Consider the following 136074-nt stretch of genomic DNA (forward strand, 5'->3'; position numbering starts at 1 on the left):
AATCGCCCGCCTAAGCACAAGTTTGTCATGGGATTGGCGGATCTGATCGCCATTCCCAATATATCCGCTAGGTTGAAGGCGCCAGAAAAGGTGGGCGACAAGGTGCTGGGACCAAAGCCAGACGCCTGGTGTGAGTTCCACCAGGGCTTTGGCCATACAGTGGACTCGTGCTTAGCATTAGGATACCAGCTCGACGATCTGGTTAAGAGCGGGTTCCTAAACGACTATTTGCTGGATAGAAGGACGGGGGGCGCGTCGAGCTCCCAACCAGCAGGTGCTGAGGCTCAGCAGCACGAGATGCCCACGCATGGAGAAATCCACACCATTGCAGGGGGTTTCTCAGGAGGTGGATGCACCGCATCGCAGAGGAAGAGGTACGCGAGGTCTGTGATGACGGTGGATATGTTTGAAGACCACTCGCCAGAAGTGGATATTACATTCACCAAGCAAGATCTCCGGGATGTTGTGCCTCATGACAACGATCCCATAGTAATTTCGCTGATAACAGCAGGAAGAAAGGTCCACAGGGTGCTAATGGACCAAGGAAGCTCGGCAGATGTGATGTTTTGGCCGACTTTCACGCAGTTGGAGCTGCCCCTTGACCAGTTGAGGCCCTATGGAGGGTGTTTGTATGGTTTCGCTGGTGACCAGGTGGAGGTCAGGGGGTACATAGAATTGAGGACAACGTTCAAGCTGGGAAAGATCTTCAAGCTGGGAAGATCCCTGGAGGTTGAGCTCCAGGACCAGATCGCCAAGGTGATTGAGCGGCAACTGGACGCGTTTGCATGGTCCGCTTCGGACATGCCCGGGATCGATCCCGACTTCTTATGCCATCATCTGGCGATGGACAACTTGGTGAGACCAGTGCGACAAAGAAGAAGAAAGTTCAACGAGGAGAGGAGGCAGGCGATCAGGGACGAAACACAGAAACTCCTCGCTGCAGGCCACATCAGGGAAGTCCAGTACCCTGAATGGCTGGCAAATGTCGTGCTGGTGAAGAAGAGTAATGGGAAATGGCGCATGTGCGTCGATTTCACTGACCTGAACAAGGCTTGCCCAAAGGATTCATATCCTTTACCAAGCATAGACGCCCTGGTAGATAGTGCCGCAGGGTGTAAGCTGTTGAGCTTCCTGAATGCCTTCTCGGGGTATAATCAGATCAAGATGCATCCCATGGATGAAGAGAAGACAGCCTTCATGACGGAGAGATCGTGCTACTGCTACAAGGTGATGCCGTTTGGGCTGAAGAACGCGGGGGCCACGTACCAGAGGCTCATGGATCGAGTACTTGCACCGATGCTGGGAAGGAACGTGCAAGCGTACGTCGATGACATGGTCGTGACCTCGCCGGAAAAAAGCAAGCACGTTGCAGACTTGGAGGAATTGTTCACGACGATCGCCAAGTTCAAATTAAAGCTTAATCCAGAGAAATGCATTTTCGGCGTGGAGGCTGGAAAGTTTTTGGGTTTCCTCCTGACTGAAAGAGGCATAGAGGCCAACCCTGATAAGTGTGCCGCCATCTTGGCGATGAGGAGCCCAGCTACGGTGAAGGAAGTTCAACAGCTAACAGGTCGGATGGCAGCCCTGTCTCGCTTCGTGTCAGCTAGCGGAGAAAAGGGTCATCCCTATTTTCAGTGCTTGAGGCGCAATAACAAGTTTGCTTGGACGAAGGAGTGCGAGGAAGCCTTCGTCAAGCTGAAGGAATATCTGGCGAGCCCGCCGGTCTTGTGCAAACCGCTGGTGGGAACCCCTCTCAGGTTGTATTTTGCTGTAACTGAAAGGGCGGTGAGTGCGGTGCTCGCCCAGGATCAGGATCAGGCTCAGAAGCCTATTTATTTTGTGAGTAAGGTGTTGCAGGGCCCCGAAACGAGATATCAGGCCCTGGAAAAGGCTGCGCTGGCTGTGGTATTTTCGGCAAGGAGGTTGCGCCACTATTTCCATAGCTTCACCATACTGGTGATGACTGACCTGCCCATCCAGAAGGTCTTGAAGAAGCCTGACGTTGCAGGAAGGATGGTGAAGTGGGCAGTAGAATTGTCAGAGTTTGATATTAAGTATGAGCCCCGAGGCCCGATCAAGGGACAAATCTTTGCAGATTTCGTGGTCGAGCTCTCATCGGAGGCGACACGAGTTGAAGGGGACGACTTCCGTTGGGTACTCTCGGTGGATGGATCGTCGAACCAGCAGGGTAGCGGTGCTGGAGTCATTTTGGAAGGACCCAACGGCGTGCTGATCGAACAATCTTTGAGATTTGCCTTCAAAGCCAGTAACAATCAAGCAGAATATGAGGCGCTGATCGCCGGGATTTTGCTGGCCAAAGAGATGGGAGCCAGGGTGCTAATGGCTAAGAGTGACTCGCTGCTAGTCACAGGGCAAGTAACAGGCGAGTTCCAGGCTAAAGATCCACAAATGGCGGCTTATTTGGAGTATGTGCAGGAATTGAAGAGTTCCTTTGCCTCCTTTGAAGTGGTGCATGTGCCCAGAAAGCAGAATGCCCGAGCTGACTTGCTAGCTAAGCTCGCCAGTTCAGGCAAGGGGGGTAGACAGAGGACGGTGATTCAAGAAACTCTGAAGACGCCGAGAGCATTTGTGGCAGATCACCTGGTTCCTCAGATAAGCAAGTCGACGGAGAAAGCAGCGAGAAGTCATAAGTCCCTGACGCAAGAAACTTTGAGATCGCCAAGAATTAGAGCATGTCGAGGAGAGAAGGTGAACATGACGCAGGTTTGCGCTATCCATGAGCCAGACACCTGGATAACACAGTACAAGCGATGCCTGGCAGATGGCCTTCTCCCACTGGATCCGACAGAGGCTAGGAAGGTAAAGAAAAATTCTAGCAAGTACACATTGATTGATGGCGATCTGTACAGGTTTGGGTTCACTCACCCACTCCTGGAATGCGTACACGGCGAGAAGTGCACGAGAATCATGGCAGAGCTCCACGAAGGTATATGCGGAAGCCACGTCGGGGGTCGAGCTCTGGCCGCGAGGACTCTCCGTGCAGGGTACTACTGGCCATCGATGAGAGAAGACTGCAAGAAGTATGCCCAATGTTGCAAACAATGCCAACAGCACGCCGATTGGCACAAGGCGCCTCCCGAGGAGTTGAAGTCGATCTACAGCCCTTGGCCGTTTCATACTTGGGGAATCGACATCCTGGGACCATTTCCGCTGGCGATCAGGCAGATGAAGTACTTGGTGGTGGCGATTGAGTATTTCACCAAGTGGATCGAAGCAGAACCAGTGGCCCAGATCACCGCACACAAGATCGAAGGTTTCGTGTGGAAGAATATTGTGTGCCGGTTTGGTGTGCCTAAGCGCCTGGTGTCGGACAATGGGACTCAGTTTGCAAGCCACCTGTTGAACAAGCTTTGCGAGGGGGTGGGGATTCAACAAGTGTTTGCATCCGTCGAGCACCCTCAGACAAATGGCCAGGTGGAGTCAGCTAATCGGGTGTTGCTGAGAGGTTTGAAGAGAAGGCTAGAGAAAGCCAAAGGAAGCTGGGCTGAGGAGGTACCCCGTATAGTCTGGGCGTACCACACCACTGAGCAGTCAGGAACCCATGAGACCCCGTTCAGTTTGGTCTATGGATGCGACGCAATGATTCCAGTGGAGATCCAGGAGAGCTCGCCGAGATTCCAGAACTTCGTAGAGGAAGACTCGAATGAAGAGAGAAGGCTGAACCTGGATCTACTGGATGAGGTCAGGGAAGAGGCGAGATTGAAGGCTGAAGCGGTGAAGAGAAGGATTGAACGAAGATATAACTCGAAGGTGATGCCGAGACAGTTCAGAGAAGGCGACCTGGTGATGAGGAAAGCCCACCAGTACGAGATGGAGAATAAACTGTCGCCCAAGTGGACTGGACCGTTCAGAATAACCGAGGCGCTCGGGAACGACGCCTACCGCTTAGAGACATTGGAAGGAGGGGCGATTCCTCGCACTTGGAACGCCACGCACCTCAAGTTATATTACAGTTGAGAACTTTGTAAGTAAAGATAAACACGAAGTTACATTACAATGTCTCTGTTAAAACAGTTTGAAGGGGGCACTCTTTTTTCCCTAAGGAGGGTTTTTAATGAGGCCACCCAATAAAGAGAAGTTTTCAAAGTACAAGTTGTTTTAGATTGCGTGCCTGTTGTTTTCAGAAAGTTTTGAAGAAAGACCTTGTCACTTGTATGTGGCTTAAGGCAAGTTAAAGATATATTGCATGCTTTCTAAAGAGTTTTAAGTCCTCATCGTCTTTCGGCGATCGGAGGCACCAGTTAAAAGTTTTAAGTCCTCATCGTCTTTCGGCGATCGGAGGCACCAGTTAAAAGTTTTAAGTCCTCATCGTCTTTCGGCGATCGGAGGCACCAGTTAAAGTTTTAAGTACTCATCGTCTTTCGGCGATTGGAGGCACAAGTTAAAGTTAAAGTCCTCATCGTCTTTCGGCGATCGGAGACACTAGCTAAAAGACCTCAACGCCCTCGCGCGTTCTGAGGCAAGATAAAGACCTCCTCGCCGTCGAGCGAGCGCAGGCGAGGAAGAGTGAAAAGTCCTCAGTGTTTCTGGGGGCGAGAAGATGTAACCCCTGGGGCAATGTAGAGGCACCAGTGAAAAGTCCTCAGTGTTTCTGGGGGCGAGAAGATGTAATCCCCGGAGCAATGCAGAGGCAAGTAAAAGACCTTCTCGCCTATGAGCGAGTTCAGGCGAGCTAAAGACCTTCTCGCCGATGAGCGAGTTCAGGCAAGGTAAAATCCTTCTCGTCTCGAACGAGTTCAGGTATGGTGTTGAGGGTGGACGAAGTTTGGAAGGTGGTTGAGGTAGGTTCGAAGAGAACGCCTAGCCACCCGGTCTTTTGTTCTGAAGTTCAGGAAGGTAGAGAAGGATCCGAAAGGCGCCTCTACCCCCAGATAAAAGAACAATGGCCAAGGCATGAAGCCGAAAAGGAGCTGATATTGCCAAGAGTCTTTGGCGACCAGGAAAAGTTCAAACAGTGGCGAGAAAGTTAAAGACCCGTTTTGATGAAACAAATCGGGTGAAGAAATGTTTTAAGCCAGTGGTTGAGTTAAAGTTCGTTGCTTGAAGAGTGATTTTGCACTAAGGTTAACTACCTTAAGATTACAAGTTGTTAATATGATTATTATTCGAAGTTGAAATGGTTCGAAACAGTTAAGTACAAGATCGTGCCTACGAAATTACTAAGTCATTTCTCTAAAGTAAATTGCGCAAGGGAAGTTGAAGCAGGCAAAGAAGTTACAGGAAGAAATACAAAGGCAATTTCATTAAGTAAATATCAGTTCGGGGTACGTAAACAAAAAAAGAAGAAAGTTCATTACAAAATGCAAAGAAAAAGCATAAAGATGGTGGATGAGGGGAAATTGATCAGTCTTCGGCGGGAACCACTTTCCCATCCACCACCTCATTGTTGAGGGATACCATGCTGAGATCCAGATCGGGGAACAAGCAGGCGAACTGTTCCCGTGCAGCTTCGAATCCAGCAGCCAGAATTTGGGCAGAACTCAGATTAAGCTCTTCAATCTGTTTCTTGAGTTCTTCAGTTTGTTCTTTCAGCCCCTTGTTCTGCTGCTCCAGCTCTTCTACTTGCTTCTTGAGTTTTTCGTTGACTTCTTGAGCCTGGAGAAGGTCTTCAGCAACCTTCTTGGATTCTGCTTGCACTTGGCCCAATTCAACAGCGATCTTCCCCTTCTCCTTGTTGGCCTCGGCAAGCTCAGCCATGGCGTCGTCCCTCGCCTTTTCCACCTTTCCCAGGAAGATCTCCCGATCAGCGGACCTCTGCTCCAGTTTCTTCACCTTGGCGGTGTCAGTTTTTATTAGGGCCTCTAAGTCAGCCACCTTAACGCGATAAGGCACAATCTTGCTTTCCAGCTCAATCTTCTCTTGAGCCAGAAGCTGCACCTTGTGGCGAAGATCGGTGGCCTCCTTGCACGCCAACCGGAGCTCGGTGCTCATTGCATCTTCTACTCGGGAGTGTTCAATCTCCGCGAGTGTCAGATTGAAGGACAACTTCTCCACCTCAACCCTCATAGTGCTGTTCTCAGTTCGAAGGTTGAAGAGGTCATCCTGGAGCTTCCTGGTGGAGCTCTCCACAGCTCTAGTTATAATGATGGGGAAGTCTTCAGCTTGGCAGAGAAAGGCTCCCACATCCTTGTGACCTCAAGAGGGAGGTTTGCTGCTTGTAGAGGCACCGGGAGGGCCTGTTGTTGGCTTTCGCCGCCACCTTCTTTAGTTGGTTCTTCAGTAGGCGCTTCTGGGCGTGGTGGCGACGTCGGGGATTCGGTAATCAGAATTGGAGAGGTATGGGCAACCTCATCCCCGATTGGAGCAATATCTGCGGCTGAGGCATTTGAAGGAGGACCCCCTCCAGCTGATACATATGGCGTGGAGGCGCTCGGGGGGTCCTCCATGAAGTTTGGCTTGGGAGCCTCAACCGCAGGTGGCGCAGTTGCCAGTGGAATTGCTTGGACTGGTGAGGCAGGAGCTGGTGGAGATGGCAGTGTTGGGGGTGGAGCAGGCGTGGATGGCGGTGTTGATGTTGGAAGAGGGGGTGGTGCAGATGGTGAAGAAGGTGCCACCCTCTTCCTCTTCGTAACAAGGCCATCTTCAGTGGCCTCGTCGTCTTCCTCCTCTTCCTCATGGGCTACCTGGGGGGTTTTCCTCTTGGGTCTTTTGAGGGCAAGTTTCTTGCGTTGAGCGGCGGGTTGGACATCGGAAGGAGCTGGGCCCTTGGGTGGCGATCGGCCCTGTGCGGCGGCGATCTCCACCACAGAATTTGGCACTGTTTGGGAACCCGTTGCCAACCCGTGGGTTCGGGCGAGCGCCCTTAATTCAGCAAGCTTGCCCTGGCCCAACATATTATCTGCATAGAGCAAGAATGCAAGGGTTAGTTCAGAAGGAAAATGAATGCATAAGGCAATACGCAGCAAAGCAGATAAAGGGTGCAGAAAAATAAAACCAAAGTCTTGCGCACAACGCACAAGACGCCCAGAAACAGTTAACAGGAGTAAGTATTAGAACAAGAATTTAAACGCTCTAACCTATTCGAATTTCGAGTTGGTCCTCGAAGAACTCGAAGCAGATAAGTGTGGTGGCGAGGAAGGTGATGTTGGCGTCTGCCACACTCTTCCAGAAAAAACAGAGATCTTTGTCCAAAGCGCCCATGCTATCAGGACTTCTGGGTCTCCTGAAGCAGTTTTTGGACTCTTTGTTCCCCTTGTTTACCCAATACAAGGGGAAACCGTCGAGCAAGGAAGCGTCTTTGTCATTGGGACGCACCTGGACGAATTTGCCCTTCCAGTCTTTATAGGATTGCTGGAAGATGGAGAGGATCGACCTCCCAACAATCCCATTCAAGCTTACCCACAGGCAGTCTCCTGGGTGCTTGGCTTCGAAGAGAAATAAGAAGACATCCACCGATGCTGGCAACCCCAGGTGGTCGCACATGACTTGGAATGCTCGCACGAACGCCCAGCTGTTGGGATGAAGCTGGGCGGCGGCGATGTTGAGCTCGGTGAGAAGCTCCCTCTCAAAGCGAGTGAAGGGAAACCTGAGTTTCACCTTCTTGAATAGGGTTGTGTAGACGAAACAGAAGGCTCCACCGGTGTTTGCCTTGTCGTCAGCACAAACTGGCAGGCTAGGGGGGCAAGGTAGCACTGTCATCTTCTCATCGTGCTCCTTGTGGAATGATTGGTGAGGCTCATCCCCCTTCGTCAATCGCAGAACTGCCCCAGCAGTGTTCACAGAAGATGTTTCCCCCAACAGGGTCGAGTTGGCCCAGGGGTATAGTTTTTTGAAGTCTGGTGGGGGGACGGAGGCTCCTCCGGTGACAGGCGGAGTAGCCTGGGCCAGGTTGGGGCGGGAAGGTGCAGGCCTCTCAGCCTGAGAAGACGAAGCGCCACGTACTCGCAGTGGGTCGTGTGCTTGTGAATAGGGGTTTCGTGATGAAGGAGGAGGATTTGGGGTGATCTTTGAGCGAGTCATTGTTGAAGCTGCAAAGGAAGAAGAAAAGGAAAAATGATCAGGGTTCACAGAGGCTGACTCGATCATGAAAGAAAGGTGAAAAACGAACGAACGTAGGTTCGTTGAGACGTTGACAGAGCCCTAAGTTACGAAGAAGGAGAAATCGCAAAAACAACCCACAACGTATGCACCAGACAGTTAAAGGATGATGCGAATCGGTTAAAATGCAGGAAAAACCAGCAGAAGAAGGAAAGGAAGTACCTTTTTATAATCAGGAAGGCGATGAAGAATGTTGGTGATTCAGAATGTTGAAGAACGCTGAGAGCTTTTTTGCATAAGAGAGTTGGAGCGTTTGAGGATACGAAGAAAAGTGATGGAACAGTGGAGTGAAAATGGGTTTAAGGGTTTTTCGAAATGGGTTTGGGAAGCGCAAACGTTAACTGAAGGTAACCGTTGATGAAGCCACGTGTCGAACGATGGAGAATGTTTGGTGGAGCGACAGAGGAGCAGAAAGTGCAACCGCTTGGAATTCTGCGCCAGTGCCACGTAGATGACGTGACTCTTTTAGTCTTTTCGCTAGACAAGTCTTCGCTTAAGACTGGGGGGCTTGTGTACCGCCCTGGCAGTCAGAAGTGATGATGTGGCATCCAGCTACGGTATGGGCGTGTTGACAAGGCGCCAGGTTGACAGAAGAGGAGGAAGTCGGGGGCTCGTGAAGTCGCTAGTTATTAAGTTGGCGTGTTCCGATCTCCAGCATACCGGCGATCGCCCAGTTGAAGGTGAAGTCGCCAGATGTAAACTCAGGCGACCAAGCGATTGGAGATCGCCAGAGCAAGCACATCGCCGAAGATGAAGGTGGTGCAGATTATGAAGGCGGCCGGTGAGACCACAGGGAAGGTGTACGAAGGCACCCTAACTCGCCAACTCCAGTAGAGATCGCGCTCCCAAGTTAGCTATGCACTGGGCAGTACCATGCATAAATAACTTAGCCAAAAAGAGATTCAGAAGCAGCGCCCAAGTCAAGGAGGCTCCAGATGATGGCACGTGTACGACTGGATGCGAGCCACGTGTCCAGGTCTGTAACTGCCAGGAGAGAGAAAGTAACCAGGTATATAAGAATTCTCAACGAACTTTCTGAGGTACGCACGTTCAGATTATACTCTTTACGCTTGCGAGTTCTAGAGCTTACTGTGAGAGAGAACATTGCACGGTTCCTTGAGATTTCTTGAGTGTTCTTGCTCTTAGTATTTGGTGGTTCGGTCACTGACTTGGGCGTTGGAGTGCGATCGGCCGCAGCGGCGCCGCTCTGTTCTTTTGCAGGTTCTTGAGGTGGATCTTGAAGAAGGACGGAGGTTTGAAGCGGTGCATACGTTGATCCTTTGACGAGGCAGGTTCCAACGTTCTGGTCAACAGGCAGGATCATCTTGATTCTTCTGATTTTAAACATATGGTTGTTTAAAAGAAGATTGATAAAAATAAATAGGAAGAGTTCAACTCATATTCGAGACCTTTGCAAAAAAAAATCATACTACTATTTTTTTGAAAAAAAAAACTTTATATAAAAATAATCTTTTTATATGTTTTATTAATGACTTTCTTTTTTTTTTTTTCTTTCACTGAACCTAATAAATGATAAATCTTTGTATCAAACAAAAGAGTAAGTACTTTATTAGATTATTTCAAGAGGAAATACCTGAAAAATATTCAATCAAAATTTTAAAGCAAACATATTTGTGAGTATATGTTTTGGTCATTCATCCTAAAAACGTAAACACTATGAATTTTTTGGAATAAATTCCATGTGAATTTTTATGGGATTAAAAGATCAAATTGTCTCTCTTATTCTTATCACTCTTGTATTTTTTTTTTTTATTGTTGTTGTCTTTTGTTTTTCTCGTTTTCTTGTCATAGTATAATTTTTGCCTATGTATTATGTTATTGATGGATTTAAAGAAAAAGTGTTATAAATAGTATAATTCAAAAATAACATCCAGATTATATAATTCAAAAATTAAAAAATAATTTTTAATTTATATAATTTTAAAATTTTATTTTATGTGAAAATTGTGCAATTTGAAAGTTACTTTAAATCCAAACTATTCTAGAAGTCATATTTTTTTCATTCAAATCCAAACTATCCTAGAAGTCATATTTTTTTTCATAAAAAAGAGACCTTTAATTGATGTCCATTTTACTCTTATGAATTTTCTTTAATACAATTTTTAGTTTTGGATTCCACAATCAAAAAGTTTCTATATTATACCATTCAAAAAGAACTTTAAACTCAAGGCCAAAGTAGGAATTTTCCTATTTGTGGAAGGGCACACGAAAAATATAGGGTGTAAAATGAGTCTTTTGATGTAATTGCAATGTAAATTTGTTTTGCTTTCATTGGATTGTGTAATTTCGGTTCCATAAGATTATAAACATCATGTTGATGTTTGTTTTTTTACACGTTCAGTGTTATGAACATGTTTTTAAAAGTAAGAATACTATTGTAATAAAATTACTAAAATAAAAATTAATTTTAAAAATCAAAATAATTAGTTATTATTTTATAAACTAAAAATATCATTATTATCTAAAGTAGTTTCTATTATTAATAAAAAAGTATAAAATAGTTTCTAAATTAGTATATAATCATTAACTATTATGGTTTTAGCTACTTAGTATTTTATATTTTAAATTAGTTTTTATTATTCTTCTATTAGAAACTAATTTGAAATATAAAATTTTAGTTAGATAAAATCTAGGTAGTTAATTTAGATACCAATTTAAAAATTATTTTATAAATTTTATTAATAATAAAAACCATTTTAAATACAAATAAATTTTTAATTTTTAGATTAGTATCTAATTTAGTTAATATAGTGATTAATTATTTTTTTTCTCTAAATTTAATTTTTTTTTATTTTTTTAAGTGTACATTTCTTGATAGATTAATTGTATTTTTTGTTTTAAAAAAGCGAGTGTAAGATTCATAAATCGGACTATAAAAGGAATCACACACCATGATATAATATAAAGAATGTTGTTTTAATCTATGCATAATTTTTATGTTTTACTTGTGTGTCCTAATTACGGTTAAACTCAGAGTTCAAGAATAAAAATGGTTTAAAAAGCAATTAATAGGTAGCACATTCTGATTTTCATATTTGATAAGGTGCAGACTTTAATGTCGTGCAGCATTCCAGTGCACATGTGCAATTGCTCCATGACTAGATCTTCCAACAACGTTTTTACCAAATATATAAAAGAAAACACGTTAAAGAGTTTCAACAATAACAACGTTCCTGCATAACAGTACCTAATTGCTTGCTGTCCTTCCAAAAGGAAAAGTGACTACACTGTCATTTTTTATTTGATGACTCGCTTCCCTCCTTTTCCCCGTTTATTACAAAATAAAATTGTTACTCTTAGAAAGATAAGACCTAGAAAACTATTGAATGACTTCGTCTTCTTTCTTTTTTTGGACAGATTACTAGAGCTTCACTGATTCTTCTGGCCTCAATACTACTACTTCAGTCTCAGTCGTCAGGTGTATTCCGAATGAGGGAGGTACCGACAGAAGGCACTCTGACGATCAAATCAATAAAAAGAATATTCGGCACTCGGGGTGTACAGTGATAATGACATACCTTTATTCTTAGAGTGTGTGCTATTTATTTTATTTTAATGAGTTTACCTTATTGAGTCGAATTAGTGGAGTACTCACACTGAATGGCATATTACCTAATTCTTAATAGTGGTTTAGCCTTACAAACACTGATTTGAACGTTAATGAATTAGGTGTGTCGGTCGACCTGCATGACTGTGCAGGTCTCAATCAGCTCGATCAAGAAGACCGAATCGTGATAATGACCAATCGATCCATACCAATTCAAAAATATATTTTCGTAATCACAATCTAATTTTGTTAAAGATTCTAAATATAAGTAATGTAAGTTAAGTTATGGTTAAAGTCTTATACCAACATCAACAATAATCAACTTGGGATAATGCTGTTGTGAATCACCTTGCCATTATTGCGTGCCCAGTTGGATTATCAAGCTTCTTAACTAAAACATGGGAATAAAGTCACATTACACTACCAAGCACCGTGAATCACTTGAATGTGATGCTTAAAGTAGTTTGGAATTTAGATGAAGATTCTAATATATATATCCACTTTTAATTTTCATTTCTTATCAAGCTTGTGACTTTTGATATCGATGGAGCTCAATTCAATATTATCTTCCAATTTTGTGTTTCCTTCTCAGATTGTCCATGCGGGAAGAACAGGAACCTATTCCTCTTTGCTCTCTAACTTCAACAGCGTTAGATTCTCTAGACAACTCAACTGTTTCGGAGGTAACATTTTCTTTTCCTCTGTACGTGTACGGATAAAAACATGCATGGTTGGTATAATTTTAGGGTTTTTGTATACATAATTTTATGTGTTTTATTTTATTCATCATGGCGTATCTAGAACTTACATTTTGCTATCTTCATTGTCAGGCTTATTTCTAAGGAACTATGAAGCCTTGAATAGCATTTACATGGCTCATAAGACTGTCATGAGTTCAGTTGGTAGAGATAATCTTGCGGCAGAAACGAGTTTCCATCATATGAATGGCATAAATGGCTCGGGTTACAGAAATGTGAGAGTACTTGATGCGTTTGATGATGTGTATGAAGGAATTGTAATTGATTCAGACCGGTTACCAGACGACCCTACTAACTTCGCAGCTATTTTGCGTTTTTCTCTTTCTCATTGGAAAAGGATGGTAACACCTGATACTGATACTGTTGTTAATTCCTCTGAAATTAGCTTCGGTTACTATAACCACAGGAGAAGCGTATATATAATGTAGTTGAGGAATGAAGGGCATGGATATTTTCAATTTTATTTTGTTTGTGATTGCATTTGTTGCCTCATGAAGGATTGACAGAGGCTTATCTGATGATTGCAGGGAAAGAAGGGGATTTGGCTTAGATTGGCTTTAGAGCAATCTGACCTTGTTCCAATAGCTATTAAGGTAACACAACTTGTTGATTGATTACCTAAAAAAGATAACTAATTGGCTATAGAAGTGTTTTGTTTTGCCATATATTCAGTTATTTCCTGTGCTACTAATTATAGAAGAGTTGTTGAACCTATGACTGTGAGGTATCTCATGCTGCTCTCAGGAAGGCTTTGGATACCACCATGCGGAACCAGGATATGTGATGTTAACATACTGGATTCCTGAAGGACCTTGCATGCTTCCAGTCAATGCATCACATCATGTAGGAGTTGGGGGATTTGTCATCAACTACAGCAATGAGGTATTAACATAACAAACTCAAGTAAGATGATACTAAACGAAAAACATAGAAACCCAAACTTCAGTTTATTTTTTCCTTTTCTTCCCCAAAAAAATGATCTCCTTATTCTGCATTTCCTACTAAATTTTTGCGTTTCTGTTATATGATTTCAAACCGTGATTGGCTAAGTTAATTCATTTAATAAGCCTTGCGTTAATATAGTTTCATCTTATAAATTTTTTAAGGTCCTTGTAGTCCAAGAGAAGTACTGTGCTCCTGCAAATCGTGGTCTTTGGAAGATACCAACTGGATTTATTCTACAGGTAGTTAATTTTGAAGGTTCACTTCACCCAAGTTTCTTGAATGCTTCAGAAATAAAAATAGAGGTGGTGGTTTCTCTACATTTTATATTCCAACTCAAAATCTTTACCACTTGTCTTAACTTTTGGCAGTCAGAGGAGATATATGCAGGAGCCGTAAGAGAAGTGAAGGAAGAAACTGGGGTGAGAATGAGATATTTCTCTGGTGTTACTTCATATTAAATTTGTTCTTGCTGCATAATATAGAATCATTGCTTAAAGTTACTGCTTTCTTTTATTGCTTGTTGCCCATGTTGCAGATTTGTACCGAGTTCATTGAAGTCATAGCATTCAGGTAAGAGCAAACTCCATACTCACTTTTATGTAATCTTGAAAGTTTAAATAGCTTTTGATGATTCTGAGTTATATTAAATCCTATTCCCACAAATATTTAACCAATTGAGTACGATGTGATATAAATTGAAAGAATTTCATTACTTGAAAATTTTATCTCGCAAGTGTCAATCAACTAATTACCGAGTCCAGTGTGGTCAAAGGCCTGTTTTAGCTAGACAATACTCACAACGTTGTTAATAAAATGTGCTACAAAGGTTTTTCATTGCATGGTGGCAGTAGTTTTCTTGTAATTTTCTTAACCTACAAAGTTTGATTGATTGCATCATCAATTCCAGACATGCACATAAGGTGGCATTTGAAAAGTCAGATCTGTTCTTCATCTGCATGTTAAGACCCCTGTCAGCTGATATCATTGTTGATGATCCTGAAATTGAAGCTGCGAAGGTTAGATAATCTTACTCATTGACAATGACAAATGAAAACGACCAATTAAGATCGAGTAGCCTTTCTTTTCCATTCTCTCAAACTTGCTGGAGATAAATCACACATCCACTAAGAGGAATATTAGTCCATAGCATAAAATGATTAGTGTAACACTGTTTTTATACATTCGAGTCACTTGTTTGTTATACTGTTTTTCATGCATACAGAAATAATTTGTAACACTAAATTACTTATCTAATTCTAGAAATTGGATCTGAGATGGGACACTGACAAACTGATTCCTGTCCAACCATGGTTTTGGGTTTCTCACGAATCATGATTGTTTTGCTAATTCAGAATAGTTGATGTGATGTCATGCAGTGGATGCCTCTGGTTGAGTTTGTAGAGCAACCACTTATCCAAGAAGATTCGATGTTCAAGAAGATCATAGATATCTGTATTGCTTGTGTTGAGAAGCGCTACAGTGGCCAATCTGCACATCACATGCTTTCCAAATTTGATGGCAAGTCATCTTCCCTGTACTATAATGTCATCAACATGGAAGATAGCCACTGTATTGGCAATTAAAGCACTCAAAACTCAAAAGCATGTGCAAGTGCTTTTAGCTCACTATACTACTTTAATTCTTCTCAAATTTGAGCAACAAGTTGATACCTGAGATAACCTTAAACTCTAGATAGTGATGCCTAATTTGTCAAGTAATGAAACTGAGATTTTACATACATGATGGCTTTAAGAGCAACGATGAATGGAGCATGCGTAACTGTCACACTTGTTCAGTTGTTCCTCGTTCACTGATCACGCCTTTGCAGTGGAAATTTTCATTGTGTACGTTCCGACTTGAGCCAAGCAAAATGATTGTTGATCCATCACGTAACATTCCCTTCCCAAAAAAAAAACAAGAAATTGTCTAAAGAAACCCAAATAGAAAACAATCAAGAGAAGAGATGATATTTCCACAACATACAGTAGCATCATAAGTGTTAATGTGCATGTTGCCATCAGGTTGTTGTTTTTTACATAGTAAATGAAAAAGTAAATCTTAATTTTTACTTATACATATGTCGACAAAAAATATGTAACGTACGTCCTATCAGACCAAAGTGTTGGATGTGAGCCTGTCTTAAAGAACCTAACAGTTACTTGTGTTTTGTCTTATATATTGGACGTGACGCTGAACCAAGTCTTTGATTGGTTAGATGCAGCTCATTGAGATTGTTACGTTTTGATTTTTTTTTCCATCATTAACTTATTTATTACAGACATTATCCCATGAATGAGACTCGCAACAACGTGTCTATAGTTGTTTTTGGCATATTAAAACCCACCTTAATTAATTAACATTGTAAGGTGTCCGATGGCATGAAATTTAAAAATGAACAAGTTGTGACCTGTAGCTTCATGTTCTGCCATGACATTGCGTTCACCTAAAAATTGCCACTGAATTTGTAGTCAACATAGCGAAGAACTTGGAGTAGGTTGGCTTCTTCTCCCAACCAGGGAACGACAGCATCATGTGAGAAAATTCAGAGCTTCATCCATAACAAAGAAAATTCAAGACCTCATTATTAAGCTTCAATCATTTTCTAACCAAAATGGTGGTCCATGCTTTACAATTTTCATTCAACAAAACTATGTAACAACATTCATCATAGTAAATCTTCACTATTTCAATCACTCGCAAATATAAATAATGCCAAAATATTATAGAAAAAAAAAAGGCATGCTTGTAATTGGTCCTAAAATATTTTGCTTATCATTGTCATAATTATATTTATGTTTACAATAATTCATAACCATTTGTCATTTAATATAATTAAAAAAATCACAACTGTGTTTTTTACTTCAGAAAAGTTTTTTTTATGATATTTGATCAAGACCCAAATTGGAGCATGTTAATAATTTTGTTCTTTCATCTTATTGTTTATCTATAAGTTTAGAATTCTGGTTAATTTTTTTCCTAGCTACTCTTATCTTTAAGAAATCACCTTTAACTTTTTTTTCACCATACTTTAAGTGAATAATATTATTTTACACATTAACTAATCATTAGATCATACACTCAATACCTCAAGTTGTTCCAAATTTATATGTATCCCAAAGTGTGCAAAGCTTCTCAACCTCAAGTAAACAAAAAGTTTATGTAATATATTTAGGCACTTAAGATAAGATTAGTTCAAATTTTCTTATTAAATTTTAATTATACAAAGGTAAAGGTAGTGAATTATATTTTTTATTTATATATTATAACACAAAATTAGTTGTAGTTTATGATTTAAATTTTAAATCAGATATTTATAATATAAAAATGATTGAAATAGTTTTTTTTACAGAAAAAATTTATTCATTTTGATATTTTACTTCTTCAACTCGTTAAAAGTAGTTATAGTGAATATTATCCTCTAATTAAAACAATAATGAATCTTAAAAAAAAATTAATAATCTTTAAAAAAAATTAACAATCATTTCATATATTCATTTTAATTATTTTTATACTATAAATATATGAATGATTTAAAATTTTGAACCAAAAATAAAATAAAATAATTATAATATTGCATGAAAAAATATATATATTTAACCTTAAATTTAATAGTGTTTGGCAAGAGAACAGAAGAATCACTATTGGAGTAAAGTAGGAAAGAAAAATAAGAAAGGTGGTAAGAATAAATCTTATTATCCAGTTATAAATTCAGGCAACCGAACTGTGAACTAAAATAATGACGGCAAAGCCACTAAACCCAAAACCAACCTAATTTCAAGCACCAAAATTTCCATATCCAACTTTCATCCCCAATTCCTCTTCAATTATCAATCCCCACTCCTAGGTAACTTTCTCTTCCCTTTATAGGGCTTCTTTTTTCAGCGATCATGCTCTACACCTTCAATGCTCTCACTTTTTCATTGCATTTTCCAAATATGTGTGCATTTCATCAAATTGAATTCTCACTTTTATATTTCCACCGCAAATTGAATCTCTTGGTTTTGATTAATTGATGCTTCTACAGGTTTTTAACGGGAGGAGGATGGGGATGTGAATTGTAATTGAAGAAGGGGGGAGGAGGGAGAACACCGTCGAGACCACAATGCGGTGGTTTCCGTTGAGTACAACTTCAAACTCGGAAAGAGAACGGGATAGAGAGAATAATACTACTCGTGCTTCGGTGTATCTCAATGTATATGATCTTACTCCCATAAACAATTATCTTTACATGCTTGGCCTTGGAATATTTCATTCGGGTATACAAGGTTTGTGACTGTTTTCCTTGTACTTCCTTTCCTGTTCTTTTTTCCTATCCTTGTATGGATCTTGTTTCTGTTCTTTTTCTTGTCTCCGCTTATTACAAAATTTAGCTGGGTTGAAGGTTACATACCACTTATGAATGAGAGAATCACTTCAATTCACAGTTTATTAGAGCAAAGAACTTGCCCCACTAAATGAGATTAAATGTCACCACCATTCGGCTCAGTTAGAAACCAAAGCTTGAGGAATATTGTTTAGCATGAGATCTCTTTTGACTGCTTCTTCCAACGTCTTTATTGGTCTCCCTTCTTCTTTCTTCATTTATATTGGACTAACAGTCAAGCAATATACTCTACTCACAATTAAGGAGAAGGGCTGTGTTAGGCCTTCTGCAACCAACGTATAACTTGCTGATGTTCCGAACATGAATTTACAGTTTATCACTGCTAACAATATTTTATTATTAAAAGAGAAATAAAGTGTAATTCAAAGCGAAGTTGTTGTATTATAAATGAAGTCGCTGTGTGCATTGTACCTGAAACGAGGCAGGTGTGTTAGAAAGTACATTATTAGCCAGCATTGCGTGTTATTTGGATCGCATGGTGATGTACCAAGCAGCCGTTAGTTTGGCACCTTAATTTTTTTACTAAATAAGTGATTTATTTTGCACTCATATTATCTCTTTATTCATCCATGTATTTTCAAATTTCTCTCTCCCCCTCACCTAGTTTTCCGTAATTAGTCTATTTTGGGATTGTTTGTGTACTTAAAGTCCCTCAGTGATGAATTTATGAACCATAGGGTAAATGGTGTAGTCAATATTTTTGACAAGCAAATACAAGCATTCCACTGAATATTGATGTGTGAGCCATTTTAGTCCAGGTCATCATACTAAAAGCGTAACACATTATGTATAGAGTAGTTGATGGATTAGCAAATGTGTAATTTAATAGTTTAAAGGAAGACAAGACTAGGTGACTTGTACCTTCTTTTTCTTTGATTTTCCGCTTATGTTTGATTACTGTAGTTGTTTAGAGGCTAGCTACTATTGTAATATCTAAAATGTGCTTTTTGGTACTGTGACCAAACTTGGTTACATGTTCTATTTTGAATTTAGTTAGTTGGCTGGATAGAACCTTCTCCCCTGAACAAATTGTTGACAAGGAGCTTGGATGTACATGAATATTTGTCTTGTTTTATTTATTTTTTTGTTTTTTAATACAATCTGGCAACAACTTTAAGCTTATTGTTTTCATGAACAGTGCATGATATTGAATATGGCTTTGGAGCACATGAATATCCAAGTAGTGGTGTGTTTGAAGTGGAGCCTAGAAGCTGCCCTGGCTTCATCTTCAGACGATCAGTGTTGTTGGGCAGGACTGATATGTCTAATTCAGATTTTCGATCTTTCATTGAGCGCCTGTCAGCGAAATATCATGGAGACACTTATCATCTTATTGCAAAAAACTGCAACCATTTTACAGATGAAGTTTGCCAGCATCTAACAGGAAGTCCTATCCCTGGATGGGTAAATCGTATGGCTCGTGTGGGTGAGAATCTTTATGCTCGCCTATTCTTATTGTAAATCACAATTTGATTTGCATGAATAATGCACATGTATATACCTCTTCTTTTTTGTTTTAAGAAAATATGGTCCTGGTTGCACCAATGTGAATTTCACATTACAACTGAAATAGGTTATATGGGGACAAGGGAAACTAGAATGTTTACATTGGGTTTCATTTTATGAATCTGGTGATTATGGAGACTACTTTTGTTCTCATCTAATCATGTGTGATTTAATCATGTAGGTTCTTTCTGCAATTGTCTTCTGCCAGAAAGCCTCCAGGTTGCCGCAGTTAGACATCACCCAGAACCGCTTGCATTTTCTGGTAAGATACTAGAATTGTAATGGTCCAAATTGATTCACGTTTTATGGGTTTGATTGAATAAACTTCTCTACTTGATTTATGGGTCCAAATACATTCAAATTGCTCCGACAAGATTTTTTTTTACTTGAACATATTTAATATTTTTTTTTGCCCCCTAATAAAAGAATAGGTGTTGCTCCCATGAGACATTTGTTTTTTAAAATAAATGTAGAAATTAAAAGAAATAAAAGAGAATAAATTTATGCTAATTTTATTACTTTGATAATATTGTCTCTGCTTGCTGCTGTTCTTTGGAAACAAAATTATCATCCCTCATCTCTACTTGCATATTTCCTTTTCACTGGAGACCAGTCTCTCAAAATATTTTAATAATATTGACAATTAAATTATACAATACTCTCAAAATATGGAAGTATGTAGAGGGCAATTATAATTTGTAGGAACTTAGGTATTTTGGATTTTTTTTTATCATTATATTATATATTTTGTAAAAAGCATTTTTTTATAAAAAATATTATTGATTAATCTCTTGTCCTCACAATTTTTATTTTTTTTAATCCACCACTGTATGTAAGCCTGGTATGGATTTTTATATAAAGTCCGTTTTAATACTTGTGTTAAAAAGGTTGAAGAAAGTATGGACTTCATCATGAACCGAGAAGTAAATGGGGCTTTATTTCTTCCCTTGCGAAAATATACATGGACACATATTTGACATTTTAAAACACTTTGATTAATTATTGAATAATTTGCTTTTGAATTCCTGCAATATCTCGAAGATATCCAGCAAAAAATTGTGGTGTTTTGTATAATATAAATTCTGTTGTTGCCTTGTTCGTTGGATCTTGTAGTATAATGGAGTCTGGCTCCTTGTTCCATAGCTTGATTTTAACTAAACCATGTGATGAAGGATCTAAATTTCCACCATTGCAGATGATGATGGATCAGGATCTGATGGTCATTCTGCATCCATTGAGAGTGAAGAGGATGAGCCCAATCACCATTTGCTAACTGCACCAAATGGTGATGTTGCCTTTCTAAAGGAAAAACCAGTTCGGCTGGCGCGGGAGCACCTATGATTTTAATTGGTTTACCTTTTGTTTTATATTCTTTCTTTGTTCTCTTGGCTTGTACCTATCTATGATCCTAGCTTTAGTGCATCGAGTTTCTCAAGTGCAATATTTAAGACTCAAAATGCATGCTTTGTAGAACAAAGACTATAATCTGTTGTATGTCCTGTACGTGTCAAAATAGACTGGTTAGGAGTACAGACAAAAATGTTTGGGTATACTGTTAAATCTGATTGAGCAATTCCTTTGCCAATCCATCTTTTTTGTAAGGCACAAAATGACTAATTCATGTAAATCTCTTGTTTGCTCCTTATATGAATGAAAATTTATCAGTTGTGATTTGGACCTGCATCAGTTGAAAGTGTCACGCAAAGGTGGATGCTCTATTTTGCTTTTATAATGACAACTGCTCTAAAGATAGATTCGTGGTAAGTATGTAGAGATGCGAGTTGCTCATTCGTAGCAAACACGTTGTTAAGTGCTTATATTAATTTTACGCTAGTCCTGATTTTTCCCATTCTTTCTTCTTCATACAGGCACTCCCTGAGTTCTTCCATCTTCTGCCTTACAGATCCCTCCATTATGGACATAACCCTCAATATATCAGTTTCTATTAAGCAATTCATTCATTCAAAATTATTACTACAATTTAGGTTTTACTGTGGATGATGAGTTGACGGAATTCAACGACTTTAGATTAGTTACTTGCTTTCATCTTCCTCCTAGGAAGCTAAAAATAGTCTGCTGATCGTGCCCTGGATTCTTAATATAATTTTCTTTCCTTTTTAAGAGCTATATTTTATATTCGGATACCATTATCTTTAGCCGATTGGTTTATATGGTAGTAATTTTTAAGTGACTTAACATAAATATTCCTAAATTGCATAATGTCCAAAACCGTTGACAAAGATGACTACTCCAAGTCAAGCAAATTAGCCACAGAGAAATTTAGTTAAAATAGTGGAAGAAGTACGACTTGGGTGGCAAGCCCCTAGCTGCAAGGCGCTGAATTGGTCAACAATTGAAGTTTGGACACTTGATGTGACTTTTGAAAAGTTTATTCTACCTGTTTGTTTCTTTACAAATTGCTTAAGTAGCCCCCATCTGAAGCTTGTTGAAGCCTGCAAGAAACCAATGCTTACTATTCTTTTTGCAGAGTTCTTCTAGGCGGCTGAGGTTTCTTTACTGTATCTATTTGTTTATCTTGGTCTTCATCCTCCCCACCAACAGGTACTTCATTATTGACTTGGAAAAATAAAACGCCTCATATAGTCTATTGCCTTGGTAAACTTGACCCTGCATCCTCTGCAGTCCCAAGTGATGGGTGGATTCATCATTCTCTTCCTCTTATGTGTTCTCAGCTTCCAAAGCTCTGTTCTTAAGGTGACTCATGCAAGGTTCCAAGCAACGAAGTGCGGAGATGCAGGTCCTGACATCCACTATCCATATAAGATAAAAGGTCAGCACCAACACACTGATTCCCTTCCTGGTTTTGAGCTTCTTTGCAAAGATAACCTCACCACCATCCACTTTCCATCTTATGGAGATTTAGAAGTGAAGTCTATTTCCTATGACACCAAAAATATTCACCTCCTTGACCCCAAAAAATGTGTCCATCATGTCTTTCTGAACCTCAATCTCTCCCTCACTCCGTTCCACTATTTTTATGTTCTGAAAAACTATACATACCTCAATTGCTCGACCGCCCTTCCACCTCCTTTCGTGGAGGTTCCATGTTTAAGTGCTGCTAGTTATCATGTATACACAGTTGACTCTGCACTACCTGTGCCGGGTTCATGTGAAGGAGTCAAAACCGTTGCCATTCCTTTTGCATATAGCCCTTATCTCTCGGACAGTATACTTGGTCTCAGATTAACATGGGACATGAGTGAAACTGAAGACAGCAAAACAATAAACCATACTAGAGGTTCCCACACATCGCGTAACTTAGGTAAATTAAACTATTTCTTTTTCTTCCTTGCTCCTTGTTGAAAATTTGGATTGAATAGTTTTGACATCACTGTTTCTTTAGATTACTCTTTAGTTTACAAATTTCTTTATTGTTGTGCTGTGCAGTTATTGGGTCCAGCATGTGTGTTTTTGTGATGGTAATGTTATTGCTTATAAGCACAAAGATTCGTGTGGCCGCGAGGAATAACCATCAGAAAGAAGAGCAGTTATTGCATAGTTAGACGGATTTCTAGCAGACAGCAGTAAAAGACTTTTTCAACACTATTCCTGTAGTTACATAATATTTTTTATATCACTTCTACCTTCTCTTTTTTTCTCTCTTCCTGTAATATGACGTTACTTGTACCTGTTACATTTCCCACTAAAATATATATATTTTCTTCTTATCTCACGTCAGGGGAAACCTAGCACACAATATACGATATTAAAAAATTGCTCGTTACATATATTACTACACAAGTAAATCATCGATTTGTTTCTTGAACGAGTGAGACATTGTGTATTTAATAATTTATTGCTCAATTATAAAAAAGTACAAAATGATCTTTGAATATTATTACTTATTGACAAAATCATCACTGATTTAAGATCAAAATTGGTTCTTGACCTTATATTTTAATGAAGAAATGATTCCACAAAACTTAGTAGCAGGAGATAATTATGTGAGTTTTTATAAATTAGGACTGAATCATTTTTTTTGGATCTTGATTAAATTGACAGTGGAAATTGACCATTTATCTGGTTACAATCAGTGAGGAAATGAAAGAAGGGAGATGATTACACTACACTCAATGAGAATGGTGAAAATAGAAGCCAATTTATACATACTTAGGGTAGGGGACACCTTTGTTAATCTGTAACAAATTGACGGGGGTAGGTAATGGCAATTGTGCTGTATTAATAAATGAAAAAAATAATAATTAACTGTTTTGATTTTGCAACACGGGATTTAGATTTTTCACAAGATTAATTAAGAAGTTGGATTTTTTACTCAAAACAGATCGGCAGATTCTTCCTGCACCCTCACAAGGTTGCGCAAAGACAAAACTGTACATTTTTTTTTGTATTCTGGATTATGAAATCCGGTAAATTTTCGGATTGACGCTTCCAGTAAATTTTCGGATTGGCGCATCCAGTAATCTTCCGGATTGATGCTTCCGGTAGTACATGAATAATAGTGTCAATTCAAAATAAAAAAATACAAAACATCCATAATTGAAAAAACCATTCCGGATTTGTCAATCCGTAATTCAAAATATGCATTCCGGATTCAGAAATCCATAATTAAAAAAAATCATTCTGGATCCACCAATCCGTAATAGAAATTAGGCTTCCGGATTCAGAAATCCGAAAATCAATAATTTATGCAAACTTTGCTTCTGGAACACCCCCTCATCCAGAATGCACCATGATTCACTTCCGGATTGATGAATCCGTAGCACACTCCCAAATCCCGAAATTGTGGGGTCAATTTCGGAATTTACAAAATTGTGGGGGTGCAGGAAGAAAAATGCAGGGGTGCAGGAAGAAACTGCCAAACAGATCCGGATAATAGATTTTTCGGCCCAATTTCTAGCCTAGTAACTTTAGGCAATTTCTTCCTGCACCTTTACAAATTTCTTCCTGCACCCTTCACTTTCTGAAAAGACTGTTTTACTCCCTGTTATTTCCAAAATATTTCCAGAACCACTTTTCTGAAACATGTTTTATGAATTTTGGATTTATAAATACAGAAATAAAAAAAATTTGTTCTGGCAAAGATATTCCGGAATGATTTTTTGTCTTCTGGATTTTTTATTCCAAAAAACAGATAAACAAAAATAGAGTAACTTCGTTATTTTTAAAGAATGTAGACGTGCAGAATGAAAAGTATAGAGGTGCAGGAAGGAACACCCTAACTTTATCAGCAACTCTTTTCTGAAGGCCCATTTAAGTTACCAAAGCTCGAAAAAAATACTTTATTAACTATAATTTAAAAGCTCAATGAAATTACCAATCACATATGTTTTGTGGGCACATTTATAATTTTATTATACATGTGTACATTAAATTATCTTTTATATTTTTTTATTTTCAATTTTTAACTCATTTCTTTTTAATAATAGTAAACTAAATTTATTGAATATATTAGCTTTAATTTTATACTATTAGTTAATATGATATCTGCTCACCGATTTTGTCTAGATTTGGAGTTTTTTTTTAAAAAAAAAATCATGTGGATTTAATTCTTCTTATTTTAACTGGACTTTTGTAATTACAATTATTATACTAATAGGAGTCCACGTTTAATTAGAAGTTTACTTGTAGGTTATATAAGAGCATGTATGGACACAAAAATCATTTCTTTATTTTTTTAGTTTTAAAAATTGTCTCTTCATTTCTTTTGATTTTATTGTTGTATTTTTATTCATGAAAAACTAATTCTAAAGAATTAATCCATGAAATCAAGATGAAACAAACAAGAGTTTTACACTAATAGTTTAGAACTTTAATTTTGTACTGTTATTTTTTAAATTTGGTTTTGCACTTTATGTTTTGTAATTTGCTTGCGATCTTAGAAATCAAATGAATCTTGATTTGGTAATTATATATGAATTAGATTAAATGATATTTTGATTTTTTTCATATAACTAATTTAATTGATTAATTAGATAATTAATTGTTTAAATTGAATGTATTATAAGATGAATTGTTTGTTTCTATTTTAATTGACTTTTTCATATTCTTAATTTTCGTTTTTACAATTTGTTTACGTATTTATTTTTTTATTCTACATTTTCCACTCTCTTAACCCCAATTTTAATTTGTACGAAAAATAATATTAAAGATTAAATACAACTAATAAACATTCTTTGAAAATTGACCTAAATTATATTTTATATTATATATTTTAAAGAAAACCTAAAATCTTTTATTTAAAAGTCAACATTAATATCAATCACCTAATTTAATTAAGTGCGATGATCCATTGATACTAAATGTTTATTTTGAAATTTTTAAGAATTACAATTGCAACAACAACAAATTTAAAATATAATATAAACAAAAAATCTTTTGTCATTGAAGTCAACGGAAACATTTTTTTTAAAGAATTATTAAATTTTATAACATCTCAATTTTTACTAATTTTTATATACAAAGTACTTAGAAAAATATATTTAAAATGTAAAGGGAATTAAAAATTAATCAAATATTCAGTTTTAGAACATTTTTAAAAAATTGTACTTTTTTTATCAGTAATAAAAAATAAATAAATGGGAACGGTCCAACCTTTATACATAAATAGCTAGCGCCTTATCAATTTACAACCAAAAAACACCTTCCAACTTAAATAAGGAACAACCAAAGCAACTCAAGAAAGCATTAAACAACCAGTCTCATACAATCCGCTGGATTCTAAAAAATTCTACTTGAAAATCTAAAAGAAGCTAAATGATTTTAATATTAGAAAATATTAACTTACTTATGTTAGTATTAGTACTCTATAATAATAGTTAGAATTCAAAATAATTTTTCAATTTTTTTGAAATATTATTTATGAAATGTAGTTTATATTAACCATCAAAATTATATCTCAATGTTTAAAAGCATATTTCTCAATCTGTCATAGATGTACATCAAGTTTTGGACCCTAAAATTTTCATATAAAAAAAACACAAAATGTACTCTTGGATTCTATAAACAAAATTATTTGTGTTGCCTTGGTCTTCAAAAAGTTTTGTTAATACAAATTCTTTTATAAAACATTCACAGATTAAATAAATAAATAAATAAAAATCAACTATTGAATTAATATATTTATTGTTTGTTAAATGCTATATCTGCCAACTAAACCAACTACCCAGTTAAATAAAGATTTGTTGGTTGGTAGTGGTATTGTGTTCATTTAATCCATTCAGATTGAAATTTCCTCCCATTTTTTCATCATAAGTCAAACAAATAAGTGTAAATAGCATCAATCATTAGTGTGCTACTCACTTAATTTCTTCTTTGTCATTTATGATTCATAACAAAAAGTTCCTTATCCATTACAGCTCATAACACATCATAATGAAATTTCACTACTTTTTTATACTATTTTATAACATTAAAATATACCTATTTTGTAACTCAATTATTTCAAAGAAAAGTTTCGTTGTAATCCTTTCAAAAGCCTTTCAATTTTTTTAGTATAAAATAATAGTTTTTTTTTTAATTTTTAAAATATATTTTCAGACAATATTCCTACTTATAATTACAAATAATTAAACATAATATCATCCATGTTGAAAAAAGTCATAGAAATTATTTTGTTTAAATATATGTTAATTAAATATTTTTTATCAATATATCACAGTTTTAAGATTTTGTCCTACATAATATTTTTTTTATAATAGTTAACCTTAATATAAATATTAATATTTTTAAAATAAAATGTTTAAAATAAAACCCTTTTAGCTCTCTTTCTTCCCTTTCTTGTTTGGTGGTGCACGCTACCAATCTCAATCCAACAAGTAGCAGTTAGCAGTTGCTGGTAGCCTTCACTAACAGAAAACTTCCCTTTTCTTAATCTCACAGAATCACACACTTGTTCTGTTTCTACCGTTATGGCTCTTTCTTCAATATCTTTTCTCTTCTTCTTCTCCTCCTTCATCTTCTCCGTCTCACACTCCATACCCTTCATTGTTATTCATGGTAATTCTTTTTTTTCTTTTCAGTTTTCCAATCTGTTTATATAACCAGTGTAGTCTTGTTGCTTATTGTCTTGATTGAACTTACTAGGGAGTTCAATTATCATTAATTTGTTGAGATTTTCATTTCATATTATGTCCTTGTTTGATGGGGTTGAGGAAAGTGTCTTCCTTTTGCTCAAGTGGGGATTCTAACGAATCAGTAGATATTTAAAAATAAATAAACTTTTTTCATTGTACACTTTTTTTCCTACCCTATTTGTAGTTAATCAACTGTCTTAGATTACGTTTGACCAAAAATATTGAAATAACCTGATTCAGTTCGGAAAGATGCAGCATTGTATTTTGGAATTTTTTTGAAGTCTGATTTACCTGGTTGTGCTTGGATTCTAGTGTTGGTATATCATGTTTTTTAGTTGAATTATAGAGTACACTGATTCTTGATTGCAGGAATTGGGGATCAGTGCTCTAACCGCGGATTGAAAAAATTCACTCAGGAATTGAGCAGTTTTTCTGGTGTTGAAGGATACTGCATGTATGTTCGTATAACTTTTTGTATTAATTTCTTATAATCTTCCCTGGTCTATTTTTATCCTCTGAAAGTAGACTGTAACGTAATGTTGATTTCACAACTAATAAAGTTTCCCTATTTCTTCAGCGAGATTGGCAATGGATCATGGGATTCATGGTTTGTGTCTTTGAAAGAGCAGGTAATAGGTCAGAAGGATTTGCCGTATTGGAGGTATTGTCAGTATTGAATATTTTCTAAATTATCATGTTTTCTGTGTCTGCAGGCTGAGATTGTTTGCGAAAAGGTGATAAAAGGATTTCTGCTATGTTGTGGTACTGATAACACTTCACATTTCTAGGCTTTTCAATTTAAACTTGCTACTCCACTTCCAACCATGTACAGGTGAAGCAAATGAAAGAATTGAAGGAAGGGTACAACATTGTTGGACTTTCCCAGGTAAAGCACGAGAGTTAGGATTTTATTCATTTTTCCTCTTGTTATGTTCATGGAAAGTGGATTCATAGTGGGATGAGACTTTAGTTTTTGTAGTAGAGTGCAAAAGAGTGCTGGTTATGTCTCTATCATATTAGAAAGCATTTGATCATTGTAACATCACAAAATTAAAAGGAAAGATATTTGATGGCGTCAACAAAGTGAGGAATTTATATTGAGAGAACCATGTTCGTTTCTAGTAAAAACTGAAGTTGAGTAGAGTTTCTTAAGCTTTATTAAATTTCTAAACCATCCAATGAAATTATATAAATTACCTTAGTCACCATTCAGCTTCATCAGTGATCTTCTTTTGAATGCCAAGATATTTGTATTCCTCTTTCTTTGCTGCATTACCACAAACCCTTGCAGTCAAAGCACATCCTTGACATAGTTGTGTCTGTGCTTTAAGGCTTGCTTTATGAAAAAAAAATGTCGTTTATTGTCAGCTGCAAAGGCTTGAACAAGGCAAGTCCCCTTGGCAAAATATATGGTGATTGGTGAAGATTATATTTTCACTTTATTCGTCGCGCTTATGTATATTTTTTAGCATGTTTTCAAGAAGTTGTGATAACGTTTTAAACACCTCACATTGTTTATGTACTTATTTTACTGAAAAGAGTGATCGATATACTATTGGGGCAGATCACCAATATCCAATCTTCATCTTCATTCTTTTTTATTCATTCTTGAATTTCTCATCTTACAGGGCAATTTAATTGGTCGAGGCGTTGTGGAATTTTGTGAAGGAGGACCTCCAGTAAGAATCCACAAGTTTAGATGTGCAATTCTTTTTTCAATTCTCGTAACTTACTGTTTTATCTGTGTTTCTGCATATTCCACTGTTAATTGTACTTATACATTTTCATAATCAGAAATACACTAGAGAATTATTCGGTTTCCTGGAAATATTAATTAGGAAGTGTAGTCCATAATTGAGAGGCAATAACTCAAATTATAGGATTTTACCAGTTCTCTGTTTTAAAGTGAGGGATTCAGTTCAAAGAAAATAAGTGACTGGTACAAGAAAATGCAGAGATTATTTCTGACAAATTCATGGTTTGTTATACATTTGCACATGCATTTTTCCATTTACAATTGAAGCTTTCTTTTAACCTATGTAGTTTTAGTTTCATCTTTCATTGTTTCTAATTATGAGGATAGAAATAAAAATGCTATTCTTTTACTTTCAAAATGTTATTCATCTTTCGTTGTTTCAAAATAAGAAATGGAAAAGCTATTCATGTTCTTTCAAAATGTATCAATTTAGTTCCTTCTTATTGTTCTTCTCTTCTTTCTTGCATCTTTGTAAGTATTCCTCTTTCTCCCTCTCTCAGTATTCTTCTTCTTCTCTGTATATTTAGTCTCTATAAAATCCCATCCTTGTCAACTTATTCATGGGATTTCTTCTTTCTTATTTTTGAAACAGGTGAAAAACTTCGTCTCTTTAGGAGGCCCTCATGCTGGCACCGCTTCAGTTCCCCTGTGTGGTGTGAGTATCATTGTGTTTTTTTCTTTCCTTAATTTTTTATATCATGAAAGAGTGAAACAATATAAATTTTAATCTTTTTGTAGAGTGTTATCAAATAAAATTTTAAAACTCTTGCATTTTGTTTTGTTTTATATCCACATATATGCACTCCTTCCTTTTACAGCGTACTTTAGGTTCACTATTTAGGTAATGCCCCATGTTATGGTTGTCTGCAACATATTACAACATTTAACTTGATGTCATGTCTCTGAAGATGATTGGTCATGGTGCTAATATCTGCAAAAGAACAAATTAGAAAAATTCAATATATATATTAAGCTTCTATTTTGCCTAGTTCTAATGATTTTTTATGGTGTTGTTTCAACAGTCAGGTATCTTTTGTATTCTTGCAGACCAACTCATCAAAGGAGAGGTTTACAGTAGCTATATTCAAGTATTATTCATTTCCATCTTTTATCTGATCTTTACTCTCTCTTCATTTTACAGTATTTTCCTTTTTTTGATATATTTTGTAGCATATTATGGTGCACTTTTACTCATTGTCTCATTATATTGGCATAGCATTAATTTTCTTGCACACTTTACTCTCTGACCTACTTCAATTTTTAAAATATTGCAGGAACACTTGGCTCCTAGTGGATATCTTAAATTACCGAATGTGAGTTAGACTCAGCTAAATAGTTTAGAAGATGACTTATTTATTTGTCTAACAGTGCAAATTGAGTAATAAAAGTCATCCTTGGTAGTTACTTTGCTTAGGTCCTTGTTTTTACTCACTATTAATTACACAATAATTCCTTTTTATGTATCTTAGTTATTCATTTGCTCTAAATTTTCTCAAAACCATGAAATGGTATAAATTTTGATTTCAGGCCATACCTGATTATTTGGAGAACTGTAGATTTCTTCCAGTGCTTAACAATGAAATACCAGATAAGAGAAATTCCACTTACAAGGAAAGATTTAGTAGCTTGCAGAATTTGGTACTCATCATGGTAAGTCCTTTAAAATCACTTTTGTTGATTTGATATTATGAGTAGAATATTTGATATTATCTTGTTATGTTATACACATTAACAGTTTGAGCACGACACTGTTTTAATACCAAAGGAAACTTCCTGGTTTGGATATTACCCAGATGGCTACTTCAACCCGATTTTACCACCACAATCAGTATGATCCTTAATCCAATTTCGATTTTTTATATCCTGTACTTTGGAAGTCATATTACATCAAATAAGCAAAAAATAACTAGGTGACACCTTTGTCAAACAAGCTTTGGTGCAAGGCTTCTTACTATAATAGACCTATTGATTTTGTTTTATTCTATTAATCTGTTTCACAGACACAACTCTACATTGAGGATTGGATAGGCTTAAGAACTCTAGATGAAGCTGGTAAGGTTCACTTCATTAGTGTTCCAGGAAAGCATCTTGGAATCTCCGAACCGGATATGAAAAAGTATGTAGTGCCATATTTGAAGGGTCAAACATCCCTAGAAGCTAGGTTCAGCATGAGAGGAGTTAATCAGAAAGTTATTCAAAGCAACATGATGGAGGTAGAAGAACCATCAACCACTCCATTACTTGATGGCTCATTATCATATTCCTGGCCTGCACCATTCAAGACTTTCATTGGTGAATTTATTGGCATTAACCAAGAGGAATCTACATAAAGGAAACAACCACATTACACTTCATTGTTAAACTAAGTCTATTCAATTGAACAAAAATGTGTGTGGATGGTGACTGATTAAAAAAGTTGCATCATATTAGCATAAGAGTATCATATGTTGACATTAGTTTAGGGCTGTTCCTTCCTCCACTCTTACATTCTTTGAAATATCCAAATTACCCTTCACAGTTTTGGATGATTCTAGAATAGGAGTGTTTCATAAGCAAAATATGTTTTTGGAATAAGAAATTCAGAAGGCAAAAATTATTCTAGAATATTCTTTTCTGAACACATTTTTTTAACTTTTAGAATGGTAAATTCAGAATTCATAAAATGTGTTTAGAAAATTTCGAAAAGAATAATCCGGAAGTCATTTTTAAGAAGGGTAAAACAGTTTTTTCAAAAAATGATGGGTGCAGGAAGAAACATCTTTAATTTAGTCATAGAAGCTGGACCCAAATAATTTTTGGTTTAATGAGGAGGTTATGATTAGATTAACTTGGATCCAACCACTAAATCTAAGACCCATTTTGGGGTGGGTGTTTTTCTTTTTACCCAAAGTATTTTTTTTGTTTCGTCTCCCATTCAATTTGGAACTGATATTACAGAATGTAAAAATATATATGTTTCAGAAAAAAAGATTTCAAAATAAATAGAAATCACCCAATAAATATGTTGAGTGCAGAAAGTTAGATTTACCATTTTTGTTATGGTCTTTAATTTCTTTAAAAAACTAACCAAAATCTCCTTTCGTTCATAATGCAGAGCTGATCCAAATTAAACTAGTTACTATGACATCCGTTATATAATTTAAAAAGTTTTAATCCTTTTTTAACAAATATAGGTAAATTAGTTTGCATTTTGTTAACTATCTAGGTGAACTAATATAGTGATGTAATTTAAGTAAATGAATCATTTTTTAAGTTTTATGCATGGCATTTAATAGCACGTTGAAAATGAATAAGTAATACAAATGCATATCCAGATTCAGCACTAAAACTTGCATAATCAAATTTTAAAATGTATATAGTTCTGATTTTAAAAAGTTCTATTAAACTTTTCCTGGGACAACTTTCGACAACTAACAAACTCTTTTGTAAACTAATTTTCATAGATGGATACTTTTGAAAGTTTAAAGCAAAAAAAAAAATTAAAGACTAAATCATACATGTAATTCAATACTCGTTTTGCTTTATTTGAACCAAATTCACATTAACATTTGTTAGTCATAATAAAAGGGTATTAAACCACTTAATAATGTGATTTTCAGTTTGAGATGGGATAATTTGATGTGATAACCCAATATTTTTGGAAGGGTTTCTACTTTCCTACTTACTCCAATTTTAATTCCACACATACTATATATTATTTGTTTGACATCTAATGAGTAAAATTATCACAGTGTATGTATGGTTCAATTTTTTTGTTTCATCTTCTACTACTAAGTATATACGTTTTTTGCATTTTTGTGTCATATATCAGGGTTTTGGGTAAAAGATTCATTCATTGGGACCAAATATATCATCACAAGCAATAATTTCAATGCTTATTGTGTGTTAAGTTAATATCTAAAATAAGTCTTCTCAATAAACATGTTTTCATAACCTCAATTGACAAAGGTACAATTGAAGAACTCTTTGTGTCTGCAAAAGTAAGCACACATATATATATGGTGATGCATGAAAGAGGTTATATATGTTAGGGAAATGAGTGAAAGTATAATAAGGATATCCAAACTTTGAAACCACTTTAACTCTTAACTCTCTTACCACCAATATAAAAAGCTCTTGGAAATTTATAGATATTCTCCTACCACACCAACAGCAATAAGTTGTAAGCAAAAGTTTTTGTAAAGCAAATAAGCAACTAATCTGTATCTATAATATGCATTAAGCAGAGCACGTTTTACTAAAAAAAAAAAAGCTTCCCCAATTGGTCACTAAATCTGGAGAGTAGGGGACACACTGCAAATAGACTACCTGTTTATGCATTATTTAAAGCAAGAGGGTGGCCCTCTCATGCTCTCAACAAGCCACCAACTATATATCTTTCCTATTATTTTGGGACCTCTCCATCCATCATAGTTGAATTTCAAGACAAATTTCATGAAGAACGCTAAGAATAAATATTAAAAGGGGTGTTAAGAGATTAAAATTCATTTCTTAATAGAGTTATTTAGATTCTATTACTAAGAAGTGAACTTTAAGCTTAACTCAATCTCACAAAGCAGCTTATAAGGTGAAGTTTGCACCCAGTTATATATTATGATAATGTTATAATCTTTAGTCGATGTAGGATCTCCAACACACTTCTCACGCCAAGAGTGATAGCTCATGCGCGGACAATATATTATGAGTGATCCGATAACGGTCCAATAGCAAATAGCATGATAAGTCCACAAAACACTCACTAAGATAGGGTTTAAATGACTCTGATACCATATTAAGAAGTGAACTTAAACCTCACTCAACCTCAAAACCGGCTTATAAAGTGAGGTTTGCACCTAGTTATATACTATGAAATTCTCTAATATCTAGTTGATGTGAAATCTCCAACATCTTTTTTAATGAAAATTCGTTGGATCTATTAAATTATATATTATCCGTATATATTTTCACGTATTTGTTAGTCTCAATCTAAAAAACTATAAAATCATATATAAAAAAATACAAGATAAATACATTTAATCATATATAAATGGATGTAAGTTAATATTATAAATTAATTTAATAAAATTAAATTAAACTTATTTCTTGAAAAAAGTAGTCGTAGACAGTATATGCTAATACTAATTACATTGGAACCTTTGATGATTTGAAGAATGAGGAAGCGAAATGATTGGGTTAATGCGAGGCAACGTTGATGCTACATCGAATAAAGAAATGATCTACCCCAGATCATGAAATTTATAAATAATCATTGCACCATCATGTGCTATAATACACACAATATTCTCTGCTGTTCCTCCATTTTTAAATGCAATTAGCTTTAACACCCGCAAGGATCAAATCATGCTTTAACCAAACACATCCCTTTCTTATTTTCGACTATACCCTCTGTGAAGGCTTTTTATGATTAAGCAGTGCACGTGCAAAGCAACATGAAGTGAATCATGGATTAACGATATAACCCTCCAATTAAATGAATCATTTAACCGTTAATCACATGATTACCAGCTCAGGCACTCACATGGCCACGTCTTTAAGATGCATTAAAATGTATTATGATAAACCAAGTTGCCTCTGCAAATGTTCCTCGAAGTGGTCTTGCACATGCACGTGTGGAGATCACACAATCTAAGACTTAAAACTCACAGTGCTTCTAGTTAAGAAAGTGCCACGAAGGTAGTTTTTTTTTTTTCCATAACAGCTCAATAGCGGGTGGCTTGATAAGATCAATAAACACTAATTAATATAGGTTCAAAATGGTTTTGATATTAAGAAGTAGGCTTTAAGCCTAACTCATCTCATAAAACCAGTTTATGAGATGAGATTTTGTACCCAATTATATATAATAAAATATATTAATTTCTAGTCAAGGTAGAATCTCTAACATTTATAATAATATTCATTATTGATAAGGTTTTTTTTATCTAGGAACATTATTTTATGAAAATACTTTTTAAACACATTTATACTAGGACATACTTTTTCTATTATTAGTTTAATACACATAGTTAATAGTATAAGATAAAATTGAAAGAATAGTTTTAAAGAAAAGTACACGTGGGATACACATTCTACACGTGCGCTTCGGTTTCCGTCGGCAGCAGTTGGACATGGAAATTGGTGAGAGAAGTAGGATCCATGTGGGTTTACTCACAACTCGAGGTTTGAAGGACATGCACAACATTGTTTTTGCAACCATGCAACACAGTTAACTTTCTTTTCATTTTTAATTCTCCATCATAAACCCTTTTCCTTTTACCCTATCATTAACATTTTTTTTATGCCCAGAATATAACACCTTTCATTTCTTATTAAACTTACAATCATAGTTTTGATTTATAACAGAAAATTATTTGTTTGTTTTCTTTAATGTTTTTATGTTATTGTGTGGTTGAAAAGATTTTGTTTTCAATTGTATTTTTGAGTTTTTTCGATGTTAGTTTTAGATTTTGATTATTGATTTTCGATCGGAATGTGAATGATATATATATAAAAGTAAGTTAGTATTTAATAGATGAGAATAGTAAATATTATTCAATATGTATTTTGATTTGACATTGATCAACAAAATTTAGATATGTGATGGGTTCTTGTGTTGATGGATCCAAATTAGCACGAATATCACAATTAATCTTAATATTAATTTGACATTGAGTATGAATTTTATGTAAAATTCATGTTTAAAAGAACTACAAGACAGTCATTGAATAGAAACCAATCTTAGAGAAAAAATAATAATAATTAATTGCTATAATGACTAAATTAGAGAGTTTTGGTAGCAAAAACCTTGGTAGCTAATTAGATACCAATTTAGAAACTATTTAACAATAATAAAAACTAATCTAGAAACCAATTTTTTTTGCTATTAGTTTCTATTATTGTTAAATAGTTTCTTAATTTGTATCTAATTAGCTACTAAGATTTTTACTACCAAATGTCTCTAATTTAGTCACTATAATCCTTAATTATTTTTCATTTCTAAAATTAGTTTCTAATAAATGATTTTCTTATAGTGAAAATTTTTGTTTTATATTATCAATACGATAGTTGAAGTAGTACTCGATAGTATGTCCTACATTCTAAACCATCTCGATCATTGCATTTTCATGTAAGAAAAAAACTGTGATAATAATAGTTTTCAAAAATAGAGGAGTACTAGTAATATTTTTTTAATATGATGTTTGAAAATAATGGTTCAAAAACAAGAGAAATGGAAATGAGTGAAGAAAGAGGATTGTATTAGAGTTAGAACATAAATCTGTGTACCAAAGAAAAAAAAACTCTGTAAACCAGATACATTCGAACCTAAATTTAAATTCAATCATGGAATCATTATACTATGGTACGAAAATGCAATATAATGATTAGAATGAGATAAAATGTGGACGAAGGAGACAATAATGAAATAGCACCATCATTTATTTCCGAGGGAGGAGGAGAAAATAAACACCATTAGTCCACTTTTAAAATTATTCCACTCTCAGATTTCCATAAACAAAAACAGTGTGATAACTCATATCGTTGGTGTAATCTATTAATTATTGAAGCATTATCATCTTTGACAACGAATATAAGCATTAAATAAACATCATAGTTGTAAAAACCTTGTAATTGGTGTTCATACATATTCGTTGAAAATGCTGACTAGATTACAATATTTTTATGAAATGAATATCCCCAATTTTTTTGCCTTAGAGATATATATTGATGATAATGCAAGTTGGCAATCCCTATCGTCAATTTTCATCTTTCTTTGACAAAAATTATAGGGTTCTTAAAATGTTTCAATTTGTTGTCTCTATACTATCTACGTTTTCATTTCTGATTTTGATCTCTTTTGTCGTAATAAGAACACAAAGGACAAAATATGAATATAATCATATAGATATTCACGATGTTGTTTTCAATTAAATATAGTTTAGTGATATATTTATTCGATAACTTTTGTTGCATCGAATATTTTTTTCTTTCTGATTAGAGTTTCTGTTTCCGTAATTGGTGTTGTACTTTATATGTTATTTGGGTACAAAATTAGAGTGCTGGTTAATACTGTGATGATAATGCATATTGTGTCCAATTACAAATTATGAGAACAGTTCCTTTACTTTAGTTGCTTCTTCTTGGACTTGTTTTTTGGTGTCATGATTCGTAAATAATTTTTAGTCACATAGCTTTCAACTAAGTTATAAAAGATCTAGTTTTGCACCCACAGGTTGATGATATTAAAGTTGCTGTTAAAGTGCACTTTCTTTGTGCATGGTAAAGTTGGTGTTTTTTTTTGTTTAAACAATTAAAAAACAACGAATGCGTTATGATAACATAAAAAATAAGCGATAAATAAATCTAAGTATTTTTTATTATGTACACTGACATCTAAAACTTAGCACAAATGTGTACTAGATGAGTAATAATAGTATTTACGATAATGATACGGATTATATGATAGTAATTTTATAATATAATAAAGACAGATTTTGATAAATAGTGATAATGATTAAGATATAGGGTTTAGGGTTAAAGTTGAATGGTTCGTTGTGACACTTTCTTGGTATAAAATATATCTAATAGCTCAAAATATATATATATATATATATTATTTTTACCAGTTTTTTTAAAATAAACTTTTTAAAATAAACAATTTTTATTTCTTTTCATTATATATCAATTGAGATTGACCTTTTGCCAAAGTTTGATGTCTATAATGTATGATTACTACTATTTATAAACAAAAACACAAACAATCAAACAGGATAAACTATATTTTAAAAAATGAAATTCCATACATGTATACACACATATAGTCTAATAGAAATAAAATTTAATTCTTCTATTTAAAACAACTACAAAATCAAGTGTCCAACTATCAATCTACCGACTACGTATCATGTCAGAATACTATTAAAATCAATCATCATAAATAATTGACTCTATTTTTGGAAGATACATGTGTTGAACTATACTTAAAGATCAACATTTGTTACACTACTTTTGTTAAGTTGTCACCTCAACAACAATATGAACATATTTTCACTCACGTGGTAGGAAATCCAGACACAATTATTTTTCACATCGTAGACTAGGTCATGAAAACCTCACCACCTCACTGGATATTTTCCTTTATATCCAATGTCAATATAGTCATAATATTCCCTCCCTAGAGATAACTATTGTTCACAACTATTCATAACACACTGCATGTTATATCACAATCAAGTCATCATAGATTTTCATTCATACCCAACTCGGTTTAAATGCTAATAAACTAAGATTCATCTTTACATTATAATAATGTTCAAATACAATATATCATTCAAATATAACAATCAATGAAAGATAAACAAAGCAATTAGAGAGATTTAAAAATATTTTTTTTTCAAAGTTTAGAAAATATCCTCTTACTCAACCAACATTTGGCTCACACAACGAATTAAAAACATATTACAATTCACTCAACCACTTTATGTTTGCCTAGTCAAAGATGTTAGCACACCCAACAACTTTTAGTCATACAATTCACCCATTGACTGCACCATAGACAAATTTTCATTAAAACATAGTGTCCAACAAGATCTAGTGTACCTAACGAATTTGACTCACCAAATGACCAAACATTTCGTTTAGCGAGAGTTTTGTTCGCCCAACAACCAATTCACTAGGAGTTTTTATTAAACTTCGCTCAACGAAACTTAACTTGTCTTGTAACCAAAACTCTCAAGTTTTTAATTAAACAAATTTCATCCAACACATCTGCATAAAAATAAATAATTCCGCAAAATAAGGCGTGTGACCTATTTGGTTCAAAAGAACCCCAACTTGAACCAACACATACAATATTCTAACACAAAATCGATAAATATAACAATAATTTAAATCATTCAAGTCCAAACAAAATTCATTTCAAGTTCAAATCAATCAACACACTGTCCCTACAAACTCAATATAATGTGATCAAGTCATCTTCACATCCATATCATCTACCTTAAGGTGCTATAAAAAAAATTTAACAGCCATTTCTAAATTTTTTTAACTTGCTCAAAAACAACTTTAAGCTCCAAACTCCACAAAAACTCATAGAAAAATTAAACATGTATATAGAAAATTATGATCAATGAGGTGTCAACGTCCACTAGTATGTATCGTACTGTTATGGACTTGTGTGCTTCTCTCGTGCCAAAAGTGGCTAGGAGATATATGTATCCCCTTGTATGGACTCTTCCTCCTACGAAATTGAGCAAGGAATCGGGGTAGGCTTGTATTTGATCCTTAGAGATGTCTAACTTCTTGAACATCGACTAGAATACATGTTGGCCGAACTACCTTGATCAATCAGGATTCGTTTCACCCTTCAATTTGCCACAATGATTGTGATTACCACCGAATCATCCTGCTTATGGTCCCAAGCTGATTGATTTGTAAAGACGAAATCGGGCTAGTCATATGGTGGTAGGAGGCTAACAATACTGACACTTCGGAGGTGCCTTTTCCTTGTTGAGCTGGTGGGACCACCACTGCAAAATCGTCGACGATGGTTTTGATTTCCCCGTAGTTAATGCTAACCCCATGTCCCTCACGATTCTCAGGCTCATGTTGGGATTCTCTCATTTCATGCTGGGTGGTTCTTGCCTGGCTTCTTTTCAGGGTGTCAACTTGGCGTGAGCTCCTCGCTCTACCACTTCGTCCTCGACCTGATCGCCTTTTACCTCGTCCCCGACTTGTCCCCCTATCTTGACTGTTCTCAATTCGATAGATTAAACGGTTCAGGGCTCCTGACCTAACAAGTTCCTCCAAAAGATCCTTCACTTTAAAGCATTCCTCTGTACTATGCCCCTGATTTCGGTGATAGTTGCAATGCTTAGCTTGATATCCCAGGGGGTTGTTAGGGGCTAGAGATGTCAGGCATATTAGCTCCAAGTTGTAGGCTTTCTGTAGCACAATTTCTCTTGAGGCATTCAGGGGGTGTAGTTCTCAAACTTCCTTAACCTCTTTCTCTTGTAACTTGTGAAGGTCGTTATGATTGGCGCCTTTATTGTCTTCCTATGTGCATCGACGTTCTCCTCGATGCTCATATACCTTGTTGGCCTAGCCCGCAGTTGGTCCATGTTATCTGGTGATTTGGCATACAAGGTGTCAAGGAATTTCCTTGGTTGTAACCCCACTAGCAAGGCATGCATTAACATCGCCGAATGCAGGTTGGGTATGTTTAGAGTGGCTCGAGCAAACCTGACACTGAACTGTCTAAGCCTTCCCCTTCTCCTTGTATGACATTATGCAAGGATGCGGAGGTGGCGACTAAGGACTTGCAATCTGCGAACCGGGCTAGGAACCGACCACACAGAATGTCAAAGGAGTCTACCGAGTTCTTGGGTAGAGAGTATTACTATTCTAAGGCTACCCCTGCCAGGGTAGTAAGGAACAGCCTGTAGTGCACATCCATGTCTTCTGAGAACAGGTGGGCATGTGTCATATAAGCCTTAACATGGACTTTGGGATCTGAGGCTCTCTAATACTTCTCCAAATTGGGGCATCTCCACCTCTGGGCTAGTTGGGTTCTCATAACCTCGTCGATGAAGGGATGGGAACCCCTCAGGTTTTCCTTCATCGTGAGGTTGACTAGCGGGTTGGGGAGCGCCTTAAAGGGTTGGTGCCTATGTCCCCGACTTCCTTGCCTCATCATACCCTAAGCGATACTCGTCAGGGTCCCCATCTAAGATGACCTTCTGGTAGGAGTGCGAGATATCGACTTCTCCCGATGAGTGGAATCCCTCGAGGAGACTCGTTGGGACTCAACGATATGACCTGAGTATTGCAGGTCGCCCTGAGTGTGGTTGTCATCCCTACGAGCCATCTGGTCATGTAGTGTCATTAACTCCACTTTGTGTTGTTCTTTCAGGGATGCCATGTCATGTTCCATTTTCTCCTGCATTTGGCCCAAAGCATCCCTCATGGTTCTTTGTAAGTTCTCCTCACTCCTCCAAAGGAGAGCCTCGAGTGGTTGATTTGTATTATCCTGTTGTGTACTCATGTCAAAAGTGTGTCTAGTCATTATGGTGGTCTTGGGAAGAGTTTTGTCAGGGCGCCACGGTGGGTGCCAAATGTTCTTACCGAAAATGAACTCGGAGAGTGCAACTCAGTGATGTTAGGATGTTCCTCAAGGAACGAGCTTTTAAGTGGTCTCGGGTGAGAGGGGGAGATCCACTTGAAAATGACTCTTTGATGCTTAAGAAGTCAGTAGGAGCACAAAGATAGTGAATTCTTAACCGTATGAGAGTTAAGAGTATGTGATTAGATAAATTGTACTTCCTGGAGAGTAGGTGTTTATAGATTAGTTAAGTGGTATCTTCTAAATGGATTGTTATGAGTCCTTTGAATTAATCATATAATTGTTATTTCCATTGTCCCATAAATAACCGTTCATCATTAAGACTCATTAATTAGACCATTTTACTTATAATGGTCATTAATGACAAGTAGTGACTCGGTTACGAAGTCGAAAAGTTATTTCAAGTTGTTAATCATTCCCAACATAAAGACGGATATGTACACTTTACAAACAAGTTTTTACTAAATTATATAACTTTGAGTTTACATTTATTTATTCGATTCGATGTTAATATAAAATTTACATTTAATTTTTTATTATAACTTTTTTTTTTCAACATACAAATAATTTGAACTATAATTTTATAAGCCAAATTTCTATTTTCACCAATTACTTAAAGTTATTTATTTTATCATAAAAGGTGAACAAAAGTTATATAATTATAATTATTATATTGTTAGGTTTTTAGCTGAAATGTGATTCACATTCAAACAAAATATTATGTTATCTTAAAAATAACATTTTTTTACTATTTATTATAATAATTGAACAATATTTTAAATCAATATGATTTGAACATTAATGGAAAATAACCGTGCGTCGCGGCAAGGCCACCAAGTAGTTGCTGTAATAGCCACAAACTTTCATTTGCTGCAAACTGTCATAATTTTTGTTGTCACCAATCTTATTCTGCACTTCATTTCCCCATTCTCTCCACTCATATACCATTTAGAATGATATGAATACGAAATTGTTGATAATGGAAGGAAGGGGTGTCAATAATTTATCATGTCACGGCTGTGAGAAAAGTATCTGACAGGCGTAGTGTGATTGGTGGGGCAGATAAAATCGAAACGAGATTCTTAAAAAGGAAGACATGACTAAGTGAGGTGTGAAGTCTAATCAGTTTGGGTGTAAGGATTCCCAACTGAAAATCACATCCACAACAAGCAATTATTTAGCACCAAAACCACTAAAAGAAAACCAATAAACACATTATTTATAATTTTTATTAAAAAAATAACATATTTATGTTCTATTTAACTCAAGAATAAATAGTTGAAAACTATGATAGTATTCCTGATATGGAGATGGGACCTAGAGAACTATTAAAGTCTCCGTCTTCTTTCTTTTCTCTGACAAGTTGTTAGGGTTTTATTGAGATCTTTCTCGTCTTCGCGCTACTCCTTCGGCTCTCCGGGTGGATGCCGAATGGAGGAGGTACCTGCAGAAGACACTCCGACACTCAAGTCAATAAAGAGATTATTCGGCGCTCGGATGTGTACGACATACCTTGCTTCTTGGAATGTGTGCTATTTATATTATTTTAGTGGACTTAACTCATTGGACCTGATTAGTGGAATGGATCACACTTATGATTGTATTATCTAATTCTTAATGGTAGTTTAGCTTCACTGACCTTAATTTGAACGTTAATAGTTACATGTGTCGGTCGACAAGACTATCCGTGGATGTCTCGATCATCTTGATCAGGGAGACTGAACTATGCAGCGTGTAGTACAATAATAAGTTAAGATTTTGATTAATTAATTGGGTGAAAAATATGAGCAGCCGAAGAAGAGAGATGATTGAATGCAGAAGCAATCCGATCCAATGATGGAAAGGAAAGGACAAAGCAGGGCAAGTTAGTAATTTGACCCCTCTCCGCATATATCTCCAAAGTCGAAACCAAACACTGTGGCAATGAATGAATGAATGAACATCACAGAATCAGGGTCCGGAGTTCACGCGCGCATCACGTGACGAACGGACCCAAGAGGAAAAGACTGGCCCCATAATTCAATTGTCGTTAACACTCAGTTTCTATTATTGGGTGCCCAATCACAATTCATTCACACCACCTCCTTTTCACCTCTCACCAATAAAATTAATACACACTCCTGCAAATAAATACAACAATAACTTCTTAATATCTTTGAGACAGTAAATTCTGGATTTATTCAGACTGCAAAATGGTACTGCTATCTCACTTTCATCATGCTGTTTCAGTTCCGTCTAACTTGCATTTCAGCAGAAAAGGAAACCCCCAATCCCTCGTCAAAAAGCCACTGACGTGCTTTTGGAGACCATTTTTGGTTTCCTTCGGATGAGGAAATCACTTATGAAACATCTAAAATATAATTATTAGATTCTGACCAAATATTTAAAATGTTAAAAATTACATTAGTTCTTGCATGAAACTAAATACATCATTGATTAATATATAGCTTTTGCACAGCACAACACATGCATGCGCCTAAAAACGTATATCATCATCTTCTCTTTAGTTCCATGAGTTTGCTTATATCCTGTTCATGTTCAACACATTGTATTTTTTTCTTTGAATCAATCTGTGATGAAAGCATACAATAATGAAGCAGCATTTAAGAGTGAAGCAATTATCATTACCATTATCCTCTTCATGTTCACGATGTCATTTATAACACAAGAGTGGTGGGGGTATAAAAGAGTTAGAGTATTGGTATAAATTACTAAGGATGTGTTTGGATTGGGGGAAAGGATTTTTGAGAATTTGAGGAATAGATGTGTGAGAATGTGAGAGAAAAGTGTGAAAAAAGTGAAAGTGTTTTGATTGAGATATGTTAGAATGGATCTCTGATGAAAGTTTATTGACAGTTTGTAAGTGATAAGATGGTTGTGAGAAAATTTTAATCTTTTTTAAATATGTTAAATGTTACTTTACAAATTTATCTTTTCCTATTAAAATTTTTTAATAATAAAATGAGTTATTTTTGTTTAAAAATAAACAACTTTCACAAATTTTGTAGATTTAAAAATTACAATTAAAAATAAATATGTATTAAATATAAATAGATAATTTAAAAATTATAATTAAAAAAAAAAATATGTATTTAACAAATTAAATAAAAACAAAACTTCAAATAATTTCTTAAAATATTAGACATGCATTGTAAAATTGAAAAATAAATCAGATCTTATATAAATAAAAAAATATTATTATTTTTTATTAAAAACCTTATATTAATAAAAAATAAAAAATACTAAAAAAAATATAATGTAATTAATGATAGAATTTTTTTTTAAGAAAAACCTATTATCAAATAATAATAACTCACAGACATAATAATTATAGAAAAAAACATATTAATATAAATACAACAATAAATTAAATAAAAACATAACTTCAAATAATTTCTTAAAATATTAAATATATAATATAAAATTAGAAAATAAATTACATTTTATATAAATAAAAAATATTATTTTTAATATTAAAAAACTTTATACTAATGAAAAATAAAAAATACCACTTCAGTAAAATAAATGACAGTAAATTTAAAAATAATACGTGCATTTCTTTTTACATATTTTTTTTTAAGATTCATTTCAAGAAAAGATCTGTTGACAAGTATATTCTATTTTTTTTTTCTTAAAAATCCTTTTATCCAAATACCTGATATCTTCTTAGAGTGTATACTCTCATTCTCTCTTCCTTAGGAAACCTTTTATCCAAATAACTAATATCTTCTTACTTTATATTCACAAAAACAAATAGATCCTTAAAATTGAAACGGGGTATCGATAAATATGGAATAGAGTTTGGTGGGGGAAGAAGAACATATTTTGTGATTATGGGGTAAGGGTAAGGGTATGTGGTTGTGAATTGATTCGGGGGTGGGAGTTGGAGGAAACGTAGAAGACGTTAGATATTGGAGAGGGATGGTGGGAATAGAATAGAGAATAGGGAATAGAGAATAGAGAATAGAATAGAAGAGGGAAAGATGGAAAGTTCGGACGTGGCGTGGTCCAGTTAAGGAAATATTGGAGGTGTGGTGATGATGGGAAGTGGTGGTGGTACTAAATAATGAAGAATGAATGAATAATGGAAAATGAAGATGAAAACGAAGGAGTTCAAATGATTGTGATGAGGAAGGTGTCGGTGCGTGAAGGGACAAAACAGGGCGACACCCACGAATTTGTCCGGGAAGTGGGGTCAGGTGGGGTGGTGGAAACGGTGGTTGGAGCACGTGTGATGGAGGAAGGCATGTTGGTCCACGTGACTGGGGGCACCTCAGGTTTTTGTTCCACACCTTCCTTCATTTTCGTAGCCCCTCTTTCCCACGTGAACTCGACTCATCCCTGTCCCCCTCTCTCATCTCCTTCTAAAACCAAAACCTCTCTTATCATTCCTCCTTATTCAAATAGACATCCATCACATACTACACTACACTTTCAACACTTGCAACTGCATCACATAATAGAAGAGATAATAGCACTGGGGACCCACTCAGGGACATGGTAAATAATGAAAACCTTATGACTATTTGGTTGTAATGATGGGCATTTGGTGTTGATTTCGACAACAGCTGATGGCGGTAAAGCGTAAAACAAAGGCTGATCATGGGTCCCTACCATTCACGTTTGACCTCACCCGTTGATGTAGGGGAAATCACTCTTCAGGCCCCACCGCGTTAAATGCTCCATAATAATATATTTCTTCCTATAATATCTTTTACAATTTCTTTAAGTGTTAATTCTAGTAGGATCTGTATTTGAAGTGCATGAAAGGTTGTGTGTAGGAAATGGTGAAAAGGCAAAGAAAGAGGGTGTGCGGGGGAGGGAGTTGGTTAGGAATGGAGTTAGGAAATAATAAGGAGAGAGAATGAAAGTTGTATTATTTGTGGGGCAAAAGCCATGATTCAGATAATTGGAGCTTCCTGACATAAAGTCATGATTGAACTCTCCACTCCCACCCATTTTCCCTCCTTTCTATATAAATCCCCTCCACACACCCAGCTTCTCCACTTCATTCACATTCACCCATTAAATCTCTCTCACAAGGGTTATTACATTATTTGAGATGACGGCTGAAAAGGAAGACTTGGGTTTGAGTCTAAGCTTGAGCTTCCCTCACAACGCTCCAACTCCTCTTCATCTCAATCTCCTCTCAACTTCCACTTACTCCTCTTCTCCTCCAAGCCACAACCCTCACAAACCCTCCTGGAACCAGCCCTTCACTTCTTCAGGTCTCTATCATTCCATTCCTCAATCCCTTCTTTCTTTCTTTCTTTCCAGATCTGCTCCAATATCCCCATACCTCACTTTTCCTCTTTTACATTTTCCACAACTATTACTATTTCACAATCCTTTTCACTTCTTTCCATGCTCATTCAAGCCTTCCTAATTTACCATTTATGGTTTTACTAAACGGTGTTTTCTGCATGCAGGTGAAGCTGGATCATTCCTCCGCGGAATCGATGTGAACCGGTTACCTTCCATGCTTGATTGCGAAGAGGAAGCCGGTGTCTCGTCTCCCAACAGCACGGTTTCTAGTGTGAGCGAAAAGCGTAGCGAGAGGGAAGCCAATGGGGAAGAAGAACACGACACGGAGAGAGGTTGTTTCAGAGGCATCAGCGACGAAGAAGAAGGTGAAACTTGCAGAAAGAAACTTAGACTCTCCAAAGACCAATCAATTATTCTTGAAGAGAGCTTCAAAGAACACAGCACTCTTAACCCCGTAAGTAACAGGTTCTGATTAATGTGTGTGTTTGTTTTGGTTTGGTTTGGTTTGTTCTCTAACGTGTGAGTGCATATGTTGCGTGCAGAAACAAAAGTTGGCACTGGCGAAACAGTTGGGTCTTCGAGCAAGACAAGTGGAGGTGTGGTTCCAGAACAGAAGGGCAAGGTGGGTTCATTTCACTAATATTTGTTTGTGTGTGTGGTCCTTATCACGAGAAAAATGGAATAAAATAGAATAAAAACTTTTTTCAGGACGAAGCTGAAACAGACGGAGGTGGACTGCGAGTTTTTGAAAAGGTGCTGTGAGAATCTGACGGAGGAAAACAGAAGGTTGCAGAAGGAAGTGCAAGAGCTTAGAACACTCAAACTTTCCCCTCAGTTCTACATGCACATGACTCCCCCCACCACCCTCACCATGTGCCCTTCTTGTGAGCGTGTCGCTGTTCCCCCTTCCTCTGCCGTTGATGCTGCCACGCGTCACCATCACGTGCCCCAAACCCACTCTCGGCCCTTCCCCATTGGCCCGTGGGCTACCTCCGCCGCTTCTATTTCACACAGGCCCTTCGATGCCCTCCGTCCCAGATCTTGACTCCTACAAAGAAAAGGACAAAATTGAATATAAAAAAAATAAAAGAAAGGGGAAAACGGTTGCAATAGAATCGGAGCCATGAATTGTGCGTTCAAAGTATGGTCTAAGATATGGTGGTTAGGAAAACTGATTTTGTGGGTCTCAAATGTTTTGTACCAGTTTGACCCTTCGTCTCTTCTTATGGGGGGTTTGGGTTTGGGTTTGGGTTCGGGGGCATGACCTGGTCTAGCTAGTTAGTTAGGTTTTTTTAGTCTCTAATACTTACTGCGTTAAAAAACGTCTCGTGATTAATCCGAGGAGACTCTGTGTAAAGTTGAATGGTCTTGATTAATTAATTAATTAATTATATGTAATATAGCTTTGTTCTGTGTACGCAGATTTTGTTCTCATATGAAGTCAAATTTGTTATATGTTGAAAAGATCCTGAATTGATTTGGATGATGCGGGAAATAGTGTGGGCTAACTAGGGGTTTTGGGTACGGATTTGACAAAATAAAATGAGAATTAGAGCTTTTAAAAGGAGTTTGCCCTGAATGACCAAACAATGGTTCAAAATATTTTGCTGAATATGGGTCCCAACCCAGTTAGTTGTAGAATTATGTGAACCTAGTCTCCATGGATTATGTGAGCATGCACGATTTCAAAGTTGCTTTAATTCAAATTCCCCTCACCCTCCTTCACACGGCTATCACCTTATTGTCTGCTTAAATTCGTTAATATAAAGCTCTTCTAAGCTCGCCTTCCCAACATTTCTTTCTTTTATATATAAAAATTCAAGTTCAATTCGACTCCTTGAATGTAATATTTTCCAATAAAAGCAAATGACTCGGATTCCTTTTTATAAAAACTGTTACTCGCATAAGCATCTGCAAACACAACATCTTAACAACTACAAAATAAATCAAGATTTCAACCGTTGCATATGCTCTAATGTTTCGGTGTTGTGCGACTTTATTTTAATATTTGTTCTCTCATAAGTATGAATTTGCGTTTTATTTTGTAATAAGAGTAAATATTTATATTGTTATTATAAGGTACGGTATCCTTTGCATGAGATTTTATCTACCGTCAGCTCCTCGAGTATAACGTTTGAGAGAGAGAGAAAGAAAAGATAGGAAAAGAGAGTTTGAATACTCGATACTCCATAATTATGCAGATAATGCAGTTGTAATTGCTATAGCTAACATCCTCCTTAAATTAATGGTTGAATTTAGAAGAGACCATTAATTTACTTGAAAAGTTACTGAATGTATTGATAGTTAAGGATTTTGTGAATATGTCAACAATTTGAAATGTAGTAGGAGATGCAATTGTTTTTGTTGAATAACATCTCTAACAAAGTAGAGGTCTAACTCAAAATGCTTGGTTTTAGAGTGTATGATGGGATTGGAGGCAAGAAGAACTACACCAAGATTATGTGACCGAATTGTGGGAACAGTTGAAGGAAGATGAAGTTTGGATAACAGATTTTGAATCCACTTGTGTTCCGTTAAAGTAGCAACAATGTTGTGATATTCAGCTTTTGTAGTGCGGGAGACGACCTTTTGTTTCTTTGAGAGCTAGGAAATAGGATTGGATCCAAGATAAACAACAAGACCAGAGGTTGATTTTCGATCGTCTGGATCGGAGCCCCAGTCAGCATCAACAAAGGCATTGGGAGAGAGGTGTGAGGAACGATGAAGATGAAGGCCATGAGTAGTAGTGCAAGTTAAATAATGTGAAAATCTCTTGACAACTTTCCAATGATGGTGTTGAGGATTATGCATGAATTGACAAACACAATTAACATTGTAGGCGAGTTCTGGACGAGTGATAAGAATACATTGGAGAGACTCAACCATAAAACGATATAGTGAAGGATCATCAACAACAGTAGTGGCATCTTTTGTTAGTCAAGAGGTGGAAAGCATTGGTGCTGGTTGAGGCTTTGAAAAACCCATGTTGGTTTTTTGTAGAAGATCAATAATGTATTTTGTTTGAGAGAGATGTAAACCACCATCAGTTGTCCAATGAGCTTCAACACCCAGAAAATAATGGAGACGTCCGAGGTTCTTTAAGCCAAAATGTTGACTAAGAGATGCAATGAGTAGTTGAATGGCAGTCTGAGAGTTCCCTGTGATGAGAATATCATCGACGTAAATTAAAACAAATAGTATGATTATCATGTTTCCTGAGGTTTGACAAGGCAAGTATCAACATGAAACTCAAAGAAGACATGATTATCATGTGCAAACCTAAAAATACTTAACAAATTTTTTTGAGATAGTGGGAACATGCAGCAAATTCTTTAAAGAAAACGTATTATGTGTAGTAAGATCAATATAGGTAGCAATACCAATAAAGGTGATAGGTAACCGTGAACCATTACCTATAACAACTTTTTCAGAACCTATGTAAGGTGTTTTTGTTGAAAGATTAGTGTTGTGAGCAGTGAGGTGATGAAAAGCACCACTATCAGGGTACCAAAGAGGATCATGAAGACTAGCAAGTGTGCCAAGAGGCGAAAACACAATATGTGTTAACAATAACCTTAAAAGGAAATGAGGTATCAAACATGTGCCAACAATAGAGAGCAGTGTGCCCATATTTCCCGCAAATTTGACATTGCACCCGTGAAGATAAGGTAGTGGTGGGCACCTTGTTATAGTTCTTGGAGTTTGAAAAAATGGTTTGGAATAGAAACGATGTTTGCCATTGCCAAATGTGGGGTTTGAAGAAAAGGGCTTGGTGCGAGTAGAGTGTGACTGGAAGAATGATGCGGGAACATATGAAACATTTGCCTGTAGAATATGATCTATATAGTGTTTAGCTTTTTCAATACGACCTTCTCGAGCAAGGAGAAGAGATTCAATGTCTTCCACCATATAGAGGTCATGACGAGATTTTATAGAGGGGATGAATGGATCATATTCATCAGACAACCCATCGAGAATGGCTTCAATGTGATCCTCAGTAGAAATTGGGCATCCAACAACAACTAGGTTGTCCACGGTTTTCTTGATTTCAATAAGGAAGGTAGATACATAACAATCTTTCTTGGGGATGCGCAAAAGTTGTTTGTGTTTCTGGATCCGGGCTCATGTTTGAGATGCATGGTGAGTTTGAAGTTTACTCCAAACTTGATGAGAAGTATCCAAACCAACCATTTTTGTGAGAATGTCGGGAGTCATGGAAGCCAATAACAATGCAAGAATGGATTGATCTTGGCGATCATAAGTGAGATATTTGGGATCGATAGAAGTTGGAGAATCACCTTCGGAAGTGATGAGGCGGGGTGGGATACACGATCCATCCAAGAAGTGTAAAAGATCCATGCTCCGTAGGGTGACAATGACCTGTTGGCGCCAGACCAAGAAGTTGTCACGATCAAGTTTCAAGGGAATGGGAGTATGGAAAATATGAGGCACAAGCTGGTTTGGAAGAAAATATTTCAGAATTATTGGCAAGGGATGATGATGAAGCCATAATGGCCCTATACCATGTAAGGTTTGAGAGAGAGAAAGGGAAAGATATGAAAAGAGAGTTTTATTGACTATAGCACTGTATATTGAAGAGAAGGAAGTGGGTTATTTATAATACTCGATATTGCAGAATTATGCAGATTCTGCAGTAATAACTACTATAACTAACATTGAGTTGTCATCTTCATGTTTTTGGTATTCAGCAGGGGGTAACTGTGATTATACTTCGATGCTCAAGTTATGATTTGTTTAAATAAGGTGTGTGTGTGTTTAAAGCAACGTTTTCATTAGCTTTTATTTTTAAGTCTTTACCCATACTATAGTGTTTAATTTGGACCCCTACCTATATGGAGGATTAAACTAGGTCCACGTGCCTCTAATCGTGATTTGAAGAGGTGTTTTGTGTTCACTGACAATTAATCATACTTAAGTTGTCAATTTTCACTTTAGTGAATGGTTGAGAGGCTGAGGAAAATCTCAACTTCTCGGCATATCGGCAATACATATAATATTTTTACAAGGTTAAATTTCTCTTTTTTATGCTCGTGTCTAAGGTCTTCGATCTTCTTGGGTCTTAATATTTTCGACAAGGGTATTTGCAATTATATTCTAACATTCAAGTCAATTTCAATATATGTAAAGGGTATTAATTCAAGATCAGAATTACATTACTTTTGATCTTAGAATGTTTTCCTATTTATAGTAGTTGTGTTGGGCGTTTAGCTATACGAATGATTAGATTAAGCCAAATAAAGTTCAATTATCCTTAATTTATGGGTGTTATTATGAAATACTCGTTACTTGTTGGTCTTAAAAGACTATTTGTGATTGTGGATACTAGAGAGAGAGTACATACAAGTTTATTACATATAAGATTTAAGATTTATTGTGAGACTTATTAAAAGTAAATTAAGGATCTCAGTCGGTAAGCTTTTATTATTGGAATAGAACAACGAATGTTCTTAAGTCTTGCATGAAAAATAATGATAGATATACCGAAAGAGTAAATCAAGAATCTAAAATGGATTCTTACATTACATGACAGGTGTCCAATGTCTTATTATAAGCCTACAAAGAATTAATATGGATAGAAAATAGGCTAATTCTCCCTGCACTCGATCATGTTGAACTGACACCCAATCGCATATAAGAAAAGACTAAACTACCCTTAATGAATTTGAAATTACCTTAAGTGAGATCTGCACCCAACCCTATTCTTCTTCGTTTGTGCGTGAACCAGCAGGCGCAGGCGCAACCATCACCGCCAACCACCTTCGTCTCTGTTCGATTTCGCAGGCAGAGCAGCAACCGCCACGGTCAGCTTCGACTTCGCACTTATACTCCAAGGCAGCGAAATTCGGAGAAGGAACCATCGTCGAAGAAGTCAAGATACACTCACATGGCTTCCGAATGTTTATATTCGTAATTGAGTTGTGTATTTTGAATATTTTTATTCGTAGTTGATTATTGCCTTCCGGATATTTTTATCCGTAATTGATTTTTGACTAGTGGATATTTTTATCTGGAATTTGTTGTTGTTTTGTGGATATTAATATCCGTATTAGTGTTAGGTAGTTAGGGCACTTTGCTTCTATGGAATTTTTGATTTGTTCTTTTATACTATCTGTGTTATAATTTTTTATATATGTTGGATTGAATGTGATTTTTATGAAATGTAAGATGGTGAGGACTAGAGGTGGAGGAAGTTCTAATTTGGACCGTGTGCGACCAACTGCATTGGTGAGAAGAAAACGGGGTGACCCTAGTACTTCAATTCCAAATGAACACTTTGAAGATTATATTGAACAAGAAGTTGAAGTTGATGATAAAGGCTATCCAGGAGGGCCATTGGATGAGCGTCCTATACTGGTACCCTCAGATGCACGTGATCACGAATCAATACAAAGTCATTCTGAGGAGTCACATCTCAAACATCCTGCTCTGGTATGCTTCTAACATTATTAACGTATTAATTTGTATTATCTTTTTCTAATAGTATGACATTCATGCTTGTAGGGTATTTGTCGTAGAATTACATAAACATTGCAACCATTATTTAATCATGGTGATGTCGTGGAGGGCAACCCTGTTTGGGAAGGTATACAAGCAACCATTATGTTAGCACGAGGAGCGACTGATGATAGAGCCGTATATGTCAGGAGACATTCACGTAGGAATGATTGACAATGTATTAAGATTCCTTTTTATGTAATATTTTTATCTATGACGATGTATTTCAACCTTATCTATATATTTCAATGTGGATTTTAGTATTTTTATTTACACTGTTTTGGGATATTGATTTACTTAAAAAAAAACCATGTTAATAAACCTACATCAATTTTGGACATTGCCATCCGTAGGCACCTCCATGACTTCCGGATATGGTTATCTGCAGGCACGTTTGTGACTTCTAGATATGGTTATCTACAGGCACCATTGTGACTTCCGGATATGGTCATCCGCATGCACTATTGTGACTTTTGGATATGGTCATCCGCAGGCACCATTGTGACTTCCGAATATGGTCATCCGTACACACCTTTGTGACTTCCGAATATGGTCATCATTCAATACCGGATTTTGACATTTAGAAATGGCTTCCGTAATTGTGTAGGACAGTTCCATAAGCTATTAAACATTGCAAATGTACTGAATACATAAGCATTGCAAATGTACTGAATACATACATTTGTAAACATAAGCATTGCAAATGAACATTCAAATACGCTAAACATCCCTAAACCATTCACCCTTGACCACCTTTGATTGGTTTGCCTCGCAATCTGAAAGGACACTCACACTTCCTACTTCCCGTTCGACTGACATCTACTTCTTTTTCATACCATCTGTATTTACCTCCTCTCTCACAACCTAACAATACGTAGGTCATCCTTCCTCGTTGGCCCGCCCATGTATCCGACCTTAATATAACAATAACAAACCCATAACTATAGTCAACACTTCTCGCCCACTCTAACAGCTCATCTCAATCACGAAATACCTACAATACATATGCCAAATTTTAAAACCATTCATAAAAAAAAATTCACAACCCTAACATTGACCATACCTCATTTGTAGAAAATGCCTCACTACATTCATGTGCCCTGGTGTTCATTATTTAATGTGTTATAACTTATTGACTGCTCCAGATCAACACATCTAATCCATCCCACACATCAATCTCCCCTAAAACTCCCATGTATGACTCTGCTGTATCCATTGGGCTACTGAAAAAAAATGAACACTTAGCTTCCGGATAAAAAAATCCATAAGGCAAAAAAAATCAACACTTAACTTCTGGATATGTATATCCGGATTGCATAAAACAATTTCGGATAAGCGTATCCATAAGCCAATTTTCACCTACGGACATGGGCGTTCGGAAGCCACAAAAGCAACTATTCTTTGCTTACAGATTTTGACATCCGTAATACAAAAACCAAACTTCCAGATGCTGATATCTAGGACCAGCTCAGTTCGAACGAAACACCAGAAACGAGTTCAAACGTCTACTTACCTCATTAACTTGGCAACAACACCTTACACTGAACGCACGTGCACAACTCCACTAAAATCTCCTCTTCTGCAGCTCAAAGCTTCACCACAACAATGAATTTCCTATGCACCTCACCATACACTATTTTTCAAAGTGAAGAAGAGAAGGGCACAATGGGAGTCTTAAAAATTCATCGGGTGCCAGTCATAATTGATTGGATGCAGAAAGCAATTGCCTAGAAAATAAAAGAAACTCAGGTTTGAAAAGTGGGCTTAACGCCCAATTAAATTGGGCCGTAACCCGACTAATATACGAATCCAATAAAATGAAATTATAGAACGAAAACAAAAAAACAAAAAAGTGTTTCAAAAACCCTCCAATTCCAATCTGTATTTCCCTCTACGAGACACAGAGTAGTTTCTGTTGTGAGCATGAACGCGTTCCTTCACTGAAGTAAATCCGCACCGTTTTGTAATCTCGAGCCTCATTTCGATTTTTTGCTAAATCTATCTGAGTTCACCGTTTGGTTATCTCTGAGAAATGGACGGGCGGCTCAATGGACTTACAGTTCCGGCGAGTTCCAACGGCGGCACCGCCGCAGTAAGTTCTTCATCTCCGACGCTGCAACCGAACTACAGTAGCCGATTAGTTCAGGTACATCTAATTCTCTCAATTTTAACTTCCGTGCTCCTTGTTGCTGAACTACTTCGTAAACCCTAGCTGTCTGTCACCAACGTGCTGTTTGGTTGGCAATTGTGTATTCCTACCTTTCTCATTTCAACTTGTACAGAGATTTTGTTAATGTTTGAATTATGAAAGGCTTCTGCCACTGTTGCTGTTTCTGCAAGTTAAGCTAATTGGCGTTACTAGTTTTTATTTTCTTTCATTGAAATTATGTGCTTCCGCTATAGTTCACTCATTCTATCGACTTGCTGTTTAACGTTCGAGTGGGTTTTTTTATTCTGTTTACAATGCTTTTAGATTCGTAGCTGTTGAGTTAGACTCAGGTGGCAGTTTTTAGCTGTATACTGTGAACGGAGATCATCAGTGTAGTAATTTAGGAGCCTAAGTAATTGAGCATTTGTCATCTAATTAGATATTCTTAATTTTATGAACTTTTTACTTCTCTGTCCTTTAAAGATCAGAGTGATGATTTATTATTGGTTTGTGGCTTGAGTACTTGTTGCAATACGATAATGAATCGTGCATCCTAGTTAATTATGTTAATGGATTTGGTTCTTTGTCATTTTCACTGTGCCTTTTCACATGATGGAAAATAAAAAATTGAAAAATAGATTATTTGTTGTGGGTTTGTTTCATGGGAGCTTGTTATGGTAGGATGATAACCAGTGAGTTAACCTGTGATAAAGTGAAGGCTTGACATCTACTTTTCTGGTTCATAATTTTGATTTTAAGAATCACGGATCCGGGTTATTTTTGTCGAAGGCTTGATTTGGTTGGTTTAAGTCTGAGCTGTTGTGCCTTGTTAAAATTACAAGATTGAATTTATGCTTTAATTGAGTTAATTTTCATGTTAATAGTGCAATATAGAGGTTAGTGTTTCATATTTGTGAAATATATAACAACTGTATTGAGAAAATATAGAAAATGAATGACTTGTGATGTTTAATTTTAGGACACACTGGAACACTTGGCATCCATCGATCTGATTGACTTGTGCAAAGAAGCCAAAGTTGAGCGCTGCCGAGCAACTCGAGACTTGAGAAGCTGTGGCCGCTATGTCCACCATGTCTTGAATTCATGTGGGCATGCCTCTTTATGTCAAGAATGTAGTCAACGGTGTGATATCTGCCCAATTTGTAGAATCCCAATATCAAAAAGTGGTGCTAAACTACATCTCCGACTTTATTATGAGTGCATTGAAGCTGGCCTTATTTCAAAAAGGTTTGATGAGAGATTTCAGGAAATAGAAGACGGGGAGAAACAACTAAATGCTGATGTCCAGCACCTTTATTCTTTGTTTGATGTTGCACTTGAGAATAACTTGGTTTCTTTAATTTGCCACTGTATCCTTTTCTGCATTACTCCTTTTCTTGGCATATTTAATTTTATTAGTAATTCATTTATTAAATTTAAAATATAAATGCCTATCAATTGGTAAGTAAGGTTAGATGATACAAATACATTTTTGTCCAATTAATGCTATCTATCGAGAAACTTAAAGTTTGCTTTTCTCCTCTATCCTCCCCTTTATTGTATTTGTCCCATTGTTTCGTCACGTCCCCTTGTCCCCACTTTTGCATTTTCTTGACCATAAATTTTACAGACATCACCGATGTGTGTATGGATGAAACTGCTGTTTCCAGCGATCCTGTCATAGCATTTTTGTTGGATGAAGTGGTCGTGAAGGATTGGTGCAAGAGAGCATTCAAAAACATCATTACTGAACTGCAAGGAATTTGTATCCTTAAACCTTGTTTTAGTATTGATTTCTAAAGCCAATTATCAGTATGATCTTTTTTCCATAATAATATTTGTGCCCCCTTACATTTTGTACTAGATAATATGGATGTTTTTGGCATGAAAGAGAGATTGAGTGTACTTTTGAAATTTTCATTATACTTGAAAGGCATATCAAATGTGCTTGACATTTTGGAGTCATCTTTTAAGGGTACTCTTTCAGCACGACTTCATGATTTGCACCATCTCCAAGAGAGCATCTTAAAGACAAAGCAGGTTTAATTTGCTAGAATTCATGTTCAATGGAGTTATGTATAACTGTTGTGCTTATTGCTTTAATATTTGAGCTTTTACACACTTCTTGCTTGGCTAATGGGCTGTCAAGTCGTCATGACAAACTTGTGCTTATTATCTAGTTGTTAAATGGTATTACTATTTTTGTATGTTGTGTTGTGTTCTTCAAATGATATTCTGTTTTTTGTTGGAAGGTGTTCTATACCTGATCTTCAAAAATGTGGATGACAATGAGTAACCTTTGTTGTGTTGCAGCTCAGTGTGATGCAGTATGTAAGAGGGATGTTTGTAGAAATGACAGATATTTGGCCTTACACTCTTATAAATATTGCTTATAAATGGTGGTTAACTAGATTTATACTGCCTCTATCTGTCTTTATGTTGCTTAAAAATAAAGTAGCTCATCACAATGTTCATTCTGTTGATTAATTTGTATGTTGTTCTACCCAGCATATGGATATTATTATTTGGTGTATAAGACATCAATTTTTGGACGGTGTGAGATCACGTTTTACTGATAGTTCATTATGGTCATCGGATGTTCGGATGCGGAAATCAGAAGCAACAAGTCGTTCTTGGCCTGATGCAATAAATCAATCTATGGAGTCATCAGGACATGGTGGGTCTCTATTTATTGAAGATGCATTGAATAATCTTGATCTGGAGGAGGGGTTTATGAATGAAACTGTGGAAGGATTAGAAATTGCATCCTTGCAAAAGGATGGTGCCACATTTTTGGGGTCAAATACTGACCAGGTGCTGGGTTACTACCCCTTCAAAGATCTTCGTTCTGCTGCTGACTTGCTCTTTCTACATGGAGGTTCTGATATGGTGATTGCTAAACAGGCCATTGTATCCTTTTACCTACCACTTTTATTGTGAGAGTAGAACTATGTTTGTTCCTGCCAATAATAGTTCTTACTTAAAGCAATACTTCTTTCATTCCTTAACATCTATAGTTTCTGTATTATTTGTATGATCGCCACTGGACAATTCCTGAAGAAGAATGGACATTCATACTGGAGGACTTTGCAGCTACATTTAGTATTAGCAGACACTCATTACTTGAGTCTTTGACCTTTTATCTTTTAGATGATCACACTGAGGAGGCTTTACAGGTAACATCAACAAAATATTATACCCAATGTGTCTCGGGGATGTGTGTTTACCCTGGTTTTGAAAAAAAATATTGAAACTATTTGTATCCATGTTGCTTTACAGATTTGCCTTGTAGTGCTAACTAAAGATTGATAAGCATTATAACTAAGAAAACACATGGGCACCATATTTTAATAATCATATTGGAATTTTATTCGTGACCTGATTATAGAGCTGCTAAAACATGATTAGGCTTTAGTTTTAGGTGTTATTTGGGTTTTCCTTCATCTCTTTTATTTAGCATGTTATCTTGTTTTTACTCAAGTAAAAAATGGAATTTAATAATGGCTCCGTCAATCCCCTCTTCCCATATAGGGGGGTAAAATGAAGCTTGGGTTTAGGTGTAAATTTTTTGTATCATGTTAGTATTGGATGTTAAATTGAACTTGTTCCTTTTAGAGTAATTTCTTTAGTGAATTTAGGCTAATAATTTATTATTCTGTTAGGAAGCTTGTCGCCTTCTTCCTGAAATAACTGGTCCAACATCACATCCTAAAATTGCTGAAGTACTGTTAGAAAGGGGTAGCCCCCATACAGCTCTCATGGTTTTGAGGTGGTCTGGGCGTGATGGTGGACCACATATGACTTCACTTAGGGATGCTGTCACTGCAGTGCGGGTGAGGGTTCAGTGTGGGCTTCTGACTGAAGCATTTATGCACCAGAGAATTCTGTCCACCAGAGTAAAGGAAAAGAATTTCAATAAAAGAGCCTCTGGGGATGCTTCTCAGAAATTAACAGGCCAATGTAGTAATTGGGTGGAGGTCCTGGTGACTGAGATTTGTTGCCTCTGTATTAGGAGGAACTTGGTGGATCGAATTGTAGAATTGCCATGGAATTCTGAGGAAGAGGTGTACATACATAAATGTCTTTTTGATTATGCTATTGATGACCCGATAAGGACAACTGGAAATCTGCTTGTGGTGTTTTATTTTCAGGTATTTAATTTCATTAGTTGGTTCCTTGTCCATCATTGATGCTCCTGGTTTATTGATCTTGTTAGTTAGTGCATCTGTCTTACAGTCTATTCAGTTTTTACTTTGGAATCTTTTTAGTGTTATTCGGCCACCCAATGTCAAGTTCTGTAAAATTATAAAATATAATGTATATGACACTATACAACACTATTGAGCATCTATTTACTTAGCTTATTTTCTTAGAACAAAACAATTCCTCCTTCATTTATCTTTGGCATGTACCATCTTCATATCTTTGCTAGCTAAATACCCCAACCAGGGGCAAATATCATTCTTACTCACTTCACCTGCCTGCTTTGATCCACTGCTGAGAGAGAATCATCTGCCAAAAGTTCATGCAATCCTCATGCTGAACATGGATTCTGTGTGCTGTTAACCTCAATATCAATATGAAGTTTCTGCATATCTCACTTTTCTATTCGATTATCATTTCCATTGTCAATAAATACGAAGTTCATTTTTATTCTTAAAATGTGTCAGGGTTACCCTACCTGTGAAAGAATTTATGGCTTATATATTTATCTGGGTTTCAGCGTCACAGATACTTAGAAGCATATCAAGTTCATATTAAACTTGAAAAGGTGGAGCAAGACAGCATTTCAAAAGGTTCTGTAAGTCAAGAATTTCTGCCAAAATTAGAAAAGGCTATTCATTGGAGAGCCAATTTGATTGTAAGTGATTTAAATTCTTTAATTTTTAAGCAAATGTTTTGTGCTGCTAACTTTTTATTTAACATGTTCGGAGAAAATGTCACTCTTAGACTGGATTTGTGGTTATTTTATCTTTTGAATAAAACAGAATAGATGCTTGGAGTTGTTGCCAGAAGTTGAGCAGCAGCAACTGAGGAGTGGAAATTTGACTGAGGGTGGTGTGAGTTATTGTGAAGAAGTTGAAGTTCCTGACAAATTTGATATTCCCCAGATTCCGGATTCCTTGTCCACGGGTTTATTGATTCCTTCATCTGTAAATTCTTCCCTCTTGTTGCATAGAGACCATCCAACTGGCTTTTTGAGTTCGTCGACTTTAGGAACTTCAGCGAAAATAGGCATGTCTTTCCCTAATACTGGCCCTGAGCTTGGTAATTTTGGTTCCTCGTCTAATCATCATGATGGGTTGTTTAACAGTAATGAGAGGGTTCCAAGTCATCAAGGTAAAATTGGCAAAAATCTTAGATTTGATAACACTCCTACTCCAATGAATCATAGGATCCATTTCATGAATGGTTCACCTCTCAAGGGATTTAAGAGGACATCACCAAGCAATTCCCAGGAAAATATGCCAGACAAAGTCTCTCCTGGAGTTGAACGAAATCTACGTTTTGGCCATAATCAAACTACTAGTAGTCCTTTGTACTCGTGGAAGGCTACAGTTAACCCTGTTATTAGATCCACACCCAGCTATCCTAAAGAATTTGCAAATGATCTCCCAAATGTATCTAGTTGGAATTTCCAGTCACATAAAGATGATAGAAGTTGGAACGTGGGGTCCACTAATGATCCGATGGATGTTTCTCAGGGGTAAAAATCTAGTTACCTTTTCGCACATTGATTTTTTTTTTTTTTTTTCCATATTACCTGTTTTGAATAATATGTGTCTACGAAGATATGTGTGCTAATTAATGTTTTTTAATATTCACTGGAAATGGTGTAAACTGAATCCTTGTGTACTTTGTTTCTTTAGCCTTGTGGAGAAGAAATTAAATACTGAAGAAAACATCAATGGTGGTCCTAGATGGAGATCTGATGAAGCAAGTGATGAAGAAGACGATGTAAATCTGGGAAGAGCTATGGACATGGCTTATTATGCAACTCCTCCAACTCGGACAACAAGACGAAGCAGAGTTCTCAGGAGATGAAAACTAAAGTTTTTGGTGAAAGGTTTTGGTTAAATTTTATGGGAAGAAACAATTAATGAGTTGTTTTTAAGATGAGAGCTTCGCTTTTTTGGGACTCGGGAGTTTTTACTTATACATTTATGCTGGTCTCCGTTATGCAGCTAATATTTGATGACAAAAATTTTAATGCAAAAGGTGCATTTTTGTATCCCATCCCTTCAATGTTAATCCACGTTATTTTTTTTTTTTGGAGTGGTTCGGTTAAAATGAATGTTTTGAGCAAACGCATAAGTGGTAACTTTCCATTTCCTCCTAGATACTTGTGTATCTGATGTGTTGGTAGATCGAGTTGACAGAATATTTAATTACGGGAAAAAGGATCATATGTCCAATTTTAATAAGATAGTCTAATTTTTATAGTATTTCTATTTCTTTTTTAATTTCTATTTGGATTAAGGTTTACCCTGCCTAACGTACTTCTAAATAAGGAATTTCTTTGTATCTTCTAAATATGAGGTAGTGGGGCATCAGATTTAGTCTATTTAGAGTGTGCATTGAGGGAATGATGTTCTGTTTTGAATCGATATAATATTTTCTTCACATTTAATTACCTGATTTTCTTTGTAATGAAGTTGGATTAATGTTTAGAATTGTTGATTAAAAATAGTGTTCCGAAATTTCAGTTTGGAGTTTGTTAATTATTACTTGTTACTTATCTTTTATTGAGATCTAAAGCGACAAATGTGGCAATAAATTGGTGTTAGGTTAGGAGCACAAAGTAATTATACAATTTAGAATCGGAGAAGAGCAACCTCTAGCCTAAATTCTAAATTGAATAGTATAAAAGAAAAAAAAAAGTCCATATATGAATGATGACCTGAAACAAGGTTTAATTGAAACTTAAATTTCATTAATTTGGACCACGTAATTTGATCTTCATTTTTTCCAGTTAATTAACTTGTTTTTTTCTTTAAGATTAGGCAAATTCAACCTGTCTATTATTATTATTATTATTATTATTATTATTATTATTATTATTATTATTATTATTATTATTATTATTATTATTTATCTAAAATCCTATAATAATTCTTTTCAACCTAAGTATTTTTGTAATTTTAGTAAGATATTTTAAACCATGAAAGATTTTGTAGATTATAAAGTTCGAGTTTAAAGAGGGTCAATTTGAGACTTTTTTTGGAAACTTTTTTTATATTATGGATTTTTTGAGAGAAAAGTGTGAATTTAAGGATTTTGGAGGAAAAAAAAAGAGAGATTGCTGAACAAATTTGTTTAATTTAAAAATAAAAAGAAGTTAATTGCTTCGAACAAGTTCAGAAAATAAAAATTGCGCATAATCTAGATGAAACGAGAGAGAAAAAAAAGTACAACTAGACAAAAAAACTAATTCTATTTTATGCTAAATGTTTTTCTTCTGTAGGATGAACAGAAATTGATGAAAAAGTATCAGTTGCAGGAGTGAGGAAGCTCGGAAGGAGATGTCTGCAACTTGGAATCTTCCTATTATAGATCTCACCTCCCTAGATCGTCCTTCGACTCTCCTTTCCATCCGTCAGGTCAATTCTTCCATCCTCACAAAACACAACCTTTTCCTTTTCATATATCATTCATTTCATCATCAAACAAGTCTTTATATTCGCATCATGCACAACCAACTCATCAAATCCTAATAAAATATAACAGGTGTGCATTGAGTATGGTTTCTTTTACCTTGTCAACCACGGCCTGGAGAATGATTTGGCCAAAGCCTTTGATGACAGTAGAAGCTTCTTCTCTCTTCCACTCCAAGAGAAAATGAAGTTTGCCCGCAACGAAAATAGAGGCTCGTAATGATGGACTTCTTCTCTCTTTCTGATAGTGATGGACTTCTCTGTCAATAAAAGATTGCTAAGGAGGAGCTCTTCACTGTCAATATTTGTTTTGGAAAGAAAGGGCTAGGATGTTATGGTTCAAGGATGGAGATCGAAATACTGTTTTTTTCCATGCGGTGGTCGAAAGGAGATATAATTTTAGTGGGATTCATCGTCTACGGATTGATAATGAGGTTACGGAGGATCCTAAAATCATTGAGGATCATATTTTGGACTTTTATAAAAATCTTTATGCTGAGTCTATTTCTAATGTTCTGGATACTGATAATATGGAAGATTTTATTGGTACTTATATTCCTGCGATGGTTTCCTCTAAGGAGAATATGATGTTGATTAAGTGTCCAGATTAAAAATGTTGTTTTTAATCTTCACGGTAATAGTGCTCCTGGTCCTAATGGTTTTGGTGGTGTTTTCTATCATTCTTGCTGGGAAATTTTTGGGACAGATGTTTGCAATGCTGTTCAACAGTTTTTTAAACAAAACTGGGTTCTCCCTGGAATGAACAGTAATGTGGTATCTCTTATTCCAAAGGTTCAGGGTGCTGATTCCATTAAAGATTACAGGCCAATTGTTGTTGCTAATTTCAAGTTTAAGATTATTTCCAAGATACTGGCGGATAGGCTTGCACTTGTGGCTGCTAGAATCATTTCTCCTAATCAATATGGATTTGTGCAGGGTAGACAGATTCAGGATTGCATTGGTATTGCTTCTGAAACTATTAACCTGCTTTCTAAAAAGGTTAGAGGAGGTAATGTGGCTTACAAAGTTGATATTCATAAAGCTTTTGACACTTTAAGTTGGAAGTTCTTATTATTAGTTTTAAAACGCTTTGGTTTTCACCCCTCATTTGTTGGTTGGATTAGTACAATTCTCCGTTCAGCTATGCTTTCTATAATAAGTGGTAGTTTGGAGGGGTTTTTTCCTTGCAGTCGAGGGGTAAAACAAGGTGATCCATTGTCTCCTTTACTTTTCTGTCTTGCAGAGGTAGTTCTTAGTAGAGGTCTCTCTAAGCTTGTGAATGATAAGAAGATTTTAAATATGGTCAGTCAGCACGGTTATCTCACTCCCTCTCATATTTTGTATGCTGATGACATATTTATTTTTTGTAGGGGGGATATTAAGTCTCTTAGAAATTTGAGTTCTTTTCTTAAAACATATGGTGATTTTTCTGGTCAATATATTAATAACTCTAAAAGTAGTTTCTTCACCATGGATAATTCTCCAAGATTTGTCACCAAAATTCAAAATATTCTTTCCTGTAGTCATGGTTGTTTGCCTTTCCATTATTTAAGAGTGCCTTTCTTTGTTGGTGCTCCAAAGTGTCGGTTTCTTCAACCTTTGGCTGATAAAGTTAAATTGAAGCTAGCATCTTGGAAAGGTAAATCTCTTAGCATGATGGGTCGAATTCAGCTGGTCAATACAGTGATTACTGGATCTCTAGCTTATAGTTTTAATATGTATAAGTGGCCTGTTTCACTTATTAAGCAAGTTGAGCAGTGGTGTCGGAATTTTATTTGGACCGGTGATATTCTGAAAAAAGGTATTGCTACCGTTAATAGGGGGAAAATTTGTTCACCTCTTTAGGATGGAGGCTTGAATATCATTAATCTTCATCATGAAAATAATGCATATCTTCTTAAGCTTGCTTGGAACTTTGCTTATAGCGACAAACCTTGGTCTTTACTCTTGAAAGCCAGGGTTCTTAAATCAAAATATGAATTTCGAACGGTTTATAGATCTTCCTCTCTCTGGCCTGGAATTAAGCAATTTTATTCTACCATACACTATACTTATTGGACTGTTAGTACAAGTTCTTTTATTAATTTCTGGAATGATAAATGGTGCTCTACTACTTCTTTAGCAAATATTGTAGGGTTATCTGATGGCGTTAGCATTCTGGATACAGTCTCTCCATTTTGGATAGGTTGTGATTGGAATATTCCCTTCTCTTTACAGCAGATGCCTCTTTTTTTTAATCATATCATGATTAGAGAGGAACAGGATATTCCTAATTGGATTCTAAATGAGTCTGGTCGTTTCACTCTTAAATCGGCTAGGACTTTTTTCTTGGAACCAGGAGTTCCAGGTGGTTGGGGTAAATTCATTTGGTCTTCATCTATTCCGCCTTCCAAAACTCTAGTACTCTGGAAAATTTGTCATGGGCGACTTCCTACATATCAACATATTCAGAATAAGGGTTTGCATATATGTTCTATTTGTTCGCTTTGTGAAAAGCAAGAGGAATCTATTCAACATCTATTTTTTGAATGTTCTAACGCATTGCATATTTGGAGTTGGGTACGACAAATTTTTCTTACTTCTCATTTCTCTAATAAGGATGATCTACTTTCTTTTAGTAAGAGTGATGGTAGTCCTTTGGTTAAATTGATTAAGCTTGCGGTGATAACCTTTTTTATATGGATGATATGGCGTATGAGGAATTATGCTAGATTTCAGGATAAGATTGGAATTTCTAAGGCTATTTCGATAATTAAATATTTAACTTGTCTAGTGGGAAATTCGTCTAAAGCTTCAATGAATAATGATATGTTGGACTTCAACGTGATTAAGTTTTTCGGTATTAAGACTCGTAGTGGTAAAGTTCTTCGTCCTCTTCCTATTAGATGGGAATTTCCTTCACCAGGCTGGGTCAAAATTAATACTGATGGGGCTGCTAGGGGGTATCCTGGTCTTGCTACTTGTGGAGGTATTTTTTGTGGGAGTATGGGAGAATTTATTGGTGCTTTTTCAGCGTTTCTTGAAGTTCAAACTGCTTTGGTTGTTGAGTTTTATGGAGTTATACATGCTATGGAGGAAGCTCAAAAAATGGGACTTACTAATGTCTGACTTGAATGTGATTCTGCCTTGGTTTGTGCTGCGTTTACTGCTAGACCAATGTTCCGTGGATGCTTCATAATCGATGGAATACTTGTCTTAATTTTTGTGGGACAATCAGGTTTAGGATAACTCATATTTTTCGTGAAGGGAATGCGTGTGCTGATAAGTTGGCTAATTTAGGATTTATTCATAGAGAATCTTTTCATTGGTATAATAGACTCCCAACTAGTCTGTTCTTAGAATTCTTTATAAATAGGTAGATGTATAGTTTGTGTTAACATATGAGTTTTGGTTTAGTCCTCCATATTTTTGTATTTTCTTTCTTTTTTCTTTTTTTAATAATATTTTTTTTTTCATGTGATGGCAGATGATTGTTGTTACTTGAGGTGTCAGCTTAGCTGAGATGTCAAGTTGCATAGTGATGCCTAACACGAAAACTTTATAAAAATAGAAAAAATAGAGGTTATAGTCCTCTCGATCCTACCTTAGTCTCCAAAGGTATTTTTGCTATTTTTCTTTCTTTTTAATTTCAGTCACTCTACTTGAACATGCTCTGAGTTTGAGGGTATGTTGGATTAGACCAACCTGATATCATGATCAAAGCTGAAAACTATTTGAGAACTGTGTCAGTATCATACTTTCTTTCCTACACACTATCTATCTATTGCTATGTTTTTCATGTAGTTCTCACTAAATATATGAATAGTGAAAGTGTGAAACCTACATGAATTCCAATCAACATATATTCTTTTGATGCCCTTTTGAAATGGTTCATTCTTAGAAAGAAGACGAACTTCTTCTTCTCACCGTTGTTAATAGTGATCAGGTGATTCAAAAGAGTTCTATTATATTGGCCCTTTAGCTGATTCAACAAGTGCTAATCTGAATCAATGGCCTTCAGATGGTACGGTTCTCTCCAAACTGATATTCATATCCTACATATATTGTAATCTTTTCATTACACATCAACCATTTGTGGATATTTGCCTTGCAAGGAACCTTCAGAGTTACTAAGAAATTGGAGACCTTCAATGGAATCCTTGTATTCGAAATTCTTGTAAGTTGAATCACCTTCGGTTTGTTTGTAGTGGCTTTCTCTGCCAAATATGTATCACGAGTTCTTAATTACCAGCAAAATAAAGTAGCAACATATTTTGCTGTTCTTTTCGGTTACTTTGGACTCTCAAACAAATCTCTGCAATTTGCAAGTGTCTGAATTAAGAAATATTTTTTTCAGCTGAATTGAAAGTCTCTGAATTAAGAAATATTAGAAATCCAAATCATTTACAAATCTATGCATGTATTTGATTTAGAAGAATTTTATATTCAAGGATTCTTTCTCTCTGCATGTGCATGTGTGTTATTCATTTACACCTTCTCTTATCAATTTAGAGGTCATTCCTTGTTTTTCTTCTCTGGCACAGTGGAGTTGGAAAAAAAGTGTTATCTCTAATTGCCCTTTCCTTGAATCTCGACGAGGATTTCTTTGAGAAGGTAGGTGCCATAGACAAACCAGCAGCTTTTCTTCGGCTGTTGCACTATCCAGGTTTAGTAGCATTGACTTTGCTGAACATCCTAGTTTGTTCTATAGCGTTACTCTGATGTGCAGCCATCTCATTGTTTGTATTGATAATATATGTTTTTGGACTTTATTAGGTGAAATGGGACCTCACCAAGAGATATGTTCTGCTCATACAGATTTTGGTACACTCACCCTTTTATTGACAGATGGAGTCCAAGGACTGCAGGTTCTCACTTCCATTTTTGAAAGTAATTTTTTTAAAACAAATTATCTTAAGAACACAAGAGACTGAAACACCATCTTCAACCCAAAAGACAGAACATCTGTACATCCTTGTAAATATATTTGTCCATCTTACTCTATCAGACTCTTAGCTCATCATGAATCCCTGAAATTTGTGTCAGAAAATTTGTTCAATCCTGGGATTACCCATGCCTCGAATACATTTGTCCTACAAAATCTCCAACCAAAGCTAGAACACCAATCCCAGTCCAACAATTAAGACTATTAAGACTAGTAATTTCTTCCGTTTGTAATTCTTATATTGAAGTACTTAATATTTCTTTTACATACTTTCAGATCTGCCGGAACAAGTTAGAGGAACCGCAAGTGTGGGAGGATGTACCTCACATGGAGGGGTGAGTTCATGAATATATAATGAGTTTGTGCAGAATTCATTGATACTCTACATTAACAATGTACAATCTTAATATAGTTTTGATGTTCCAGGGCCTTTATTGTGAACATTGGAGATTTGATGGAGAGGTGGACAAATTGTTTATACAGGTGATTAATTATGGTTACAACGTGAAATTGGTTTGGTGCAAACTTTAAACCATGAAAAATTATTAGAATAAGTCTTTTTTTTATCTGAAATTGATTGAATTAGAGTTCCATTTCATCACTCCATTGGAAATAGTTACACGGTCAGTCTACAATCAAAACATGAATTTTTTAAATAACAATCTTTAGAAAAAAACTAACAATAATTTCACTTATAAAATGATTCATTCTAATCATTTCACTCACAAAATGACTCATTACAATCATTTTCATATTACAACTACATGGATGATCTAAAGTTTTATTATCCAAATACTATAATGCATGTTATTCTTAATCTATCGATATTCTATGAATTTTGTAGGTCAACAATGCATCGCGTTAAACAGAGTGGCAGGGAACGCTATTCGGTAAACACAAGAAATAACATTTTTCCTGTTTCTGTTATATGTCGTTTTGGTTAATGGTTGGTTCATGAAGAAAGCATATGTATGTGTGTTTCTGTTTCTCTGATCAATTGCAAAAAAACATGTATGTAGATGGCATTCTTCTTAGACCCACATCCCGAATGTGTAGTGGAATGCCTTCAAAGTTGCTGTAGTGAATCATCTCCTCCAAGGTAAACTAAATTCCTTGACATTTTTTGTGTTTAATTTTCATGAACAAAAACATTCCTTACATTTACTACACACTAATTGAGGTAAAAATTTGTTCATGTTTCACTGCAGATTCGCTCCAATCCGCAGTGGAGAATATCTGAATGAGCGTTTCAAAATCCAATCAGCCTGACAAGAATTTAAAATGTTCCATCTCTTCATTAGGTAGAAGAGTTAAGCTTGTTTATGGGGTTGTAAAATAAATTTCTTGACATAAAAAACACTTAATACTACTTTATCAGATCTCAGTAAAATAAATATGCCAGAGTAAAACTTTTTCAGATTTTATTATAAACTAAAGCTTTAATATTTGAAGTTTACAATTTTAAGTATGATAACATTTATACTGTAAAGATTTATTTTCTTTAATATTTAGAGTGTAACATAATATTTTACTTTTAGAAAGATGGCAAATCGGGCTAGCCTCCTATGTATAGAAAATAATGTTGGTTGATTTTATTGATCTATTTGAGCTGACTCACATAAAAAAATAATTTTTTAAATATGAATTTTGAATAAATATATTTTTTTATTAAGTTGATTTTTTTCTTAGATGAATTTGGCAAATTATCTAGTATTATCATATATACGTTTTTTAAAGTAATATATGTAAATACGTGATTATTATTTTAATTTAAAAAATAATATAAAATAATATATATATATATATATATATTTAATAATATTATATTTAAATTTTATTATAAAAACATAAGGTTTGACTACTCTATGTAGTATTTGATAAGTATTAAAATCTAAATTTATTCATTTTAGAAAGGTAAAACAATATTAAATATTAAAAAATTATTATTGAATTTCGTGAATGTGTTATGAACTAGGATACTTTCTCTTTGCACATTCATGTATTTCTTCTTGAATCTCATACTTAAAAAAAAAATTCAAATTATCTTTTAACATTTTTCATTGAATATGTATTTTTTTAATTCTTGAATGTAGAATTCAGATACTTCCTACGTTATAGATTTTGGAAGTCAAAATTTGGGTTTAAGATTGTACAATATTTCAGATTGCACAATTTAGAACACAATTTGTATTCTAGATTATAGAATTTTGAATGGATAATTTTATAATCTTTAAGAATATAAGACCGCAAGAAGAAATTATGAGGGTGGAAAAAAAATTAAATTTTTAAATATTTGGGTTGTGCGGGCCAGCTTACTCTGTTCCACACTTGACTCGTACGGATTTCGAATTATGCAGGACGTATCTAAGCAGGCCAACGAGCAGATTGAAATAGTAAGTCCACTTCATATTTTTTTTTAACGAGTCGCGAGTCAGTCTATACGAACTTTACCATTCAAAAGAAAAAATCAATATCCTTTCTTTCAATATGTTATCAGAGTTTTTTTTTTAATATTGAATGTAATTCACATGTCATCCTATTAAATAATCCAAATTTTTTTTCATTAGTGTAACTAGTAATATCATATCAGGTAATGCAACAATAATGTATTTTTATATTAGAAAGAATGGTTGTGTGAATATGTGATTGTACCTTTATACTTTCTCTCTATAGCTTCATATTTTATTTTAATTCCAACAATACTCTTATGAGTATATTGGGAGAGTGTGATGTATTTTTCTTAATTTTTATGTGGTGGTGGTTACTTGTGTGGCAGGTGGTGGTTGGTGCTAAACGTTAGTGATTGAGGTAAATTTTGTGGTATTTTTATTTATGGTGGTTGTGTCTCGTTCATTTTTTTTTTTCATTTTTTTGAAAATCATGAAATCCAGAAAAAGACTAACCAGATGCAAAAATGAAGTACAACTAAAAAAAAAATTATCTTTGCACTGAATGTCGAATACAATGAATCTTCTTGTCAACCCTCTCAAACATGCTTAAATGATGAAATTCCTCTCTCAAAAACTACGAATAAAAAAAGTGGAGGTATGCAGTTGGAAAAAAGGTATAAGGTGTGCAACTGATGTTATTTAAAAAAGTGAGATTATGCTATTTAGGATTATTTAAAAAACAATAAATGTTAAAATCAAATTTTCACCCGTTAATATAGAGATGGAAAGGGAAGGTATGGAGTTGGAGAAAGAATTTGCCAAACTCATTAATGTGGTAGAGATGGATTTAAGGGGGCATAAAGAGAAAAATTAAAATAAATTATGCAATATGATTATGTAATAGAGAGAAAGGATCAAAATGAGATAGAAGAGAAGTTTAATGTAAATTTAAAATTATATTCTTCATGATTTATTACTCTTGTTGGTAAGCAAAAAGATGCAATTTTATGTCATTTAATATTAATTGAATAATATTACATCTTGTAACTCCTTTAAAAAAAACAATATATTTAACGTTTTGAAAATATAAAATATATTAAATATTTTTGTTAAATATGCTTTTACTATGATAAATCTATTTTTCATTGTTACTTTAAAAGAACTTGTATTTACTTCGTTATATTTTATATTATTTTATTACTTTCTTCCTATGCTTCTCTATTCATACCTCTTCAATCTCACGCACCTTCCATTTTTGTGTGCATGCCGGAGATATAGAGAGGATGAGAGTTCGAAGAAGACGTAGAAAAAATGGTAGCGTCATGGTTTTTGTTTTTACATATTCTTTTATCCTTTAACCATAAAAAATTAAGATTTAATTATTTTTTTAATTACTATATTAAAGATTAAAAGTTAATTTAATTCCAAAATTTTAAAAAAGTAATGTAAATCAGTGATTCTACTATTGCATTGGGATTATATGTATTAATTATTTAAAAAAAATCATATATAATCGTTTAAAAAGATAGGATCACATTAAACTTTAAAAAAAAATTAGATCCATATTAAATTTTAAAAGAAAACTAGAACGACATTGATTTTTTTAAATGAAGATGAAATTGATTTTTAGCTATAATGTCACGAAAAAAAGATTTAAAACGTTTTATTTATATAAATTTTAATAAATGATAAAAAGTAAATTATTTTTTAGTTAAATATAATATTACAATAACTTTTATAATTTTATCCTATGTTGTCAATTTAAACTTTTTTTTAAAAATAAAAATATAATTTATTTCTTTGAAATCATGGTAACGACATTTACCATAATGTAAAATGACATCTATTATTCATGTCCCTAGTCACTTTCGTCAACAAATTAACACTGATGTTTTATTTGTATATCATATTTGTTGGATCCTGATTTTCCCAACAGTGATATCAGAGTTTGGTTCTGATACAAGATAGAATGAGTCATTTATGATGGAAACATGTTTAAGATGACAACAAACAACTATTTCTATTGGAAATCCATGATGGAGGATCACTTATACTCTAAGGATATGCATGAGCTCATTTATGCATAAACAAACCAGAAGGTAAGAGTGATAAAGATTGAAAACTTTTGAATCGAAAAACTATTGCAATGATTTGAAAGTATATTTATAGAAGTTTGTTTGAGCATGTGTCCACATACACAAATGCTTATGAGTTATGGTCAAAACTTGAATCTATGATTCAAAAGAAAATTCCAAGAAATAAAGCATCTCTTGTCAGAAGACTGGTAAAACTTGACTACACGGATGGTCAAAATATGATTGAGCACTTAAATTCATTCAAGGGTTTTGTCAATCAATTGACAAAGATAGATATGAAGATTGATGATGAGTTGCAGGAGCTTTTGCTACTTAGTTCGTTGCTTAAGAGTTGGGACACACTAGTAGTCATGCTCAACAACTCAATCCCTGATGGGAAGATCTCAATGGACATTGTTTCAAATAGTCTGTTGAATGAAGAATCCTGAAAGAAAGAAAGAGGTATAACTTTTCAATATGAAGCAAATGTTATTAAGAAGCGAGGAAGAGGTGAAACCCGTGGGAAAAATGAATCCCGTGGAAGAAACAAAAGCAAAGTCAAAGGGCGTTCTCAATCTCGCACAAGAACAATATGCTTTTATTGTAGCAAAGAAGGTCATAAAATATTTGAATGCAGATCTCTAAATAGAGATCAGAAAGCCGAAACTGTCCATCCATACTCAGTTGATCCAAAGAAGAAGGATTGTACTCCAACCACAGTCGTCGCCGTTGACAATGATGTTTTTCTTATTGGAGAAGACAATTACCTAAATGTTGCATATGGTGATTTCTCTTGGATCGTTGATTCTAGTGCCTCTTTCATTGTAAGTCCACATGAAGATTTCTTTTCAAATTACAAGAAAGGTGACTATGGTACTGTGAAAATGGAAAATCATGTTACAAGAAAGATATATGTGTCTCAACCTTATCTCAACGGGTAAGTTGGATGATGTTGGTTTTATAAGCCAATTTGGTACTGGAAAGTGGAAACTAGCAAAATGGAACCTCATCATTGCTAGAGATTCAAATGAAGGATCCCTTTACATTAAGTAAGGAAGAATTGGTCATGGAGAAGAAAATGGTGCTACAGACTCCAAAGATGTTTGGCACAAACGATTGGGGCATATGAGTGAGAAAGCACTCCAGATGATGGAAGAGGCCCAAGCTCACCACATTATGAAAAGCCAAGCTCCAAGTCTAGACCGTCTAGAACCATGTGGAAAGCGTCTAGCCCATGATAAGGAGCGTCTAGACTCAAAAGGAGAGCGTCTAGCCCATGATGAGGAGCAGCTACATAAGGAGCGTCTAGGAGGAAGCCTAGACCGTCTAGGACCAAGCACTTCACGCACACAAGGGTCAAAGCTACGGTTTGGAAGGAGAAGACCTTGACATGTTACATGGAGGCTCATTAGGGGTGCTTAGTAATTAGAGTAGTGTTAGAAAACATAAATGAGTGAACATTCTAGAAACTTGTTTACTTGGTCGGTCATGAGCACATGTGCCATGTGCCTTGCATTTCATTTGGCTCTCATTTCATTAGGAATTAGCTTAGCTTTCACGCCCCTATAGCCTATAAATAGGAAGGCCATCTCTTGTATTTTCCAAGATTATTGATAGTAAAGTTATGCTGCCAACTTTGTGCCAAGCTTTGCTTCTACCTAGTTTCTAGGCTCTAATCTTCACATCCTTCACCTCTCATTGGGCTGGCCGAACCTCCCAACTTCCATACATACCATGCACCTTCAAGATCACCATAACTCTCAGGAGGATCTTGCTCATACACATCCATGGCTTCTGCACCATCTTTCACATGATTCTAAGAAGAACTTCATGAATTTGCCATCATTTGGTATCATGAGCATAGGTTCTTCAAAGATGAGTTGTTCTTGGTCTTTTCATTTTTAGTTCTTCTTTATTTCATGTTGTTCATCTTGTTTCCATAATTGTCTTGCTGTTTTTTACATTTTAATTTGTTTTGGTGTGTGATAGCTGTCGTTTTGCTGTCAAATTAATATGATTCTAGCGTAGACTTGTCTAACACTAGAGAGATGATAGTATAATTGTGGACAAATGTCCCCAAGTCGTCTTCCAACGAATCCAATAGTAAAATCAGTTGATCAGGGTTTAAAATCTATCTGCAAGCAATAAAAGTTAGCAATAACAATAAAGATGAAAAAGGGGTTTGAGATAGTTGTACAAAAAATATAAAAGAAATTAAAATAGCAAATAAAAAGCGGTTGATCCCAAGTTCTTCCACCATTGAATTCTTCACAGGTTCTCTAAAGATTAATCTTTTCTCAATCCTCCAACAGAGCTAAACCAGATTGAACATGCGCCGATCTGATTCAACTGAAACTCACTAGTAAAGCATGCGTCTACTAGTTTAATCAATACCCACTTTGTTCCATGCGTATACTCCATGGGAATGCTTACCTCCTCTCCCTTGAATCATGCGCCCAAGAAATTAATTAGAACAATGGAACTAACTAAGAAACCAAAGTTTAAGATAAGGAAGACTCTCAATCATGCGTTCAAGTACAACCTCTCACAAAAACCAGTTTTCCAGGAGATTAGACAATAAAAACAACTGTTATAGAGAATTAAAAATCGAAACTTTTATTGAACAAAACCTCAGAACTCAATGGGGAATTACAAAAGAATCAACCAAAAAGGTTTAGCCTTCCATGCGGAGGCAAAACAAAAGAATTACTAAGAAGAAAATAAACTAAGAAAACCCTATGAAGCTCTCTCCTTGATGCTTGTGTCCTTTTATAGGCTTTTATGCTCCAAGGATCTTGAGAGAATATTGTAGTTTATATTTTGTTAACCGTTTCCAAGTTTCCATCTTTCCAGAATTCTTTTATTTTGCAGAAGATTTGCTTCCAATTCTGTTTCTGAGATATTGTAGATTTTATTTTCTCTTTCTTCTCCTCAGAATTTGTTTTCTGTTTTGGTTCAAGAAGCAACTTGGACTTTTGCATATTTGGCCCATTCACAAAGGTAGATGTTTCCTCCGGATAATTTACTCTAAAAACACAAAATTAACAATAATAATAGTTAAGGCCCAAATAAACCCAATTATAAGAATATTAATTAAAACAATGAATTTATTATTATTATAGTCCAATAATCTATGAATAAGGCTAATGAGTGTGAATAAATATATGCTCATCAGTGTGCTATTTGGAAGATCCAACCGGTGCACTTTGTTCAATTGATCTTGAACAATTCTAGTGCAAATTGTGATAGGATTCCATACACCTTTGAGTTGCTGTTTTCTTTTAGGTTTTTGAGTCTTTATTGCACTTTTAATTTGGTTCATATTATGCTCTTTGAGTTTTTAATTTCTGAATCCATATATGTTTTGTCAAGTCATGTTCATCCACAATATCATCAATTCATAGTAGTCCTTTGTTTGGTTTGATTGTTTCTTGATTTTGGGTATCTACTTTTGCTTTGAATCTGCTGTTCATTTGATCTTTTGGTGCCTTTTTAATTTTAGTTTGAGTTCATATTTGTGTTTAGATCTTACACAAATTCCTTTTCTCAATTCCATTGTGTTTAAATTTTGGTATCTTACTGTTTTTTCCAGTTTTTCCAAAATCCCCTGTTTCACATTCTCTGTGCTGGCTGTTTTGTTCCAGAAAAATATTTTCACTTATAGGAAAATTTTGATTCTCTGGAATATGCTGGAATTTATTCTCTTTTGGTGCTTGATTAAGTGGAAATTTGACTTGGGTAAGGTCTAGTCTTCTTGATAGGTGTTGGAATTGGAGAATTAGGACCTTTATTCTAAGGGGAACAAAGACAAAGGCAGAATCAAACACTTTCCCAAAACACCACAAACACTTGGAAGGCCCAACAAGCAAAGACAACCAAGGAAGTGCCAATAGCAAAAAGAGGATCAACAAAGGGAGTTTTCTTAATTTCTTTGCAACTTAATTTGTGTTAATTACTTCTTAATTACGTGCTTAGACGGTGAGTGTGTCTTCAAGGGCTCAAAGTGTCCAAGAAGCCTCACCTAGGGCCGACTAGTTAGAGTTTTAATTAGCAACTGTTAATTATTTTTAATTACATAACTTGCTTCGTTAGTTACGCTTTGCATGTGTGGTTGGTTTGTTTAAGCTTTGTTAAATCGTCTAGCTTTATTAATTAGTTAGCTTGCATTGTTTTCTTGCATTGAAAATTTGATTTCTCAACTTCATTGTGTTCTAAGTAGTTTACTAAGAGAGAGTTTTGTGTGAAGACATTGAGGGATAGTTTTTGGCTAAGGCAAAGGCTTGGTACTTAAGTAGTCCTTTGAGATTCACCTCCCTTACCTGGAAAACTACCTTCTTTGACTTTCCTAAATTTTCTCAAGGTAAAAAACTTGTATACATAAAACTTTAGCCATGTCTTCTCCTCACTCTCCAAAGTCTATTGAAAGTGAAGTAAAATCTATAAAATCTCTTTTGAAAGAAGTTTCACAAGCTGTGCAAATTATTTCTTTTAGACAATTGGAGAATGAGACAAAAATTAATGAATTGGCTAAAAAGCCCAAGAAGAGAAATCACAAAAATCACAAAAATAAAAAAAAACTCCTACTCATGCATCTAAAAGTAATGAGTCTCTAGGGGAGGGAAGCCTTAGAATCCATGATTACTACCAACCACCCCCTAGGAGAACTAGAAGACGAGAAGAAGAGAGCCCAAGGGAAGTAAGGGTAGACCTACCCCATTTCTATGGTAAGGAAGATGTAAAGGCCTACCTAGATTGGGAGATGAAAGTAGAGCAACTCTTTGCTTGCCATAGGGTGAGTGAAGAGAGGAAGGTACCCTTAGCAACCCTTAGTTTCCAAAGCAATGCCATGTATTGGTGGACCTCTCTAGAGAGAGACCGACGTCTTCATAGGGAGCCTCCCGTAGAATATTGGAATGACCTTAGGGGAGCCCTAAGACATCGCCACATACCTTCCTACTACCATAGGGAGTTGATGGACAAGCTCCAAAGACTCCAACAAAAGAACATGAGTGGGGAAGAATATAGGCAGAAAATGGAGCTCTGCATGATGAGAGCATCCATTAGAGAGGAAGAAACCACCACCATATCTAGGTTTCTAAGTGGGCTCAACCTTGAGATAAGGGATAGAGTAGAACTTCTACCCTACCAAGACTTGAATGACTTGGTTCAACTTTGCATTAAAGTTGAACAACAAAATTTGCGCAAAACTTCAAGTCAAAGGGTGGGTTCTTACTCCAACTCTTATCCCAAAAAAGACTTTAAAAGGGAGGGTAGTACACCTAGAGACGAACCCAAAGAAACTACCAAACCCTTAGTAAAAGATGCCTCCACCCCATCCATCCGTGCTAAGGACACCAAGTGTTTTAAATGTTTTGGAAGAGGGCATGTGCAAGCACAATGTCCAAACCAAAGGGTTTTGTTCTTAAAGGGAAAAGATGAGTACACAAGTGGTGAGGATGAACCTAGTACACAAGAAAAGGGGGAAGGAGAGAGGATAAATCCTTTGGAGGGGGACTTATTGATGATTCAAAGAATCCTCCACAATCAACCTAGTGCATCCATCGAGACACAACGAGAGAACATTTTTCATACTAGATGCAATGTTTTAGAAAATATATGCTCTCTTATTGTGGATGGTGGATCATGGTGCAATTGTTGTAGCACTATATTGATCGAGAAACTAAATCTACAAGTAGTTCCTCATCCAAAACCTTACAATTTACAATGGATCAATGAGGATGGAGAACTACATGTAGACAAACAAGTGGAAATCAAGTTTTCTATAGGTAACTACAACGACAATGTTTTATGTGATGTAGTACCTATGGAAGCTTGCCACATCTTATTAGGTAGACCATGGCAATTTGATAAGAAAAAGTTTGTCTAACTAACGAGATTTCTTTCATCCACAAACACAAAAAGTTTGTACTTAGCCCTTTTCCACATTCCCAAGTGGTAAAAGACCAAATACAAATGAAACACAAAAGGGATGAAGAGAAAATAAAAAAAAGAGAAAACTTTGGGAAAACAAAATGCGTGGGAGAAGAGTGTTCCTTCCCACAAGGTCATTCAACAAGTCAAGCACATTGAAAATACCCTTGCAAACATGCTTCTTGTTGAACAACCTAGCCTTACCTATTGTAAAGGAACACTTGCAAGCATGAGCACCAAAGAAGAGTCTTTAAAAGAAGCTTGCATAGATCAAGACTATTTCTCAAATGTGTTAAGATATCCCCAAAAGAATGACAAGTTACCTATAAGCATCTACAAAAACCAATTTTTATGTGAAGTAGTACCTAGAATAACTTGCCATGTCTTATTGAGACAACCATTGCCAAGTGTACAAATTTTCATAAACAATGGTTGTACCAACGAGACTCTCTTTACACATGAGAGAAAAAGTTTACAAGAAGGAGAACTCATGGGCCAAATTAGAGTTGATAAAACTCTAGAGCTTTTAAAAGGAAAACTTTTGTCACCCATGAGAAAAGAAGTTCAAAGACATTACTTTAGGTACATTTCATGTTTTCAAACTACACCTAAAGCAAAGCCTCAAGAACTCTATATTCCTTCACCTTTTGTGAATGATCCTTGGGAAGACACACATTTCATATTAGAGCTTCCTAGGACAACAAAAGGTTTTGATTCAATCTTCATGGTTATGGATAAACTCTTCTCTAGAGAGGTGAAACATCTTCATGATTTATCCTCAAGCATAGTGTTGAATAGAGCTCCAAATTTTGCAAACCATGATTTGACGATTTCCTTTGGAAAACTTGCAACTAAGTCACACCCTTTACATTCTTATCATCCTCAAACACATGGTCAAAATACATTTGAAAACCTAGCTCTTTCTACTATGCCTAGCATAATCAAGTGCACACACAACTCTAGAGATGAGCCAACATACCATAAAGTAGTTCACAAAACTACTTATTTTTCTACTTTTAAAGTTATGTGTGGCCTAAATCATCTTTCTCCTTTTAGGTTGTTACCATCTCCTATAGGATTTATGCCTAAAGAGAAAGTAACCACAAATGAATATTTTAAAATGCATACGATAATTAGAGACCACACACAACCATTAAAAGAGAAACTTTGTCCAAGGTTGCGAAAACCAAAAGAAAAACAAAAATGGCAACCTAGTAAAATTAAATTGCAAACTAACACCTATGCTTTATTTGATTATTTCTATAGGTGGACGTTTGATCCAGAAGGACAAGCTTTGGTGAAGCAAGAAGCTGCTATCTGAGATCAAGTCTGAAGATCTGAGGATAGGTCTTCTCAAGAAAGAGGAGATGATGGCCACAACCATTCCCTTAGGAAGCAAACGCATTGGATTTGAGGACAAATCCTTTTCAAGAGGGAGGGGATGATGGAAGAGGCCCAAGCTCACCACACTATGAAAAGCGAAGCTCCAAGTCTAGACAGTCAAGAACCATGTGGAGAGCGTCTAGCCCATGATGAGGAGCGGCTACATAAGGAGCGTCTAGGAGGAAGCCTAGACCGTCTAGGACCAAGCACTTCACGCACACAAGGGTCAAAGCTACGGTTTGGAAGGAGAAGACCTTGTACATGTTACATGGAGGCCCATTAGGGGTGCTTAGTAATTAGAGTAGTGTTAGAAAGCATAAATGAGTGAACATTCTAGAAACTTGTTTACTTGGCCGGTCATGAGCACATGTGCCATGTGCCTTGCATTTCATTTGGCTCTCATTTCATTAGGAATTAGCTTAGCTTTCACGCCCCTATAGCCTATAAATAGGAAGGCCATCTCTTGTATTTTCCAAGATTATTGATAGTAAAGTTATGCTGCCAACTTTGTGCCAAGCTTTGCTTCTACCTAGTTTCTAGGCTCTAATCTTCACATCCTTCACCTCTCATTGGGCTGGCCGAACCTCCCAACTTCCATACATACCATGCACCTTCAAGATCACCATAGCTCTTAGGAGGATCTTGCTCATACACATCCATGGCTTCCGCACCATCTTTCACATGATTCTAAGAAGAACTTCATGAATTTGCCATCACCAGATGCTCGCCAAAAATCACTTGCCAAATATAAAGGGTCAAATTTTGGAATCTTGTACTGATTGCATTTATGGTAAACAATGTAGAGTCAATTTTCAAATATCAGGTGATCCCTCAAGGAGGCAAAAGGTACTTGAACTTGTACATACATATGTTTGTGCACCATCTGAAAAATCTCTTGGTGGAGCCTACTACTTTGTCACATTTATTGATGATCACTCAAGAAGAGTATGGGTGTACTTGCTGAAAACCAAAGATTAGGTACTATCAACATTTAAAGAATTTCATGCTCTAGTGGAGCGTGAAACTGGGAAAAAGCTTAAGTGTATGAAATCCGACAATGGTGGAGAGTACCGTGGTCCTTTTGAAGCCTATTGCAAGATGTATGGCATTAGAATGATAAAGACACCACCAAAGAATCCTCAACTGAATTGAGTAGCCGAAAGGATGAATCGTACTATTGAAGAGAAAGTCAGATGCATGTTACAAGGTGTTAACCTCCCCAAGTCTTTCTGGGGTGAAGCAATAAAGAGTGCAGTTGATCTCATAAACCTGACACCTTCAATACCTTTAGATGGAGAGATTCTAGAGGAAGTGTGGTACAAGAAGAAAGCGTCATTCAACCATCTGAGAGTATTTGGATGCAAAGTCTTTATTCATATTCCAAAGGATGAAAGAAAAAAGCTAGATGCTAAGGCCAAGGAGTGTATATACCTTGGGTCCCCAAAGGATGAATTTGGGTACTGATTGTGGGATCCTATAAAGAAGAAAATTGTTAGAAACAGAGATGTTGTGTTCTTTGAGGATCAAAGATATTTAAGAGAAAAATCAGTGCAAGTCCAGAGATCGCATTGATTTAGGGGAAGAGATTCCTCAATAAATAGATCCTGATCAAATAGACAAATAGACATATTTTGTTCACCCAATTCCTGACCATACTGATGAACAACGAGATCATGATCAAATAATGTTAGACCCTCAAATACAATAAGAACATGAGCCTTTAGAGCAATAAATGCAAGTTGAATTGAAACGCTCTGAAAGAAGAAGAAAGTCATCATCAAAGTACCCTGAAGAAGATTCTATTACTTTGAAGATAATGGTAAACATCAAAACTTCTCAGAGGCTATGGAGTCAATTGAGAAAGGGGAGTGGATCAAAAAGCCATGGAAGAAGATATGAACTCTTTACATGAGAACCATACTTATGATCTGGTGGAGCTACCCAAAGGAAGAAAAACCTTGAAAAACAAATGGGTGTATAAGCTTAGAACTGAAGAAGGAAGCTCGAGACCAAGGTACAAAACTCAAATTGTTGTGAAAGGGTGCAATCAAAAGAAAGGAGTTGATTTTGATGAGATATTCCCACCAGTGGTGAAGTATTCCTGCATTAGAGTAGAATTGGGTATAGCAACTAGCCTAGACCTAGAAGTTGAACAACTTGATGTCAAAACAACTTTCCTACATGGAGACATCAACGAAGAAATCTATATGGAGCAGACTGAAGGCTATGAAGAACCAGGCAAGAAACACTTAGTGTGTCGTTTGATGAAGAGTTTGTATGGTCTGAAGCAAGCACCCAGACAGTGGATAAGAAGTTTGAATCCTTCATGACCAAACAGAGTTTCAAGAAGACAATTGTTGATCATTGTGTGTTCATCAAGAGGTATGAAAATGAAAACTTTATTATCCTACTATTATATGTCGATGATATGTTGATCATTGGACAAAGTAAAAGCAAAATTGTTGGTTTGAATAATGCTTTAAGCAAGTCTTTTGCCATGAAAGACTTAGGTCCTGCAACAGCAAATCCTTGGGGTGAAAGTGATCAGAGATCACTTGATGTGAGTTGATTTTAAGATTGTTCATTTGATTAGTGACACTTAGATTTAGATTTTAGAACAAATATAGATGAAAAGCCTAAGAAAAATTCCCACTGGACACTAACTTAACAAGTGTTAAGTATATGTGAAGGTTCATTTCCATAAGACCAAAGGAAAAACACAATTAATGGCGAAAATGAATGACAAATATAGGTGTGGAAATTAAGCAAACACAAGGTGAGCAAAGGTAAACACAATGACCGAATTGAATTCAAGAAGCAACACAAGAACAAGACATATTTTGGAATTGAAAATAGGAATGGAAATGAAATGTAAAAAGATGAGTGAAAGGAAAGCTTATATGGATGAAGCTTGGGAAGAAGATCACGCCACTTAGAATGGTGAATTTGCTCCAAGATAAGTGATGATGTCGCCACTTGAGAGCTCCCAAACACTCACAAGATAAGACTAAGCTGGGAGAAACAAGTCTCACTAATCTCACACAATTTGTGTATAGTAACTTTAGTCTTCATTCAACTTTTTTTAATACATGAGGTAGGCCTCCCTATTTATAGATTTAGGAGCCTTGGAAAGTAAACTTAAAGGATAATAGCCAATGTGTTGCGGTTTTAGGTGTTGACCATAGGTTAATGCCGCACCATACTATGTGTTTCTAGAAGGTAGGGTTCCTTTCTACCCTAATGGACTTCTTAAGGCCCAAACTTATGTCCTCACCTTCTAATTATGCTATTTAAACATACTCTTGCTTATTCTTTACTATTTGGACCCCTCATGTGAGCCCAACTTATTTACAACATTTTTCTAAATATTTAAGAAGACTAGTAGGAAGAACTTCAAGTGTTGTGTACCTTGTCCATTCCTCCTATTGATGAGGTCTTCCTTTGATTGTTGAGATGACCCTTCATAGTTGGCATCCTTGATCATCTTCTTGTTGACTTGTTTTTGGGGTCTTTGTGGGTTTGCATCATCACTCCAAGAAGTTGATATGGCTATCACAAGAGAAGTACATTGAGAAAGTTCTCAAAAGATTCAACATGGATAAGGCAAAACCTGTCAATGTTTCACTTGTTGGACATTTCAAGCTAAGCACAATGCAATGTCCGACTAGTGAAGAAAAAAAGAAAGATATGAGCAGAGTGCCTTATTCTTTTGTGATAGGAAGCCTAATGTACGCCATGATTTGCACAAGACCAGATATTGTCCATGCAGTTGATGTTGTGAGTCGATACTTGTCATATCCTAGTGAGGAGCACTGGAATGCACTGAAGTTGATATTGAGATATTTGAGGGGAACTACCAAAAGATGTTTATGTTTATATTGTGATCAAAATCTAATGGTTTAACTAGTAAATTAGGAAATATACAAATTTTCAATTGGGTAACTATATAAAAACTTCTGCATTCACTCTATATGTCAATTAAACTCTTCATTTTATATTCTTGTGTTTATGTTAGTTTTTCATCTGCAATTTGTTCCGGTACGAATATAGTGTCACATCGTTTAGGAGTCGAATCAATGACAATTTATATACTTCTTCCTCCAATTAATTGGGACGTCTTTTAAGGACAAAACCATGATGGAACACCAATTTCTAAAGTAGACACTACCAAATAATCTAATTTGTTTTATTAGGCCATGTAGTATTTTGTCATGATATAATATGTTTTTATGGAGATTTTTTTCTATAATGTATATCATACATGTATAATTAGTTAGTATAATGCTTTAGTAATTACTAACATAGAGATTTAACATATAGATAATTTTAGGTGGAAAATATGAGAATATCTACTTGTAATATTTGAAATGAGTTAAGAAAAATACAAAATTTAAAATATTAGATAATATTAGTTTAAATTCGAAAGATAATAGAACAATTAATTAAGGCTTATAAAGAATAATCGAGAAGTTTTTTAAGGATAAAACTATGATGGAGCACTAATTTCTTTCTAAAGTAGACAATAATTTTTTTATTAGGCTATGTAGTATTTTGGCATGATATAATATTTTTTTATGGAGGTTTTTTTCTATAATGTATATCATACATGTATAATTAATTAGAATAACCTTTTAGTAATTACTAACAGAGATATCTAATATATCAAAAATTTTAGGTGAAAAATACGAGAATATCTACTTATAGTATTTTGAAATGAGTTAAGAAAAATACAAATTTTAAAATATTAGATAATATTAATTTAAATTCAAAAGATAATAGAACAATTAACTAAGCCTTTTAAAATTCACATTTTACTATGAACAAACATATTTAATTCTAAATGATGTAACTAAAAGTCCTAAAAATCATAGAGATACTTTTGGACATAACATCTTAACACCCGTGAGATCCGATAAAACACTTTCCCATGCCCCCATCATCTTAAGGTTCTTGTCATCATTGAACTATATTACACTTATATAATGGTCACTTAAACATAGAAAAACAACAATTTTACAAGTGTGGTTTAAGAACTACCAAAGCTATGTTTGTAGCTTATTTATACCACATTTTTTAAGTGTTGGCTTTAGAATGTGTGAACTAAACAATAAAATTGTGGTCTAAAATTGGCCAATGACACATAAGTAAATGCAATAGATAAAAAACCGTTGTCTACGACAAAAAAAAATTACATATTCTACTATTATTACTTATTTCACTCGTTTGCAAATCAAAACTCAAAATAAACTCTCCTTCCAAAATTAAAATCCAAATTCTTATTATTATTATTAATGTTGTTAATAATATTATTATTATAATTAATATTAATATTATTATGATTAATAATATTAAAAATTACAATAGCAATATTATTATTATTCATAATAGTAATAATAATAATAATAATAATATTTTTATTATCAATAATAATAATAATTGACAATAAAATTTATCTGGTTACATGTGGTATGTTTACTTATAAAACGAGAATTTAATTCTTTCTAATAAATAAAGTATTAATAATATTAATAAAATAAGAAGAAATACAATTACCATAATAGATGTAAAAGTTAAAAAATCATGGCCAAACATTTAAACATTTTATGAATATTTTTAACAATTTTGTATATTTATCAACCTGTGTGAAGCTTAAGGATGTTTGCGTTGTCGTTCTTGAGTATTGCAATTGTGGAGTGTTTTGATTATTCTATTGGTTTATAACATCTTGATAATAAGGAAGATCTTCCTTCCCATCCGCGTAAAAAGTATATACATTAATGTTTTGAGTTTTATTTATTTTTTTAATGATTTTTTAGAAAAAATTAACACTATATGTATAACATAAATAATATATATATATATATATATATATTTAACGCATAATATATGTTATTGTTATTTTTGTTAAATTAAACTTTAAATAGAAATTTTTTAATGAATAAAAATTATTTAATATTATGAATAATTTAGGAATTTTATTTATTTCAAATTTTTCTTTAAATAAAACATTAAATAATTTAAGATTTGTATTTATTTAGAATTTTTAATAATTTAGAAATTTTATTTATTAAATTTTTATTTAAATAAGAATTAAATAACTTATTATTTATATTTATTTAAGATTTTTGAATAATTTAGAAATTTTATTTATTTCATATTTTTATTTAAATAAAATATTAAATAATTTAGGATTTATATTTAATATTTTGAATAATTTTAAAAAAAAATTATTTAAGTTTTTTTATTTAAGTAGAAAATTAAATAATTTAAGAACTTTATTTATTTTATATTTTTATTTAAATAAGTTATTTTAATAATTTAAAATTTATATTTATTTAAAAATTTTAATAATTTAATAATTTTATGTATTTCAAATTTTTATTTAAGTAGGATATTAAATAATTTATGATTTGTACTTATTTAATATTTTTAATAATTTAAAATAATATGTCGAAAAATTTGTAAAATATTTTATTTTTTATCTATACCTATATATAAAGGGGATTTCCCTCTTAATTGCTCTTAATTTTTTTTTTCTATTTTCTACTTATATTAATATTTAATTTTATTATTGTATTATGGTCATTGTGTCATTTCTTATTCTCCTCTTGCTCTTAATTTTTTTTCCATTTTATCCTTACTTAATAATTTATTGTATTAATTTATTTTGGTTATTTGGATATTTTATAATTTCAAAAATTAATAAAATATTTTTTTAATTTTCAAATTTATTTTATTTGTTATTATTTAACTGGAGAATGGAGAGATTGATTAATTACTTTTTCTGATTTAAACTGATATTTTTTTTATTAAAATTGATTTAAGAAACAGATTTTATGATTCTTCACTACATATAACTCACATATCCTACTTTCCACTTTCTCTCTCCTATATAGGTACCTATTTCTTACTTTCTCTCTTCACTACTCTTTAACTTCTCATTTTAATGTTATTAAGAGAAATTATTTTTGAAAAATAAAAAAAATACTAGAGAAATAAAAAATGCGGATACACAGGCACTGACGTGCCTGTGTTCCCGCTAGTATATATAAAAATAATTTAGCCACATTTTATTTTAAATATTTTTTTTTATAATTTTACATTTTATTTATTAAAAAATTATTTATTTATTCAAACTTTCATAATTTTTTTAAAATTTTCAGTATATCGTAAATCCAAATAACTTTCCATTCCAATCAATTTCAACTTAAAATTTAGTTTTTTAAATATATTATCAAAGCATGAACGATAAGAGAGTGGTGACAGAACATTCATTTCATGAATATATATGAAGTATTATATATCGAATATTGTGATGTGTTATATTAAATAAAATAATATTATATAATCTGAAAACAATATCAATCTATATTATTATTACTTGCAAAACAATGGAATTAAATTATTTTAATTATAAAAAGAAATTTTATTATTTTTCCTAATTACTTTAACAACAATAAGTTAATTAGATAATTTATGACAAAATTCTAAGCAATTTTTTCTTATTTCATTAGAATATAAATATCTTAAAAGAATTAAAATTGTTATTTATATTAAAATTAAGTTTAAAACATTTTGAATTTATTACATTATTTAATTAATCATTTTTATCTTATCAATTAAATCAGCTATAAACTCCATATTTAGTCTTTTTTTTTTTCTTTTTCTCATTCCCAGTCGTCCAAACAAAAAAATCTTGAACTGGAGTTTTTCAATTGTTCTTCTAGAAAAGTCATCGCCATCTGAGCAACCAAGTCAAATATGAATTTCACCGACCACAATTTTGCACGTTTATCGATTTTTGTTACTTTTACATAAACACTTGATTAAATGCAAAATGAAGATTTACATAAACACTTGATTAAATGCAAAATGAAGATTGCAGTGACAGTAAATGGAAAGTGTGAAAAATATTAAAAAAAAATGAGAAAGAAAGGGCAGAAATATCCATTTCCATTAGGATTAAAGATCAAACACAACATTTATACCAAACATGCGTGTCGGCCAACACAAAGCCTTGTTTTCATCGAAGAGTCAACCTTATCACGTTTTCTTATTTGTGTTTTTTGTCCGTTGAAAACGTGGTATAAAAACAACACAAACAATTTATCTTCATTCATTCTTAGGACGGAACACTGAATTAAAAGTTGCGCTGTGGTGTTGGAAACCAGATTTCAGAGAGACATTGTTTGGGTTGGGGAAAATGGATGGTGTTGATCACTTGGCTTTCGAGAGGAACAAGGCGCAGTTCGATGTGGAAGAGATGAAGATCGTTTGGGCTGGTTCTCGTGAAGACTTTGAGCTTTCTGATCGGATTTCTCGCCTTGTTGCTAGCGATCCGGTGAATTCCCTTCTTCAATCCTAAAGTCCTTTTTTTAAATCGTGTAGTCAACTTTACTGAAAAGTTATTTTAATCATGTTATGGTACTTGCAGTTTATCTCCCAAAATAGTTGTAGATTATTGGGATTCAATATTTCTAACTTCACCACACACACACGGATCTTGGAAACCAGAGAGGAGAATTGAAACAAGTGTATCTCTATATTTGATTTCAACTCTTGCAAACTACATGTTTGCAGCCCATAGCCTTTTTATAGGTGGAGAAATGGCAGTGGCCGGTGTATGCAAAAAGATATATCTTTTATATTAACTTGATTTAATTTCTATCAATAGTGAAAAGAAAATTTGCATAGGTCCTATTTGGAACAGTGTAAAGTAGCAGTCAATAAAAAGATAAAATGAATCAAGTTTGTTCTGTGAAATAAGATTAGTTCACGTACAAGCCAAAATCAACTTTCCGGAAACTGAAATGTATTAGTAAACAAACTCCAGTTATGTATTTCGTGCTATAAGCGGGTAGCTACTGTTTCACAAATCATGTTCAACTCGAGCATGTAAAGTAGTTCAATTCTGTTTCCTTCACTTTAGCTATTACTTTGGTGGTCATGGCTTCTTTGAAAATCTGAAACCTGTTTCATTTGTAGGTGTTTAGAAAGGATGACAGAACCGTGCTTGATAGAAAAGAATTATTTAAAAACACCTTGAGGAAAGCAGCTCATGCATGGAAAAGGGTAATCGAGCTCCGTCTCAGTGGTGAGTTTGCTGTTCTTGGTATTTTGGATTTTTTTTTTCCTTTGGACGCATATAGTTGCCTATTATATTAATATTTATTGTTCTCTATAATTTCGCAAACTGTATTCTTACAGAACAGGAAGCTTATAAGCTCAGATCTTTTGTGGATCAACCTGCATTTACGGATCTTCATTGGGTATAATGCAAACTCTTTTCCTGATTGCATTTTTATCTTCTGTGCCTGTCTTACTTATCTATGTGGAAGAAATGTGTTGATAACATAAAAAAAATATGGATGAGAATGAACTTAATATTAGTTTAAGGATTTCAAAGGAGTTTGTGTGTTTGATCAGAGAAATGTAACATTGACCTGGTATTTTCGCTTTGCATGGGATAAATCTTGGGGAGGGGGTATCATTTGTTTGTGTACTAAATTTTAGTTATTTATATTATTTTGTAGGGAATGTTTGTGCCTGCTATCAAAGGATCGGGCACTGATGAGCAGCAGCAGAAGTGGTTACCTCTAGCTTATAGGATGCAAATAATTGGTTGCTATGCCCAAACTGAACTTGGTCATGGATCCAATGTTCAAGGACTAGAAACAACTGCAACATTTGATCCCAAAACAGACGAGTTTGTTATCCATAGCCCCACATTGACTTCCAGCAAAGTGAGTGAAATTGATGATGACTACTGTATGCCTTTACTAGTCTCTTGCAATTTTAAATAAGATTCTACTTTACATGTTACCTTGTGGTTAACAAGTAAATTCAGGGGAAAAAGTGGTACTTTTCTTATGCATTCCCAGTTTGTACTTTTGTAAAGGTATTTGGATATATTTATATATATATCATGCTTCTGACATTGATTTAAACAGTGGTGGCCTGGTGGATTGGGTAAAGTATCCACTCATGCTGTTGTTTATGCCCGTTTAATTATTGATGGTCAAGACTATGGAGTGCATGGTAATTTCTAAATTTACTCATCCAAATTCTGGTGTTGAATTCATAGGCAAATTAAGTGACTATAATTCCTTGTCCAATTTGAAGGGTTCATTGTCCAGCTGCGGAGCTTGGATAACCACTTACCTCTTCCAGGCATTACTGTTGGTGATATTGGCATGAAATTTGGAAATGCAGCATATAACACCATGGACAATGGAGTTCTAACATTTGACCATGTACGAATTCCAAGGAGTCAAATGTTAATGAGGTATTTCCATTTTACATATTGTCTAGCCTCGCCAATGGAAAATCCAAAAATCCAAGTTTGTGGTTTTGTGGTGTATAATACTAATAATGCTTAAATAGGGAATGTGTCAAATAGTGCTTCTAGCAGTGCTCTTTTGCCAATTGTATCATGCGGTGACTGCTCTGTTCTTTAATATACCAGGGTTTCACAGGTTACCAGAGAAGGAAAATATGTACACTCCAATGTTCCAAAACAACTAGTTTATGGCACTATGGTAAACGTGAGACAAAAAATTGTAGCTGATGCATCAGTTGCTTTGTCTCGAGCAGTTTGCATTGCTACAAGATATAGTGCTGTTCGAAGACAGTTTGGATCGCATAATGGAGGTCTAGAAACACAGGTAAGCGTTAAAATGCATGTTGTTGCTTGATGATAATTCGTATTTTATTGAGATATGCTCGAAAATCTCTTTTAAAAAATATTATAAATTTTAGAACTTAATAAAAAGGAGGCTAAAACCAAAATTACATACTAAATTTTAAAATAAGCTGCTTTGTTAATGCTAAGTTGCCTCTAGTTGTCTAATTTTGGAAGTCTCACTTGTTAACAGCCTTTTTTAATGATATGTAATGGGAAGTGTGATGAGATCCCTGCTTATCTGGTGTATTAAATTTAGTTGTATGACGTTGAATTCTGCACTTATATGTTGTTAAATGGGCAACATAAAAAATGTGATTCCAATTAGTTTCATTCAAAGTTTAGTGTGCTTAATGCGTGGTTATACATTTCTTTTAGGTGATTGATTACAAAACACAGCAGTCTAGGCTCTTCCCTTTGCTGGCTTCTGCTTATGCTTTCAGATTTGTTGGTGAGTGGCTGCTATGGCTTTATACAGATGTGACAGAAAGATTGAAAGCTAATGATTTTTCAACATTGCCTGAGGCTCATGCATGCACTGCTGGATTGAAATCCTTGACTACTACCGCCACTGCTGTATGTTATTACTTCTGTATTTCTTTACTGATTGATCTTAGACTTACCAGTTTAATTAAATTAATTATTAAGCCGCTTTATATAGCACTTAAAATATGGTTTTATCTGGGGATTTTTCCTATCTTTATATGCTTTGTTGTCCTAACTGGAGAGTCCATGAGTGATATTGACAGGTCCTCCTCCTTTTACTTCTCTCCACATGTTGAAATTTATTTTTCTCTCATTGCTTTGGTGTACCCCTTATACATTTAACTTTTTTGCTTGAAATATGTATTATTATTAAGACATTGATGGGTTTGACTGAACATCAATGCTAAAACCTTTCAAATGAACCGTGTGCAGATTTTAAGTGCATTTGTATAGAGTTTTGTATAAAGCAGCTTCATGATTTAGTTTTTTAGAGCTTGTTGTTCCTCAAACTACATTTTTAGTTTAAATTAAAAGTACTAAAATAGTTGTCTTTTAAATTAACATAATTTTTGTAAAACATTTTTTTTTAATTTAAAAAGGTTTTTTTATATAAACACAAACAAACAGGTCCTTACAATTATGACCCTTCACGCATTACAACCCTGCATCTGCTAGTTGTCAATTTGAAATAAAAACTAACACTACAGAGCAGTACGTTCAGGTTTATATATTTTGCAAGCTCAATTGTAAATAATAGTTATTTAAATTCTGGCTTCTGATAAAAAGAAGAGTTTAATATCCCTGAACTGCAGTACTGCAATATATTGTCATTAATGAATTGTTCAGTCATCTATGTGTGTGTGGGATAATTGACTGGATGAGTAATCCTTGCATAGAAAGGGATGAAGTGTTTCTGTTGTTGTCGTTGTGCTATTATCTTTTATGTTATCCTTATAACATCACTATGTAACTCTGAACTTTTAGGCTCGATTAAAGTCAAAGTAACTTCAATTTGCAGGATGGAATTGAAGAATGCCGCAAGTTATGTGGTGGTCATGGTTACCTTTGTAGCAGTGGTCTCCCTGAGTTATTTGCTGTTTATGTTCCTGCTTGCACTTATGAAGGTGACAATATTGTGCTGCTTTTACAGGTTTGTTAAATGTTAAATAATGCATTCTGTATTTTGTTAATCGTTATTTAATTTAGTCTTCACTAACTAAGTCCTTCCACAGCCGTTAATAAGATTTAATGTGCAGCATGAGAACTAGCTTTTTTTTTTTCTTGAGAGCTAGGTTTTTGTTTATTTGACATGCATTCATACATATTTTAAAAGACCTGTATTTTGGGGCAAAGCCCTCATGTTTGTGGGTTTTGTATGGTTTTAAATACGAAATAGTACTGTTGTTTTTTATGTGTTCTTCATATTACATCCCCATGCATTCTGGTTTTGGAGGTTTTCTTTAGGAATAATTATGTTGTTTTGACAATTTCTAGAAAATCTGATGTAGGTGTCAAGGCATCTCATGAAGACGGTTTCTCAACTGGGCACTGGAAATAAGCCTGTTGGTACTACAGCTTATATGGCTCGAATGGAACAACTGATGCAATACCACTCAGATGTTAAAAAGGGTATAATGAAATTGGAGATTATGCCTACTCTAACCAGTTCAATTTCATGATATCCAAATCAAATATGGTTTTATTTAATATTTCTAGTACTTAGTAACTGAGTTGTAATATTATACTTGTTTTATTCCTTGCAGCTGAGGATTGGTTGAAACCTAATGTTGTGTTGGAAGCATTTGAAGCCAGGGCTGCTAGGATGTGTGTTGCATGTGCTCAAAATCTTAGCAAGTTCTCTAATCCTGAAGAGGGTAAATGATTCGATCATCTTTTAAGTCAGAAGCTATATGCAATTGTCCTTGTGGTTGACTTGTTTTCTTGATATGAGATGGTGGAGAGTGGGGGGTTAGGAGTTGGTTTGTGTTGAGTGATCTGTGTGATGATTTTAGTAAGAAACCATCTGACTACATATATAATGCTGGCTAATAACATGTTGGTGGAATAGATTTTCTAATGGAGGCTAATGATTTTTCTGACAACAGGTTTTCAAGAACTCGCAGCTGATTTAGTTGAGGCGGCTGTTGCTCATTGCCAGCTCATTGTTGTTTCCAAGTGAGCTTCTTCCATTATTGTATCTATAGATTTACAATTACATTGCATAATCTTGGGATAGAGGGAGTCAAATATTTAATCCAGAGAAACACATAATAAGATACTTCTTTCCGGTGAAGAGGAGCATCAAAGTGAAACTAGGATTTGCTTGAATATTCTACACTTAAGTTTATCAAACCTGTTTTTTCAGATTTATTGAGAAGTTGCAGCAAGATATACCTGGAAAGGGAGTGAAAGAGATATTAGAAGTTCTTTGCAGCGTTTATGCTTTGTTTCTACTTCATAAGCATCTGGGTGATTTTATTTCGACTGGCTGCATTGACCCAAAACAAGGATCACTTGCCAGTGAGCAGCTGAGAAACTTGTATTCACAGGTTTGTCCTCAACGATTCAATAGCATCTTGTGGTGTTTATATTTTAAGCAATTGAATGAAGAGTTATTGATGATTTTACGTGTGTGTAGGTTCGTCCTAATGCAGTTGCGCTTGTTGATGCATATAATTACACTGATCACTACCTGGGTTCAATTCTTGGACGTTACGATGGAAATGTGTATCCTAAGTTGTACGAGGAGGCATGGAAGGATCCTTTGAATGATTCAGTTGTTCCTGATGGCTTTAAAGAGTATGTTCAACCCATGCTCAAGCAACAACTACGCAATGCTAGACTCTAGTTCCATCTAAGAAATTTATCCTTGAAGCTCTAAATAAGTCTCACTAAGCTTCGTGGAACGATAAATAAAATTGCGCGTTCATATTTGTTAGCTGACTGTTTCTTCCTGCACCTCCATAGGTTCTTCTGACACCCCATACACAACATGAAAAGACCTTTTTAACCTTCTTGTGTCACCCTATAAAATAGCTTTCGGATTATGTAATTCATACCTGCATTTAAAAGAGACTTCCGGATTATGTAATCTGAAAGCTAAAAAAGACTTTCGAATTACATAATTCGGAAACTAATCATGCATATGAAAAAATACTTCCGGATTATGTAATCTGGAAGTTAATTATGAATTTAAAAAAAGACTTCTGGATTATGTAATCCGAAATATTACAGAGGGGTATTTTTGGAAATATGAAAATGTATGGAGGTGGGAGAAGAATATATGGAGGTGCAGGAAGAAAAAGCCTTGTTAGCTACCTTATTTCCATCGCACAAAGGTGCATCTGGAACTCGAAAAACTCATTTATTACATTAACCATATTTGATGTCAAATCTCATGCCTATGATTTTTCTTCTCTAGTGTATATTTTCTAGTTCTAGGCCTAATTCACGTATGTTTATGGGAGCATCTCTTCTTGCACCTCCGTACATTTTGTCTGCATTTCATAAATATGAATTTTTATTTTTATTTTAATTGTACAATTTTAAAGTAAAAAGTATTTTTTGGACTGTATAATTTAAAAGTCATTATTATTGTAAAACAAAATCGAGATATTGCAAAAGTTGTTAAAGGAGTTGTTGAATATCTTGCTACGTTGTAGAGGAGACTATGGCCATGTTTGCATTGAGTGGTGCACTATTCACGCGGACAGATGTGAGAGTGCACCCTGCTTTTGTTTCTAGTGATTGGTGAGGGGGAAGATGGAGCTTTTTTGGTGCCTCTCATGTATGAAGAGAAAGTGCACTGAGGGAAGAGAAAGCCACATAGGCTTTTGAATAAAAAATATATTTAAATATTTAAATTCTAAAAGTATAAATAATAGAATTCAATTATATATTATAATAATCTAGATTTTGATTTATTAATGAAAATACAAAATCCATTTAAATATTTAAATTCTAAAAATACAAATAATAGAATTCCATTTTAATAGAAATTTTATTTCAAGTAAACTTTAAATATCCAAAAAAAATATTAATATATTCATAATAAAAAAATATTAAATATATTTTTAATAAAAAATACTTATATACCTTAAAATATAAATATATTTATAATAAAAAAGTATTATTAATATTAACAATATAAATATTAAAATAATAAATTGAAAAATAATTTAATTAGAATTAAATTTTATATTTTATTTATTTATTTATTTAAATTCTACATTATTTTATTTTTTTATTTATAGTTAAAATTTTAAATTATTTTAATTAAATAAAATGTGTATAAAGTAATTATCATTTATTTTTATTTTTTTATACACAAGGGTAAATTTGTAATCTTACAATTTATACAATTAAAAATAATTCAAAATATCCTTACAACCATTAAATTACTCATATATTTCAATAAACTTTCTTCACACATCCACTCTAACCTACCTCAATCCAAACAATCTCAATTTTCTTCACACTTCCACTCCCCCACACTCTCAACTTTTCACTCCCTCACACCCTCTAATCCAAACAAAGCCTAAATCTTCTCTGAAGATGGCATGCACAACATCCCACTTTTCTTGGGTGGTTCAGATCTCGGACAGAGTTTCAAAATGTTAAAAATCCTCTACCCTCTTCCTTTTTTGGAGGTCTTTTCCCTTTTTTTGGCAGTTCCCTCCAAGTTCGACGGTCTGTATCATGTAGCGGTTTTTCTGATTTGAGTCCTTCTTCATCTATAAATGTATGTCTCCACTTTGCTCTAGATATATATCTCTCACGACTTTCTTCCTTCTTCTTCATTCTTTCTCTCTTTCTTTTTAATATTTTCAGTATCTTGGATTTCACTCTTTAAGAGTTGTTTTCTAGTTTTAATATTCTCGATATTATTCGAGAAGTTTTTGTTGTATCTTGAGAAATCAGAAAATCATTTTTGTTCGTGTTTTTAGCCTTTTTACTACAATCGTAAGAACTTATGTTTGAAATACAGACAACAACAACAACTCTACACCGGAGACATCAAACGGTGTTTCTACCATGCAAACTTCTTTGGAAAACCATTTTTGGATGTCTCAAAAATTGAAGTCCTCACTGGTCAGAATTTTTGAAATTAGTAAGAACACGTGTCTACCCTAATGGACATGTATGAAGTCGCTTTTACACTTACGACTTCTAAACTCGACTCCAACACACATACGAAACAAATTGATGTTTGGACCATGCAAATAAGGTATGTTGTCACACCTTGCAAGGTGGATTATCTAATGATTTGTTCAATGTGTATTGCTTTTACAAGAAAGCAAAAGATACTTGGGATTCTTCTATTATCAAATATACACTTGAAAACATCCTTAAACAAAAGTTCTCGATCAGAAACTACTAACGATGGGAGATGATTGAAGATAAGGACATCAAAATTCTGATAAACAAATACCACAAGTTGCTTGAAGATATAAAAGAGTCTATCTATGTTAAAATATTATTAAATACAATTGAAAATTTAACATTTTTGTGTATATTTTAACTGAAAAACTGCATTCCAGAGTATTTTTAAAGAATACTTTTTAATCGTTTTAAACAAAATTACATTATTTTCGCTTAGACTTACATACAATTAACTTAAAATTAATTGCAAAAAATAATGGGTTAAATATTTTTTTTTACTCTATTATGATTAAAAATTAATTTTCTCCCTACTTCAAATTTTAGATTTGATGGATTATAATTTTAGATCTAGTGAATATTATAATGAAGAAATTATGATAAATTATTGAATATTAAATGGTTTTTAAATTGGTATCTAATTAGCAATTAAGGTTTTTCTACCAAATTTAAAAATTAAATAATTGGTAGCTAAAACATTGGTTGCTAATTAGATACCAAATTGAAATCATTTAACAATAATATAAACTAATTTAGAATTTTTTTTTTTAGTTTTTAAAATAGTTTCTAGTTTAGTTATTATAGCAACTACTTTATATTTTTTTCTAAAATTAATTTTTATTTCATGTTTTTCATGTAGTATGTTATTACCAATTTTTCTTTTAACATTTTTGTCTATAATGAAAATTTATTTATCAAAACAAAATCGGTTAAAATTTATTTTAATAATTTCTTAGTACATATATTTAAAAGGTCAACCATAAATAAAAACTACTTTTGAGTGAAAATATACACATAAAAACATATACAATTCAAAAATAATTAACAACATAAATTATGGTGTGTATACTTTTTTTTATATTTTTGACCTTTTTACATGTTTCTCAGCACACAACAATACTTTTTTTTTTCTGAAAAACTGATGAGTGGTTGTAGCAGTGGCTCCACTTGATAAAGCTAATCCATCACATCAACCAAAAAGCTAATCCATATGAGTGAAGACCATTTAAAGATGTAGGACATCTAATTATGCACATTACATTACAAATGAAGGGAAATGAATGGCGCAACCCAACAAATAATACACTTTGCCAACTAATTTCGGTAATGTCATAATTAATTCAAACAAAAACAATACACTGTTCCAATAATTTTTCACATAATTGATGCCAAGTATTAAATTATTAAACTTATATTATTTGATATTTTCAAATATTCATTTTTAAGGAGTTTAGTTTCTATGTATTGCTGATGTATGCAGTGTTATACGATCAACTCATTAATCATTAATTGCATATGTAAATTTTAAGATACATGTTGTAGAGATTTAAAAAATTATCATATATGACAATTGAATACATTGTTATTGTATATATTATTTATTCTGGACTAACATTTAACATGACTAAAAGATAGTCTTAAATTATTCAATAAAGGAATTAATTAGTTGTTTCTAAAGTTATTAACTCATATAAAACTTTGACACTATTCATGAACTAATATGTTGTTTTTTTTTTTGTCAAAAGGTGAAAATACAAAATAAATTAATGAATAATTGTTTTTCCCCTTATTAATAACGTGTTACTTTACCCCCAGTGATTTCAGCAATAAATGAAACAATATTAACTCGTGAATAATTTTAACCACGTTTAGTCCTAATTCCTAATGCATTATTGATTTTATGATGTGTTTGTTTCTGCTTTAAAATATTTGTCAGTTTAGAAGTGTTGGCTTGTTCTGAGTATTTTTATTTAAAAATAACAAATGTGATAAAAAAATATTCTTCATCTGTTAAATTTGCAGTAAACTTATTTGTTTAGGGTTTAGGATTTTCAGTAAATTTATATAATTAATATGAACATAATTTTAGTTGTATAATTAATATTTTAGTTAGATTATTTAAATGGTTAATTTGATTATTAGTTGTAATTGTCATAATTCAGAAATGATTATTTTTTTAATTGCATGTAAAATTATAATTATATTTATTGAATTGCATGTATAATTAGAATGGTTAATTTTTTGAATTGCATGTATATTTATAATTCTTTAATATGTGTTGGTATTGAGTTTGGGAGTGTCTGACATCCGACAAATTATTAGATTTTAGATTGAGAGATCCAAATTTAGTAAACTTTCATTAAGAGATCTTTAGTTTTCCGTTTGATATTTAATACATGTATTTGTCTACTACTCCTCAAATTGTAAAAAAAAATAAAAAAATAAAAGTAAAGGAGGTTGTAGTGACAGTAATTGTATTGAGTCCTGATTTGTCCAGGTGGGCAATTTGGGAAGAACAATAATTTTTTATTAGTTCATTAGTACATAACTTGTAATCTATATGTTATATATTTTAGGTAATTTTAGTTCATAGCATTTTGTGTTGTTCTTCAGGTGCATTGTGGATGTAACCACTTTCATTTTGTGCCACTTAAAGACCAATGTGAATGCTGCCGAAATTTCGTAAAATACAAGCAATGTTTATTAAAGTGCATGTACTATTAAATTATAATAAAAGTCTATATTCTCGAATAAGATAGATTCATACCTATAATAAAAAACGTGAGATTTTACATGCATTAGTTAATACCTCAATGGCCATTACATAACATACATATGGATCGAGATTAGATTAATTCATTTTGCATAAGTGATGAGCATGAATGAGTCATTACCTTACATAATGTGGCTCTCACCTCTAATATGATAAATGTTACAGTAGAAAAAGTACGAGTTGTTGATGTTCTTGTTCCTTTGCCTACTGATGAGGTCACTATTGTGGTCAAGGCATTTTAGACATTCATAGTCTGGCCTAGACACCTCGTTCGACTTATTCATGAACCCCCTGTAAGAAATTTATTTGTAATTATTAATTTATATTTATGTATTATATTTAGTTTAATGAATATGTTTTTTATAATTTCTTGCAATCGCATCAAAAACCAAGTTCAAAAGCAATTGGTTTCCATTGACGATCCTATAACCACATTATTATAGATTATTGTGGCTATAGTTACAAAAAGTTCAGTGGAGGTTCCATGGGATGATATTGTTTTGGAAAGAAACAGTGACATCCCTTTATACATACACATGTCTGATGTGTTAAAGATTGCAACTGGCAACAAGTACCTAAATATATTCGTCATTCAGTTTTGAATGATGTAAGTCTCTTCAACCTATAGATCAATTTACTTTAATATATTGAAATATTATATAAAGTTATAATTCATTGCATTGAAAATTAAAATACACATAATTGTTCAAAATTTGATACATAATTGTTCAAAAGTAAAGAAAACACAAAAATAGTTTTAAATATCATCATAGCATTCAAACTATTACAACATGTTCATCCCTAATCAGTTTTGATTCCAACACTTTATCCTATTACTTAATTAGGTGATGGAGCACCACTTCCAACATCTGGTGCCTGAAATAAATAATAAATAATTTTAAGTTAATAATTTTCAATGTCTATAATTATAAAATAAAAGACACCAATAAATATTTAAATATATTAATACCTCATTGATGGATGCATGAACCAAATTAGTTGTCATTGCAACAAAATGTTCTGGAACATCTTTTCTGGAACCAAAGTTTGCATTTTGTCCAACATTCCAAATTGATTCACACTGCCTACATTCTGATTTCTCACAGCAACATAATTTCCAGCAAGCAAGCAAATTTAAATCTAACACCTGATCTACCAAAATCAATTTTGTTAGTGATAAGCGTTTCAGCCCAAGCACCGTTCCACAATTCAATAAAAATATTGCACCGTTTTTATTTGCTGGAATGTTTCAAATTAAATTTCTAACTATTTTAAAATATGGGTTGTTGCGACTACAGCAAAAAAAAATACCAACTCCAATTTATAACACCAGTTTAGTGAATTTTTTTATTCCAAAAGTTAAGAGAAACCACATACACCAACAAACAAAAATTGTTAAAATGGTAGTTGCTTCATGATCCTGCCGACAACTGGAACGTGGAGGAATCGCTTCGTAACACTCTCTGCCCCGTCTACGCGACTGTGTTCCCTGCAAAATCGCCCTCAGAACCTTCTCTAGGATCTCCAAACGCGACCTGCAAAACACACAGACGGCGCCTCTAGCGGTCGTTTGCACTCCGACGATCAAGTTAGATCACAGAACCACCAAATGAGAAAACTAGTAGTGTGTGTGAAAAACTCTTGCTCTCTCTGTTCTATCTCCCCTGACTCTCACCCTGATTCTCTCTTTTATGTCTCTGCCTGTATCTGGGCCTAACAGAATTCTGTTATGCCTCTCTGACATGTGCCAGAACCCTGTTATGCTTTTCTGCAACAACGTACCTCTAGAATCAGTAGAGTGAGAGCGTGGGAGTCTGTGCGTGTCTGCGCGTCTCTGCGCTTGGCTGCACCTGTCTGTACCCTTAGTGGTACAGAGTGCACCTTTATCTGGACCGCACCCCTCTCAGATGATGACACGTGGAGGCATGCAACTCACATCTAACCACACACGTGTCACTTATTGGAAGGGCTCTAGCGCTTCTCTTTGTGTGCCTAAGTTACGCCCTTGCGGAGTAACTTAGGATATTTCTTCCATCTGGGTAAATCGCATACTCTTAGGAGAACGCCAGGTGTGGCTGGTCTAGGCACACTCACCAAACGTTGCTCTCTGCGTAAACGGCTTACCCTTCACAGTGTCACGCACGTAATAGGTTGAGGGAATCACCAATCACTGACTGGTTTACCAGCTCCCTCAGGCCACTCTCGTGCATGATTCCCTGAGATGTGCTCATGCGAGGTCCATGCGTAACGCTCTCGCTGGGAACCTCAGTCCCAGTTTAACTGCGTGTAACACGAGATCCCGATGACTGATCGGTGCTCTATTGCTTCTCGCGTTCTGCCCCCAGGCGTTCATCGGGGAAACTGGTCTGTTGGTGGCCACTCAGTTACTGACCACCGATCACCGTTCTGGTGATCTGTTCCCTGACTTCTCTGCCGCCTGACCTGTCGTTGGTCACTTGGTTAGTGACAACCGATCACGTTCACCCCGATCTATCTGTCACCTGGTCCGCGTGTCACCTCGCGAGCGGTCCACGTGGTTCTCTGCTGCTGACGTCATCGACTACCGATGACCGATCGAATCACTTCACAAATCAAACACAATTCCAGCTAGCAAACACAACATTTGTCACAGTTGGATGCTTTCTAGCCCAAAACACCAAATTTGAATTGAGTTCAATGCATGGTTCTCACACACCAATATTCTGCACCAAATTAATTTAAGCTAAAACATATAAACCAGAAAAATTATGCACTAAAAATAAGCAATTGTAACCAGCCAGCTAAATTCAACAACTTCGGCACCAGATTAAAAAGAATCAACAAATGGTTCTGAAATTGTATGACATGGTTTGCAGAATTTTCTCACTTCTTATTATAGCAAATCAGGACCAACAACACTTAATCTCAGCAGTTTTATATGTCTAATGGCTTAAACATAATTTACAACTTCAATTTCAAGTGATTAAGACCATAAAATATGCACTACACCAGCCAAAAAATTTCACCAAAATTAAAAACATTGTGTCAAAAGTCACTACAGCGGTTGCTGTAATTTTGTTCCAGTAAACACCAAATTTTCACCACACCAGAAAAATTAATGTCAATTAAGAAAATTTTACAGCAATTCAACTAATAAAACATATTTGAGTAATAAAATGGCTTGATGAGGAAATCAATTACAATTAGATGTTCAATACAATGTACCGAAGTTATCATAAGGCACTTCTTTCTCTACAGAATAGTCACACACCTCAATTTTACACATTAAACAAATATATGTTCACAATTATAATGGCAATCCAACAATAGATTTCAAAGATAAGGTTATCTTGAACTCATATCGTGCAAGTCGGCGGTTGTTGCGACGATGACGATTGTAATCGTTGTGAGGAGACATCCTTCAAGCTGGCGACAATTGTGCAAAGAACAAACGATGACATGTGAAGATTGACGGTTTCGCGATGATTGTTTACAAAACAAATGACGAAGCGTTAGGTTTTGCGAAGAGTGAGGGTGGAGTGAGAAGGCGCGAGAGTGAAACATTGTTTGTGAAGGTTTCGCGAGAGTGAGGTTTTGAATAATGAAGATTTTGCGATGGTGGAGGTGTGAGGTGACACTAGTGCAGAAATGTAAAATAAATGCGGCTATTTTACATTTACAAATGCGGTCATAGAACCGCATTTGATCAGCACGCATTCGTAAATCGGACATATACAAATGTGGTCAAAGAACCGCATTTATAAATTAGATTTACAAATGCGGTCATTTAAAATAACCGCATTTGTATATTATTCTGAATAGGGGATGAGGGTTATGGGTTTAGGATTTACGAATGCGGTCTTGGTAAAAACCACATTCATAAATCACATTTACAAATGCGGTTTTGGTAAATGATCGCATTTGTAAATAGTTTTTTTTTTTAAAGTGCAGTTTGTATTGTGCATAAACCATATAAATTAATAACCTGCATAATGATCAAACCCAGCCAGACAAATACAGAAATATAGTAATCAATTGAGATCATCAAAATGTACATTTACAAGTAATCAAATTACATATAATAAAACCACTATTGTTTACCTATGCTAGAGTTATAAAAATTTATGAAATATGTGGACCAATAATCTCTAACATATGAAATGCCTTCCTCATTCATTGGTGTTTCTTCTGTGAATAACTGCATTGCAAAGTTGACATAAATTAGTTTTCAGATATATATATATATATATATATATATATGTTCAAGAATTATAAAAATGATTTAACATATATAGTACCTCTTTCCAACCAGTTTTAACACCTAGTCTTATAATGGTAATCATCCATTGCATAATGTAATAGCCACACTCATAGCTTCTTGGTTGTTTATTACACTATAATTCAATAAAAAGTAATATGTTAGTATATTGATAAACAATGATAATAGAGAAAGAAAAAAATTACAAACCTTTATTCTTATCCAGTTCAAATTATTTGAAATTGATCGACCTTTTAGGATGTTATATCTACGCCATGAACTGGTTAATACAAAAAACCTCGTAAGTAGATGGTTAATTAGTAACATATACAAAGTTCATTTTATAATGTACTTACGTATCAATGATATCCTTAAAGTTTGTGGGAATCTTCTTGTGTAGGGAACAAAACCACACAGCAGTCTTATCAACCATTGATAAGACAAGTAACTGCCAATGATGCCTATATCATCAATGAAAAGAGTTAGTAAATATTTAAAACATGAAATAATAATAATTGAGGACATATAATTAAACTTACTCATTAATATAAGGGCATAAATAAATTTGTTTTCCCTCTTTTTCCAGGGTGTTAGTGATGTATGCTTGAGTCTCAGATGAGTTTGGTCCAACGGGATTAGTATATGCAGGATCTAAGAATCCATACATATTTTCCTTCCCCTCAGTGATACAGACTCTATGCAAAAACCTATACAAGTTTTTAGTTAAAGCATAATCAATAATAATTTAACATAAAGTAAATTGAATAATAGGTAAAGATACTTACATCATAAAAAATGGAATTATACTTATATTGAGCTCCTGTTTCCCATATATAAATTCTGATAAATCTGTGTTGTAAATCATCAGTGGCAGTTCAGTGTTTATTTGAAAAAATGTATCATCCCACGGAACTGGAAAAGGTTCATTGCCAATCTGACTAGTAATGAGACGTAAGGAAGCTAGAGGATCGTCAATTGGAACCTCACGCTTCTTTTCCGGACTTGGTGGCCGATAAGGTTTCTACAAGATAAACAACATTTGTATTAAATTATATGTAATATATAAATATAAATAAAAAATAATATAATGAAATGAAATTAGTACATGAGGTTTGGGCATAGATCGAATGAGCTCTTTGGGCCAGGCAACGAATGTCTGAAATGCATCGGCTACAGTGGTTACCTCATCTGAAGGTAGTGGAACACGAGCATCAGGAAATCGTACTTTTTCAACCGCTACCTTCGCCACATCAGGGGAGAGAGGAACGCTATGTAAGGTGGTGGCGTTTAGATAGACTTTTCCAAGGGCCACCACCCGAGGAAGTTTGTCGCCCACTACCAGTAGCTCACAATCCTCCGTCTGCCCATTGATATCATCCCCTGATGTTGGAGGAGCCGCACAACTCCCCTTTGTGCTCTTGGGAGTGGGACTAACAAGGGGTTCAATCGGCTCAGCACAAACTTGTTGTGATAGAAACTCTTGTCGCATTCGATCATTCTCCTTTTTCATCTGTAGCCACATCAAATCAGTCTCCTTTCTCATTTCCTCCATTAATTCTTCACGTATCTTAGTCTTCATTTGAGTTTCATTCTCTTTAGAGGAGGAGAATGACTGTCGTTCTGAAACTCCAAAATATAGTTTAATTCCGACCCCTTGTCCAGCTGCACGAACACGACCAAAGTGCTCAGGTCTTCCAATTGCTTCAACCAGGATATCGTGACGACCTTCAGCAACAAATTTACCGTCGGATTCCAAGGAATCCTGCAAGAGTACACAAAAATCATATTTTAAAGCATTAATTAATAAATGAAAATAACAAAAATAACTTACAATTTTTTCAATGATAACCCATTGCTCAGAACTTGGTGCATCCGACTTTTTAATTCGGGCCCTCTTCCATTTTACAAGGCGAAAAGGTGGTGACCCCTATTTCCACATTTTCAAACAACGTCCCCTGTTTAGATTTCTCCTTTTCCACCATCAGTGTTTGCTCAAGTTTTCGATACCCCAAACGAGACATAACGTGCGGGGTAAGATTCTTCAAAGCTATGTCTTGAGCTTTCTTCCGACGATCCTGTCATAATTGAAATAAACAAACTGAAGTAAATAAGATAAACTTATTAATGTTATATAAACAAAAAAGTTACTTCACTTACCATCCAAGCCTTATTTTCACGGCTTTCTCTAAAAAGACGCCATGTCTCTTCATCAATATGTTTGTACTTTAAACATGGATTTTCTTCTTTAAGGTCGCCAAAAATGTATCTCGAAGTCGGTCTTGACTTAAAGGTACGAAATTTGAGTCCGATATTGGATATAATCTTTGATCGAAGCGGTTCCACATCAGGAATTTCAAAGTTTGCCTGCAAAATAACATCAGCAAATTAAAATTAATCAATGAATATTAAAAATCATTATATCAAAATGTAAAGCTTACCAGAACATCCTCCCAGATCATGTTACGGTCGACCTCTGACACCTCATCCCATGAATTAATCAGAATGGAGAACCTCTCACGAGAAACAACTCCAAGATAGCTCATAAACTCATATGCCTTAGGACCAAAAGCCACTCCAGTGTTGACGTCAATGTCAACACGTGTCTTCTCACCAGCAGCACGTCTCAATGCGAGACGCTTCAATCTAGTAGGTCCTCTGCTGCCTCGTCTGGATCGAGGTTTGAGTGAGGTCTGATCGTCATCCATGTCTCTGTTAAAAAAATTAGGTAACAAACATTAGTTAATCTGCATCGAATTAAAATCTTATAAAAATAATACATAAAAATCTAAATCTAAAATGCTTATTTACAGGTTGCATGGGGTTGAAAGTTCATATGTAAATTCCTTCACTGTGGTCTTTACGGGTTGCATGTACATCACCAACTACATCGTCATCTTTATTAATTATCTTTGGTGTGAATGAACAGGGGTCACCATTTTCAATATCATCTATGGTCTCCCCTTGTTTTTTGCCGTGTAAAACGACATACCAATGTTCTAACGTAGGATCTTTCACGTAGAAAACTTGAGATGCTTGTTGAACCATTATAAATTGCTCATCTCGATACCCTATCTTTCGAAAGTCCACTAGTGTGAATCCTGAATCATCAATTTTAACCCCACTTTTATTGTCAACCCATTTACACTTGAAAACTGGAATGGAAAACTTAGTGTAGTCAATCTCCCATATCTCTTCTATAAACCCATAGTATGCCATTGATCCAAGTACTGGATTTGTATCTTTCGAAGTCGAAAACTGCATTGACTCGGCTTCAAGAGTAACACCAGAATTTTGAACTGTACTCTTTTCATCCATGGACTTCGTGTAAAATATACAATTATTCACTTCGTACGTTGTACATGAGATGACATCAAACTTCAATCCAGCAACCAACCGTTGAATCCTTGAACACCTCGTCTTTAAACCAAGGCATGAAAGTTCTATTATGTTCCATCAAGACCCATTTCTCTACTTGTCTTGGGTTATTTGCCTTCACAATGGCTTTATGAGCTTCTATGTAAGGTACAACTTCATCTGTGTTATTCAATATGTACAAATGTGCTTGCAAGACTTCTGATCGAGATTTGCTTACAATATTCACACCACGTAAACATTTACTTGTAGAACGCCTGTGGTGCCATGAATTAGCTGGAACACCTATTGGATTTGCTTTTGTCATGTACTCTGAACAAAATTCAATACTTTCTTCAGCTATGTACCTTTCAATCATTGAAGCCTCTGGACGATAATGATTTTTCACATAACCTTTCAAAATTTTCATATACCGCTCAACAGGATACATTCATATTAAGTACACTGGTCCACACAATCTAACCTCTCTTACCAGATGCACAACTAGATGAACCATGATGTCAAAAAAAGACGGAGGAAAAAACATCTCCAATTCACACAAGATAACAACAATTTCATTTTGAAGTTCATCTAGTTTTGAGGGATCAATGACTTTACAACAGATGGAAGAGAAGAATGAGCACAAACGGGTTATGGTATGTCTAACATTTTTTGGTAAGATCCCACGGATAGCTACCGGCAACAACTGTTGCATCAAGATGTGACAATCATGAGACTTCAACCCAATTAACTTCAAATCTAGCATTGACACTAGGCTCTTCACATTTGAGGAAAGTCCTTGTGGCACTTTCACACCTTTTAGACATTGACAAAAACTAATTTTTTCATCTTTTGACATTGTGTAACAGGCTGGGGGCAAATATGTACGCTTACCCATTTCTATGGGTGCCAACTCGTCGCATATGTTCATCTCAATCAAATCTAAACGAGCATTTAGACCATCCTTCGTCTTCCCGTTAATGTTAAGAAGTGTACCAATTAAGCTATCACACACATTCTTCTCAACATGCATTACATCTATACAATGTCTGACTTCTAACCTCGACCAGTACGGAAGATCAAAGAAGATTGATTTCTTCTTCCAAATATTTGTCATAGATGACTTTTTTTTTTACTTACCGAAGGTGTAGTCTATGTTATTTACCTTTTCGTAAACCTCAACACCAGTTAATGGAGTTGGTGGACCACTACCCTTTTGGTGTCCATTAAAGGCTTTTTTCAACCTCCGGTAAGGATGATGACTTCTAAGAAACCTCCGATGCCGAAGATATACTGTTTTCCTTCCATGTTTCAATTGTTGAGAAGCAGTGTCTTCTTCGCATGTTGGACACGCTTTGTGACCCTTAACACTATAACCTGATAAGTTACCATATGCCGGAAAGTCATTAATGGTGCAAAATAACATGGCATGAAGCTTGAAAGTTTCATTAGCAAATCCGTCAAATACTTCAACACCCTGGTCCCACATTAACTTCAAATCTTCAATTAGGGGACTTGGATAAACATCAATATCATTCCCTGGCTGTTTCGGACCAGATATCATCATAGACAACATCATGTATTTTCGCTTCATGCACAAACTAGGAGGTAAGTTGTAAATAACTAGTAATACAGGCCATGAACTGTGATTTGTACTCATATTACCAAACAGATTCATTATGTCTGTCGCTAAACCAAGTCGGATATTTCTTGATTCTTTACCAAACTCTGAAAAATCATCATCAAATTTCTTCCATTGAATAGAATCAGGTGGATGTCGGTACATGCCATCGCATTTACTCTCATCTGCATGCCATCTAAGATTCTTAGCATCGTCTGGGTTTGCAAACAAACGCTTCATCCTTGGAATGATGGGAAGATACCACATAACCTTCATTGGGGGTCCATTTCATCAATAGAATCATCATCTTTTTGTTTCAACTTATAACGTGATAACCCACACCTCGGACAACTTTTCAACAATTCAAAATCTTTCCGGTATAATATACAATCATTAGGACATGCATGTATCTTTTTGTACTCCATACCCATTAGACAAAGAATCTTTTTGGCCTCGTAATTACGATTAGGTAGACTATTTCCCTCTGGAAGCATATCCTTCAACAGCTGGAGCAATTTCGTGAAGCTTTTATCAGTCCATCCGTTTATTGCCTTCAAATTCATCAATCTTAACACCGCCGACAACCGTGTGAAGTTAGTTGATCCAGGATACAAAGGAGTCTCTACATCTTTTGACATACTTCCATATCCATGTGCTTTTGCAAAACACTCAGCTCCCACATCACGAATCATGTCCTCCAATCGATCATCATCTCCATCATCATGTATTGCTTCATCCATGGTAGAACCCACATATTCTTCAGTTACGGAAACACGTGGTAAATTTAATAATTCACCATGCCATGTCCAAGTTGTATAAGATCGAAGAATCCATCACATAGCAGGTGTTCCCTCATGATATTCACATCCAGTATCCTTCCATTCAAACAGTTAACGCACGGACACCTGATCTTTGCTCCATCTTGACCACTAATAATCGCGTTACGCTGCGCAAATTGTATAAATTCCTCTACTCCCCTTTCGTACTCATCACTTATACGAACAACATTAATCCAACCTCGATCCATTATATATTCTAGAATAGTTAGTGATGGAGGAGGGCCCAAGCTCACCACACGATGAAAGCCAAGCCTCCAAGACTAGACGGTCTAGCCTGTGATGAGGAGCGTCTAGACTCAAAAAGGAGCGTCTAGGCCATGATGAGGAGCGGCTACCTAAGGAGCGTCTAGGCCATGATGAGGATTCCTTCTAGACCGTCTAGCTTCACATACACATGGGTCAAAGCTACGATTTTGGGAAGAGAAGACCTTTGTAATTGTTACATAAAGGCCCATTAGGGGTGCTTAGTAATTAGAGTAGTGTAGAAAGCATATTTGTGTGAACATTCTAGAAAGACCATGGAGGGGGGTGAGCATAAAAACTAGACACACCCCTCCCCATGTGCTCATTTGTGCACCCATGTGCCATGTGCACCCATGTGCTTCACATTTACATTTCATTTGGCTAGCATTAGGGTTGCATTATGGTCCTCCTTAGCCTATAAAAGGAGGAGCCTACACCTTGTATTTTCAAGTTTAATTGAGTAAGGTTATGCTGCCATTTTTGTGCACAAGCTTTACTTCTCCTAGAAATCTAGGCCTAAACTTCAATCCTTTCACCTTCTCCCTTGAGCTGGCCGAACCACTCAAACACCATACTCATCATGCACCTACAAGGCCAACACAACTCCTAGGAGGGTCTTGATCATCTCACCCATTGCTTCCGCCCCTTATTTTCTACTTTGATTCAAGAAGAACACATGAAAATGCCATCATTTGGTATCATGAGCTTTTGGTTCTTCAAGATGAGTAGCTTGGTCTTTTAAATTTTCAGTTCTTCTTTACTTCATATTGTCATTTAAATTCCATACTTGTCTTGCTGTTTTTTTACTTTTTAAATTGTTCTTGGTGTGCTTATGGAAGATCCAACCAAAGCACAATTGTTCAATTGATCTTGAACAAATTCTGTGCAGCTTGTGATAGGATTCCTTACACCATTGAGTGGCTGTTTTTCTTTTAGGAATTTGAGTCCTTATTGCTTTCTTAATTTTGCTTCATTTTATGCTTTGAGTCTTTATTTTCTGAATCTATAAATGTTGTGTCAAGTCATGTGAATCCATATTTGTCAACAATTCTTAGTAGTCCTATTATTGGCTTGATTTTTTCTTGCTTTTGGGTCTCTTTAATTTGTTTGAATCTGCTGTTCTTTGATCCTTTGGTGCCTTTTTAATTTTTAGTTTGAGTTCATATTGTGTTTAGATCATACACAATTCTATTTCACAAATTTCCATTGTGTCTAAACTTTGGTATCTTGCTGTTTTTGTTTCCAGTTTTCAGATTCCCCTGTTTACACCTTCTCTGTTTTGGCTGTTTTAACCCAAAAAAATATTTCCACCCATAGAAAAATTCTGATTTTCTGGAAAATGCAAGTTTAAAGTGTTATAGAAAAGACAAAAAAAGAATTAGGTCAAAAGAAGCAACCGAAAAAAAATGATAAATCTTACAAAATCAGAGTGCAAATCCTGAGCGCTCCAGCTGGCCTAACCGAACACCAATTTTGCAAAATTTATTAAAAAAAAATGGTGCATCCGTTTTGAGTGATTCCAAAGCCAGATTTTAGATAAGATCCTGAATATCTTGCATAACAAATTTCAGAGCCAAATTCCAAAAATAAAGATCAGCATAAATCGGGGAACAAACACGTTTTCTGGCCCACAACATTTTCCAGTGGTGCTGTTTTTTTTTATTTGGTCATCTAATCTAGTGCTTTTCTTTAGGAATTCTTTTGTGTGCCAACCTTTAATTGAGTACCTTTATTTGTTTGCTTTAATTTCTTGACTCTCTTTCTAGTTGTCATAATCTAAATCCTTTTGGTGGTACTGTTTTATTCAATTAAATTTGTTTCTTGCTTTTGTTCTTTGACCTCTAATTTGGGTGCTGGAATTTATTCTTCTTTGGTGCTTATGTGAATGGGAACTTGATTTGGTTAAGGTTTAGCCCTTTGCTAGGTGCTGGAAATTGGAGAATTAAAGACCATCATTCTAAGGAGAAGACAAGGCCAAAGCCGAAACAAGCATTCTTGAAAAACACTACAAACACTTGGAAGATCAACAAGCAAAGACAACAAGAAAGTGCACTAACCAAAAAAAAAAAAAAAGGATCAACAAAGGGAGTTCTCTTATTTCCTTTGCAACTTGGTTTATTGTTAATTACCTTTTAATTACGTTTTAGACGGTGAGTGTGTCTTCAAGGGCTCTAAGTGTCCAAGAAGCCTCACCTAGGGCCGAATAGTATAGCATTCTTGTTTAGTAATTGTTACTTGTTTGAATTTGCTATTCTATTGCTTTAGTAGAAACGCTTTGCATGTTTAATTTTGTTTAAATTTTGTGCTAAACCGACTAGCCTTGTTAATTAGTTAGCATACATTGTTTTCTTGCATTGAAAAAAAAATAAAATTGATTTCTCAACTTAATTGTGTTCTAAGTAGTTTACTAAGAGAAAGCTTTGTGTGAAGACATTGAGGGATAGTTTTTGGCTAAGGCAAAGGCTTGGTATTTAAGTAGTCCACTGTGACTCACCTCCCTTACCTGGAAGACTACCTTCTTTGACTTCCCTAAATTTTTTTTCAAGGTAAAATACTTCTACACACAAAGTTTTAGTCATGTCTTCTCACTCCTCTAAATCTCTTAAAAGTGAGGTGAAATCCTTGAAATCTCTTTTGAAGCAACTTACTAAGGATATTCAATCAATTTCATCTAAACAATTGGAGAATGAGATCAAAACTAATGAATTGACTAAAGCAAAGAATGAGAAGTCTCAATTTTTAAAAAAATTACATTCTCATGCATCTAGCTCTAAACATCATGATTATCTTGGGGAAGAAAGTCTTAGGAAAAATGAATATCATCAACAATTCCCTAGGAGAGCTAGGAAAGAGAGACAAGAAAACCTAACCAAGCATATCTCTCACACTCAAGCTAGAGAAATTCCATGTTTAGAATATCTTGGCAATGATCAATTAGCATCTCAATGTTTCAATGAAAGATCTATGATCTTAAGGGACAAAGATGAGAATAGTAGCCAAGAAAAAGAAGCTAGTGAGAGTGAAGAAAATGTAAAAATAGAAAAGCAAGAGAAAACCCTTGGAAAACAAAAGGCGTGGGAGAAGAGTGTTCCTTCCCACAAGGTCATTCAACAAGAAGGAAAAGTTAAAAATACATTTGAAAATATACCTCTTGTTGAACAACCTAGCCTTACCTTTTGTAAAGGAACACTTGCAAGCCTAGAAAAAAAAGAAGAATCCTTAAAAAAGGCTTGCATAGATAAAAATATAGTAGATTATTTTACATACATGCCAAGATATCACCAAGTGAAGGTCAAGTCATCTATAGGCATCTACAAAGACAATTTTTTATGTGAAGTAGTGCCTAAAGAAACTTGTCATGTCTTATTGAGACAACCTTTGCAAAGAATTGAAATTTCCATGAACAAAGGTTGTATCAACGAGACTACCTTCACACATAAAAGAGAAATTCTTCATGAAGGAGAACTCATGGGACAAATTAGAGTTGATAAAACTCTAGAGCTTTTAAAAGGAAAACTTTTGTCCCCCATGAGAAAAGAAGTTCAAAGACATTACCTTAGGTACAATTCTTGTTTTCAAACTACGCCCAAGGCAATGTCTCATGAACTTTATACTCCTTCACCTTTTGCAAATGATCCTTGGGGAGATATAAATTTCATATTAAAACTCCCTAGGACAACAAAAGGTTGTGATTCAATCTTCATGGAAGTGGATAAACTCTTCTTAAGAAAAGTGACAAGCCTCCATGATTTATTTTCAAAAATAAGGGATAAAGCTCCAAAATTTGAAAACATAGCTCTCCCTTCTATGCTTCATGAAATCATGAGGGACACCCACAATTCTTGGGATAAGAATCCTTTTCCTTTTATGCATGCATACAATGGAGTAGTCCACAAGATTACTCATATCTCTCCATTTGAAGTTGTATGTGAACATAGTCCTCTTGCCTTTTTAAAGTTGTCACCATTTCCTAAAGGGATTATGCCTAAGGAAAAAGTAACTACTTTTGGAAATTTTAGAAAACTTAAGAGGATTAGAGGGCACCTACAACCATCAAAAGGGAAGCATTGTAAGAAGTTGACCAAAACAAGAGAAAAACAAAGATGGCAACTTCACACAATTAATTGTTCTCCAAATACTCACTCTAACTCCTTTGCTTTGTTTCAAGATTCTCATAGGTTGATATTTGATCCGGGAGGACACACCTTGACGAAGCAAGAGGCTGCTATCCGAGATCAAGTTAGCAAATCTGAGGATAGATCTTTTCCCGAAGGAGGAGATGATGGACACCATCCAGCCACAACAATCCCCCTCAAAAGCAAAAGCTTTGGATTTGAGGACAAATCCTTTTCAAGAGGGAGGGGATGATGGAGGAGGGCCCAAGCTCACCACACGATGAAAGCCAAGCCTCCAAGACTAGACGGTCTAGCCTGTGATGAGGAGCGTCTAGACTCAAAAAGGAGCGTCTAGCCCATGAAGAGGAGCGTTTAGGCCATGATGAGGAGCGGCTACCTAAGGAGCGTCTAGGCCATGATGAGGATTCCTTCTAGACCGTCTAGCTTCACATACACATGGGTCAAAGCTACGATTTTGGGAAGAGAAGACCTTTGTAATTGTTACATAAAGGCCCATTAGGGGTGCTTAGTAATTAGAGTAGTGTAGAAAGCATATTTGTGTGAACATTCTAGAAAGACCATGGAGGGGGGTGAGCATAAAAACTAGACACACCCCTCCCCATGTGCTCATTTGTGCACCCATGTGCCATGTGCACCCATGTGCTTCACATTTACATTTCATTTGGCTAGCATTAGGGTTGCATTATGGTCCTCCTTAGCCTATAAAAGGAGGAGCCTACACCTTGTATTTTCAAGTTTAATTGAGTAAGGTTATGCTGCCATTTTTGTGCACAAGCTTTACTTCTCCTAGAAATCTAGGCTCTAAACTTCAATCCTTTCACCTTCTCCCTTGAGCTGGCCGAACCACTCAAACACCATACTCATCATGCACCTATAAGGCCAACACAACTCCTAGGAGGGTCTTGATCATCTCACCCATTGCTTCCGCCCCTTATTTTCTACTTTGATTCAAGAAGAACACATGAAAATGCCATCAGTTAGGATTTTCTAATAATTAGTATTCTATCTCACACATTTGCCGAGGGTCGAACACCCCCGGACTCAATCCAAACACGATAATTCTATTCTAAAAGTAACAATAACTAACATAACATAAAACTTTTATTAAAATATAATTAACAACTAACTAAATATATAATATAAATTTAAGAAAATACAAATTGTATAATACAAATTTATATATAATAATATATAAATTAGTTGTTTCCGTAACTAATTTATTAAATTATATATAAATTATAATAAACAAAAATTCAAAATACACACAAATATATAAATTATTAGTTATTAGTTATAAATTTCAAGTTGTATTAGTTATTAGTTATATATAAATTATAATACAGAAAAATATAAATTCAAAATATTAAATAAAAATTCAAAAAAATTTAAATACAACACCAACCTTTCCGTCATGAACAAGCTTGCTGGTGATCGGAGTGGCAGAGGCACAAGACAAAGGCGAAGGCGACGGCGGAAGCGGTGGCGATGGCGGAGCAGGAAAACACCAGCGAAGACCAATGGAACAGTAACCTAAATGCAAATGCGCAAACGAAGTTAGAAAATGAAAATGCCAATGCCAACAAAGTGAATAATGAATGATGTGAAAACGAAAACGAATGAATGAAACTGAAACTTACAAAATGCAAAGAGAAGAAACTGAAACTGAGCGCAAGAACGTGGAAACAAAGAGCGGAGAAGAAAGTGAAAGTCTGAAATTAGTGGCGCGCTTCAAATTTTTAGGGTAAAATTGATTTACAAATGCGGTTCTAGAGTAAAACCGCATTTGTAAATAATTGCACATTGATTTACAAATGCGTTTTTTCATATGACCGCATTTGTAAATCATTGGCATTGATTTACAAATGCGGTTTTACTTTAGAACCGCATTTGTAAATCAATTTAATTTCAAAAATGCCACCGCGTTTTTTACAAATGCGTTTAATCGCAAACCCGCACTTAATAAGGAGTATTCTTTTAATCTTTTTGCACTAGTGTGAGAGTGAGGGTTTCAAGTATAGTGAAGAGTTCACGAAAGAGTTTGAGGGTTTAAGGGTTAGTGAATGATTTTCTAAAGAGTGAATAGGGAATGGGGAGGGTGAGAGGTTGTGTGAGTGAAGAGGGTTCAGTGAGTCAAATCTGATTTCCAAAGAGTCAAATTAATGAGGTTTTAAAAAAAAATGAAAATGAGGAGTTGTATGGAGGGAAGGAAAACACAAAAAATTGTATATTTCGAAGGAGAATTGTGATAGTTTAAAATTATTCTTTCTAAAAGATAATTGTGAGAGTTATTAAAATGTCGAATTATACGAACACTTATGGTGGTTACTAATGTCACATTAAAACTATTACTACATACACAATACTACATACACAATACACGATCTTTTGTAAACAAATTTTCTCAAAATCAATTTCTTTCTTTCTCATCACTCTGCATAGCTCTGTATTTTTTATTTTCCCAATCACACCAAAATTTGCATTCTCCTTTTTTCCTTTGTTGTTGCCTCATTCTACTTAGAATATAGAAAAGAAAACCAACCTTTTTTTTCTCTATATATAAAATCTTATTTAGTCACTTTAAACGAGCATCAAAAGGATAATAAAGTAAAATAACAAAATACATGTGAGTTTTCTCTCTATTCTTCATATCTCACCACAAAAGATTTACATCTTTACTCACACTTTCATGTCCAAAAAATCATTCAAATATGTGATACAAACACATTTCATCAAAACAAATAATATCGAGATGATTAATAATCCCCGGAAGCAAAGCGTTAGAGATAAACAATAATGATTTGGAAACAAGTATACAATTTAGTATTATTTTAATGGGCCCACCAATTAATGTTCTTGCTTTTAAAATATCCTTTCTTTTGTAACAGAAAAAACACGTGCGAAACTGAGGATAAAATAAAATGACTTTTTTGTTTTTCTTGAAAGTGAAATGAAGAATAAAGATAGTGCGGTGGATATAGTGACACCTAGTGTTTGACATGAACATCAATTAAGATACAAAAAGATTTTACTTTATGCATAAAAACTGTCATAGTTACAACTTTCCCCTCACATTTTATTTCAATAACTTTCCACTCTTATAATGACTCTGATTTTAGTTTTTTATAATGTTTTAAACTTAACCATTTTTCAATTAAGAAATAATTATGAGACGGTTGAAATAAGTAAACGAAAAGTATGATAAATTATATGCTACATGTCAGCCTCTTAAATTTTGCTTTTTATATAAATTAATGTATAAGACAAGCGGTTTATTATAGTGTAAAGTTTAGGATTTTGATATAAATATTAAAAAATGAAATTAATATTCTAAATTTTATAAAAAAGAGTATTATATGTTTGCAATATATTGTACAAAAACATATTGAAAACCAAGCAGCATTATAATAAAACAGCAATACAATAAAATTTATGAATCCCAATTTTCGTGCGTCACCATACAACTCTCTAAAAATATTAATATTTTAATAGTCTGTGGATTTAGAGAAATATGTTGAAATTTTTTTCTAATTTTTTTGTGTAGTTTTTGTTTTGAGTTTTTTTTTCTTTTTTCAGTTTTTATCTATATTTGCAAATTTTCTTTGTGCAGTGTTTATTTTTTCTACTATGTTGTTTTGTATTTGATTCCGAATTTAGTTTATTATTATTAAAATTAATAATAACAATAAATATTAATAATAATTTAACTAATAATATCAATAATAATAATTACAATAATATTATTAGTAATAGTAATAGTAATAATATTAATATTAGTAGTGATTACAATAAAAATAATAATAATGTTAATATTAATAATATTAATAGTAATTATAATAAGTCTATAATTCCTGATGAGACTCTTGAAACAAGGAATACCCTAAAATATGGTTGGTTAAATTTTTTTAGAGTAGAATTGATGTTATATAACATATTTAACCAATAGATTTATGGTGGTGCTGATTGAGAATGTAAACCCTGCAAAAGGGTTGTAAAATACAAATGAATGCACACGATCTCTTGTATAAATGATTGTGAAATTCGTAATTCATATCATTATTTTTTTTCTTTTTTAATACTTCTTTTATTTTTATAAATTCTATGATTCTTTTGATGATAATATTTTGTTATATTGCATATAATTGTTGTACATTATTATGCATATATACTCTATTAATCAGGTTAGGATGTCAAAAATTTTGAATTTCTTGCAATAATTTAGGAAAAACTTATAAAGAATATCTATTAACATTCAATAAATAAATAAGGATGTATCAATAAGAAAATTATTAAGTTTTACTATATGAATAATATAACTATTTTTTCAGTTTATAACTTTCATGCTCAATGTTTTAAATTCCAAATTATTTTAAAGAGGTATTAGGTATGCGGGTTTTTTTTATGTTTGAAAAATATGAATCTCATAAATTATAAATTTTATAAATAAATAATTGAAAATTAAAAAAAAAATATATTGTTTATAATAACTTGTGACTTTTATTATTTATATTTTCATTTTATTTTGAAAAAAAATATAGATTTTCATATGCTCTATATAAATGAATTTTTTTAGAATCATAACATAAAAAAATCGAAAAGGTTAGTTTTTGAAAATGTTACATTCTTAAATATAGCAATTATAAGATATTTTTTCAATTTTATTTTTTTTGAAAAATTAAAATTTTCTTTTTACAAAACATTTGTCTCGTTTAAATTGAATAAAAAAACTTTAATATCTCAAAAAATTAATTATTTCACAATTAATAATATCAAAATTTTAATTATATTTTTTATTTTTTTTAATTTAAGTATGATTTGTTTTATTATATATACTTATATGTTAATATTGAAAATGGTGATATTATATATAATGTGACTATTCAACTCAAAAAATCTCTATTAGTTAAAAATAATCAATATGTAAAATCGAAAAAGAAAATTATCAAAATAAATTTTTTAAAACGTCATAAGAATATTTTCTAATTTCATAATTTTTTTGAAAAAATTGTTACATCACGATTGTCACATAAAGTATGTTGTCAAACAAATATTTTTCATTAAAATAAAATAATAAATTATAATTTAAAAAAGATAAAATATAAAAAATTATTTAAAAGCTTTCATAAAAGTGGGTAGATTTATTTAAGGGTAAAAAAAACCTTTAAATATTGTTGTAACGTGGCGTAATAGAAAAAGTGGGTGTTAAATAATCATTTTCAAAAATTTATATATAAAGAGAAATGATATTTTTGAGAGTTGTATATATTTTTTTTTATGTGACGTAGTTATATATAAATATATATAATAAAACTTAAATTTTATAATTAAATGATATGAAAAAAGATATTAAAATAGGATTAAAAGTTGTAATTTGATTATATAAAAAATTGTAGATTGTTAATTTATAATTACCCACATATAATTTGTGATTGAGTGGTAGAAAATGTGATATCTCTCTTAGAATAGGACCCATTTCTTAATGTGGAAAAATTGAAAGTAGCAGGAAGCAGTATTTGAAGCCACCTAGCTCCATTCACTCCATTACTTCTCAATCTAACCCTGCCCACATGGTAGAGAAGAAGAAAAATGAAGCAGACGAAGCAAAGAAGAAGAAGAAGAAGAAGAAAAGAGAGAGTGAGAAGAAGCACTATCGTGGGGTACGCATGCGTCAATGGGGGAAATGGGTATCAGAAATAAGAGAACCCAAAAAAAAGTCCAGAATCTGGCTCGGAACATTTCCCACGCCAGAAATGGCGGCTCGAGCCCACGATGTGGCGGCGCTCACCATCAAAGGCACTTCCGCTTTCCTTAATTTCCCCGAACTAGCCTCACACCTTCCGCGCCCGCCCACCACTTCTCCTAAGGATATCCAAGCCGCCGCCGCCGAAGCTGCTGCACTCAACTGTGAGGCCCAGCCTCTGGTCCAGGCCCAAGCCCAAGCCCAGATTAGGGCCTCCTCGTTGAACGATGGGGATGACGCGTTCTTGGACCTCCCTGATCTTTTAGCTGACTCAAGTCAGAGTGCAGGTGGCTTTGGTTACTCTGCGTTGTGGCTCGTAGCCGCACCTGAACATCTAAACTCGGCTTTTCCGCTCCATGACCCTCCTTTTCTCTGGGACTCTTCGCTTTAAATTTATATCTTCACTTTTCTCTCTTTTTTTTTTCTCCACAAAACTTAGACATGATTCGTTAGGCATGTTTGGCAAGTTGGCATAATGTTTTGCAACTTCTTCACCGTCTACTCTGTTGCAGTAACCCTAATGTCCTTATTTTTTATTCTATAAAACTGTCTCAGTAAATTATTTCAACCATAGATAAAATATTAAACAGGTCTTTCGATACAACATCAAAAACCTTTCACTTCCTCACCTATAATTATTACACACAAAATCGTATTATTATTATCGTTGTCATACCATATGGGACCATGAGTTTCTTAAGTCTTCTTCTCTGATTTAAATCGGGAACTTACCCCAATAATGGACATTATTTAGGTGTCTAGTTTTATTAAAAAAAAAATTAAAAAAATCTATAGGGTGGTGGTTAGATAGTATGCCACCAATTAATATATTGTTGTAGAATTTTCATCGCCAATAATATCGAGTTGTACAACAATTGAATGAATGGTTACCAAATTTTAAAATCCCTTAAATGCTAATGAAATATGTTTTATTCATAAATATTCTAATTAAGAAGACCTCTCTTTCAATTAGAGCATTGTTTTTTTTTCACTTTTTTAATCATCAAATATAAATTAATTTTTATAAACCAAATAATTAGTTGCAATAGTAATTAAATTAAAAATCATTATAAAAACTAAAAAAAAAAAAATTTAACCTAGTTTTTATTATTGTTAAATAGTTTCTAAATTGGTATTTAATTAGCAACCAAAGTTTTAATTACCAATTATTTTGTAATTTAGTAGCAAAAACTTTGGTTGCTAATTAGATACTAACTTAGAAACTAATTTAGAAACCAATTTTTTGTTTAGTTTCTAAAATGGTCTATAGTTTAGTTACTATTGCAACTAGTTATTTTAGTCTCTAAAAATTGATTTTTATTTAATGATTTTCTTATAGTGAATGTTTTTTTTTATTTGATCTTGTTTTTAGTTATATTTTCAAATTGATTATAATTTTGCATATTCGATCAATCTCCACGACCATTCAAAAAAAAATAAAAGAATTATTTTCATTATTTTTAAGAATCGATGACATAAGTGTTATTATTTAATGATTGAATTATATCCATGATTTCTCTCAATCTCAAACATAAACCAATAAGACGGATAAATTTAAAAAATAATTAATTCAAAAACACATATATAAATATTGATGTTGAAACTAACCCATAACCTCACAGCGTAGAATTATAGATGGGAAAGATGAGAATAGAAAGGGAGAATGTGATTTGACGAAAAGGATTGTGGGGACTTTGCATATGTTTGGGTGCATGGCGTTGTGTGATGGTGATGAGTGAAATGAAAGAAATGGGTGGCTCTATTATTGGGATGTTAACGAGCACAGTATAGCCACGTAGCGATGAAGTTGGTAGCAGTGCATTAGTGTTTGGGCTGAATAGCTACCTAGGCCATCCCAAACATGGCAACTCTATGAAAAAAGATAGTCCCATCACCATCATCCTCATTCATTCCACTTCCCTAACCAAACACCTACATATTCTCTATTCTTTTCTAATTTCCCACAACCAAATTCCTTTATTTACACAATACTTTACTTTTTTTAAAATTTAATAATAAAGTATATAAAATTATAATTCATTATAAAAATAATTATTAAAATCACGCATGATTTTTTTAAAGATTCCACATATTTATTTCATTTATTTAAAATTAATTTTTTTAACTGATCCAATATGAATCCACAATATTCCAAATAACCCATTCAAATTAATCCCCGACTACAAGAATCCATGTAAGCTAAATGATCCAATATAAATTTAAAAATTTTAAATTTAAGTTATTTACTTAGAGGACTAGATGTCACACACTATTTGTGATGCAATGACAAATACTCTTGACCTACTTTTTTTAAATCTTTTCTGTTATTTCAATTCGGTAATTAATTGTATTTTTTTCTGATTGATTGACCTCTTTTTAAATTCATTAAAAATAATACCTAAATAAATATTAAAATTATAAGACTTAATCAATAATCATATGAGGTTAACTCTTTATAGTAATACTATCTCCTATTTGTGGTGTTTTTGGAGAGGAGAAAGAGAAAGTATAAAAGAAAATAAATGAAGATAGATAGAGGAGAAACAAATGTTAGGAGAGACTAAGTGAAAAGTGAAAATTTTACAAGTAATTTAATTGATGTAATGTAATTAAAAAAAATATTGATATATTTAAAAATTAATTGGTAAAATAAATTTTTGAAATAATTTATGTAAAACAATAATTTTTAAAAATATAAATTAGAATTAAAATAAATTATTATCAAATTATAATAAACAAAAAATTATATTTATTAAAATAAATTATTTTGAAAAATATCAAATTTAAATTAATTAATTTTATTATTATTTATTATAATATTTTTATTTTAACTATTTATTTCCAATGTTTTATTACCACGTACGTGTTTCTGTTACAAGATAAATTACCAATATTTTATTTGTTTCCGTTGGCAAATAAAATTATAAAAATGAATAAGTTAAAATTTTAAAAACACAAAATATGAAAAAGTTTTATAACTTAAACTTTCCTGTATCAATGACCAGATTTTGATAGAAATTTAATTATATTTAAAAACCTATTTGATTATGTTGTCATTATGTCATAAATGTTATAGTTCAACAAAAATTACTAAATCAAAAATTAATTTTATAATTTATTTTTTGTCTCTAAATATTATAATAAGAAAAAATATTAAATAAAAAATAATTTTAGAGAAAAAATAATTAATTACATTATATATTATTTTAAATATTAAAAAAATTATTAATATATAAAATATTTTTTATTATTAATAAATAGTTTTTAAATTTATATTTAATTAGCAACTAATGTTTTAATTAAGGGATAGTTAAAACTTGTTAGTTAATTAGATATCAATTTAAAAATTATTTATTAATAATATAAACTACTTTATATATAATACATTTTTTTCTCTAAAATAATATTTAATTTAATTAATATGAAAATTAATTTTTTTCTGTAAAATTATTTTTTATTTAATAATTTGTTTGTAGTGACATATTTAATATATAATCAAATAATTTATATATTTAAATATAATTCATTACATATTAGTATAATAAATTAGATTTAAAAATATAATAGATAATATAATAATATAATCTATTTTGTTATTTATTTAAATAAAATGATTAAATTTACATCATATTTTTTATTTTTTATTCTTTTCTATTAAACAACTTCATTTTTCATTTTTTTAATTCTTCAATTTTATAGATTTTACGTATCATTTTAATCTTAAAAGTTACACCTAAAGTAATATAAATAAAAAATTTGAAACTAAAGATCTTCAATTTTTTAAAAAAAAGACTAAAGGAGATAGGAAAAGATGGTGATTATATATATATATATATATATATATTGTTGATGAATTTATATATAGTGACTTTTTTATGAAATTAGAAGATTAATGAAATATTGTTAAATTTTTTAGATTGTATGATAAGAGATACTTTAATATGGTATAATAGTTAAAGATCGTTTGATGGTTCAAAACAGTCTATTTTGATTATTAGTTTTTTTATTTTTCATTTAGATTATTTGATGGTACGATAATAGAAATTTAACATACAAATAGAAATATCTTTTGGATGAATTGAAATTGAAAAACAAAGAATACAGTGTCGAGAGTGATTAAAAATAGATGTTATTTTATTTGATAGGCGAGATTTGGTGTGAGAATGTGTGAGTATGTTCTCTCTTTCTTCCTATTGTTGTCTTAAAATAAAGAATTAATGAAAGACCGAGTAAGTCATATAAAAACTGTACATTAATATTAATTTAAAAAATTAAAAAATAAATGTATTATCAAATGAACTATATTAAATAAGGTAGAATAAAAAAAATTAATGCACATAAAAAATGGTTATAATAGAAATTTCATTATATATATATAGTTATAGATTATTATATATTATTAAAGGTATTAAATATAACATTACCATTTATTTAGTTGTAGGATCTAAGATCACTGAGCAGAGAGGTTATAACTACTAGATTAAAGTCATTCATATTTGATCATATTCTCATTATCTTATTATTATTAATATTAATAATGTTAATATTAATAAAATTTATATTAATTATATTATTATTATTATTATTAAATTAATAAATTAATAATTATAATTTAATAATTATAATATTAATATTAATAATACTAGTATTAATAATATGACTAATAATTATAGTAATAATATTAATACTAATAATGCTAATGTTATCGTTAATAAAATGAATTATAATTATAATTATAATAATAATAATATTAATAACAATATTATTATTATTATTATTAGTGTCAATAATAATAACATAATAAGAATAATATAAATTACAATATAACCAATAAATGATTTTGGTTTAGTCATTATCAGTTTTTCTACTCATTGAACTTAGGTCCAAATTGTCCTGTAACTAAATGAACTTTTTATTTTTAACAAGTTTAACGTTCAGTTACTGACGGATTATATTTCACGTTCATTTTAACAATAAATAAAAATTTGTGTTTAATTTTTTTTTTCAATTTTTAAATTTGTGGTAATTATTAACAAACACAAATCTGTCAGTAAATCTATTAGTATTCATTGATAAAATCGTGATAAAAAAAATTACCAACAAACATAAATCTATCTACCAGTAATTTCAATTGGTAATTTAATAATTTCAAGAAAAATAATGACATAAATATTGAAAACTCTAATAACCTAAAAATAGGGTTACTTCTTAACCAAAACAATTACTTATTTAACTTATTTAAAAAATATTTGTACATGTATTTAAATTTAGTCCAACATAGAAAATACTTTCCACTTGGTTACCAAATGTAATTGATGTAAACCTGTCCTACGTACACCCATTTTACTTTTCCCTTCTCTTTTCCAAAATCAGACACCGACCAAAGAGAAAAGCAATAAATGTTACAGTCTCCCAAAATCACACCTACAGACACAACAAAAATAAAGTTAGAAACAACCGGAGAGAAGGTGAGGCATGAAAATCTGGTCTTTCCAAACACCATAATATTGTTTATTTTTATAATAAATTGAATTACTTAAAATATTTGAGAAATAGTTCAACTCTCTCATGTAAAAACACAGTTTATCATAGTCCGCATATACCAAAATCAAAAGAATGATTTATTGCAAAATAGCTTACTCCTAGTAAAATGTTAATGTTTTGATATAGATGTCAAAATGTTAATTAATGCTTTTAACACTATGCATACTACTATAATGAACTATAGTTAAATAATTAACTTACGAATAACTAACTGATTAAAACAGTTAATTAGAATATATATATATATATATATATATAATATAGTTATATTAGCGAGACTCCTATGAAATTACTTAACTAAAAAAATGAATAGAAAAGAAATGCAATCATTAATCTCTTTTTAACATTTTATATTTTGTGAAGTAATTGAAACAACAAAATATTAGTTACTTAAAAATCAAAATCAGAAAAAAAAATCCTAGTTAAAAGAGATATATATGTTTTTAGTTTTAAAGAAGACTGTTTAATAATTATGGGTACGTAACAAACTACAGATCAATTGGATGGAATGCTTATTATGTTATGTATTAATAAAAACATGTATATGATTTGTGTGTGGATAGAAAGACATTTTAATAGAAGATCTATTCAATAATTTATTTATTTATTTATTTTCTGAATAAAGATTAAAAAAATGGATGAATTAATATAGTTTTAATTATCTATGGCTACTATAAGTTAAAAAGAGAGAGGCATAACAGGAAGAAGATAAAACAGAAAAATAGTAGTCCATAAATTTTTAAAGAATATTATAAAATGCATGTTAACTTAAACATTAGTTATTTTATTTTAGGGTTTGAAATGTCTAGGTGGGGTGGGAAGAAGAATTAAAATGAGACCAGAACATTGGAAGCCAATAGAACCTGCGAAGTACAGTTCCTTTTTTAACATAGAAAATTGTGTTCTTACTATTCAAAAGTTTGTTTAAAGCTGCTGTGATGCATGTTGCTGGATTCCCACTCCCTCAATATGGACAAAGCCACTAATTATTGTTATGTGTGACCAATCTCAGAAAACATTCAACATGTATTGACAATATAGGCTACAAACAGAAGAAGAAGAAGATCAAAATATGGAGGATCTCCGGAATAAAAAACATGTCATCCCTGTCGAAGTTATATATTTTTCATCCAACTTATACCTTTTTCACAATTAGCTCATGAGACATTTTATCTCTTATTGAACACTAATTTATATGAAACAATAACACCATATATTAAGATAAGATCTCTATGTTTGAATGTAATTCTAAAATATAACCATGCAAAGGATTGTCTTGCCCTTAGACCACAAACAAAAGAAAGAGAGAAAAAGAAACACAAAAATATCATTGATTGGTTGAGAAATCTGTAGTTATCAAGGGGAGAATCAAAAGACATTATTGTACTTTTCATTCTTGAACCGACAACAGTAGTGGTGTCTCGTACTTAAAGCACTCTTACCTCATTTTAAACCCTGAATGAATTTCGAACAATGATGAGCCCATTGAACTTGCAAACCTACAACTACAATCAATCCATGACTGTTCTCTCCAAGCAACCATATATTACACTCACTATACACGTGCCGACTCTCTCATAAATAATGCCATAACCAAAACTCTTTCGCCAAAACTCCATCTCAGACTCACAGTTCAAGTGTCATCCTCTCATTTATGGCACCCCAGAATAATGAAACACCCAAGAAAACTAACAACAGAGGAGCATGGACGGCTGAGGAAGATCAGAAGCTAGCCCAATGCATTGAAATTCACGGTGCAAAGAGGTGGAAAACTGTTGCAATTAAATCAGGTTATCTATTTATCTATCTCCAACCTGTTGCTATATTTTCCAGCATGTATACATATTATATATATATATATATATATATATATATATATATAACCTGCATGCATTAGTTCTTCTTGACATGCATGTTTTCATATGGGTTAACAGGTCTAAACAGATGCGGAAAAAGTTGCAGGTTGAGATGGTTAAACTATCTGAGACCCAATATCAAGAGGGGAAACATATCAGTTGAAGAAGAGGATTTGATTACCAGGCTTCACAAACTGCTAGGAAACAGGTTTTTGTCGTGGTCAAAACTGAGAATACTTAATGTTTTATATAGTTAGCTATGAACATGTTTATTAAGTGTAATTATAATCCACATTTTTGTGAAGGTGGTCATTGATAGCTAAGAGACTTCCAGGACGAACAGACAATGAAATTAAGAACTACTGGAATACTTGTTTGTGCAAAAAAGTTAATCATCACACAAAGGTGAAACCAGAAACTTCAATGGCACAACCAACACATTCGACTCAGAATACTGAGGAAAAAGTAGCAGCAGAGAATAAAGAAGGCACTGATCATGATGATGGGAGTGGGGACTCAGAAGTTAACTTTGATGTCAACGAATTCTTCAACTTCTCCATTGAAGGACCCTATGCGTTGGATTGGGTGATCTAGCTGAGGAGTTCTTAACTATTTACGTGTCTCTTAATTTTTCTGTGTTTTGTGTTCGATACTACTTGTTATGGTCATAAGTGGAGTCAAGAAATCCATGTGTGAGTTCCATTAAATAAATTGAACTCACATCATTGTATTTAGTGGAACTTATTACATCATCAAATATATATAATTAAGTGTAACAATATGTTTTAATGAGTACTATAAGTTTCTTAATAGTACGTAAGTTTCTCGTACTTGTAATAAAATTGTTTGTAACCTAAATTACTTGTCAAATGATAACGGTGATATTTTCGGTATCGATATTCAGATAATTATCGATTAAAAAACTGATTTGCATTCACTGGTTGCAAAAAGAAAGATACTTTTTTTTATATAAAAGTAAGATTTGCATATTCGTTTAGACTAAATTAATTTATCTACTACCCAAGTATATAATTTATTGTATTGTTCACCTATTTTTTTATATTTAAAGTGTTCAGCATTGATAAAAACAAAAAATCTACACTTTGAATGTTAATAATATCCAAAGTGAGTATCATGAATGTTCCTTTTATGTTGAAGATCAGGCATTAGTAATCAGTTTTTTATTTTATTTTAGAACAATTAAGAATAAGTAGGAAAAGCATGAAAATTATATATAGTAAGTTAAATGTTACAAAATTTAAAGAAGTAATTAAAATTTTATCAATTGATTAATATATTAATATTACTTTTGTAACCAATTGAAAAACATTTTAGCGGTAGTTAATTTTGAAAAGTTGTAAGATTAAATCTATAATTAAATTTTTATAAGGACCAGAAATTCGTATTCGAGAAACAAGAGTAAATTTAAGAGAGAAAAAAGTGAGCATATGCCATAAAATAACTTATTTATTTATAGAAGTGGATGATAAACTAGTTGTTAACAATACATTTTTAATCTACAAGTTGATAAGTTAATTTATTAGATTATAAAATTTTATATGAATAAAATTTGGGTTGACATGCATACTTAAAGTATCTTTTGAGTTCATTTTAAGCTCTGTCTACTATTTGACATCAATAAATTTTGTTTTTGTAACTTGTGATGAGAAGAAGAGGAATGTTTTGAAAATAGTGATTGGATGAGCATGAATATTTTTATCTAAAGGTATTGAAAATATATTTTATTTGTTTTGTTTTATATGTATTTATAATTAGTTAGATGTGGCAGGAAATGATGTCATATAGATATAAGGTATTAAAGGAAAAGTGTGAAGATGTAAATAATAAACTTGGGAATGACATGACAGACTGTAATACATGAAAAGCTACCTCACCCAACTCAATCAACTTTTTGACTGATTCATCCTTCTTTTTAAAGGCTTTAGATTTGAGGATTTCAAAGGTGATTGTTCTGTTGACTACCATGATCTCTCATTCTTGTCCTACAAAAGGAAAAAACCATGTTCTCGTTAAACTCAAATCAATACAAATTTTGTAACTTACTCTCTTCAAAACAAAATAAAAAAAATGTATTTGGTTCAAACTAAAAGACGAGGATTGGATAAGAGATGCAAACTTGTATATTAGAAAGTATATTAAAATGAGTATTCACTTTTATATATTATAAAATATTCAATGTATGTTACAATCTCGTGTTCTGAAATTATATATTTATAAATGATCAAATAGTGGGTGATCTCATAAACCCAACCTCGTTAGAATAGATTTTAAATGACTTTAACCTCATCTTAAAAATTAGACTTTAAACTTAAATCAACCTTATAAGACAAAGTTTACCCCACTTATATACTATTAAATTTTCTTAATCTTTAATATTGTAAAAACACGATTTTTTATTAAATTATAAAATTAGTTTTATCATTTTCAAACAATAAATATTTTTTTAAAATTTTTTTTTTCTATAGAAGTTGTTACCACTTTTATTTTATCTTTACAAATATATTATTGTGTTTTATGTTAAAAAGGGGAATTTAAGTTGTTTTATCTTTACATTCATTTATAAAATGAAGTTTATAGAGAAAAAATTGTTATTACAAATCAACATTATTTGTAGTAACATAGGATCTTCAACATTTTAATTTTCTTCAATATTGAAATAATGTAATGTAATATAATATAATATTATCACTACAAGAAAATCATGAAATAGAAACCAATTTTTAGATACCAAAATAATTAGTTGCAATAGTAACTAAATTAGAGACCATTTTATAAACTAATTTTTTGTTTGGTTTCTAAATTAGTTTATATTATTGTTAAATAGTTTCTAAATAAGTATTTAATTAACAACCAAGGTTTTAGAGACCAAATTTAAAAACTAAATAATTGGTAGTTAAAACCTTGGTTGTTAATTAGATACTAATTTAGAAACGATTTAACAATAATAGAAACTAATTTAGAAACCAATTTTCTTTTTTAATTTTTAAAATGGTCTTTAATTTAGTTGCTATTACAACTAATTATTTTGGTATCTAAAAATTGGTTTCTATTTCATGCTTTTCTTATAGTGTATATAATTTATACCAGTATCGAGGAGACAATTATTTTTCTTTCCAATTTTTGACATTTGGTTTTCCAAAATCAGAATAAGCATGTGAAGAAAAGTTGCAAGGTACATGAGAGTCTCTGGGGTGGAGGATTGCTTTGTTTACCTTCTGTGTGTTTATGAGTGAATGTGAAGAATTTTAAGCAGGTAAAGTTGTTGGATTAAGTGTGATGGTTTTTCTTCAATCCCTTTACCGAGAACTATTATTAAAACATCCACTTACAACTTTTTATGGTAATTCTCTTAATTTAAACAATAAATAATTTACCATTTAAGTTTCTAATAATTTTAAATAATAATTTTTTATTTGCCTTTATAGTTTCGATGTTTTTTTACATCCAAAATTAATTCAGCAATAAAAAATTTAGTTAAATTGAATCATCATAATCTAAGTTCATCTTTTATTTAGAGCGAAAATTTACATTTTGGATCATCTTTCTTAAAATACTTATATTTTTCACAAATATGACAAATACTTTTTTTATATTTTCTTTTAGATTTATAAGTGGCTCGTTTTTTTCACAAATTCTTTGATTCCTTTATTCCTCTTGACTTACATTTATTCTTCAACCACATACTATATATGTAATATATGAACATATTAAAGCCCTCTTAAAACCCAATAATAAATTTAGAATAAATTGTAAAAAAGTTGTCATTCATAACATTATAATATGAATATGAATATGAATGAAGAGACAGTATGATTGAAGCGGAACAGGAAAAACATGGATTTTGCTTGGTGGTACATTCTGTCGAGTGCAAACATTAAAATAAGTTTCACTTTTTCTTTAAAGCCCTTCTTTTTGTTAAGGAATAGAAGGTATTTGTGGCCATCAACAGGCTCTGTTTGTGATGTAGGGTCATAGTTTTTTTTGCTTCTCTCTGTGGCAGTGACGTGATACAAGATGCTGCACCAATAAACATTCATCCAAAAGCTTCTGTCACAGATGCTTGTAGCTACAATACTCATCATTTTAAATTTGATTCACTCTAATACTTATGTTTCAAACACATGGAAAGGATTCTAAGGGCAACTTGTGTTGTCACCTTGGATGAAGAATCTCAATTTAAACTCTTCATAAATGCATAATGAGATTTTCTACACACGATCAACTCGTATAAACTATATATTAATAAATAGATAATTAAATATTAAATAATCTGATAAATCAAACAAATTCTCTTCAAAAACATACTAAACTATATAGGAACCGATTATAAAACTTACGTAATAATATGAAATGTCGTTATCTTAATAAATTTTAGATATTAGTCTAAGATCTTCTTTTTGCCACTTTTGAATTATTTCAAATCCAAATCTTATAAATGTGGAGCTTCTATTCTATGATATATGATACAATTCCCACTGCATTTTGTGTACTGGTGAATCATACAATTCTGAGTGCATTTTTGTGTACCGGTGAAAAATTGTTGAAACTCTTACTTTGGGCTAGTTTATTATTTATAAATTTTTTTATTTCGTTCATTTTGGTTTACATGATTTTGCTTTTTATTTTATTTTATTTCATAGCTAGAGACAGTGGCTTTTGCTTCCGAAGACAGAAGCAAGGTAATTTTTTTGAATCAATTAAATATTATTAAAATTTAAAATGTCTATTTAAAAAAATTATAATTATGTGGAATATCATCATGAAATTCTATATTGTTTGGAAATTAAATTCAAGAATAGAGTATAAACATTATAATTCTTTAGATTATAAACACTCTAATTCTTTAGTTCACTGATTTTTTTTTTATTAAAATTGTAATGGAGTAAGTGAGTACTAAAGAACGATTAGAAGCATTAACTTCTAATGATGTATGCATACTTAAGATCAAGATATTGATGTTAAAAGGAAGTTTAAGATCAAAATACTTAAAAAATCATTTTTGAACATATCAAAATATATAAGAAAAATAGTTGAATAATTTTATAGTATAGTGACATTTTCGGGTACAAGGGGTGAAAAAAAAAACAGAAGGGAAAAGTTAAACACTAATTTCTAGCAAAGAACACTCCAACCAAGTTAGCTTGCAAAAGATGAAGCGGGAACACAGACACAAGAACCTAAGCTTAATGTCTCCAATGATAATCTCATTTACTAGTAGGGATAAGTATTATCACTGCAATATTTTATATATGAGATTTTTCTTGTAAATATTTTGTGAAACTTTCAAAATTATGACAATTTACAGAAAACTTATTTTTTATCGGAAAAGTTTCCTAAAATATGATCAAGTCAATATCCTTGTTATTTGTAATCTTCTTGTTGTGTCTAATGTGTAAATCAAAACATGAATAAACGTAAATTGAACACATACAATTATGTTCACAAATAGATCTTATCATATCATGATTCTCACTTAATCATACAATTAAGAAGGAATAGGCACTTACCTTGATCCATGAGTGATCCTAATTGAGCAGTTATTTTATCTCCTTTGTCCCAATCTATCTCTAAGCAATTTCGTACTTGTCACACACTTTCGTGATGGTTAACAGTGAGACAACTATTATTTGCAGAGACAGAACCCTATAGCCTTTAGTTCCCAATCTCCATCAGATGTAGGTTTTCCATTAGGTATATCATCAGATATATATTTCTCACATTAACCAATGAGCCTTTAATTCTATTATTATTATTAAATCATATTCGGGCCCAAAGCCCAAACTCTAAGTCATGTGAGTCACTTTATAGAAATTAATTTACATAATTTCTTACATTCTCCCACTTGACTCATATGAGTTATAATACTTTCATGATTTAATAATGACATAAATGCGCATTTAAAAGGCCTTACATAAATTAGTTCTACCATTAATCAAGATCAAGGATACAAAAATAATAAGAGTCATGGCGGTTACATGTCATTTCAATCAACACATTTCCTTCCATGTACTACTATATCATTCTTTCTCTTTAATATGACTTTTATAGTGAGAAATTCATAATAGGTTCAAACATAATGTCATTGTCATCAATAACAACATAATTTGTTTTCCACACCATAATAACATAATTTGCATGCATATACATAAAGTAGAAAACAACATAAATTTCAGAAACTTTATTTATCAATGAGCTCAGAGTGTCAAATAAGCATTAATAACAACATTCATCATTCACTAGTAGACATAATGCCCATATTTACAACATGACCAGTAAATGTTTTAGGCGGTAACCCTTTTGTTAAAGGGTCAGCAATCATAAGATCAGTGCTAATATGTTCTATTGACACTCTATGTTTCTGAACTTCTTCTTTAACGGCAAAGTATTTCAATTTCATATGTTTAGCACCTTTGGAATACTTGTCGTTTTTAGAAAAGAAGACTGTTGCGGAGTTATCACAATAAATTCTTAGCGGCTTGGCAATATTGTCAACAATTCCAAGTTCTGAAACAAAATTCCGCAACCAATTAGCTTGAACTGTGGCCTCAAAGCATGCCACAAATTCAGCCTCCATGGTGGATGCAATAATGACTGTCTGCTTCGCACTTTTCCATGAAATCCCTCCTCCGGCTAAAAGATACACATAACCAAAAGTAGACTTTCGTGTATCCATACAGCCAGCAAATCTGAATTTGTATATCCAATCACCTCAAGATGATCAGATCTTTTATAAGTAAGCATGTGATCCTTCGTTCCTTGCAAGTATCTTAAAACTTTCTTTGCAGCTTTCCAATGATCCAATCCTGGATTACTCTAGTATCTACCAAGCATACCAACTGCAAAACTAATAACTGGTCGTGTACAAGTTTGAGCATACATTAAACTCCCAACAATAGATGCATAAGGTATATTCTCCATCTGTTTCCGTTCCAAGTCATTCTTTGGACATTGCATGAGACTAAATTTGTCTCCTTTCTGTATTGGAACAAGAGATGTCGAACATTTATCCATTCTGAATCTCTCTAAAACTTTATTAATATATGCTTTCCGAGACAAACCTAACAGTCCTTGTGATCTGTCACGGAATATTTCAATTCCTATCACATAGTATGCCTCAACCATATCTTTCATCTCAAAGTTATTAGAGAGAAACTTCTTAGTCTCACTTAATAGACCAAGATCATTACTTGCAAGCAAGATATCATCAACATACAGAATCAGGAATATAAACTTGCTCCCACTGACCTTCAGGTATATACACCGATCAACAATGTTTTCCTTAAACCCAAAGGACACAATAGTATCATTGAACTTAAGATACCATTGCCTAGAAGCCTGTTTAAGCCCGTATATTGATTTCTTAAGTTTACACACCATGTGTTCCTTCCCTTCTTCAATGAACCCCACTGGTTGGTCCATATAAACATCCTCTTCTAAATCCCCATTCAGAAAAGCAGTTTTGACATCCATCTGATGCAACTCAAGATCATAATGAGCTACTAATGCCATGATAATTCTAAAGGAATCTTTCTTAGAAACAAGTGAAAATGTTTCCTTATAATCAATACCATCCTTTTGAGTAAAACCTTTGGCAACAAGTCGGGCCTTGTAACGTTCGATATTGCCATGAGAGTCACGTTTAGTCTTAAAGACCCATTTACACCCGACTCTCTTGCATCCTTCTGGCAATTCTATAAGGTCCCATACATCATTCTGTGTCATTGATTTAAGCTCATCTTTCTTGGCATCTAACCACTTATCAGAATTATCATCATTGATGGCGTCTGAAAATGAAACTGGATCATTATCAATACTTAAGTTATTTTCTGACTCTTGTAGGTAAACCACATAATCATTCGAAACAGCAGACTTTCTTTCTCTTTGAGATCTTCTTAATACTATTTCTTGTGGTTGTTCTACTACAGGTTCATTGTTTTCTTCATGATCATTAATTTGTTGTTCTTCTTCATCGTTAAGTGACTCAACTACATTAGGAACAACAATACTTGAAGTAAAGGTACTAGTTAAAGGAACTTGTACTCTAACTTCCTTAATCTCCACATTTTGTGAAGTATTACTCCCACTGGTTTCACCATTTTCAACGAGCCGTGCATTTCTAGATTCAACAATTCTTGTGTTATGGGTAGGACAGTAAAACATATACCTTTTTGACTTTGCTGGATAACCAATGAAATATCCACTGATTGTTCTTGCATCCAATTTCTTCTCTTGCGGATTGTATATTCTGACTTCTGCCTGACATCCCCAAACATGCAGGTGTCTCAAGCTGGGTTTCCTTCCTGTCCATAATTCAAAAGGTGTCTTTTGAACTGCCTTACTAGGAACCCTGTTCAAGAGATGCATGACAGTTTTTAAAGCATACATCCACAATGAAACGGGTGTCCCAAATGTTTGTGCCACAAGAAAGCAGAACAATAATTCACTAAACTACGTTTAATGCCAACAATATGAAGCGAGGTCATAAGAGTTTCAGCATATAGATTATCGAGATTCAATTTATATAATTCATCATAAAGAGTACCAGATCCTATCAAACAGGTACGTTGATATAAACTGAAACATTCCCAAATATAAAAGAGTATCCGGCATCATCAAGTTTAGACAATAAAACTAAATTCCTAGATATCCTAGGTACATAATAAAAAAATAAATTATCCATTAAATCTAAATAAAATCCAGTGTCGAGCCGACTGCTTTCACTGGAACCTTCTCTCTATTCCCCATGAAGACAAACTTTTCATTTGGCTTTATGGTTCGGGTTGAAAGTAATCCCCTTCTTTTCGAACCAAGCCTTGCGTTTCAGACAATCCTTTTGGAAATGTCCAGCTTTCTTGCAGAAATGACATTTGTCATTCTTCTTCTGGAGCGTAGTAGAGGACTCATTTATCTTCAGTGGTCCTTTACCCTTTCCTTGTTTCTTGAAGCCTTTCTTTCTAGCTCCTTGATTGTTCACATAATGTATGGAGTGGTTTCCTCGATTCTTCAATCTAGTCTTTTCCTGAACTAACATGCTATGCAATTCATGCATATTCCACTTATCTTTCATAGTGTTATAGTTTATATGGAAAAGATCATACTCAGACGGTAAAGAGTTCAAAATGAACTGTACGAGAAAATTATCATCCACTTCCATTCCCAGAGACTTAAGTCTTGCCGCAATATTAGTCATTTCAATGACATGTTCGTGCATAGTACGAGAACCATCAAATTTCATGGTGATTAATGTAGTCATTAATGTCCCAGCAAGAGACTTATCAGCTGTTTGGGAGCACTCTTTCACAGACTTCATGAATTCTTTTGCATTTTCGGTTTCGGGAAGAGTAGACTTAATATTGTTTGCTATGCTCATTCGCATAAACATCAGGTTGAGTCTATTTGACTTTTCCCAAGCCCTATAATGAGCTTTCTCCTTATTGCTACTATCATCGGTAATAACAGCAGGTTTCTCGATTCGAATGGCCAAATCAAGATCCAATACACCTAAGTGAAATTGGACTTTTTCACTCCAGTCAGAGAAATTTAGACCATTAAAGACTAGAACAGACGTAGCTTACGAATGTAAGGCTACAGGAACAGATACTGCAATTACACATGCTTAACATTAATACTTCGAGTCATAAACTAAACATACTATACAGATTCAGAAAACATTCTATGTATACTAATGTTCTCCTTTGGAAGATTCATTAATACACAAAACATAATGATGCTAATAGTATTAACTTTATTTGGCAAGATGTATGCATTAACTAGAAACACTTGTTATCTTTGGATATACAAGCAAAGCTAATAACACATACTCACTACCAACAATCATATCCATTAGTTATAAGGACAACTAATCAACCTTTGGGTGATCCATAATGCCCTATAATAATGAATTTCCATTTACTCATATATATAAATAATTTAGCATCCATTATATAGGTAATTGGAATAAAATTTATCAGTAAT

The 136074-nt window shown here is 33.7% G+C and overlaps 10 protein-coding genes across 12 annotated transcripts; all 10 read left to right on the forward strand.

Annotated features, from left to right (window-relative positions):
• The first annotated feature begins 11951 nt into the window (after window positions 1–11951).
• Window positions 11952–15139, forward strand: LOC137810476 (nudix hydrolase 8-like). 3 transcript variants are annotated; one of them, XM_068611744.1, is made up of 9 exons: window positions 11952–12309; window positions 12457–12725; window positions 12912–12977; window positions 13129–13266; window positions 13491–13568; window positions 13698–13748; window positions 13865–13899; window positions 14237–14345; window positions 14706–15139. In XM_068611744.1, exons 1-9 carry the CDS (start codon window positions 12171–12173, stop codon window positions 14910–14912), a joined length of 1092 nt encoding a protein of 363 aa, XP_068467845.1. In that variant the 5' UTR covers window positions 11952–12170; the 3' UTR covers window positions 14913–15139. The 3 variants fall into 3 exon arrangements, with proteins under 3 accessions (XP_068467845.1, XP_068467847.1, XP_068467846.1); XM_068611746.1 differs by having other exon boundaries at window positions 14682–14808; XM_068611745.1 differs by having other exon boundaries at window positions 12043–12309; window positions 12457–12599.
• A 1895-nt stretch (window positions 15140–17034) lies between these two features.
• Window positions 17035–20905, forward strand: LOC137810478 (deSI-like protein At4g17486). The gene is made up of 5 exons (XM_068611748.1): window positions 17035–17173; window positions 17354–17594; window positions 18852–19139; window positions 19401–19481; window positions 20415–20905. Exons 2-5 carry the CDS (start codon window positions 17432–17434, stop codon window positions 20558–20560), a joined length of 678 nt encoding a protein of 225 aa, XP_068467849.1. The 5' UTR covers window positions 17035–17173; window positions 17354–17431; the 3' UTR covers window positions 20561–20905.
• A 45-nt stretch (window positions 20906–20950) lies between these two features.
• Window positions 20951–22913, forward strand: LOC137809915 (RING-H2 finger protein ATL22-like). Its single transcript, XM_068610975.1, has 4 exons — window positions 20951–20979; window positions 21662–21781; window positions 21913–22502; window positions 22628–22913. Exons 1-4 carry the CDS (start codon window positions 20951–20953, stop codon window positions 22741–22743), a joined length of 855 nt encoding a protein of 284 aa, XP_068467076.1. The 3' UTR covers window positions 22744–22913.
• Window positions 22914–26937: 4024 nt separating this feature from the next.
• Window positions 26938–31458, forward strand: LOC137810477 (uncharacterized). Its single transcript, XM_068611747.1, has 12 exons — window positions 26938–27196; window positions 27643–27727; window positions 27851–27902; window positions 27987–28007; window positions 28106–28159; window positions 28902–28952; window positions 29622–29684; window positions 30052–30117; window positions 30304–30342; window positions 30557–30679; window positions 30765–30857; window positions 31030–31458. Exons 1-12 carry the CDS (start codon window positions 27109–27111, stop codon window positions 31357–31359), a joined length of 1065 nt encoding a protein of 354 aa, XP_068467848.1. The 5' UTR covers window positions 26938–27108; the 3' UTR covers window positions 31360–31458.
• Window positions 31459–45068: 13610 nt separating this feature from the next.
• LOC137810479 (homeobox-leucine zipper protein HAT4-like) lies at window positions 45069–47808 on the forward strand. The gene is made up of 4 exons (XM_068611749.1): window positions 45069–46354; window positions 46556–46845; window positions 46934–47013; window positions 47100–47808. Exons 1-4 carry the CDS (start codon window positions 46189–46191, stop codon window positions 47434–47436), a joined length of 873 nt encoding a protein of 290 aa, XP_068467850.1. The 5' UTR covers window positions 45069–46188; the 3' UTR covers window positions 47437–47808.
• A 6924-nt stretch (window positions 47809–54732) lies between these two features.
• LOC137810480 (E3 ubiquitin-protein ligase HOS1) lies at window positions 54733–61288 on the forward strand. Its single transcript, XM_068611750.1, has 10 exons — window positions 54733–55053; window positions 56036–56426; window positions 56687–56821; window positions 56921–57096; window positions 57565–57966; window positions 58074–58232; window positions 58719–59207; window positions 59780–59917; window positions 60045–60763; window positions 60927–61288. The coding sequence occupies exons 1-10, from the start codon at window positions 54940–54942 to the stop codon at window positions 61099–61101; spliced, it is 2898 nt and encodes a 965-aa protein (XP_068467851.1). The 5' UTR covers window positions 54733–54939; the 3' UTR covers window positions 61102–61288.
• Window positions 61289–62451: 1163 nt separating this feature from the next.
• LOC137810481 (2-oxoglutarate-Fe(II) type oxidoreductase hxnY-like) lies at window positions 62452–69061 on the forward strand. The gene is made up of 12 exons (XM_068611751.1): window positions 62452–62657; window positions 62785–62923; window positions 66273–66308; window positions 66637–66714; window positions 66816–66867; window positions 67235–67356; window positions 67467–67558; window positions 67912–67970; window positions 68062–68118; window positions 68480–68525; window positions 68655–68734; window positions 68844–69061. The coding sequence occupies exons 1-12, from the start codon at window positions 62580–62582 to the stop codon at window positions 68902–68904; spliced, it is 900 nt and encodes a 299-aa protein (XP_068467852.1). The 5' UTR covers window positions 62452–62579; the 3' UTR covers window positions 68905–69061.
• Window positions 69062–87207: 18146 nt separating this feature from the next.
• On the forward strand, window positions 87208–93974 carry LOC137810482 (peroxisomal acyl-coenzyme A oxidase 1). Its single transcript, XM_068611752.1, has 14 exons — window positions 87208–87755; window positions 88400–88508; window positions 88622–88683; window positions 88948–89157; window positions 89365–89452; window positions 89537–89699; window positions 89880–90078; window positions 90474–90671; window positions 91600–91731; window positions 92090–92210; window positions 92345–92455; window positions 92687–92756; window positions 92947–93130; window positions 93220–93974. Exons 1-14 carry the CDS (start codon window positions 87618–87620, stop codon window positions 93427–93429), a joined length of 1995 nt encoding a protein of 664 aa, XP_068467853.1. The 5' UTR covers window positions 87208–87617; the 3' UTR covers window positions 93430–93974.
• Window positions 93975–118286: 24312 nt separating this feature from the next.
• LOC137810483 (ethylene-responsive transcription factor ERF039-like) lies at window positions 118287–119246 on the forward strand. Its single transcript, XM_068611753.1, has one exon. It carries the CDS (start codon window positions 118506–118508, stop codon window positions 119067–119069), a length of 564 nt encoding a protein of 187 aa, XP_068467854.1. The 5' UTR covers window positions 118287–118505; the 3' UTR covers window positions 119070–119246.
• A 6614-nt stretch (window positions 119247–125860) lies between these two features.
• On the forward strand, window positions 125861–126672 carry LOC137809916 (transcription factor MYB114-like). Its single transcript, XM_068610976.1, has 3 exons — window positions 125861–126012; window positions 126157–126286; window positions 126384–126672. Exons 1-3 carry the CDS (start codon window positions 125877–125879, stop codon window positions 126670–126672), a joined length of 555 nt encoding a protein of 184 aa, XP_068467077.1. The 5' UTR covers window positions 125861–125876.
• Window positions 126673–136074: the final 9402 nt, after the last annotated feature.

This window comes from Phaseolus vulgaris, chromosome 2 (genome assembly GCF_000499845.2).
Source record: "Phaseolus vulgaris cultivar G19833 chromosome 2, P. vulgaris v2.0, whole genome shotgun sequence".
Classification (NCBI taxonomy): domain Eukaryota; kingdom Viridiplantae; phylum Streptophyta; class Magnoliopsida; order Fabales; family Fabaceae; genus Phaseolus; species Phaseolus vulgaris.

Coding starts and splice junctions, on each gene's coding strand:
- LOC137809916 (XM_068610976.1), top strand. CDS start 125,877: ATGGCACCCCAGAATAATGAAACACCCAAGAAAACTAACAACAGAGGA. Junction 126,013..126,156: donor AACTGTTGCAATTAAATCAG/GTTATCTATTTA, acceptor ATGGGTTAACAG/GTCTAAACAGATGCGGAAAA. Junction 126,287..126,383: donor CACAAACTGCTAGGAAACAG/GTTTTTGTCGTG, acceptor ATTTTTGTGAAG/GTGGTCATTGATAGCTAAGA.
- LOC137810483 (XM_068611753.1), top strand. CDS start 118,506: ATGGTAGAGAAGAAGAAAAATGAAGCAGACGAAGCAAAGAAGAAGAAG.
- LOC137810480 (XM_068611750.1), top strand. CDS start 54,940: ATGGACGGGCGGCTCAATGGACTTACAGTTCCGGCGAGTTCCAACGGC. Junction 56,822..56,920: donor TACTGAACTGCAAGGAATTT/GTATCCTTAAAC, acceptor ATTTTGTACTAG/ATAATATGGATGTTTTTGGC. Junction 58,233..58,718: donor ACACTGAGGAGGCTTTACAG/GTAACATCAACA, acceptor TTATTCTGTTAG/GAAGCTTGTCGCCTTCTTCC.
- LOC137810482 (XM_068611752.1), top strand. CDS start 87,618: ATGGATGGTGTTGATCACTTGGCTTTCGAGAGGAACAAGGCGCAGTTC. Junction 87,756..88,399: donor GCCTTGTTGCTAGCGATCCG/GTGAATTCCCTT, acceptor TTTCATTTGTAG/GTGTTTAGAAAGGATGACAG. Junction 90,672..91,599: donor TGACTACTACCGCCACTGCT/GTATGTTATTAC, acceptor TTCAATTTGCAG/GATGGAATTGAAGAATGCCG.
- LOC137810479 (XM_068611749.1), top strand. CDS start 46,189: ATGACGGCTGAAAAGGAAGACTTGGGTTTGAGTCTAAGCTTGAGCTTC. Junction 46,355..46,555: donor CCAGCCCTTCACTTCTTCAG/GTCTCTATCATT, acceptor TTCTGCATGCAG/GTGAAGCTGGATCATTCCTC. Junction 47,014..47,099: donor TTCCAGAACAGAAGGGCAAG/GTGGGTTCATTT, acceptor AACTTTTTTCAG/GACGAAGCTGAAACAGACGG.
- LOC137810481 (XM_068611751.1), top strand. CDS start 62,580: ATGTCTGCAACTTGGAATCTTCCTATTATAGATCTCACCTCCCTAGAT. Junction 67,357..67,466: donor TCGGCTGTTGCACTATCCAG/GTTTAGTAGCAT, acceptor GGACTTTATTAG/GTGAAATGGGACCTCACCAA. Junction 68,526..68,654: donor GTGGCAGGGAACGCTATTCG/GTAAACACAAGA, acceptor ACATGTATGTAG/ATGGCATTCTTCTTAGACCC.
- LOC137810476 (XM_068611744.1), top strand. CDS start 12,171: ATGGAGCTCAATTCAATATTATCTTCCAATTTTGTGTTTCCTTCTCAG. Junction 12,978..13,128: donor TTGTTCCAATAGCTATTAAG/GTAACACAACTT, acceptor TGCTGCTCTCAG/GAAGGCTTTGGATACCACCA. Junction 13,569..13,697: donor CAACTGGATTTATTCTACAG/GTAGTTAATTTT, acceptor AACTTTTGGCAG/TCAGAGGAGATATATGCAGG.
- LOC137810478 (XM_068611748.1), top strand. CDS start 17,432: ATGCGGTGGTTTCCGTTGAGTACAACTTCAAACTCGGAAAGAGAACGG. Junction 17,595..18,851: donor ATTTCATTCGGGTATACAAG/GTTTGTGACTGT, acceptor TTTCATGAACAG/TGCATGATATTGAATATGGC. Junction 19,140..19,400: donor AAATCGTATGGCTCGTGTGG/GTGAGAATCTTT, acceptor TTAATCATGTAG/GTTCTTTCTGCAATTGTCTT.
- LOC137810477 (XM_068611747.1), top strand. CDS start 27,109: ATGGCTCTTTCTTCAATATCTTTTCTCTTCTTCTTCTCCTCCTTCATC. Junction 28,008..28,105: donor CTGAGATTGTTTGCGAAAAG/GTGATAAAAGGA, acceptor AACCATGTACAG/GTGAAGCAAATGAAAGAATT. Junction 29,685..30,051: donor CTTCAGTTCCCCTGTGTGGT/GTGAGTATCATT, acceptor TTGTTTCAACAG/TCAGGTATCTTTTGTATTCT.
- LOC137809915 (XM_068610975.1), top strand. CDS start 20,951: ATGACAACTGCTCTAAAGATAGATTCGTG. Junction 20,980..21,661: donor GCTCTAAAGATAGATTCGTG/GTAAGTATGTAG, acceptor CCCCATCTGAAG/CTTGTTGAAGCCTGCAAGAA. Junction 22,503..22,627: donor CCACACATCGCGTAACTTAG/GTAAATTAAACT, acceptor TGTGCTGTGCAG/TTATTGGGTCCAGCATGTGT.